The sequence below is a fragment of the Poeciliopsis prolifica genome, unplaced genomic scaffold (genome assembly GCF_027474105.1).
Source record: "Poeciliopsis prolifica strain line A6 unplaced genomic scaffold, Auburn_PproV2 SCAFFOLD114, whole genome shotgun sequence".
Lineage (NCBI taxonomy): Eukaryota > Metazoa > Chordata > Actinopteri > Cyprinodontiformes > Poeciliidae > Poeciliopsis > Poeciliopsis prolifica.
In genome coordinates, this window is record NW_026562489.1 from 413,066 (window position 1) to 557,244 (window position 144,179).

Here is a 144,179-nt window from a genome sequence, read left to right on the forward strand (position 1 = left end):
TAAAATGTGAAAGTCACCTGCAGGTGAATTAAAATTTTCTGAAGATTTATTTTTTAGCATAAAAAAGAATCTTTGTTTAAATGCATTCTTTTGCCCATCCTTCTATGACTCCATCAGTTTCTCTTGATTGATTTGTGATCGTATGTCACTTTTGCCTTTTGTGCTCCAAAAATATTCAAAACCCGAAACTGGAGTGACATTGCACAAACTATTGATCCAAACTCGACTCACATTCATTACGTGCAATACTTTGTCCAAAGTGTTAATGTTTATTTTTGCTTTTATCTTCTCATGAAAACAAAACTGAAAATTTCAGGGTCAGTTCAAATTAGAATGTGGAAACAAAACCATTAAAACTACTGTTTTACAAAATTTGATGTTTGTTTGGAATACACTAAAAATGCTGTAACACATTTTGTAATGTTATTGATTTTGAGACAGCAACACTGCCACAAATCCCACTGTCATTCATATAGTAATAAAATAAACCGGCAGTTCACCAAAATGCCACAACCAAAGTTTTTTTTTTTTTTTTGAATTTTTGACAAACTTCAATGATATCTGCAACATCAAACTGTTTAGCAGTCTACTGAGGTGTTTCTGTGGTGGAATAACTTGTGGTGCTTTTTAAAGGCTGCAAACAGGTAACAGATTTAAATCCATCCAAAAATATATCATATCAAAAGTGGGTGCTCTTTTTTTTTAACAGTTTCATTGACAAATTCTGTTAAACTATTTAAAACATTTTTAAATTCAAACTGTCTGGGAAGCTCTTGTGCTTTTGTGAAGAGAATAATTTTGTAGACGAGTCCAACATATCCTGAGAATTCAGAACATGAACTCTGTCATTAAGAGACAACGTTTGACCAACATTACATGTTTGAACCCAATCAGCTGATAAACTGTTTCCTGGCAACATCTGAGATGGAGCCCAGTGACTGAAAATAGTAAAACCTTTTCTGACTCTGAAACTCATTCCTGTCAACAGAGCGACTGATCACGGTCTCATTTATAAATCCCTGGTCTTTCCCACATCAGCCCTTCCTCTGTACACAGGAAAATGTTTTTTTTTATTCTTGGTAAAGAAAACATTTTTTTAAAGAATTTGAATGGTTTTAATTTTTGTTTCTATCGCCAACCTGTAAGCTAAAAATGTGTTTGAGCAGGTTTTACAGAACTGTAAACCTTTTTTTTTATTTCTTAATAAAAAATTTGTCTTCAGAAAATGAAGGTGAAGTTGTCATGTGTCTCTTTCTTCCACCCACTGATAATCACTTCCAGGTTCCATGGAGATTTCCAGCAAACAAACTGTTTAACAAAACAAAGCATGAAACCAAAGCTGCTCCACCAACTGGATTAAAATGTAAACCATGTGGAAACTGCAGGGACGTTTTTGGGACAGCAAACATGCAGAAGCAGGTGATCCAGACCAAGGAGATGGATTGTAGCTTTATTAGCCATGATGCAAAAAAGAATAAATTAAAAACAACAACCCTGCTCTTCATAGTGAACACAAGCTTTAGGCTCAGAGTTGGCCTAAAACCTATAGAATAAATGTTCTATAACTGCTGTGGAGATGACAGAGTTGAAATGAAATATCCTCTCTTGCACCAGAGGAGGAAGATCGTCTATGACGCTCCTTGGTGCACCTGTCACTGAATCACCTCTGCAGTTCAGCAGCAGTTTTAATGGGTGGGGCGGTAAACACCGTCCAACATGACGGACATGACTGTTGGACACGAAGTCCAACGGTCGTGTTCTGTTGGCTGGAGTCCTTCCGTTTCCCGCCATCTGGACCGGGTCAGAGCGGCGAACTGGCACAGAGCTAATCTCTGTGTTATCTAACCACTTCCTACCGGCTGAAGATAAGATGCTACTCCCACAGAAGAACACCACAAAGATGGCTGATCCTGTCGAGAAAGGTCTAGAAGAGCGCCCCCTGCCTTCCAAAACATGTTTGCTCAACCCAAAACAGGATCAGCGCATGATTAAATGACTGAATGCTAACAAGTCTTTATGATAATATTCAAACACACTTTTCTTTCAGTCTGACTGAGCTTGATATTGGAGATGTGCAGAATGCTTGCAGTCGGCTGCGGTTTATGAAATCAGATGTAAAAAAAAACAAGATGTTTCTTTCCTTTCACTTCAAATGCTGCACTTTGTAATAAATGTGTGGATCTGTGGTTGTAATGTGAAGAACCACAACAGATATGAATATTTCACCAGAAGCACTGTAGAGTTTGTAGCTGCTTCTTTGTTGCTTTCTGTTTTCAGTAGCCATCTTGAGCTGTTGGAGGACAAGTCACAGCAGTCGTCTAACATGTGAAGAGGCAGCGTACTAAACGCAAGCCTCATGTTATCTGGCCTGAAATGTTTGGGTCAGAAATAAGAGTTATCTCTGCCCAGACAAAATCCTGACAACTAACTGTTGACTTCTTTTATCTGGAATATTACTCAAGGTTTAAAGGTATTTGAAGTAAGTTTATTACACATTAAGATAATGAAGTAAGGTCCATTTCTCTTGCAGAAATGTTCTAAGCCTTTTATTTTTTTAACAGCTAAGTCTTTGTTGTTACATCCAAGTTCTTTTACAGTAAATAATGTCATGGGAAATGTTTTGAGAAGTTGGCTTAGGAAGTAATTTCCTTCTCACCTTATAAATCTTGACTTCATCCATAATTACAGGCTTCCTGTCGGCTTTAGACTGGCAACCTTTAAAATCTAATAAACCCAGCCTGTGATGGGGCAACAAGTTTAAACCAAAAATATTCCAGTTAATTCTAAAACGGAGCAAATGTCAACGGGAAAAACAAGCCATGCTCGGCTCTGACATGTTCACAAACAACATGGGTTCTGGTTGATGGAATATTTTGACCCAAACATCGGTTCCCAGCAGGGGGTGGAGGATGAGACAGGCCTGAAAATAACAGAGGATGGACACTTCACATGACTAATTTTCCCAGACTGTAATTTTCCTTCAATAGCTACTGCAAAAATATCTTATCGAGTGTTTCTGTCTCATTTGTAGTGCAAATATCTCAGCATATGTGAAAAGACAAAACTAACTTATAGGAGTTTGTTTTAAGTCAGTTTTTCCTAACTAGTAATGAAAAAGTCCTTCTTCCATTGGCAGATTATTTTATTTATAACGACATTTTTCCCAGGTTCTCTGCCAATAGATCAAGTACTTTATATAATTCTTGGGAAATGATTAAATATCAACTTAAATAAAATAAATATAGACCAAAAAACACTTAGATTTTGTGATTTTGCTATGTGTGAGAATTTTATTTATAACAACCAGCTGGGGATTTCAATGAAGGTGTTTAAGCAATTATTAAAAATGTTTTTTTCACCAACAAATCCATAGATTTTCATGTCTCCATAGAGCCGTGACTCCCTGACCAACAGCGGCTCGTTGTTGTTGATCTCCCTCTGAAAGTGCATCTTAACTCCTTTCATTGGCTGCCAGGTTCAGGAATAGATGTGTCTCCTGAGAATTACTCTGTTTTTATTCCACTTTCAAAGAGTTTGTTGGCAAACACACAAAGCAAAGTCAAGTTTCTGTCGTGTTTTTTTATTTCTGGATTTTTGAGTTATTTCAGTCTCTTTCATGATGGTCAAAAATAGAAAGATGCAGGATGTAATGAGATAATGTGCAGAAAATCAAATGCAGCTTGTAGTGTGTGTGTGTGTGTGTGTGTGGGGTGTGTGTGTGTGTGTGTGTGTGTGTGGTGTGTGTGTGTGTGTGTGTGTGTGTGTGTGTGTGTGCGTGTGTGGGGTGTGTGTGTGTGTGTGTGTGTGTGTGTGTGTGTGTGTGTGTGAATCTATTTCTTCTGAATAACTTTTTCTGTTTATTTCAGGGTCCTTTTTTAATATTGGTTTGTCAATTTGATCAAGCATTTTAATTTGTAACTTTATATTTTTGAGCCTTTCCTTCCTTGTGATAGCTCTCTGCTGCTGATGTATGTAAACAATAATGTTACCATGGAGAATAGCAAAGGATGGATAATGTTGCTGAAGGAAGGCAGCCAACATGGAGATCTTCAGAAGAAGAGTTTTAATTTAGCAGCTTTTAAATGTTAAGCAAATGAAATATTATCTGAACTGGGCTTATAATATTCTGGTGTTTAATGGACAGTACCGCATATAAAACAACTGCTGCAGCTTTGATGGAGAAGCTTCGTTTTTCAGTGGATTCCCACTTTGCTTAGATCATTTACAGGTTAGATGAAGACAGTGTGATGTTATTTATGGTCAAACAGTGTCAGTTCCTTCAAGTTTTTATGATCAGAATTAATGACGGTGTTGGGCTGTCAGAGAAATCCTTATAAGTTATCCAGCTTCTTTAACGTCTTGTAAAATGTTTCAGACATCTAGAAGCAAACTAGGGTCTCAAATTTCTTGTATTTCCCCAAAATCTCTTCTTCTGTGGATTCCAAAGTCTTTAAGTAGATTTTTAACATTTTTCAGCTTGAAAATCATGTATAATACTTTCAGCTTTGTGGGTTAAATGATTTTTCTAAAGTCAAATTGTTCTGAAGAGAAGTGAACATGTCACATTTTCTTTCTGTCCTTTAATTGGTAGGGAAACTGCTTTAGTCTTGGAGGCAGTGCCATAGTTAGTTAATTTTGAAGTTAAAGAAAAAGTATTGCATATTAATTTTGTCCTAATTGTACATTCACTCATCCATATGCAGCCATGTGACCTCGGTTCTGAAGCACCTCTGTGTACCGCTGGCTTTTTTGTATAATTGCATGTGTTTGATGTGTTTGTTGTGTGTATGTCTTGCTGGTTATGTAACTGTTTGCCCTTGGGATAATTGAGTCAACTGAGGCAGAACGTGCAGTACGACACACACACACACACACACCAACACACACACACACACACAAAACACACCACACACACACACACACACACACACACACACACACACACACACACACACACACACACACACACAGAATATAGCACGTGTTGAGTAACGATGTAGTGTGTACAAGAGGATGCAGGAACCCATTTTCACTTGTACATTCAGACATGTTGGGATCCTGCAGAAGCACTAAATGCATGTTTGGACATTTAATCAGTTCTTTGTCACATCCCATCTCTCAAAGGCCAATAATTAGTTTGAGGACCAGGATTGGTTTATAATTCCAAATTGTCATTTTCAGAGACATTAAATGTCCAAACATCTTTATCTTCAGCCTATCAGGAGATCCTGATGCTCCCTTATAGACGGGTGGTCATGGTTTGGTTTGTGGAGTATGATCAATGTTCATTTGATCATACACCATGAAAACATCCTCCACACCATTACACCACCAAACTCCACCCTGGATCACTGTGTTCAGATCAAACCAGCGGTAATTTGGAGCAGAAAACATCTTTCCAATCTGCTCATTTCACTGAGTCTGTGTGAACTTTAACCTCTGACTCCAGTGATGATCCAAGTTGTACCCAGAGTTAGGAAGGTATTTGTTACACTTACACCAGTAACTTTTTGAATATTTTTACTACGCTGTACTTTTTACTTTTAGTTGAGCAATTTTATTATGAAGTATTGTTACTCCGATTTGAGTAAAAATTTCTGGATTTTGAATAAAAAACAAACATGTTTTTACCAAAAGTTCACCAGACAGACACGCTTGCAGTTTTTGTTAAATTTTCATATTTATTTTTTTTTTATTATTGAAAGAAACCGATTTGGGAAAATATTTATATGAGTTTAATTTTTGAATAATTGTCATTTTGGTCCTTAAAATACACAAATTTCCACTTAACTTTATATTTTTGAGACCCTGAGCGCACACACCCACACACACACACACACACACACACACACACACACACACACACACACACACACACACACACACACCCCCCACACACACACACACACACACACACAACACACCCCCTGACACGCACATTCACAAAACAAGACATTTAATTTTTCTTGCTTTTAATAGTTTTTCTTCTCAAAAAGAAGGATAGCAGTACACTCTTGGTTTCATAGAAAATGAGCAAAATGAAAAAATAAAAATGACCAAAAACAAAGTTATACATTTTGTTTTTCATCTTTTTTGTTCTTCAGAATTTTCTTTTCATGTTTTTGAAGAGTAATAGTATTATAGAAAAATAGTATTTTACATAGAACTTTACATAATTAAAAACAAACAAAATAACACAATATCAATAGTACCATTAACGGCCCAATCCAGAATCGTATTGAGGATCGTCAGGTAAACATGTCAGAATATTACAAGCAGAAAACAATTTTCTTTCCTTTTATTTTAGGATTCAATTTAAAAAAGAAGGTAGCTATCAAGAACGTCAACCTGGGGAAAGATGGTAACCTCGATTGTAAACAATGATATAACACAGTTAATTCCAGACTTTTGTGTTTTTATTGTAGAGTTTGCTGCAGACGCACAAATATTTTGCTGGTTTCTAAAATATATTCCCATCCAGTCAATATGATGATCTTCTAGGTGGGCTGAAAAAACAGCCACAGAACAGCTGACTGGGTGTTATGATACCAAAATTATTTTTAGCTTCTTAGCAATGAGCAGCTACTGGATGACCTCAAAACGAAGGACAATGGAAGCTTTGCTACAGGAATAGCAGCTAACAAGAGCAAGTTCTTTCCAAGAGATACCATTACAGAGCCCAGTGATTCCAATTTTTGAATACATTCATTCTTGTGGCAAAAACACATTTACTTTTCAAAGAGCTCAATTTTTCATATTTTCTCAAGCAGAAGAAATTTTAAAGCTCCAATATTAGCATTTGTTAGCAAAACAAAACAAGGATTAGCAATAAACCAATTTTCACACATCAGCCATAAAGTTTAATAATTAACCCTCCATATCTTTCTGTTTTGTTCAGATTTACTGAACTTTGCCCAACCTCACACTGTTAATGTGCTAAACTTTCTGCAAAACACTCAATATCATCAGACTAGCAGGTTGTTACGCACTTGACTAAAAGTCATGTGAGCAACAGACACACAACGTCAGGGGATAATTCTAGTATATTAAAAGAAGGAGCTGATAAAAAACCTAATAAATCTAAAGATAAAATGATAAAAAAGCAGAAGGAGGTAACTGTGAGATATCTGATAGCCATGACTCGGCTCTCATCAGCGGCCAAGGAATTAGAATCTGCACATCACTGAAGGAGGCTACATCCATTTCAGACTTCATGCTGAGATAAGCCACAAAAATATAAAATACTGCATTAGAAAGGCACAGGAAAACTGAGATGAACACCCTAGTGCAGCTTATGACATCATAAATGTCAGGTAATATAAGAACTTGTCCACTGGGTTCAGAAGGAACCCGGTACAGGAAAATAAAGATTCTTTTTATTGTCACAAGGACAGTTAAAACTATCTGAATCCCCCAAACACAGTAAATTTATGCTAATTATTATTTTTGAACTTTAATCCTCAGGAATTAACTCTAAAAGTGGAAATAAACATGATGACATGTTGATTTTTGACATGAAACCCACGGTTCTGGATTGGGCTTTAAACGAACCCGGAAACGCAAATGGAGCATGAATGATCACACACACATACACTACTGACATACATACTTGTATATGTATTTATATATATTTAAAGAAGAACCAAACCCTTCTGGGAGGTTTTACTTGCATTCTCATATTTCACCTTGATTTACAGTATTTTTTTATTTTCACCTTTTAAAGATCTTTTTTGGCCACTTCACAGTATAAAATGCACTCAGACATGTTTGTTCAGTTGTCCATAAAAATACAGAGTATGAAATTCAACAATGTGCTTTTAATTGAGGAGAGTTGGCAGAGATGTTTCTTATGTGTGTTGAGTTTCTGCTGTTTTGAGTCTGATATGAGTTTCAGAGGAGAAAGTGAATTTCTCAGTCCTGAAAAAACATCACATCTGAACAGTAAGATGAACAACACCTTTCTCTGACGTCTACTCTGTAAAAAAGAAAAATTATAAAAGCTGGAAACACACCACATCTCTACATTTACTCTCATACACCCCATCTTTCTTACACACGTGGCTTTACTCAAGGGCAGCAGCTGCAGCCGTTCTGTACATAACAGCATGAGGAAAGAGTGAGACAGACGGAGAAAAGGAACAGAGGATGTAATTGTTCCTGTCAAACATTTCAGTTATTCACTGGACAAAGTCTATTCTGTTCTCTCACACATCCAAATGTTCTCATATTCATCTTTCATGTTTCATATGTTGTGACTTTCTCACGTCCTGATGTCGCTTCCTGCTGAGTTGTACGGTGATAAAGCATTCATCCCCGTACAGATTGCTTGTTTTTTTGGTTTTGTGAAACTTAGATGGTTTAGTGTCAGCCAAAAATAGCCTGGAGGTTTCAAAAAAGAGGTTTAAATAATTATTGCATGTAATAAGGGGGGAAACTATCAATACAAACCTAGGGTTATGAAAAAACATATCTTCTTCTTTACTAAACAATACATTACCTGTAATTAAAGTGAAGAACCCAGAAGAACATCTAAAGTCCTGCAGTAAAGGTCAGATATCCAAGATGTGTGTCTCATTACATCTGGTGTAAAACTAACAGCATTTCAGAAAAAGTCAGTCGGTCATGGCCGTTGTTCTGTGACTCATGGGGCTTCTGTGCTTCGTCAGTAGCAGGAGAACTTGTCATTACTGGAACCGTGAATAACAACCATAAATGTTCTCTGAAATCCTGCAGGGGAAAGATGGAAACCTGGATGGTCTGGCTCTCAGTTTGTGACCTCAGTCTGACGCTCAGTGGGGTTAAACACCAGACTGTTCACCAGGCTGTTCATGCTGGAAATGCCTCTTATGTGGTTGAGTGAAAACAGTTATGCAAAGAAGATGTAAAAAAAAAAAATCATCCATTTGAATTTAAAAGACTCTTTGCTATTTGTACCAATTAATGACAGCTGTTGTTGCCAATGTTGGCAAAAACAGTCATCAGGTTTACAGTGGAATCACAAAGAGCCAAGTTGGATTAGATATTTTTTCCCCATAATAAATAAAATCATCATTTGAAAACAGTTTTTTTCTTGAATATTACAATTTTACAGGCATTAAATAATCTTTCCCAGCATTGCAGCTGCATGCACAGCTGTTCAAAACACCACAATAGTCATGGAAGATTTCACAGACAGCCAATACCAACATAAAAACAGAGAATTTTTAAAACATATTTCAGCATTAACTTGCATTTGAACAGTGCACATAAATGTCCATCTAATGGAAACTACAGCTGAGAATGAGGTTTTCTTATTCCCTCTTTTGCTTTCTGGTCTGGTTTGAATAGCATTTTTGCCTAAGCTTTAAAAGAATCCTCATTTTACGAAATGTTAGCACCTGTTTCTTCATATCTATATCTTCTAATATGTACAAATTATTTTCCCATTTCTCACGTTCATGCACATCACTGTGAGTCCAGTTGTGGCAGGAAGCTGACAAAATCATTTGCACATCTCAGCTTGACAAATCATCAAGGTAAGAGACGCAAAACGCAGCTCAGCATTTAGAAAAAGTTTTGTGTAATATAGATAATAGATTTGTCCAGTTGTTATTTATAGGGTTATAAATTATTAATTTTTTTAAAATTTAAATTAATGCTGTTTTTTTTTTATTTTATTAAAACTCATTACATAATGAGTTTTGTGTGAAAAGCATTCCTAGTGGCTAATGTTTCTCTGCAGAGGTCATGACCTCTGCTAATGGCATCACATCCAACACAGTCCAGCTGGAGTAACATTAAACACAATGACATTTTAAAATGTTTAGAGAAAATATGTAGTTTTTTCTGACTTGAACTCAAAAATCTCTGACCTTTGGGTTAAATAAAGGTTGATTTCACAGAGTTTCGATGGTCTTCGGCCACTAAAACATCCAATTTCTCAGCGTTAGGCATGAAAATGGACAGAGGGCCACAATATTATAAAATGTTCTTAAATGCTCATTTGTTAATGCTGACCAGTTCTTTTCTTTGACGCCTATCCATTTGCAGAACTGAGAAAATAACTTCCACTTAAAATAACTTATTAAAGAGCAGATTCAATACGTTGTGTTTTTTAAGAGTTATGAGAAAAATGGTAGTTGTAATGTCATTATCCTTCTAATTTGAAGTATTTCAGATTTTATTGGTTTGCTTGGTGATTCTTTATATGCAATGCAATGAAATTGAAAAGAAGCTGTTATTGACTGTTTCTCAGCCGAAGGAGGGAAACTGTGTTTAAACACATGACAAACGTCTCACATGATGACATCGATGAGCTAAAGATAGATAATATCTGTTATCTTCTATGTTCAGTCTTAATATCCTCCTTAAATGACCATTTTCATTTTCCTCTCCAAATTACATAAATCTAGAACATGACTCATGCATTTTTGTAAAAACAGAAAAAAAAAAAAACACCACCAGTCCCAGTTAGTTGATTTTCATTCACTTAAAAACAACAAAATGAAAAGAATCAGAATTTCTGAAATTTACACTTTTTAATGAAATGTTGGTTGTGGTGATGTTTTTATATTGTAGTCAGATTTTTATTTTATTTTTTTATATTTTGTATAAAGAATATACTGTATAACAGCAGTACAACTCTGTAAATGGAATGTATGCATGCAGGGTTTTGTTTGTAATTCAGCGTTTTCAGTCTCTGTGGATTTAGAATTATTGCTAGCCTGTGTTTATTCCCAGGCCAGTCACAGTAAATAAGTTCACAATTTATGACTTGTACTGTTAGTGCGCAATTATAAAGAGATTGTGTTTGTTTGCATTGTTGGTTACAGACTTAAGGGATGGTCCAACGTGTTGTTGTTGTCTTCTGGAGTGTCGCCGGCCAGAGGGTTTCTGCTGATGACCAGCTCCAGTCTGTCTCCAGCCTCTGTGATGAGCGGCACCGCTAAGCAGCAATCAAAGTCTCTCGTTCTGACATGGTTGACCTGGATGCAAATACAGAGTCAGTGGTTCCCCCTGTAAGCTACAGTCTCATTTTAATATTGCAGTCGTATTTCTTCAATAAAAGCATCCAAACTGATTACAATGTGAAAGAATTGTGAGCTGAAACGTGGTGAGAAGTTGTAATATGTGCTACAAACGATAACCAAAATTAAATTTCCTCTAAAATAGCTTGATACTTTTATAAACTAAAACCTGAAATGTTACGCCCATGTTGCATTGCACATATATGTCAGTATATGTCTCCTATACTCTCCAGCACTTGTATTAAAGTATTTTTCTGTTTTAATACCTGCAGGATCCTGTCGAAGGGTTTCAGTCCAGCTCTGTCGGCTGGCCCGTCGGGCCTGATCATGTTGACATAAACGCCTTTCTCCAGGAAGCCGTCAGACACGCTAAACCCAAAGTCATCGCTCTCTGGGTCCTTTATCACCGTTACCTGGTCAAGGAGAACACAAGCCTGTGAGATATTTTTATTTGTCTTATTTGTCTGCATGAAATGTGGAACCTGTGAGCTACATTCACAGCTACCTGAGCTTAGACTTCACTGACATATTTCATGTCAGAAAATATTCTCATTTACTTATGATATTCATTTGTCTTATCTTTATTGACTAAGATTGCTATCATTTAAGCTGCATTACTTTTAAAAATGCAGAAACTGGTCTAAGTTTAGAGAAGTGAGCTCACTTTGTGCAGCTCCAGAGGCGTTGGGGACAAAATTCCCTGCATTTCCTCTTTGATCCGACGAGACTCCCACGTTCTCTCTGAGACTCTTAATGAAGCCTTGAGCTTCGGATCGTGGTGCAGAAGGGGGGACTGATTCTCTTGGTGGATGTGGGCTCCATGGTGCAGGTGGGCCTCGTGGTTAAAATGGGCATCGTCATGCAAGTGGGAGTCTGAATGAAATAAGAAAAGAAGGTTTAGAGAAAAAAAGATTTCCAACATGTTACAGCCTCAGAACAGATGGGTTCTTAGTCTTGCCCCACCTTGGTGGATGTGGACCTCATCATGCAGATGGACATCCTCGTGTAAATGGACCCCCTGGTGCAGGTGTGCATTCTGGTGAAGCAGGTTTGCTTGAAGAAGGAGAGAGTTTCTTCGCAGTGGGCTCATCCTGTGGCTCAGGATGGGCTCAGCTGGAGGTTTGTTGGCACCTTCTACTCCCAGACTGATAGCTGTACCTGTCATGATGGAAGCCTGCACAACCAAATGTACGAATTCATACGCACAAATTAATATTTTAGTAATACGTTTGATATCGTTCATTAAAAAGCAAGCTATCATCCTGTCAGCTCCTAAAAATTCAAAAAAATTTCTCATTTGCTTAGTTTTGTGCATCTAAGTAACTTATAGATGAGTTAAAATCAATTTGCATATTAGTAGATTTTTCGGGATTTTATAAATTTTTTGTAGTTCTAAGTTGTGAAATATATCCAAGGATGCCAACAAACCTCGATCTCTCTGAGCAGCTCAGACTGACCACAAGTCTCCAGGTCTTCTAGAGCCTGACACCAGAAACTGTCATCCGGATCCAGCAGAATACCATCTGGTGGCTGGCCAATAAATCTGCCACAGACAATCCAGAATGAATTTATTCCCTCAATCACCCAATCATGTTGATTAATACATACATTTAAATACTGTGGTTTGAGCTAACTATGGTTAACATAGTCAGAGTAGAGATGCAGTGGTGACAGGCTGAAAACGAATGTTTTAAATAAGGGAGTTTTAAGGACCAATAAGTCACTGCAACTACAAACCATTATTTTGAAATTCACTTTAAATGTGAAATGTGTGTTAGGTTTGAGCAGCCAAAGTCTTTTCATATTGCAGATAAAGGAAGATCTTGTAAAACGGTGCAGTTTTCCCACATGTAAATAAATCAAAATGGATGAATTTGTAGGAAAATCTGCATAGATACAAACTAATGTAAATTAAAGCCAGAGTCTTAAGTATTAGTTTCTCTAAGTCCAGTGCTGTTTGCAACATCCAGGCTGTGGGATACTTTTGTTGTGCAGATAATGAGAAATTTGACACAGGAAAAAAATAGAAGATTCAGCACATCCTGACTTACAAAAATACAACATAAAGCAGAATTTATTTCCCTATGATGCCTGGCTGGAGCCTTTTCAGATTAATAAATGAATAAATTGCACTTTGAATCCTGTTCAAGAAGACAAGAGAGGATTAACATTGACTGCATTTGTACATAGAGCAAAAACAATTCTTCTATAATAAAAACAAAAGAATGGTTGATAACAGAAGATGTCAGGCTCACTAAATGAAGCATAACATTACTGTCCAAACAGAACAAACAGATTTGCAGGTTTGTGTCCTGCTTCACCCTCTGATGCTCTGATGAAACGTATGCAAGACAATTTTTATCAAAACCTTTTAGAGGTTTTGTGCTGCCTCTGCAATTTCACTGTTATGAATTGTCTTTGCTTTGAAACCTTGTTTACTTATTTATTGCTTAGACCACTTTATTCTGTGATGTTTATGTTTGAAAAAACAGCAGTTGTGTGTTGCATCTTTGATCTAAGAACATTTCAAATGGTCTGCATTACATGCAATAACTATAAAACATCAAAAACCTGCAGAAGGAAATGCTATCTGTGCCTGAAATGATTTTTTATAAAATAAATGTCATAAGCATACCGCTCCCTCACAGTTTAATAATTATTGCTGAAAGCTTTGACTAGAAGATTTATAAACACCTGAACCAAAACATAAGAAATTTTATTATAACATTGATTTTACCTACATATGAGGGAAGAACAGTAGATCTGGGAATCCCAACAACACAATGAAATTTTGCCCAGTACTGAACAAGGCTTTTCCTTCTCATTATAAAAATATATGTAATGTAACTGAGTTTCAGACATTAATTCAGTTTTGATTCGTTTTTCTCTCCACTCTGAGTTGAGTTATATAATTCCTGTAGATACGACGGCCCTCACAAGGCTTAACCTGACTCATCGCTCCGCACTCAGAGATACAAACACAGATGCTTCAGATTCTCTCACTCTGTTATTTAATCGCCATTCAGGAACATTTGTTTCACTAACTATTGGAGCTGACAGAGGCATGGTCAGAAAAGAAGTGCAGTTAATGATCAAAAATGTCATCATTTCTAAGTATATGTAAATCTATTCCATCATGTCCGTCCTCATTTCTTCCTCATCGTTGTTTCTGCTTTAAACAGCTTCAGTGGTTCTGTTGTTCTCTCCCCTTGTTTCATTTTCAGGGTTTTCTTGTGCGATGACTGGATTTGTCTGGATTCAGCTCTAATGGGTTCTTCACATGTGACAGACAGACTTGGAAATCAAAACGTTTCAATGTACTCTATTTTTCACCGCAGTTGAAATGTCATTATTTTTGAAGGCATGTCCATTTTGCTACGTCGTCTGCTTCTGTTACTCATCCAGGTCTAGAGATTACTTGGCACCGGTTCTGTTTGTGTCTCTGTCCAAAGCACCAGCTCTCCCATCAGAAAACAGGTTGTGTCAAAACCTTTCGGAAAAAATGCTTTACTAGGACCTGGAGCAACATCAACAAAAAATAAAAATGTTTAATTAAATCCACAGGTTAAACTTTGATTTACCTAATTTGAAATAAAGAACATTAATGAAAAAACTGGGTTTGAACTGGACTAAGACAAGCTACATGTTTAGGTAAAAATATTGCTTATAGTATCAGAATTGATGTTTGAAACCGAACATTGGCAGTATCTTTAATTTAAAAAATCCCTGAAGTATCACCAGAGTTACATTTTGCTTTCTGCTTGACATTAAGTTACAACATAAAACAGTGTTTATTAATCATACTGGTGATATTGGAACAACCTTTTACAAGGATCATTAGAGAAATTTATTGGTTTTGAAGAACAACCTGAATAAAACAAAACTTAGCTGATGTAAGAGACAGAGCGTTATTACAGATATTAATAGTTCTGCTCTAGCATTGGAACTGATTAAACATTTTGAAATCTCTTTTTCTCTGGAAACATGCCGCCTTCATGAAGACAACTGAAATCCTCTATTGGCAAAGCAGAAGGAAGGAAAAGTCAGCTGAAATAGTGACAATGAAACAACAGCAGACAACTTTCAAATCAAAGTTCTCGATCATGGTTTTAATTTGGAAACAATAAAAAAAACGTCTGGAGATGTCATAAGGAAAAATTGCTATTGGATGATGCTATTAGTGTTTAGTCAAATCACGCCTGACGGTTGGGTTCAGTCGTACCCTGGTGGTTTGTCCCACTCATCCTCACTGAAGCCTCCGTCACTAAACGGGTAGTTCTTCCTTCTTCCAGGAGGTGGCGTTGTGCTACGTTGCTGTTTGGAGCTGCGCCACTCATGTGGATGGAGGGCGATGCCGGCTCCTTGTTGTGCGTATGTACCTGTGGAAGAAAACGATGTAAGAAGCCCTTTAGACAGAAAGGAAATGTTCCTTGTTACGCAGCACTACTTTAAAGAACAAACCGCATGAGCAAATCTTGGCTGGCTTACCTTGGCTGCCGTATCCTGCGTCCAGTCCAGAACCGTCCCAGGACTCCATGGCCGAGTCCACGCTCGGTATAGTTGTGGAGTAAAGTTCTGACAGCTTATTGGTCTGTTGGCTGTCTGTCAAATCATCCTCCTCTGGGTCACTGACCTCATTCTCTGTCGCATCCTCAACGTCTCCTGCTTTCCTCTCCTCTAAATCTTTCACATAAAAACAATAACATTTTATTTGGATATGAAAAGTTGATAAAAAAAAACAGACTGGCATCTGCAACCATGGTTCTCTAAAGCTGCATAGCGTCAAAATGGTCTGCAGATGTTTGCTGTATCTTACGTATGTTGCTCATTGTATGTGTTTTAAGTTGAGTAGTTTTCTCCCCCCACTCTTGATTTTGGCCCTAACAGCTCCCTTACTTGTGTCCCTTCTTCAGGTGACTCAGGCATTGTGTTAGTCTGAAGTGCACCCTTCACACTGGCTTGGTAAGGATGATAGATTGTTGCAAAGTGCTGTTGGCTTCCTTGGAACTGACATTGCATGATCCACTGAGTCTGATTGGACTGAACTGAACTGTTCAATACATTTTCATTTCATGAGAAAGTGCTCACAATTTTGTAACATAAATTCCATGGAAATGTCAAGACACTTTTGAGGTTTACTTTTCATGAAGTATGGACTGAAGACTTGGATACTCACTGTCCAGCTGTTTTTTAATTTTGAGGGTCACCGTCTCTCCGGCCATCTGCAGCAGATGGATGGCTTCGCTCAGCGGCTTCCCTTTCAGACTGACGCTGTTGATGGCCAATATCCGGTCACCCACATGAATAGCGCCCGTCCTGAACACACACACACACACACACACACACACACACACACACACACACACACACACACACTTATTCTCACAGCGATCAGGTTTACAGTGAGTTCAGGAGAAAATATTTTTAAACATTTTGAATGAACTTCTTCAGCTCAAAATGAGGTAACAATGAACAACGACCATCTTTAATTTCACTGTGATCATGTTGCCGACTTGTCATCCATATTCCAAACTTCAATCAGGACCAGAAAAGATCAATATTTATTTAAGAAAATAATGTTTAAAGAAACCTCGACACAACTGAAGCCTGGGTCAGTCTAGTGCTACCTACTGCCATCATATAACAACACATGAAATGAAAGAACTGTCTTTTGACCTACTTTGACAGATAACATTCATCTCAAGTAGCAGGTATAGCACACAGTCAATGGAGGCAGAGGCATGCAGTGTGTCGTTACGTAGGCAGCAGGTAGTGATGATTTATGCTTGTTAAACTATATAAATGCACATAAATAGAAAACAATAATGCAGATTTCTTTGCAAATGCCACAGATACTGATCTCAGTTTCTCTCCTGCATTTTCTTCTCTGTCAGGCTGAACTAAGTTTAATTATACGGAGCTTTTAGCACAGCAGTTCAGTCCAGGATGCAGAACAATTACATCACAATCTCTAAGAAATGGGTCACAGTGAGGCGTCTGCATGGGTGTGTGTGTGTGTGTGTGTGTGTGTGTGTGTGTGTGTGTGTGTGTGTGTGTGTGTGGGTGTGTGTGTGTGTGTGTGCGTGCGTGTGTGTGTGTGTGTGTGTGTGTGGATGTGTGTGTGTGGGGGTGTGTGTGTGGGGTGTGTGTGTGGGGGGGGGGGGGGGGATGGGTGTGTGTGTGCGTGTGTGTGTGTGTGTGTGTGTGGGGTGTGTGTGTGTGTGTGTGTGTGTGTGTGTGTGTGTGTGTGTGTGTGGGTGTGCGTGTGTGTGTGTGTGTGTCTGTGTGTGTGTGTGTCTGTGTGTGTGTGTGTGTGTGGGTGTGTGGGGGGAGAGGGGGAGGAGTGTGTGTGTGTGTGTGTGTGTGTGTGTGGGTGTGGGGGGGGAGGGGAGGAGTGTGTGTGTGCGTGTGTGTGTGTGTGTCTGTGTGTGTGTGTGTGTCTGTGTGTGTGTGTGTCTGTGTGTGTGTGTGTGTGTGTGTGTGTTTGTGTGGGTGTGTGTGGGGGAGAGGGGGAGGAGTGTGTGTGTGTGTGTGTGTGTGTGTGTGTGTGTGTGTGTGTGTGTGTGTGTGTGTGTGTGTGTGGGTGTGTGTGTGTGTGTGTGAAATAAGCAGTGTTTTCCAGTGGAGTTGCATGTGAGCTGCCGTCTTAATGTGAAATATGAAGCTGGTGTTGCCTGGTGACCTGCATACATTCACATGATTGGGACTCAATAAAAGTTTATGTCATCATCTGCTCAGGCTTGTTGCTGTGGTCATCTCCATGTGTCACATGACTCTGCGCTGGTGGTGAGGAAACATTTTGTAGCTCCAAACATCATCTGTCATCAATCTTGATGTGAGTAAAAATTTGTTTCTGAGGATCTTTGAACACTGAGTTGTTTCATTTTTTCAGATATAGGTTGATGTTGTCAGTGCTTTGTCATCCAGGCCTGGTCAGCCTGAGTCTGGGAAGATGATGTCGAGCACACCAGTATGATGACTCAGCTGAGATTCCCGGACCGTCAGCTGGGAGTGACCGACCGGTGAGCAACGGAAGCTCAAAGTGTCTCTGAATAAAGATTTAGTTGTAGTACCTTTCTGCAAGGCCTCGCTTGGTCAGGCCGGATATAGTGATGGGGTCAAAGGCTCCTCTGTGCCTGAGATGGTTATACCCAGAGGGCCTCCGTAGCGCTTCAGCTCCACCGTGTAGATGATGCTGCCTGACGTCTCCTGCTCATCTGCAACAGACACACTAATGTTTCAGGTCTAAGGAGAAGTCAATACCGTCTGGTGTGTGATGCTCATCTGATATGCAAACACACCAACACGAGAGCTCTGGTGCACCAGTGGATACAGTGTCACGTTCCCAGCTCACTTTGAAACACAAACAGATACATAGACGTCGTTACAGAAGTGGGTCAAAACTCTTCTCAAGAGGAAGATACAGTTTCCATGGGAACTAGAGAAAATTCTCCATTTCGTCCAATCGAAAGAACACATCGGCTGTGCGAGTTTATCCCTGCATGTGTGCACACACGAGAGCAGCCTCCCTGACGCCTCAGTTGTTGCATTTGGAGAGAAGAATGCACGCTGCTGCCTCCCTTTGTTAAAGCAATGTTTCATGAGGTTGTGAAACAAGACATAAACATTTTCCTTTCCTTTTTTCATTTCTGTGTGCTGCTTTTAAACTTCTTAGCCCCAGCAGAGCAGCAAAGTACAACGAATCATACAATGTTTATGCATTTTGGTTTTATTGAAACGTGTGTTTTCAGCTGAGGTTATGTTTACCTCATTTCTGCTAAAAACAAGGTGAGTTTAGTCAAATCTTTTCTAAAAGTGCAACTAATTTACTGATATTTACTCTGACGGCTTCATGAAATCAGGTGATTCTAGCTGCTTACTGGCACAATGTTACATTTTTTTCTGTTTTTTATGAAATTAATGTTTCCATTTATTGTTCTTGCATGGCAGGCAAAAAAACGTTTCACTGTTGCAAATTTTAAATCGCAGAGGACAGCACCATCTTGTGGTTAAACAATGTTTTGCAGCTCTGTAAAAAAATCTTTTAAGGAATCGAAACCAATCGTAATAATAATACTAAAAAATGAGTGAATACATAAATAAAAATTTTGAACATTTTTTCAGTATTATTCTCACTCTCAAGCCTTGCAGCTCCAGAGTTACCTGAGTTGTCCTCATCTTTGCGTATCTTTAATTTGACCAGCTCCTCACACTGTTGGAGAATATGCTCTGCGTCTTCCTTGGAACAATTCTCCAGCCTGATGTTGTCAATCGCCAAAAGCTTGTCGCCAGGCTCCAGAGTCCCAGTTCTGAATCGGAGCGAGGATGACAGGTGACAGGGAGCAGAAAGTGATGTGAGGAAGAGGAAAACAACAGGCCAGCCTTGTGATATAGCTGTGCAGCGCTCCATCACAAGGCTGGCATCATAACAAATGTGTTGTGAGGGCGAGTCCTGTGAATAAATTATGTGGAATACCTGTGAGCCATGCTGCCCTTCTTGATGTCAGAAATGATGAGCGGCTCTCCAGGCTTCTTGCTGGCTTTGAAAGAGACCAGATCACATTAAAGATCAGAAACAGTGAACAGCAAAGTCACTAACCAGTAACCAATAGAGTGCGGCATAAAATCAGCACTGAATAAAATACATGTTATAATTGAATGAATGGCAGAAATTAATAATATTTTATGAAAAATAAGTATGCTGTTACTATTAAAAAAAACTTTATTTACAATGGCTCAGGCTCAGAAGATGGCACCATTACACCGCTTTCTGTTTCAGGCTAAGGGAATAAAGCTTTCATCAATAAATAAATAAATGAATAAGTTACATTAACATTAAAATAACATTTAAATGAATGTTATATAACCTCGGTTATTAACCATTTATTACCTTTTTGATACAAAAACAAGCAGAGTGAAGCAGGCGACATTTAACAGGATCGTTATAGGATATCAGTGCCATCCTCTAATTCATCAAAATGATTATACTGTGATTTAAACACTAACATGGTTTAATCTAAGGCGTCATAGTAATTTGTCTGCTGTGTGTCTAAAAGCATCATGAGATATCGGAGGGTGCTTCTTGTGAAATGACATAAATGTATTTATTAAAACTGAAGGTTCAATGCAGTGCAGCACTTAAAGTTTGGAATTTAAATATGTGGAAAAATGTTTGCAGGTTATAAACATTTATGCACAGAACGATATCAGGACATGTGCACAGTGTGAGCAGAACTGTTTTATTCTCAATAAATCATCTCCATTAGCTTCTGTGTTTCTTGAACATGTTGGAGAAAATCAGCCTTTTTTCTCTCAGCCTTTTAACTGAAGCAGTTGACAACATTGCAGGCTGAATTTGCAGAGGCAGCCCAGTGAACCGTGACCTGATTCTGTGTTACAGCCATACATAGGTCTCATTCAGACACCAGGCCCTGATATGTCTATTCATAGCTGTTGTTTTAGACCTATATATTTAATCTAAATTTAGAGCAAAAGCATAACTGCCTGGTCTCAAAGTGATTTAGGCTTTGACTTTTGATTTAGTAACATAAACTGATCCAAAACTTTTGTCGGTTGTTAAATTGCTGTAATAATATTAACATGAGGAAAATAGAGACTAGTGACAATTATGCTAAACTACTCACAGATTTTCTTCTACTGATGGACAGAAAGATGCATTTTATTCTAAAGTGTTGTTAAACAGTTGACCTTTGCAGGATGTGGTACTGACCACAACACGGTTCCTCAGGATCATCACAGACCTGCTGCAGGAAAAAAGGAGCTGCTGCAGGAAAAAAGGTCAGTTGTGCAGCAAGAATCATAATTTCCAACCAGAAAAACCTCAACAACCCTGGTGAGAGCGACTTCACACAGAGTGGAGTCTGTGCAGGCAGAACGTTGCAGAAGACAAGTTTAAAATATATAATATTGTCATTAACGTCATCATATGCACCAAACTGAATAAGCAGCCAGAAATCACAGTGAGGAGAGCGTGCTAATGCTCCTCTGTTTTACACAAGTCCATCTCAGCTTTTTGAGCTTCTAATAAAGGTCTCAGTCATAAAATAACCGTTTATTTTTAAACCAAATATCTGCCAAGTTCAACCTAGATGTTTATGAACTGTCACGATATCGTTTAGACATCTTATCAACAGAAAATGCCCAGTGGAAAGAACAAGAAGTCTTCCTTTTCATCAGTAAACAGCTTTGAAAATTGTGCATCAAATGAAGGCATTTCCCAATAGAAAGAGATTTTTCCACTGATTCTTAATAACAGAGAAAAAATGATGCTAAAAAATAACTTCAGCCAGTTCTGACTGGCTATTCATTAATTCTTTTGATGAAGATGTTGGTCTTTTCTTCTCAAAGTGTGAAGTGATGTTAGCAAATCTGTGTAGATTATTGGTGAACTGTGAGTGAACTGTGGGTTCTAATGAAGCCTCGGATAGACAGTAACAGGCAACTCAAAGGAAGAATAAACATTTAATGCAGGCTGACTGCACTACGACTTCACTTTAAAGAGTGTTATCATTAACATGTCAAGATCTGCATTAAACATGTGCTATGACAGCCTCCAGCGTCAAGGGAAGGTTGAGAGTTGGCAGCAGGAACTAATGTCGTGTCTCCAGCTAAAACTGTTATTCATATACACTGATAAAAGTAGAATATGTTGTAAAGGTGCAGAGGAATATAAACAACATAAACTCCTTTATATATGAGTCCAATACAGAAACAGAAACCTGCTGCTGTTGAATGAAAAGGTTTTTATGCTGTTGTATAAAAGCTGTTCATGTTTTCAGGTGGTTGGTTCTGGGGTGACCAGGAAGAACATACTGTGTATGTTGGCTTGTATGTTTGGATGGGCCGTCCAGTGAGATTCAAACATCCTGCCAGCGGTGCTGCCAAACAAAAGCCAGATCATATTGGGAAGGATTTGTGTTTTCCTACCACTGATGGTGAGCCCCAGCTCCACTCCTCTTTTCTTTGGTAACTTGACATGGAAAGTACCGCTGCTAGGCACCACTGACTCTATAACAAAAAACATACAGTGTTCAGAACCCGCAGACATACAAAATAATAAAAAAGCAACACATAAGTACATTTATCCAGCTTAACATTTGTAATTACATTTGGTTTATCTGCTCTTTCCTTCGCTGAACTGCATTTCTGCAGGCAAATATTGACTTTGATAACATTAATTCACAAGTTAAACTGCACACAGACACATAACCCAAAGTTCTGAGATCAGCTCCTCATTTACATGTCCTAAAACACTTAAAATGTTCATCCTTCAGTCAAGCTGAAATGGAGTAAATAGCAACCCTCTTCACAAACAAACAAATAAGTGATTTATGCTCAAACTTGTGAAGAAACACCAGCGGTTTTCTGAATGAATTCAGAACGACATAAAAGGTCGGGACCAAACTCTGGTTTGGTAATAGCGGACCAAAAGGCTCAATTGTGAATATATCCTTAAGTTTTACACAATTGCCTACATTTCAAGTATCTGATGTACCAGTTCGATGATATGAAGCTTACAGGAAGTTGAATGTCATGTGAACAACCAACCCTCATTGTGAAGAAAAAAGTGCAGAGTTGAACAAAATGTCTTTTAATGTTAATTCCCTCATCTGTTCACTGATTCAACTGAAGAAATCCAGCTCAGAAGGACTGATAGGAGATGAGAATTGGCAGGAATTGTGCAGGAATAAGATCCAGGTGGCCAGACTGGATCTTATGAGTCAGTCCACAAATCTCAGAGGTATTGAGAGCCTTGGTACAAACACTCATTACTGATGAAGACCAGTCACATTAAGTGTAAGGCAATAATCCAGCCATTATCTAAAGATGTGCACTGATAAAAGTTTATCGCACTCAGCTGCTTCTTTCAGAAACATTCCCCACCTAAACTTCATCAATTCAAAAACAGAAACTGACTAAACTGTAACCTGGTGTTAGTTGGTTCTTCATTTTTCAGATGGAATCTGATGTAACTTTTCTTCTACACAGAAACCAAATGAGGTGAGACAATTCTCTAAATGAAGACTCTAATGTGTTGGAGTTAAAAGAGATGCAGGAAGTTGGATATAGCTTGTTCACTCCACAAACCTGCTACATCAAACTCGATTTCCAGCGCAACCTTATTGGTCAACGCAGCGTCTCGGAGAAGTTGATTGGCTTCCTCCAGTGTTCCGTCTTCTGTGGGGATTCCGTTGATTGACAAAAGTCGGTCTCCAACCTGCAGCAGGCCACACCTACAACAGTTATCAAGGTGGTGTCAGGATACATGAACACATAAAAACATATTTAAAGTTAGTCAGTGAGAATGTATGTTCCACTGAAAGCACTGAGGTCTGAGATGTTCAGATCATCTCACTGTTCTTTGGTCTGCATAGCATCACTACAGAGACACAGAAACATGTTCCATGCTGGTTAACCACTGTGAGATGAAACCTTCTTGATTCCAGATACTCTTTAAGATCTTTAAGATTGCCATGATCGTTGATGTATTGATCTCACTGCAGTAATCAGTTGCTTCTTAATTGGTGTGCTCCATTTACCTTAGAAGTCAAACTTTCTTTACACCAGTAGGACAAAATCCTTCACTATTTAAGGTTCTTAGTTTTCAGACGTTTTGTATGTTAATTAAACTAAGAAGGTAATTGTTTTTCTGATACAGTGGCCAATTTGGTGACAGAAATCCAGGTAAAGGCGTTTGTAGAAGTCAAGTTGAAGCTTTCAAAACTAAGAACAAAAGTTACTCTGACAGCCAAGCACGGTAGTGGCAGCATCATGCTGAGGATCTGCTTTGCTACTGAACAATTCAGATCCCAAACATAAGGATGACTTGCCTGAATAAAAATGTCTTTATACACAGAATATATTTATCTAAATGTTTATTTGTGCCGTTCAGACTAAACATTATATTGTTGTCTGGTAATACAAAAACATTAATATGCAACTTTTTATTTTATTTTATGGAAGAGGAGCACAGACATACCATTTCCTTATTTCTGAGAACTTTTTTTTTCTTTTTTACTGCCACCTCCTGGTAAGTTTGTTTCCTTTCAGACTGTCGCTCTGGTGAATCTGATATGTTTAGTTGGTTTGATAAATCATGCCGTCTGTGATCCCTGAAGTCTGTGAAACTAAAATCTACTGAAACCAGCCTGCAAGTTTGAACTTCAAGCCTTTTCAAAATCTGTCAAGACTGTGAAAAGTGTGAAGTTTGTCCCCAGTTTAAGAGTCCTTTGAGGCAGGCAGCTGTGATGTGGAATTAAAATAAATATACTCATCGATTCCTCAGGCAGAAGCAAGAGGAAGAAAACTAATTAGTGTTTTTAGCGTGGGCACTAATGGAATCGGGAATGTGGCCCCAGGGTGTGGAAACACACCCAGTGCTCAAAGAAGCAATTCATAGGATGGAAATATTGGCCAGTAAACAACCACACAACAAAGACACAATGGATAATTAGGTTTTAACCACCTAAATTAAACGAAGTTGTGTAGAACTGAGCAACAGGAAGCTCCAACGTGCAAACAAAAGATGCAAAATTACACATTCATCGATTTTTGGAAAAGCTCCATGAAACTTCAGCACATGCTCACACATCCTCCCACTGAAGCACCAATATCTCAGAGCCACAGCGAGAAGCTCTGCTAATGCAGCATTAAATCAATACGTATGCACAGCCAGCCACAGTGAGCGGCAGAGCAGCAGGGAAACGCATCAGTCCAGCTCTTTAAAGTGGAACCGCCTGCCGCTTGCAGTCCATCTGTACTTTGACTGCTTCAACATAGAACTATGAATCTGTGCTATGAAGAATTATCCATCTAAATCAGTAGAAGAAGAGATGGAAGAATAATTGCTGTATCTAAATCAGAAAATGACTTTTTCAGTATTAATATTATTTTTATTTTTATTTATTAAAAAAAAACAAACAGCTATTATTCTGAAGTGAAACTTACTAAAAAAGAAGCCATGTAGCTCTTTCAATAATGTATTTCACTTTTTATTATAAATGTATCACTATGGATAAGTGACTTATGCAGCACTGGCCTTGGATTTAAACTAAGGCAACGCTACAATCTGATGGATCTGATTGATTATTTCAGAATCACACAAACCAACATGTTTTTTGGAATGTCAGCAAAAATAAATCAATTCACCAAAGAAAAGTAAAAAAGTATTGAATCTTTCTCAGAGATTTCAAGCTGCAGTGACAAAGCTACACTCTAAAGATCAGAGTCCAGACATGTCAATAGGTGTGTGTGCTCACCTCTCGGCTGAGCTGTCCGGCTCGATGAATCGAATGAGTGGAGGTGCAGAGAGAGTTTCAGTTGCAAATATTCCTCCCTGCAGCTGCACTCCAAAGCCGTTGAGAGGATCACCTGTTAAGACGACCTCACTGGTCTCTACGTGGACCACCTGACCGCCAGGACCGACCGAACTTGATGCCAGGGACACTAATCAAACACATTTGCATGTTTTAGATGGACTGTTTGTAAAATGTGATCATCTGTCCGACAGGTGGAACCCACAGGAACTTTTGTGATCTTTCTTCCTCTGCCGTCGTTTGAGCAGCGAGTTGCGAGGACTCATGGGAACTGCAGGCCTGGGCAGCGTGTTTGAGCTCTGGCTGCTGGGGCCTGATGTGGTGGTAGAGCTGGTGGAGAAACTGGCACACACAAGAGCTGCAAGAAATACAAAGTATATGTTTCATTTTTCTGTTCAGCAGCTCATATAGAAAATCACATAGTGTAGGAAAAATGGGAAAAGCAAAACAGAGTGTTGCTTTGAAAGGTTTTACCCAGCTTACATCCTTAGAGGATTCAGATCTTACACTTGCAGTAGTCCAGGCTGTTGATTGTGTTGTTGTTGGACGCGGTCCAGGACTTGTTGATGGTGGAACTTGTGTTGCTGAGGGTCGAGTTTTGAGGATGACAGTAGTTTAAACACGGGTCCCAGGTGTGGGGATGATCTGATTTCTGGACCTTCACTGAAACAAACAAGTCGATTTGTTATTGAATGGGATAAAAGGCTAATCCAGCTAAATGAAAGACAGCAGAACTCAAATTAGAAGTCATGGTCCAAAATAAAGATTACCAAAACCAGACGTTAGTTAAACTTTTTGACCCAGAAAGAAGTTTGGATTTTCTCACTGCTGCACTTGAACAAAATCACTTCAACACCTGCTTCAGAACAAGTAGTGCTGTGTGACACCATGCAGGGATTTAAAGGATCCATACAGGGATTATTATACATGATGTACGCATATTTTTGATTCTCTGTTCAATGGAGAAAGTCCAGAGTAACTTTAAACCAGGTTATCGTTTCTTTTAAATCGCCAATATTGCATGTTACATTTTCAGTTCATATCACAGTAGGAACTGTTCAGCAGCTGGAAAAAATCTTTTCTACAGAGTCTCACTCTGAGGTCATCTGTGCGCAACCAGAGCTGCAGTGTGGCAAAATACCCAACCTTCTGTGTAATATTTCATGAAAAGCTCCTCCAAATATGTTGAAGTTGATCCAAACCTGCAGCATGCCTCTACAATCCCAGTCGTGGGAGTCGCCTTATCCAAATGGCCGTGTCTTTGTGAAGATTTGATACTGAATATGTGTTTGGCAGCCCTGGGGGTAACACTCTGAGAAGTGTGGAAACACTCACATCTAACCCTCTTTGAGGTAGTCATTAGGTCCAGTAAAACACGCTGGAGAGACGGATGCACTGACAGGAAATGATAGTGGCACGGCGCAGATCGTAGATCAGCGCAGACAGGACACGCAGAAAAAGTCTCTTTGGATAAAATCGCTCACATGTGATTTACACTGAACAGATTCGCAAAAGGTGAAGAGAATTATGTGCACACAGATTCACTGAGGCTAATCTCTGCAACAGTAACACAGTGAAACCGAAGACAAACGCATGCACATCTTCAATCTTTTAATCAAAGCGTCTATTAATAAAGCAGCGGCAGGCCGACTGCTAGGTCTGCTGGAAGGCTGCGAGTTTCCTAATGAGCTGTGTTCATTTCTCTCACACACACTGCAGTTACACAACGTTGATTACAAAAAAAAAATCAATGACTGCATTTTGCCTGTTAGGGGCAAATGAATAATAATAGTTTTGGATGGAATGGATGGCAAGTTTTTGAAAGTGTTAATTTTTGACAACTTGGTCCTTAAGCAGCTTTTTACCTCTTCAAAATAAGCACAAAGTGACAAGGAGCAGGAGACAGAAAATGACTCAAAGGACTGAAAGGAATTTCTGTGAGACAATTCGTTCAGTAAAGTTTCATAAAACATGTAGTAGTGCTGCATATTGTGATAACTATGATGGTCTGATCATCGTTTTCTTTTTCTTTATCAAAACGTCCGCATCATCACTTTTAATGAGTCTGTGAATCTTGGCCCCGAAAGTGACACATCAAATGTGTAGCAAACAACCAACAAACATCCATCCAACTAGTCAAAAAATTATTGTCTTGTTTATTTGGCACTTAAAATATGAATTTCTTTGAATACTAAATCCAATGAGCTTGTTTCAACTGTGGTAATTCACACACTGATCTTGCAGTGGTGATTCAGATTCAAGGTTGTGCAGCTGTATTTAACCAACATTGGGATTTGTGTTGACCTCAGTTGTTACAGTGAACAATGTCGACCAAGTGCAAATTCTGTAAGTGGGTGTAAAACAACCACTTTGAAACAGGAATAAACATTCAGAAACTACAGAAACCACTGAGGACTAATGACGTTTCATTCAGTCCAACAGGAAGAGATCAGCAGGTTGAACTACAAATCTGATTTGTACTGAAACTCCAATGTGTTACATTTAAATGTAGAGACTATATAACAAAATTGAGTATTTTGTACTTAGAAACAAACAGTATAATTTCTGTGCAATCTGTACCCAGATGGACTTCTCTACAGAGATTTAATGCTGCACCACAAACTCAAAATCTACTCATCCTGTGGAAGGAAGATTTCATGGTGACATAAACAGACAAGGACAAAGAGATTAAGAGGAAACTCGTTCCTGCTTCCCACTTTTCCAAACCATCTAGTTATTATTCCATTCAGACTTTTGAAAATTGTTTGATCACCTGCAGAATGTGTCCAGTTAAACCCACCTGTGTCATGCTGCTTCCCTGCAAGCCTGGTTTGATGTGAAGGAAGGATTTCTAACTTGACCAGTTCTGTTGTGCTTGCTAACAGCTGCGTTGCCTCCAACACTGTGCAGTGTTCTGTTGACGTCCCGTCTATGGACAGGAGGTGATCCCCTGGATGCAGCGCTCCACATCTGCTTAATCCGCCACAGAGACAAAAGACACAACAGCATCACAACTTTAGGGAATGAGGAAACAGCAAAGATTATAAACGTTAGCAGCCATTGCAGAATGATGAATATTAGGATCTGTTCACGGAGGAGATTTTACTGCTGTTTTCAAAACCAATTTCAAGCTCTTCATTTATATTTAAAGAGCAGATTGAGGCTCTTCTTGGGGCAGTATCCTTTCTTCTGCAGTCTGTGTTGGTTTTAGGGTTGTACATACACTCTGTATTGACTTTCTATATGTGAAAGGACTTCCTAACATAAGAGAAAACACGATACATCCGTAATTCTGCGGTGTAAGAATGGCTTCACAGGAGTGGGCGGGGTATTGATTTCTGTCTTTTTGCAAAGAGCTGACTCTATTTGAAAGACATTTTCAGCATTCCCTGACATTTAAACTATTTCAGGACGTTTAGTGAAGCAATACACATAGAATGCCTCTGAAAAGTATTTATCCTCTTTTCAACATATCCAAAAGTTGCACAAACCTAGTCGAAGGAGAATGATACACGGTTTACATTGGTTTGCTAATAAAATTTTGAAAATGATGGTCATTTTTTGTAATCAAAACGTGCCATTAAAGCAGCAGATATTCTGTTTTTTTCATGCAATCTTGGCCAATAAAGATGACTTTGATTTATTTGCACATTCTTCTTTGCAAATTGCAAAATAAAAGCTTACAGTAACTCTGGAAGGTGAATCTCTACTTCAGTCTCAGGTCTGCTGATGCCTCTAACAGGTTTTTGTTTCGAAGTTGCATTTTGCTCAAATTATCATCCGAACATCTCTGACCAGATTTCCTGTCCAGTAAAAGTTTTCTTAAAGTAATAACTTCAGAAAGTCAACTATGTAAAAAGGATCAATTGCTTTATCACCTAATTCTGTTTTAAATCCCTTCACAACTTCATCCATACTGTTTGTCTTCATGTTGCTTTTTAATTGATAATGATAAAAAAAAACACTTTTTTATTGCAGTGTGACAAAATGTGACAAAGTTCAAAGGGTGAAAGGTGTCATGATGTATGAATGAATTGAATATTTTTGCTTCGCTGCATTTAGAAACAAGCGTTTTGCGTGGAACGACGTGTGCATACCTGTCCACCACGCTGCCAGGTTTGACCCGGTCAATAACGATGACCTGCTTGTTGCGATGATTGGCCGACGTCAGTGTGATGCCCAGCGTTGCCCCTGGCAACTTTGCAATCTCCACCAATAGTGGACCAGAAGCATTTGCCACTGTGTCTGAAAGAGGGAGAGAAAATCATATCCATCTTCAATTATTGATATCAACATTATAAGTCGAAATGTTTTTTTTTTTTTATTTATTCCACTACCAAACTGTTTACCTCACAGTTTAATCTTGGTTCATTCATACACATAAAACTCCTCACAGTGTTTGAGAGGAAATTGGCTTCATTTAGCCCAAGATGGCATTTCCAGCATAGATGTATCTCAAATGAAGTTCATGTCTGAAGCTTTTTTCTTTGGCTTTAATTCATAAAACTCAACCAGGGAACTGCAGAAAAGGGACTTCATCAGCTACCAACAGAAACTATTTTCACAAATTATTTTCACATTATCAATGCACAAATGAAATTAGAATGCCATCATATTTGCTTGTTGATTTAATTCCTTGTATAAAATCATATAGGTCAAGTATGAACCTACATATCTATATTTAAACACAGCTGGAATGAGAAAGTGTCTGGGGATCAGATTTAGTGGCCCTGAATGGCCAGTTGAAAACTGAAAACTCTGACCTCTTCTTCTTAGAACTGGACTCAGACATATTACTGATTTTTATCATTCATAATTTTATTTTTATCATTCATAATCGATAAAAATAAAACCATTTTCTATGACATCTGGAGTTGATCTGAGCTGACAGAGAGAAGAGAGCAAAACCTTTAACAGATAACAGGCAGGCTAAACAGATCATCTGCTGTTTCCCCTCTCTGCTTTGGAACTCATTATAAAAACATTATAAATCTCTATACAGTGAATAAAATATTTGAAAGGCTCTCCGTCCATCTAGATATCCTAGTCTGTGTTTGATGTCTCACCCATTATTGTGACGTCGTACTCTATCTGGAACAGGGCTTCTTGGCCGCACTGAGCCAACACGCTGTGGGCGTCGTTGTGGCTGGCGTTGTGTAAAGGAACGCCGTCCACGCTTAAGAGGCGGTCACCGGGACGCAGCGTTCCTTCTCTGAGCACAAAACCATCAAAACAAACTATTTAAACTGAACAGATTCACAGAATGACAGTAATAAGGTTGTCTAATACCAACTCACCACCAGTCCACAAAAATAAAGTATAACAGCTGCATGACATCCTTAAAAACTTTGAAAATAGTTTAGTTCTTATCTTACTTGTTCTATCTGCACCTTGAGACATTTTACTAAAAAATGCATACCTCTTGAACTTTTTCAGATTTCCTGTCATGAGAACCATGACATTTTTTTCATGTAGTCCTTTGAATTCTCATTATTGTCTAGCAGCATCACAGGAATGATGCTGGGTTTTTATAAGTTGATTAGAGTCATACAGAATATCAAGGTTTTGAGAATCACATGATGTAAGACAAACCTTTAATTCACAGGGAATTAGGCTTAAGAGTGGAGCATAACTTCACTCTGGTTACTTTCTGTCTTCTGTCACGTCTCTCCACGCAAAAGTAGTTTTCACTTTTGTAAAGTTTAGCCAACATTATAACCATTTTAAGACACGACAGCAAAGAACAACATGCTAAGTCATAGACATGCATCATTTGGTTTCCAGCTGTTTCTAAGTATGGATTTTTTCTCTTTGAGGATCATTTTAATAAATGACTGGCTAAAGCCCACAGTTTAAGAACAGCGGTGACATTTAGCCTGCTTTCAGACCTTCAGGCTTCGCCTCTTTCTGATGATGCTGTGAAAATAGTATCTTTGTGACTCAGAATAAAAGCCCTGTGGCTCTCTGGCTCTTAGAGTTGGTGCTTTAATTCCCACTGGGTAGTGCTAAATATGTAGGTACTTCTGGGACCGTATGGTGCTGAGGATTAACTTTTCTCCGATTGGCATATAAATGGCATATAAAGCAGCATGAATATCTCATTTATTTCCCCTGGAGTGACCCACATTCTGTGGATGCTAGATGAGCTTCTGGGCAAAATAACTCAAGAAAGAATTTAAATCTTTAATCTTTGTCCTTTATCTCAATTCAGACCCTGTGGCTGAATTATCCAATAAAGAAGCTTTCTACAATAGGTTAAGACATTTTTAGTTTATAACAAGTCATGGAAAATTAAAAGTAATTTCTAAAAGATCTTCAATAAGATTCATTTTTAAAAAATCCTTTCACCAGTTTGTAATGTTCAGAAATAAGCATGAAATGATCTCAGCAGTTGGAAAACGATACAGTAATTACTTTCATGTGATTATTCTGCATCTGCCCTAATTTACTGCTGAATGCTTCCAGTACAAATAAGAACCAGAGGAGCAAAAATAGCATGTTGGATATTTAAATTCTAGCTTGTGCTGCTGAGTGATCAGAAAAAAGTCACATTTCTCTTCTCCAGTCTTGTGCTATTGTAGCTTAACTAAAAAAGCCCCAGTTACGAAAGTGAAGACTGAGCATTTCATCAGTGTGGCTAATGCTGCAGTAGTTGGGGACTAATTAATGGAATTAAACTTTAAATGTGTTACTTCACCAAAGGCCCCAAAAACAGCTTTAGTGTTCTGCTTGTGATGATCTTTACTTCTGAGGAACTGAGTGAGACGTGGATTCATGTTGCCAAAAGAAAGATTATGATGCTCAGCACCCTCAGCTTTCTGTTCTTGTTTGCACTCATCTGGCAATATTCGCAAACTAAAGTTTTCCCTGCATGCGGTGAAAGACTGAGGGAACTTTCTTTGCTTTTTGTGTCCTGACTCCAAGAAAATCATCCCTGAGATTATTGAAACCACACTTATATACAATACATTTATATTCTTCTGAAATATAGCTGTGGACAAAATTAAGATAGCACTTAAAATGATACGTTTCTCTGATGTAACTTTTTATAGGTATATGTTTGAGTAAAATGAACATTGTTCTTGGATTCTATGAACTACTGACAACATGTGTCCAAAATTTGAAACAAATATTTATTATTTGCATAAAATAAGAAATTGCCAAAATAACAAAAAGATGCAGTGCTTTCAGATACAACAATGTTAATGTTTTAACTCAGGAAGAGTTCAGTAATCTGTATTTGGTGAACAGGTTCAGTGCAGTGGACTCATCATTTTTTCCAGAGTTGCAACAAAATACCTACTTGATGTTTAATGCATAATCTGGTTTCAAGACTTTATTGTTTGCAAATTGTAACAAATTAATACACAGGATTTGCACACAGTTGAATCATTTCTGTATTGCTGCTACAAAACTGACATTTATATGGAAATGTCATGCAGTATTACTTAAACATGAAGCCTGGGACAGATGCATGATGACAGCATTAAAGGAACAGAGGTGAATCATGCTGCAACAGCTACGAGCAACACATAGCTGTCGACGTTCCAGTGATGGTCACAGGAGAGGACAATGTTATTTCTGTTATTGGTCTGAGGACACAAATAATTCTCTGTGACTCCAAATAAGACCTGATTGACTTTTTACCTTTATATTTTGGGATCGCTCTGATTGATTAGACGTAACTTCCCCCCTTTTTACTTCTAAAACCAAAAAGGAAATATTATACTGAAGTATCTCTGGCAGGAGCTGTAAATGTTTCAGCTTCTTCATGTATCCAAGCATTTATTCATGCATAGAAATGTGCCTCAGAAGGTTTAGATGAAACGTTGAGCTGTACCTGTCTGCAGGACCTCCAGGTCTGACGTAGGTGACCACTAAGGGCCGCGACTTGTGCCAGTCTTCATGGGTTCCACCTGCAATCAGGAGCAGGAAAGAAACATTTTGGGACATTTTCAAGAAATTGTGGTATATTTGTGACGTTGTGCAAAGTCTCTGTGAAATAAACATCTTTTCTCATCCATTTAAATGTGATCATTTAGTTAAAACCTTTTCATTGTTCTGTTGTTAGTTCTTAAGTTTTCAGTCAGCTGTACATAATTTCCATTATTTGTAGGCCATAATCAGCTAAATCAGTAGAATATTTTACTCTGTTTGTTGAATTGCATCAGGCTTTTTTTCTGAAATAAGTGAAAAACATTTTGAACCTATTCAGAATAGGTTATATTGTAACTTTTTTGATATGTACCTGTATTACTAAAACAGCGACATGGAAACTCCCATGATTCCTTTAGCATTTCTATAAATAATTTCTCCTTCTGAATCCAAGGTTCTACAACTGGAACCTGGGATTACAAATTAGACTATTAATTTTGTTAAAGTTGCTATTTTTGGTGACATTTACCTCTCATGACAAAACCAAAGCTGCTTCCCTCTTTGTGCAAACAGATGTCGATTGTCTTCGATATTACCCCTGAGGTGCTGTCTGGTGCTTTCAGAGGGAGGAGAAAAACAAACTAATGATTCACTCAAGAAAAATAAACAGGTTAGAATTAAACTGTCTTAAAAATGTAAAAGTTTAAAATTAATTCAGATGTGTACAAATATTACAGTGACAGTCGTTTAGTCTTAAAAATGTCCAGAAAAAACAAAAAAATAATTGAAATTCCTACCATCTGTGAGTGTAGCTGCATTCTAAAAATATACATCAAAACCTGAGCTGTCATACAAGTTAAATATTAATGGGACAGCATATTTTTATGGAAATGTATTCATATTGAATGATTCAGTATGTTATAATTCAAAAGCGAGTCACAGTCCTGCAGACGTAATGCATAACATGCAGACAGGCCCAAAGTTATTGACACCTCTGGCATATTTAGATGCGAGGTCATCTTTATTCAACACTATAGGTGTCTTCATGTAAATGAAAATATTTTCATTTTCAATCCACAGTGTTTATGGTTCTGTTGGTTGACCATTTTCTCACCACTGAAACATCCAGTTTTTCCTGAAACCAAAAGCTTTTCCTGAAATTCTTGATGTGGATAAACGACTTGTCCAAACCAATTTTCCCACCACGATGGTTGAACGTCTGGATGGATTTAACTATTGTCCCCAGTGTTCATTGATACTTTGGACTGTGGGCACTCATTTAGATATGATCTTGTTGCTGTTTGAGAACTCCTGAGTTAGCTCTTTTGTTTTAGTTTTTAGTCCAAACCGACTGTGGAGAGCTGCAGTTCTTCACCTGTGGACTGATGGAAACAGCTGTTCCCGATTTATGAAGGCAGGCAGGGAGCCTGAGAACAGCATGGGCATTTAGAAATGTGTAGAATCACAAATGCTTCCACAGACTTTCACAATTTGCAAATGTTATGAATAATTCATACACGTTCTTTTACATCAAATGTAAGTAAAACTTGAGAAGATTGTTTTTATACATTTTTTTATGAAATCTTGAACATTGTAGAATCATATTTGACACACATCTCTATTCCTTAAAGTCACTATGAAAATGTTAAAAGAATACTTTAAATTTAAATCTGACAAACAGATTCATAATTTTGGGTTTAATTATAGCAGAAAAAGAAAGTATGGTGTGTCAGATTCAAACACTTGAATTATTTTCTCTTCAGGATTTCAGAACTGAGCTGAAAACATGTGGTTAAAATGCTTATTGCAATAAACAAATCAGAGCTGAATCTTCCTAAGTGAACAAAACTTATTATTATATTGTTGCGTGTTGAAGTACTGATTGTAACCTTCTCAAAGTGTGAGTGTGATTTGTACCTGTAGGGGGCAGCTCATACTCCACCTCTAGCAGGACTCTCTCTCCAACGTTCTTTAATAAACTAATAATTTCTTCATGCCTCAGTTTGGTCAGATTGATGCCGTTCACAGATTTGATGTAATCCCCGACATTAAGCTGGTCGCTCCTGCATGAATAAATGCATCAAACCACACAACATGTTACAGTGTTCATATGGACTCAACAGTCACAATACACCTGCATAGGTCAGCTGTGCATCTAACTGTTTGCTGTTTAATCATTTCACTTTGTAAAATGCTCAATTAAATTAATTAGTAAAACTCCAAAATAGTATTGATCTCCAGGCCTTTGATGTGCTTTTATAAGGTTTTCACTGAATCTGTGTTGAAGCGTCACTTTGCTCTTTCAAACTGCTTTTTCTTCAGAGTCCTCTGGTAGAAAAGGACAGTATGATGCTTGATGTAGCTTTATGTTTGCTTAAGCTTTGAAATATTTTTCCAAACGTGACGTCGTTACCCACCTGGCTGCCAGCCCACCGGGCCGTAGATTTGATACCCGTGGTTTCCCATCCTTGTCCGTTCCTCCTGAGATGGTTAGTCCAAGTGTGCTGCCTTCTTTTTTCACCAGTTCCACCATGGTCACCCCCCGTAGAGCTTCTAACCAAAAACATGAAGGCGTGCACCCACAAGGACACGTATCAGGACAATCCGGCCAAGAGAAGGACAAAGACAGAGTGTAGACAGAACAATCAAATACACAACAGAAAAGAACTTGTTATTGGATGCTCCCTTCATCTTCCTTTCAGACTAAACAAAAGTAGAAAAACGGGAAAGATAAAACACTTTTTTTACTTGATGTGTTTTTGCCTTTGGTTTATTCAACAAAGGATTTTAGTACTTTACTTTTATATAAACTTTGCTTTGCAGTTAAACTATGGATGAAACTTTTGCTTTACAACCACCCTGAGTGAGCAATATTTATTAAAACATTTCAGTTTCATATTTAATAGCTGCAATACAATTTAGACTGCAGAGTATGTAGACATTCATTAATAATGTATTTAATGTATAATGCTCAATAAACACTTCAAAATTAAGAAAGTAAGACATTGACATGAGAAGCTTTTAATTACCTTTATGGGACAATATCTGCATATTAACTATCATGTTGACACACAAGCAGGATGTTTGAAGTTAAGATTATATGGAAAACTTTTGACTGAACCCCTCTGATCATTGTTCTGTGGAAACAAGGATCAAGGAATGGCGCAGCGTCCCAACAGAGAACGAGCCAACTATTGTTCAATGCAAAATTCCCTGCACACTTAATTAGACTGCTGTGCAAACATCACATTATTCAGAGGAACTACACATAACCTGGCCTACAATAGTTATTATCTCCAAAGAGACAGCTATTTCTGGATTCAGTCAAGATTTCCTGAGGTTAAAAGTTTGATTAATCATCCTGGCAAAAATACTACAGAGGACAAAGTGTTTCTCAAGAGAGGTCAAGAAAATTACATTTCCAAAACTTTAAAGATAGGATTATGAAACAATGTTTTCTTTTTAAGGTAGGACAGATATATAATTACTACTCGGCTGCATTGCTCTCCTTTGCAACGGTAATTATTGTATCATATCACAATTTGTTGGATGGAGTTAGCCTTAATGCACCATAACTAAATGATGGTTAGAAATGTGCTATAAAACAACTCATCCCTTCAGCACCATAACCTCCAGTCATTCAGTTTCTGATGTATATTTTGTAAATTCAACACCTGTTATTTGTGTTGATGGAGAGTTGTTACAGCTGGAGAGGTTTTAAGTGACAGAGATGCCATGTACCTGGTATACTGTGCCTTCTCAGAGTCATGGTGTGTTCCGGCCCAGAGATGTCCTTTGTTTTTCCATATGGCCCCTCATCTAAGGAACAGATACAGCAGTCAGTTCAGCTTCATAACAATACTTTGCATTATTTCGGTTTTTTTGTTGTTGTTGTTGTTTTCATGTCTTAAACTTGCTTTTTAAACTGCTGTCATCATAAAAAGATCCTTTCAGACACAGACAGCTGAACTGAAGAGGCTGAAGGGTGAAACAGAAATTAAATCTACCAGTTTTCACATATAAAACTAGTTTGAAACAAAAACTTTGACAAATGCTCAAAGATGAAGAAAATGAAGCAAAGGAAGAAACATTCACAATGAACACATGGAAACTTAACCTGGTTAATGCTTCACACTCACATATTGGAGGCTTTGCACACTGCAAAAGTCCTAAACATTAAAATACACACAAGTATTTTCTGTCACCTGGACAGACCAGTGACCTGTCCAGGTGACCCCGCCTCCCACCCGGAACCAGCACCTCCTGACTCCACCAGGGACAGAAAAATGGATGGATGGATTTTCCTTTGGGCTAAAACACGCAGGAAATGACGTATTTTTGTTGATGACTATTATTTACCACTGCCAGTAAATGCATCAAATTTGCTTGTTTCTACCTTACTGGACAGAATCAAGGTTGAGGAATTTGTTGACTGTGATGGACTGGATGCTGGATCTGGGCCATCGTGGATTCTATTTCTTGCTAACGCCGTCAATAATTAGACATTTGATAGAACATAAATGAGAGGGGAGAAGGAGCCATGCCATGAAAAAACTCTGCAGTTGAAATTATCTGTCAATAAATATTTAGATATAGAACTGCAATCGTGTTAGTGTGAAAATATATCAATGTATTTGTCAGTTCAAATTTAAGTTAGTTAGTAAAAGTCTTTTTAAATCAAAACAAAACACTTTGGTGTTGTTTCTCTGCAGATTCCACTCAAATCTACCTGAAACCTCCCTTTGCTCAGCATCGAGATGCTTGAGCTTCTTGATTTGATTTAGCTGAAATGTTTCCTCAGTCAGTGGGAAACGCTGCTCATGGCATCAGGGTTCATATTAACAGCTTCATGACGGGTACATGCTGTTCCAGGACCTGCTGGAAGTTCCTCCAATGACTCCAACACGAGGACATGACTTATGAAGAACAATGATGAAATATGAACCCAACTGTGGAGGCCCTGTAAAGTCCTCACGTATTTTCACTGGTCGTAGAAAGATAACTTTCATTTATGTGGATAGAGAAAAAATCTGATTGTTCAATTTTCTGCGTCCCACAGTCTGCAGCTCAGTTTGACAGCAGACATGTCCTGTCTGTTTCTACTACTGAGGTATTATTCATCACTTTACGGTTTGCACACGGTCTTTCAACACCGCTTAACTTTTTTCTTTCTCAAAATAATCCTGAGACTCGTTTGGTCTCCCCCCGACCCAGCCTGATAAATTAACGTCTCACAATGAATAATTTGAATGTGATTAGACTAATGACTGCTGGCACTGTCAGGTAGCTGAACAGGTTGAGTTGCAGATGAAGCGTCAGGCCAGATTTACCTCCTCCAGCAGGCACAGTGCTTGTAGCTCCAGTTTCTTTTCAAGCAGAGACAGTAATGACTTTTGCCTGTGCGACAAGCAAACAACACTTTCCATCAGAAAATGGTGCTTAATGTTGGGGTCATTTCTCTGTGCTGTTCCCCTATAAAAATACATCGGTTTACATAATTTTGCTTAATATTTAATACAGTTTTTCTCTTGGTGTGAATGTACTAGGATCACACTAACAGTTTCTGCTAGATGGATCAATGAAAATATTTTGAATAGTTGTTTTCTTTCACAAATCAGAGAAAACAATGAGACAACATAAGGTTAACAAGTAAAAAACACAGCTAAGTTTGTTTTAAGTGATGCAATGACTTATCAGTTAGATCATTTTTTGATACAATAATCTTTACAGTTCCAGGAAAATTTGTTTGTTTATTCTGCAAAACTAAAAGTTTGGAACTGAAACCAAGTGAGTCCTGAGAGTCCAGACCAGACTGACCCAGAACCAAACGCCTGCAGGCTCAGCGCTGAGAGGAAAGAGAAAAGCTGCCAGAGCCGAGTCCAGCCGTTCCTCCAGCTGCCAGAGGAACGGCTGGGAGTTAATGGTTCAGAAACCCAAACTGGTTTCCAGGAAACAGAGAGGCGTCTGAATCAAACGCTGATCCTGATCTGTGATTTCTGCAAACCTTTCCTTATAGTGAAACCAGGATTTGGAAATAGAAATTATGCACAGATGTTTGAATTTTTATTAGGAGAAACAATTTGCTTTTGATGAAGTTAGACATATAAGAAGGTAATTATTCCCTAAATGTCAATTCTTGGTTCCTAGTCAAATCAAACGTCGTTATGATCGTTCATTAAGTTAATCATTAAAAATATAACATGATTACAAGCAAGTTATCATGTTAAATTATTCAATTTATGTTGAAAAGTCAGTTTGTAACTTTGAAAAACAATAGGTTTTTATTATTTGCTGACCTCATTTATATAAATGAATAAGAAATATAATTTATTTCTTCCAGGTTTGTTACTGACAGAGTTGAGACTCAAAAGATCAAATATATAATTTGTAAAGAAAAGTGATAAGCTACATAACATATCTGTCACATATCTTATCTAATAACACAGATAATGATTCCCTACATCATGCATTATGTTCTTTGTGAATTATAAATTCCAATATGTAATAAAGATGAATAGTGAACATCCTAGAAGCAGCAGGTTACTGCACCTCCTACATCAGCAACATTTACAAAACAGGAGCCGTTTTTACGCCTCCTAAAAAGCATTTAGCCAAAGCCAACAAAAGAGTAAAACCAACAAAAAACACATTAAAAAAACATATATATGGGGACACAATGTGTAAATTGGGGCAGAATCAATAAAATCTGAACTCCTGCAGCAAAGGGTCAGGATTTCTGAGCCTCTTAAACAAAATCCATTGTGGAAAAACTGTTTTTCTTCAGCGAATGTAGCGCAAGAAATATTTCTCAACTGAAGCTTTTATGTGTTTTTCCAAGCTTTAATAAATAATTCATAAAACTGGAGTAGAAAACATGGCCTTAAAGTGAGCTTCCCTCTTTGCATCAGCATTTCACTCACATCTTAAATGAGTTGTGCTTTTCTAATTAAAGAAGAAAAAGAAGTATTAACATCAAAGTTTGTCCATGCATGCCTTGTTTCGCTGATATTTAATTTGAAATCTCTAAAATACTATCTGGACAACAAAAGCAAACCAAAATCAGCTAACAGTAAAGATACATGCTGAACGGATGAAGAGAAGCAAAAACGAATCTCCTGTCAGTTAAAAACATGGTGCTTTGCACCAAAACACCTGCAGGAATTGTGTTGATTTGTGTGGATGAATTTGTCTCCAGGTCTCAAATGAATCCATACAAGACACAACAGAACTCTGCTGTGTCCCTAAAGCCTTTCCAAAGATCTGTGAAGTACAGGTTCAGGTGGCAGAGGCTTGTGGGAACGAAGGACTCTGAATGGAATATGAGTTTCCGTCCAACTTCTTCTCTGCTGACGGGTAATTGTGCGACAGCAGTAGGACGTCTCACAGACCTGTGTAGCTTAATGCCTCATTTTCTTCATTCAAGTCGATAATCTGTCCTGTTTTACCAAAAGAACTTGCTGGGATGCCATATGAATGCTGCTGATTCCTTTTTTTATTATTAAGAACACCTAAAGTAATCCATTTATAAATCTAAAAGTATTTTAAGGTTTCTGAAAGACGACTTCAACAAGTTATTGCAAAGGATTTGCGATTCACCAAAAGACATAATTGCATAATTCTGTTCATCTGCATTGTCTTGTGTTTCTGGACTGAAGAGCAGCAGCAGTTTTGGGGCAATAAACATAATGATCTGTGACTACTGGCTATACATTGATGCAGTCTTCACATAACCTGACCAACATCTGACTTATGTACAAACCTGCAGTCTGACAAGCAGATTTCCCACAGGAGGCCTAATCCGTTCTGATTCCCTCGAGGTCTAGAGTACAATTACCAAAGAAAAGGGTTTCCTCATGTCTTTCGCTCCCTTACCATGCCATGCATATTTATGAACTTATTTTACATTCTAGCTCAAGGTTACCAAAAACCCATTAAGCAGACAATGGAGTGCAACAACAGAGAGCTGGAGGCAGTCGACAACAATTCGCTCAAATACAAAAACTGTTTTATATGGATAAAACACGAAGGCCAGTTATGTACGATCTTATTCTGACAGACAATTATGATGTCACATCATTTTGTTGAACAAAAAGTGTTTTATTTATTTTTTTCTGTGAATATCACTGAAAAATACACACTTTCTTTGCCGCAGGACTCTGCTGTGCTAAATGGTTTTGTGACGGAGGGCGATGGCTTGAGTGGGTCCATTATTATGAATATCTTAGATGAAGTCTTGATTTTGTTTCTTAACTGATTCTTTTTTGTTTATAAGATTGTTAACACCTGCTAGTCAAAGAACTTACTTGCTTTAAGTGTCAGAGTGTTTCCTGTCTGTGAACACATGTACACCAACCTGCCTGAGCTACTGAGTTACTGAATACCAAGACATCTGATTGCAGCCATTATGATTCTGCAGCCACTGAAGAAGAGTAATTAACCATTGTTTGGGATGGTGCTGATAAACAGTTCAAATGTGGTTATCTCATCCCCCACTTTAACTCTTTAACACACACACACACACAGACACACACACACACACACACACACACAGACACACACACACACACACACACACACACACACACACACACACACTGGAGACCCCATTCACTAAATAAACAGTACAGAAAATTTGAAACATGAAGTGCAAACAAAAGCTTGGACGTTGAGAATAATACATGTTGAGTTCACAAATTTGTGCAAAGCCGCTCATCCTGAAACCTTCCGCGCGGGTCTCCAGCCCACACACTCTGAACATCCATGGAAGGAACAAGCAGTAATTAGAGAGCTTAATGGCTTGTCTGTTGTGGTTAATTGCAGCCTGTATAGATCTGGTATCCAGGGTGGAAAAAGGAGGAGGGTGGGGGATGGAAGACGGGTCTGATCACCACTTCTAATGATCTCATACTTTTCTCTTTGTTGTCGAGACATTTTGCAAAACTTTGAAAACTCAACACAAAAATCCAATCACCAGAGGAGTGATTGCTGAAGTAGCTCTAACAAAGGGTAACATTATGATAATAACAGGACCTTTGTGCATAATTCTGACCAGCTTCTGGGATTTGCTTTCTGAAAGTTGTGGCTACTCTTTCAAGCACATTTTCTTCATTTGATCTAAAAAGCTCATTATAACTAATTAATTTCTATAAGCTTTTCTTTGGCAGATTGGCTTGAGAGCCAGTAGTGAGTGAAGCTTCAGCTCCCCAGAGTTTCACAGATGATTTATATTAATCAAAGGTTTGATCATCAAATAATTTTTAGGATGTGAAACTACACAAGTAGGCAGGATGGAACAACTTAACATGACAAAAACCATCCTGAAGTAGAAAAGATGTCATGATGAGAACTGCTAATCATCAGATAAAACCTGACAGGAGATGAATACATATTTTTATAAAAGTACATCCTACAGATATTCTGCAGATGTTAGTAGGTATTGCGTATTATAATTATTTAACGTTATGAATTAAAACATATGGCAAAAGAAAAAACAACTTTTCCATCTGCTGGTTTGGAGAGAGTCAACCAGGTCAAAGGTCATTTTATCAGATGTTGATGTTATGTAATAAACAGGAAGTAGAGGTTAAAAACTAGCATATTCCGTCATGTTGACTTTGGCAGTACGTCACCAGATAGAGAAAAATAAATCCAGGTCTAAGGATTTGGAAACAGACGATCAGTTTTATGAGGTAAGTGTTTAAAATAAATAAACTCTATGTGCCTAAAACCGCAAAAAACTTTTCTGCTAAATTTAGCCATTTTTAACGTTTTTAATGGAATACTTAAAAATGTTCTTGGAGAAATGTTGAGGGAAACAAGTTAGAAGTGAAGTTTAAAAATCTGCAGCGACTGTGATAGAAATGTGACACAAGTTATTTTACAAAAATGACTGTCACCAATATAGAGATTGCATGAAGTTTGTTATGTACAAAAACTTTACCAAGACAAATGAATCAAGTTTCAGTTTTTGTTCACTTGGAAAGAAACTGTTTTTATTGATCAGAAAAAGAAGAAGCAAAAATGGACGGTCAGATGAAGGAATTTTGAATGTGATGTTTTTCAGGCTCTTGAAATTCTCCTTGAAGAAGCCAAAAAATGAAAGAAAACCTATATTTTGGGAGGTGAAAATCAAACAATGGAGCATTATCAGCTGCAGAGAAATGAGTACAGACGAAAAAACAGCCTGGCAGGTGCTGAACAGGAAAAAAACAAAGCATGAAAACAGCTTTGAAGTTCCAGTTTAGCCTCTTCCTGCCAACATGTCTGAGCCACTGATCCAACACGATATCCTGTTACCCCTGTGACAGCGTTCATCACGGGGTCGGCGACCGAAAACAGAGGGGAACATTTTAAATGAGAGTTAAGAGGGATTTATCAGGGAAAAGACAGAGGCTTTTTTTAATGAGTCACATGGTTTGATCCCCCGCACTCTGCCATGATTTACCTGCAATGCTTGTAAGCTGCTTAAGGTAAGAACATAATCTAAATGACTAAAAATGGAAATGATGATGGGAGGAGAGCTTCATCTGATGAAGACAGCGACAGAAACCTGTAAAAATCTTCATCTATAACTAAATCTCATACTTATCACAGCAGAATGAACATTTTTGTTAGAAATATATTTATTTACAGGTTTTTAACAGTTGCGTAACGATTCACATCTTTCCTGCATCATCATCAGGCTCGTAATGATCCAACAGACACCATGCTGGAAAACGATGGTCTCCAGAAGATAAAGAAAATGAAGTTTGCAGGAAACAGCAGAAAGAACTGCAGGCAGCATCCACAAATTATGATCCTAGCATCCTACACACTCCCGTCTCACAGCCTCTAAATTCTCTTTGCTGTCAGACTAATAATACTCAGGAAATTATGTGGATCAAGTCATCTGCAAACCAAGACGCTGATAAATCCCTTACTGGGAATTTAGGATCACTAATAAGAATACCAGTGTAAGAAAAAACAACATTTTGTTGCTCCTAATAATATTCAGTTAATCTCTGGACTTTTCTTTGAATCCCTTTATGATAATAAGATTCAGCTGCTGCAGATGTTTAACAAAGCATGCAGTGAAATATGAAACCTCTAAAGAGCAGCTTTCCACATAAAGCTGAAAAATGAAACCAGCTCTATAAGCCTCAAACGTTCCATCACTGTTATCAGCTTAGTTAGTCTCTGAGGCAATAGTACCCACGGCTCCATCAGGGCATGAAATAGAACGGGCTCACCTTATTAATACACCCTGCTGCATATGGCAAAAGCTAAATCAGTGCTGTATCACATTCTGCTGCTTTAAATCTTAGCTTTCATGGCATGTGAAGCACAGCAGAACGTATGCAGATGGTAGGACTGGCAAAAATGACTATCCTTTCTTGGTAGAGTACATGCTACAGCAGCTTGACTTCAGCATCAGAACATCTAAAATGCTAAAGAGCTTCATGAACCAGAGCAGCTTCAGAGGAAATGGCTGCAGCTCCTGGTGGCATTTTACGTTCAACAAGTCTCCACTGCTGCGCTGCTGCTGTCCAAAGACGCTAAACAGAAGTAAAAACGTGTTTAAACTTCAACATTTCTCCTGTAATTCAAAAGAGACACGGTTTTAAATAAGAAACTAACCAGGTTCCACAAGTGCACTAAGGGATCTAACTGCTAATTTCCTCACCTTAAAGCAGCTTCATTGCAAAAGCTTCAGTATCAAACATGAAACTGGATGTACTGATTGATTTAAATGTGTTTTGGGTTTTCTGAAATCCTCCGCAGGTTTCTACCTTTACCTCAACACTCCACTGAGCTTTGATCTGCAGGGATTAAAGAGATGGGTCAACACACTGCTTCTGAAATCGGTTCAAAAAGACCAGAACCGCTGGAGTCCTGCTTCAGGTCGGGGCAGAACAGACACGTGCAGATCACACTTGGATGCTTCTTAATTCCTGTAAACATGTTTATTTTTTTAAACCTAAAAGTAGAAATAAAATAGATTTCTTTAAAAATGACTACAAATTTCCTTTGCAGCATATTATAAGGACAATGTATTGTGGAAATTATAAGGTGTCTTTTTTCAACAGCTCAGGTTGAAGTGATGGAGCTCAATGGATTTTTAATTAAGTCTGGCAGTGAAAAATGGTAAAGATTGCAGACCGGAAAAGGTGGCAAGACAAGCTCAGCAATGGGAGTGTTTGGGTGTTTACAGCATCAAATAAGCACAATCATATATTAATTACATTACTTACACGCTGCTATGGGAGAATCTGTAGCAACTTTTGATTTAAACAATGAGAATCTTTACCTGGATCTGTCCAGGGAAATTATAACAGAGAAATACTGCATTGGTAAAAATCTATGATACCTCAACTCATCAAGCTTCAACTGGATTGTTCTGCACTGAAAAAAAGATCCTTTGCTGCACAGCTGGAGAAAAAGTGCCAGATACAGACTGGTCAAAGCTGAAGTAACTGATTCCACAGATTCTTAAAACAAATCAGATGATAGAAGGAAGAAATTCCATCCCCAAACTGCCACTGGTTAGAATAATTTTCATAAAGTTTCATACTTTTTAGTTTTAGTCTAAGTTTAGGATCTGAGCTACAGAAAAAATGAAGTGTACATGTTATCAATAATTTAAAAAGGTTTAGTCGATCCAAATATCTGCAAAATGTTTCCAAAAATGATTCAACAAGCTGCACAGCAGTAGTTAGACGTTCCCACAAACAGCCACAGTGCTTAATGTCATTCTTCAAACTGAAGGAATCATTCATGCACATCGTTTACGTCCAATCATGACATTTTAGGGTTTTTGAGATTTTTTTTAGCATCTTGGGATTTGCTGTTGTGGTGAAGTGGCTGAACGGCCAGATGGGAAACATTTAAACATCTTACCAGACTCATAACCAACTTCTCCAAGAAAAAAAAGAAATGAATCTCCTAGAAACATGAAACACTGTAAACTTCAGAATACAGTGAAAAACTATGTGCAATGGGAAAAAGGTAGATTGGATTGATACGATTATTGGTAATAAATAATCTTTAGTTCTACATAACAGATCAGTTGTTTCCTTCACACATTCATAGAGCAAACCTAAGCCTTTCATCAAAGCCTGTGTTCGAAGCCCAGCAGAGAAACAGATTATGGACATCTTACAAGAAAACAGCACCACCCATGAGTCTTAGATACACTGCAACAACATCCAACCTACAGCATGCCAAACACCACCTGTCATTTGTTAATGACACAATACTTCTACAAAGAGTATCTGCATCAGAATGCAAAAACAAACTCACCCACACTATTTGCCCCGATGTCTCTTTTCAGACCGCAAAACATGACCGCAGACATTGACTTTTCCTCCTCAGAGTAACATCCACGACAGAGTAAAGAGAGACAAACACTGACAGATTAGAGGAGGATGGAGAAAGGAGGAGACAGAGGAGAGATGTGGACGGCTGAGCACTCAGGGAATACAGTGGCGATGATAAGAGATGACTGGCGCTTACGCTACAACCACTCAACCCTCCAGAGAGGAGAGAGAGGGAGGGAGCTACACACTAACGGATGAGACAGGCTCGGTTAAGCCCAGAGAGAAAGTGTTCAGAAATATGCAAATAGAAAAAGAAAAACAGAAGCTATGAATATGTGGGTGAGTCAGCGACAAAGAGATGAAATAAGAAGGATTAAGCAGGCAGGGATAAACTTTATTTTTAGAAAATAAGACAAAAGGATGAGAGATGTTCAGTCATTTTTGTCCAGTGGTTATTTTTACGACCAGTATTCACAGATGATTACTCTGATTTAGTTCTTTACTGTTCATTTTAAAAATCACTACTCAACAGCCCTATTCCTGGTATTTAAGAAAAACTCTTGTTAATTAAACACTGGAGCAAAAATGAAAGAAAAATGTAAAAGCTGGAGTTTCACAGCACCATGTTGGACAGGAAGTGGATGTAGCATTATGTAGCAGGCACAGCATACTTGGTCATGTCACAATTTCTTTGTTCAAAATAAAAATGAGGTTGGCAGCAGAAATATCAATAAATTGTTGGTTGAAAAACAAATTTAAACAGCACAGAGTCTCAGCAAACATGCAGTCATAAGGAAATCAAAGGAAATACATTATCACAGTTTTATGTGGCTTCAAAAAAAATATTAATACAAATTAATATTCAAAGCATTTTTTTTAACTAAAACAAGTATGACACTGATTCCCAGTATGGAAACTGGAACCCTACTGAGGCTTATAGATGAAACTTAATTCAAAAGACAAAAGAAAAATGAGGAAAGTTTATTTTTTTAGACAATTAGTTTAAAGTTAATGTCCGAGCTTGCACATTTGTTTTATTAATATCACCCTGGTTAAAATCAGATGAAAGAAGTTAAAATACATGAAGTAAATGTTATGGATAATAAGATATATATGTAATAATAAGAACAGAGAAATGTCACAACACAGAGGAGTTAATGTGTAGAGCAGAGTAATGAGTTTGGTATTCATATTAAGCTGAGATGTTTTTCCCCAGTGGCTTCGTGCAAAACAAACAAGAATAATTTACTAAAACATTATGAAGCACCAAAAATGTCGACAAAGAGAGATGTCAAGCTTTCACAACAAATGTAAAGTTTTGTTTTTTTTTTACTGTGAAAACACTGCTGTCTAAGAACTGCGGTTAGAAATATCCTGGAAATTAAATGAGGAAATTTGGTTTAAACTTGAAAAGCAAAACTTTTAAAATGATTTTTTTACATTAATATATGTTTGTAGCTTTTTAATCAGTCAACAAAAATGGTGAGCTACTTTGTGGAGCAAACCAAAAGAAGTTTTTAAATTTAATTCACAAACACTGAAATTTTAATAAGTGCCAAAGCAGTTTAGGTTTATTTTATGATACACTGGATATGTCTTTAAAACGCTGCCTGAGTTTGGTCAGCTTCTACTGAATGATAGATTAAATAATAACTTATTAACCACCGTCAGGAATAGATATTGATGATTGGTTCCTTTATCTTATCCACCTCTTTCTCCTATCAGTAAATTATTTGATCCATTTGAAATCCAAAACAAAAACACACATGAATTATAAGACATGGTTGCTCTAGCATGTGTAAAAATGCCTTGCTGCAAACATCCTGAGCCTAATGTGTGTGATGGCTGGATGAGCACAGAGTAATAACTGCATGTCTTTCTCCCTGGTGGCCAGCTTCCTGTGAATGTTGCCTTATCTGATCTGCCTAAATTAATGCCAGACACCACAGAACACACACACACACACACACACACACACACACACACACACACCCCACACACACACACACACACACACACACACACACACACACACCACACACACACACACACACACCCCCCCCCTCACACACACCCCCCCTCACACCATCCCCCCCCCCACACACACACACAGACCCCCCCCTCACACACACCCCTCACACACACTCCCCCCCCCCCACACACACACACACACCACACACACACACCCCACACACACACACACACACACACACACACACCTACACACACACACACACACACACGCACACACACACCCACACACACACACACACCTACACACACACCTACACGCACACACACACGCACACACACACACACACACACACTAGAGCTCCGGTTCTGCATCTGATTGTTGAGTCTAGTTTCAGAAGTCTAATTTCATGTCTTGAAATGCTGCTGAAAACATTGCTTATGCTTTCATTTGTACTTATTTGATCACTCACTCTTTCTAAAAATATCAAAATAAAACTCAGAGATAAAGAGCGACACATTTTATTTGTACACAACAACTCCAGTTTTCATTTCTTGGATCTGAAGTTCATTACTTGTTTGGATTTTCTATGCGAGAGTCTGTTGGGATTGACCTTCAAAAATCAAGCAACTCAGTTCAACAGCAGGATGCATCTGAAGAACCGTTCAACTGTTCAACAGTTTGCGGTCTTTTGGTCTGAATCAGTTTGACTTAAACATTCACACCTAAACCAACACAACTGGACTTTCCAGACAAATAAAACAAAGTTTGATTGGAGCGTACTAATGAATGCACCTTTATTCAAAATAATAATTTCTCCAGAACCTTATGTTCTCCTACAAGGATGGGTAGTCACTCATTAATATTCCATTTTTTAATTTAGTTTTTTTGCTGGTTTGTTTGGAAGTCATCTTCACATAAAAAATAACCTCAAATTTAAATACGTTCACTAATCTGGAAGAGAAAATAATGCTAGTCAGCGACTTGGGTTTGAAATCAGATCAGGATTGCAGTGAGAGATTTCTTTAAGTAGCTCTGAAACATACATGAGAGGAGAAAAAGCAGAGTTAGAAGGCAGCAAAATAAGCAGTCAAAAAAATTAGTCATGTCAGTTCGCTCCTCCAGACACACACAGAGTCTCCAGACACTCGAGTGCACAATTTATGCTGCACATGGTCAAACTTTCTCTCATTTGTTGGCGCGTCTCGCCAGCCTGTGGGTTTCAAGTGCAAATGAATCCAAGCATCACTCCAAGCATTATGAGTAAGGACTTTGAAGTGGCAAATGATGGCCTCCTGCAGCTCGGCACAGAGAAACACACATGCACCCGAAAATCTGCCGCATACTTGAGAAAACACTCAAGTACTTCTGCTTGGTTTAGCCCATTTTTCACATCCACAGAGAAACGTCACAACTGGTAGCTGTGTAGGAAAATATATATATATATATATATATATATATATATATTTGAGTAGAGGAAATGACAGATTTGTTGATGCTCCTTGGGTCTACCCTCTCTGAAAAATAGTTCCCTCTGGTCAAATGTGATGCAAACTAATTGCAAGCCACAATGCCACATTGCTTTTATTGGAAGCAGAAATGTCTGCCTGTAAAACTTACACACTGAACTGCTGTGCTCCTTTTTGTCTACAAGTGCACTGAATACCCCAACTTTCACTGAATAAAAATGTATTTTTGCAAGTGATTATAAAATTTCTTTATAAGCAATATCCCTTCTTTCATTTTATTGCAGTATGCAGGGTTCTGGCCTCCAGTTGTTTGTTTTAACAGATTTGTGTTGCAGCTCTGCCTCCACCTCACTCTGAAACTCCTCGGCTTTTGTCTCTCTGAGTCTATATCTCCCCCTGCTGAGCATCTTCATTCGATCACTGTAATGGCTTCTTACACTGCGGGACACAAATGAGGACAGATGGGGACTAAAAAACTGTCTTATAGCAACACCAGAGAAGGAAGCAGAGGATGGGTAAAAATGGAGAAAAAAGAAAAAATGCAGAAGATGAAGGGCAGAAAAATGGAAGCAGACTGAATGTGCTAAATTTTAATTCCTATAATTATATTTCAATATGTTCGAGGTGGTAATTGTGAATCCCTTTGCTGACTTGACTCTCTTGACTCAGTTTAATTACTGATGCGAGTTCAGTCTGGCTTGCTCCTCTGCTCAGAGCCCACATGACAGTTCAAATTAACTTCACTGAGTGCAGACGTACAGTGGGTTAATGAATCACCATTCAAAGCATTTCATTACTCTGAAGTTATCACGTTGACATGGAAGAACGTTTAACATGGATTCATGCAGTGATTTCCAGTCTGCTGACTGTCCCAGGAAAAAACAAAAATCACAGCTCACAGTCATAAAAGAAGCATTAAAACGAGCCGCCAGTCCAGGTTTCACTGAGCAGTGAGATTACCAGGGCAGCTGTACTTCCTGTTCATTTTATTTAAAAGTAATGCTCTGAAAAGTAAAAATATTTAGTTTTTGCTGATTTTAAAGACTGACAGTGGTGAGTCACTTTTAAATATGCGCAATGTTGAAAGCACTGACCATCTGTTCTGTTCACAATTAATCCATCCGTCTCATTCTAACAGTCTCAGTTTCACTTGCAGGTTTGCTTCTGAAATTTCAAACACAAATGTGAGTAAATCTCTGTCAATAATCTGCTAATGTCAAAAAGCACAATTTCACAACTCCAGTATTTCTATTACATAAATGAAATGAAAATACATAAATAAAATTGTTAAATGCAGGGATGTTGGCATCTTATTCAGGTGTTGGAGTGAGAAGCTCTGCATACGTAGCAGCTACATAGACGCCATTTTGGAGAAAGTGTTGAGATTTTACAGAAGAGTTATGGATTCAACACCCTGGAATGACACAACAGTGATGCTGTGAGAGCTGGAGGAGCATCATGAACAGACCACCCTCCGCCTCAAACTGCTGCTGCCTCACTTTCAACCATCATTATGTAAATCACCATATTATGTTTTACCCGAGTTCTCCAAACGGGTCCAGGAGGGTCTGTCTCTAAAGAGTCCAGGTGGGCTCACCTGTCTGGTTCCTGTGTACCAATCATAAGGCTGGATGTCAACAGCCCTGCAGACGGCTTCCTGCTGGGTTCCCTGCCACCAACTCCAGACAGTTCCTGCTCTACTATCACTCTGTCTGTCTGTCTGTCTGTCTGTCTGTCTGTCTGTCTGTCTGTCTGTCATTTGTCTAAAAGATGCCAAGATACATGAAGTACTCACTTGGTGGGAGCTGCAAACCAATGGCCTCAGACTTAGAGAAACTGTGACTTAGTTTGGACAAAACAAAGAAGACAAGCAAAACCAGCTACAGGTTGAGGGAAATACTGAGAGGCAATTGATGAGACGACAATGTTCAAAGGGTTCCATTATATTCACACAGTAAATGTTTTTTTTTTGTCTAATTAACAGCATACAGTGTCTAGTGTAGTTTCAAATAGATCAAAAACATAAATGGGAAGGGATAACAGACATGCAGAGCCGAGGCAGAGATGATAGATGAAGAGCAAAGTGCAAACCTTCTGTCACTGCAACTAGGAAGTCGGCCAAGTTTGAAATGCAAATGAATCCTAAATCTGTTTTCCACTCTTCCTCTGTGGAATCGCAGCTTTCTGCAGCGCCAGCTAACCTTCCTGTCACTCCTGTTATAATTCGCTCTCATTCCTGCCTTTGCTTCTCCTCTTTCAAATGATGCTTCTCTTCTTTTCTTCCAGCCACAGACAGACAGTAGTTTTTATGGGTTTTTTTTTCATGTCATAGTGGATGTTCCACCAGGAGAGTAGAAATAGATAAAGCTGAGTTATTTTGGCACCTAAAGTATTTTTCCTGACTCTCCCCTAATGCTGGTGACACCTTCACCTTCTGTTACCTTCTGTATTGTGATAAAGAGGAAGTCTTGCAATTTGTGACACATTAGCTACAAACCAGAGCATAATGTTATATATGCACTGGTTTTATGTAACAGGACAATAATCCATTGATCAGGAATTATAACATGTACACTTAGGATGCATTGTTATATGTGTTTTTTAAATGTCTTTGGGGAAACGGCTCCATATGTGCACACTTCTCTGCTCCCATATTTGAAGTGAGAATAACAAAAAGAGCCTCTAGTATGATGATGGATGTTGGATCAAGTTATTACATTTATATTTTACTCCGATTAATACAATAATGTCACATTTATTCTATTTATTTATCTGGCCGGCACACATTCAGCCTTCACAAAAACAATGTTTCCAATGACAGATTAGAATAGAAAGTATTTTCTATAAATGTTTAACCCTTGCAGCAGTTTGTGGGTGATATTCCGGTTAAACCCTGCATCAGTCATCATGACACAAAAACATTCACACACAAACACTTAAGCCTGAGGGCAATTCGAGTGGCCGGTTTACCTAACATGCACAGTCAGGCAGTGAGAGGAACCCAAAGTGAGAACCACACACTCACCGGGGAAACGTAAACACTGCAGAGAAACGCCTGGATGTGATTTTTTTTCACCATATAATAACCGCTACACTGTGAGGGCCTAAAATAACCCAGTGTTCTGCTTCATCAGTCACAAACACATCCCCTGTTGGCATTTTTGATGGCTTAATCAGATTCAGCCGAACTGTTGGTATTCTAAAGATTACCCATGACTATCTGGCTTTGTGAAGGTCTGAAGCAAACATTTAGCTCAGGACTCGCTGAGGTGCCCAGAATCACCCATATTTCAATTCCATCCATTATCTTGCTTGAAAGCAAACTTGACATTTTGTCCACCTGATTCAAAGGTATAATTTTCCTCATTCATTCAAGCTTTGAGTCCTGTCATGCTCCCTCTTTCAGCAGCTTTTGTATCCTCTCTGTAAAGGTTGCCTTTGTCTTTGCTCTTTCCTCCATCCTCTTGATCTCTTCCAACGAGGCCTTGACATAATGAGGCCAAACTAGCAAAAGTGTGAGACCTTTCTCTGTGTCTTTGTCCCTCTCCTTCGCGGTCCCTTCAGTTTCTTTATGTTTCCATTTGTTGTCTGGATTTATTTGGATTTATTGTGTTCAGTGACAGGAAGGCCAAATCTGCTTTCCAAAAGGTTCCTTTCAGCTCCTCTTGAAGACGTCAGCTCTGGCCCTTATCCGTGTTATTCTCTGAGCAACGCAGCCTCGTGTCACTGCATTCATTCTTTCACCCAACGCGCAATGCAACCTGTCACTGCTTCTTTGCTCTCCTCAGTGATTTCTATCTTATGTTGCTTCTCGTCTCGCCCTCGCTTGTTTCGCTTCCCATAATATCGCTGTCACTTTTTAAGCCTCTGCCTGTTCCACTGGAGTTTCAGACGGTTTTCTTCACATCATCTATTCTGTTTTATAATTTTCTCCTGCATTGTGGTTTATTCTGAAAGTTTGACTACATCAGCTTTGCAGGTTCAGTTTGTGTGAAATGTTTGTTTTTGTGTCTCAGTAGTTCTGAGTTAAGTTGATTTCCTGTTGATGGAAATCAAGTACTTAAAGCTCATTTGGATTAAAGTATTATGTTAAAAAAGCTGCATGCATGGCAGTCTGATGTGACGACTGCTGCAGCTATTTTAACTGAGTCTCAAGCAGATAATGGGGGTCATTTTGGAGCTGTGGACAGCAGGGCGGCGCTCAGGCAGCTGTGAACAAAACATTCAATAAAACTCAAGTTCTTATCAATCCAGTTGTTACGCAAGAGATTTACAGAAACTTTTTGATTATCTTTGAAAAAAACTTTAAACATTGAGATGTTTGCTCTACAGGAAATGAATGCATATTATATTACTCTGGTCAGATGCTTAATAAAATAATTTATTAAGTTATCCATTAAGTGCAGCTTAATGTTGGTTGGAAAAAAAACTACTTCATTTTCTAGACAAACTTCAGACACATTCTTTCATTTCTAAGTTTTGCATATCAAATTTGAAAATAGCTCATTCCTCTGATACTATTTATATTACAATTAAAGGATTTATATTAATTTCACTGGGATAAAGCAAATAAAGCTGTCGGTGAAAAAGTGAGTAAATGGTGAGTAAATGATTTGTTAAACATTAAAAATGTTAAGTTTTGATATGAATTTTTGCCTATTATTCTTTTCAGCAAAGCTTTAGTTCTTTGAGTTTGCAAACATTTTATTGAGGTCGAGCTTCGGGCTTTGACTGCGCTGTTGCCAAACCTTCTTTTCTTTTTCTGCTCTTCTGATTTGCTGTCTTGATCGCTGTTCTGTTTGTGACCCAGATGGGAAGAAAGTTTCGGCTGTCCGACAGGCGGCCTCATGTGGTTCTGAAATACTAATGGAACAAAAAGAAGCTGAAGAACAAAAGATGCTCCTCAGGTCAGGTAGTTTCTAAAGAAGCAGAAATAATCAGCCTTTCCACACCATGCTTGACTGTTGGTGTTTGTGCCCATGTGGTGTGTTTGGTTTCCTGTAAACATAATGCAACATAACCAAGCATTTCTTCTATGACCCTCAGGTGCTTAAAGACGCTGAGTTCGATTTCCTGGGCTGCATCTGAATGCACAACAAGACGTCTGGAACAGCCTGCTGTATTCTTTTAAGAGAGCAGAGCGATTCACCTGGCAGCTCTTCCAAACAAGCCGTACTGGTTGGGTATTTTCTAATTATCAGTTCAAGAACTCAGCATCCAGCGTTGGAGCTGAGCCCTCCAGAGTCTGACAAGGAAATCATTTTTCTGAGAACTGGACGCTGTGACCTTGGACTGACATTTCTGTGGAACCACTATGGAGAAGACAGGCAGTTACTCAGAGTGTTTTCTATTGCTTTGTCTTCCTCTCTGAACAATGATGGAGTTGAAGTAGTTCAGAAATGGCCTTGAAACTCTCTCCACACTGAAGAGTTGCTGTTGAAGTCATTATCATGTTCTGTTTCTGATCACTGCATCGTTTTAACAACAAACATGAATCTTTAACATTCTCTTCTAATTTTATTGATTTGCAAACAGCCCCAGACTTTTGCCATGTTTTCTAGCAGATTCAGTTTCATCCATTCTAGTGAGATAAATTCCAGGAAACATTTCCAAAATGTTTCTGATTGGTGTAAATCAAGATTTTAGGATTTTCAAAACTGACCTGAAAGTTTCCGTTCCACAAACCTGGATGCATTTTCCAACAAGCAGCCGTGGAAGTCAGACAAAGTTTGAAAGAGAAGTACATCTGAATGCAGGACAGATCCTGCATTCAGAAAACCTCACGAAGAAAATACAATATTAAAAGCAATAATGAGAACAAGAATTTCACACGAATGGAAACTAATCTGAAACATTACATTTTTTATATATTCAGTGCCAGAGATTTTTAAACTATGTGTTTGGTAACATTTTGATCTGGTAAAAACTGGAAACTAATCAAACATTTAGATGGAGCATCCGTTTCACCATTTTGTTTCATTTTAATAACTGAATATTGTTTTGGATCTGCTTTGTGTCACCAATTAATTGGTTAGTTCTAGAAGCAGGAACTTCATCTTTTTTAAAATACTTTGGTTTGGGTTTGAATAAATCCTTTACAGTTTCACTGAGACAAACGAAGCTTCGTCAGGATTCTGCAGCCTTTAATACCAAACACGTTGCGATGTAAGACGATGCTGCTCCGACTCTGACCTTCATCTTACTGCTTCAATTTAAATCAAAGACTCTCACTCATGTTTCTCATCTGATGTCAAACCCTTACATTCAATTTTGCGTCCTTCACGTTCCCTCAGACTCTCCTCTTGATCTTCCACCGTCTCCTCACCTATCAAAGCTGCATCCCTGTTGCATTAAATATATTTTATGGGTTTTGTATCAAAAAGTTTTATAAATAAACATTACTGTATGTTGATGCTGTAGTTTAAACGTCTTCATTACTTTCATACTTTATTTTTGCCTTCATTGCCTGCAGTTGTTTTTAAAACAGTGTTTCCTCTTTGCTCCTTCTGTTTCACTGTTAGCCCATTTCTGTCGCTATCTTTCACTCCATCTGAACACTTGTGCTTTTTCCTGTCTCCATCTCTTCCTGAGTCTCTCACTCCAAGTTTTCTTCCTTTCCTCCGCCTTCAGCCCCTCCTTCTCGCTCTCGCGTTTCTCCTTCTGCTGGAGGTATAAATAGGGCACATAATAAAGCACAATTAATCTCTCGTGACAAAATCAAAGAAAACACATCTGCAATGCTGAGAGGAGTGTTGAAGGAAGAGAAAAGGGCAGGAAAGGGAAAGCATGAGGAATAAGGAAAATAAGATTCAGATAAGAGCTAAATTAAAGAATTAGATCAGATAAGAACGAGTGAAACAAACTGGGTGGGAAAGTTTTCAAGGCTTATGATTTTCTTTTTTGAGTTTTAAAATAATAAAAAAATTATTAAAACTTTCTCAAATAGTAAGTTATTTTGATCAGTTTTGATTTGATGTAAACGGTGAATTCAAGGCTGAATTTAACACTTCAAAATGATACTGACTGAACTGTAAACCTACTGGGCCACATCTTACTCCAAGAACTAATTTTAGGGCTGTTATGAAAATCTAGTAAAAATGTCCTACAGCAGTGTTTCAGTCAAACTGCTTATTCACCCAACTTCCTCCAACTCAAAAGTAACTTTCAATTAATCTCAGAGGCAAAAAAGTCAGCTGCCTTGGTGTTAGCTGCCTTGGTGTTAGCTGCCTTAGCGTTAGCTGCCTTAGCGTTAGCTACCTTAGCATTAGCCGCTTTAGCATTAGCTGCCTTAGCTTTAGCCACCTTAGCATTAGCTACCTTAGCGTTAGCCGCTTAAGCATTAGCTGCCTTAGCGTTAGCCACCTTAGCATTAGCTACCTTAGCGTTAGCCACCTTAGCGTTAGCTGCAGGTGAAAGAAGTGATGCCAACAGGTGAACTGAGAAGACTTGACTCACTTTTTCTCCTTCTCCTTCTAAAAAAAACATCCATTGTGCTTTGCAAGGGAAAACATTTTCCATCTTGTTTCCTTCCCATCCTCAAGTTCTCATCCTTGACACATAAGAGCAGAGGTGGCAGTGTTGAAACGTTCAAAGTAAAAAACATGAATTTGACTGCAAATTAGAATTTCACACCAACTTTCAGTAGAATAAAAATGTTCCAGTTTTGATCTGGACTGGCTTCAGCAGAACAGAGATGGAGAAAAGAGTGAATATAAATGTAGTTTGTGTGGCGAACAACGATCCAGAGATCTCAAGACAAAGACTGTTATCAATTAATATAGTTTAAATTCAGAAGAAATAACTTTAACCTGAATTGTCCTGTAAAAACAAACATAGTGAGGTTTAAGGTTTTTTCTAAAAGTTGTGGGAAGCCCTTTATACAACCAGCTCCTGTGGGAATTCAAGTCAGTAAACCTCGAAAAAAAAGTTGGAGTTGTAGCTAATATAAAGGCTGATAAAGATATGAGATCATTTTATTTGGTTTGTTTCATTTCTGCTGTATCAGATTCCTGAACAGTTGAATCCTTCAAGCATTAACATCAAGTAATTTATCAAGCATCGACACGAGGAGCTGCAGAGCAGAAAATCTATTCTAACAGTTTGAATTGTGACGCAAAATTCAAGATTGAAGCAGAATTTCAGCACCAAGGACAGCAACTCCTGTCCAGACAGAAAACCAAGACTCCAGCCTTTTCTAGATGGTTCAACTTTGGAGCGTTACAGGCTGGGTGAATACTGGACAGGTCCAACCGAGGTCCAGCAAAACAATCCACAATGAGCACAATGAGTGGTGGCCCTTTACTCTTTGCAGTGATTGTAATGTGAGCAAACAGAGAGCTGCAGCATCGCTGCAGAGGCTCAACCCAAACAGGAGGAAATCATTTTTCAAAGTCACTATTTGTCAGTTATTCCTGGGAGTTCAGGCTGGAACAGATTTAATGTGATTCCACCAGCAGACCTGCAGCTTGTGGGAAAATTATTAATCTGCAGTGGGTCTCTGTTGTTTAAATAAACCACCCAGGGCATGCAGCGGCGCATGTGAAACAGCTTATAAAAGCTAAAAATACAGACTCTGTATTTTTATTTTTGCAAAAATAAAAATCCAGGGGACCCTGTTCCTAGTTTTTTTCTGGGAACTTGTGGAGAAACCACCCAGATTTATCATCATTCCTGTGCTGGGAAGGAACATTCTTAACTAATTTATTTCCACTACTGCATTTTCACTGCATGTTCAGCTTTATGGAGGAAAATTAATAAAGCTTTTAAACTAGAATTATTTGCATTTTTTTTAAATTTGCAAATTAAAGACAAAGATCAAACTACATTTGCTAACCAACAAAAACAAAGTATTCTGGCTCATTTGGACATATTTTATTCAACGTTTGGTTTGGTTAACCATATAAATAGATGACAAGTGTTACTATGCAAAGCCTGTAATAATAACTTTCACAATTTGTCTTCTAATCTTTGCAGAGATTGTAAAATAAATTTAAATTGTGTTTTAAGTCACTGGCTACCTGCAGCATAACATCCAACATTAGCCGATCCCGGGAATCACTCCTCCATAATATCCCATTAAAGATAATGACTCCATAATTCCACATTTGCAGTTTTATCATCCCTCTGGCCGCAATAAACTTATTGTGGAAGTCACCGTTTTTCCCTGTGTGATGGTGACCCACTAAAATCTGCTTCAGCTGTCAGAAGTAACACAAAGCTCTGGTTTCCAGTCAGAGCCACGGAGGCTTGATGCGATGGAAGTGTGACAGAGAAATCTCTGCAGTATTATTAACAGCAGGAAGATGTGACAGTGATTCATCCTCCGCACTGCGCTGCAACAGGGGCAACTTTAACTCACATTTCCGCAGAGACAGTCAGACTGTAGTCATTCAGCCTGCAGCCCGGGGAGGGCGGCGGTGCTCCTGACAGGCCGATAGGCGGCGTTTTGTCCCCATTTGCTGGCCTCTCCAGCGCGTCTGTGGCTTCACTTCAAAGCAACGCATCTCCAAACTCATAAATAAATCAGCCAGAGTGGGAAAAGAGCTGCGCGTCTCTCCAATAAAAACAGACTGGCGCAGGGTCGCATGCGAGTTTCATCCAGCTGGAACCGGATAATTTCACCAAACAATCCACCAGAATGAGGCAGGATTAATTAACTTCAGTGATTTACAAAAATCCCTCAAATGAACCAACAACAGGTGCAACATGAAACTTCGTCTTATGATAAAACAGCTGCATATTTCTCTGCTAATGTGTCCAGAAGTGGATCAGTTCCCTGTGATCCGAACCTTTCTACAGTAACAGTTCAGCATTTAAGGTTCAAATATTTTTTGAAAAATCGAAATATCCCTAAAGCGAATACTTTCATACGAAGTTCTCCACAAAAGATAGAAAAAAGTGTCTGAAATTTAAGAGAAGTGTGAAATAAAACAAGCATCGTTTCCTAAAAAAGCTGGAATCAGAACCGCTGCAGGACTGGAACAGAACATGTACAAAACCTGAAATCTCAAAGAAACTATGAGAGAAAAGCAACAAGAAGAAAAGAGTCCGAACAAGTCAGATAAAACAAGTTCAGCTTACAGGAAAACAGCTGACTGGGGAGAAGTGAACGAGACCTTCCTGTTATCTCCTCACCTTTTTGCAGAAGCCTCTTCTTTAAAATAGCCTGGAGGAAAAGCATTATTCCCCCACACTGAGTCCGGGCTGGATGAGGAAATCTCTCCTCGTGGAAGAGCAGAAGAGGAAGAACTTCTGTCTGCTTTCTCACGCTTCCTCCCGATCCCTTTCCCTTTTTCCTCTCTCTCTTTCCCTCTCTCTCTCTCTCTTTCCTTCTTCTCTCTCTTTCCATCTCTCTCTCTCTCTCTCTCTCGCTCTATCTCTCTCTCTAAGGAACGACCCTCCCTCCACCCCCTGTTGACACCAGCTGTGTGTGTGATGTGTGTGTGTGTGTGTGTGTGTGTGTTTTCCCTCTCAGATGAAAACGGGAGTAAACGCTGTGACCGTAATTGACTGTAATCAGTCTTTCACTCAGTCAGCTGCTCAGCCTGGTTCGGTTTCTGTCGGGCTGATCCGTGTTTTCTAATGTCTCCTCCTCATTTTCTTTGTGTGCTAATTTAATTAGAGCATTCTCACTCTCTCTCTCGCTCTCTCTCACTCTCTCTCTATCTCTCTCTATCTCATAGTTTCACTCCTGATTATGCAAAAAAAATGAAAATTGTATTTAAAGCCTTGGGGACTTTTATTGCCCTAGTTTTTCCCTCTTTGTGTCGATCAGTTGTGTTTTATGTTGCAAGTCTGCCTCAATGTCTGTGTGTGAAGTAAAAGCTGAGCTCCTGTGATACTCATGAGATTTTACTTTAGGTGTTTGGTGAACAGTTCACTAGGACCCTTAAAGCTGAGCTTCAGAACCAGACTGCAACTCATCACAGAACTGACAGATTTATTCATTACTTCTTAAATCTATAGGCTCAAAACGGACTGAGACTAATTATCCCATCATGTAACAGCCACTAAGGAATAGGCTGCAGGATTAACTCATAGGGGATCAACTGGACTCAAAGCTTCAGCTCAGTCCAGTTCTGGTTGGAACCTAAAGATAGAAGAGCTTCTTTCAACCAGTGCAACTGGTCACTACATGAACAAACAAACAAGTGAAACAGATATTTTAAATTTAAATGATGAAACACATAAAAAAAATGTTACTCAGCATTAATAAATGAATCACTGAAACATAAATCAAACACAATTCTTCACTGTGTAAAACGAGGAATCAATATTTTTTAGTTTGGAACATGAATGAAGGAAAGGCTGACGCTTCAAATCCTAAACGGTTCTAGTGCGACCCGGAGTGACGGACAGTTTCCGGATTCTGACCAAAGGAAGCTGAGATTGTGCAAATTCTGTAAAACTTCAGAATTTTCTCAGAAATTTGTGGAATTTACCTGGACAAAATCATAAGTGCTTTATCATGTAAACCTTTTCAGCCTGTGTTTTCAAAGGAACTGCTGGATCTTGACCACACCGTGCGTTGGTCATGTAAGCTTCATGACAAACTGAAGTTTCAGTAAGAAACCTGGATTCTTCTGCTGTTTGTCTGATTAACATGTTATATCAGAAAAGCTCTATTAGTTTTAAATAATTATCCTACTGATGTATTCTTTAAATTGGAAGTCTTTCTTTTTTGTTCAGACAATTATTTCCCATTTAGCGCTCTGGCTATGGTTTGGGGATTGTCTGAAGCGTGGAGAAAACTTTAATAATCAGGGCAGATCTTCTCTATTACTGGAAGCGACACCAGCTCCCCGCTGCTTAAAACCAGTAACAGAAACCAGAGTCAGAAGTTTGTTTTTGGCTTAATTAAAGTACATATTGAATTGAAGCTGTGGATTAACACGATGCTCTCTTAAAGGTCTGATGTAAGCAGTTAACTCTTTAAAGTGGACCGTGACAGATATGCATTAGGGATGTTTCATCTCTTTCTATCGCTTGATCTCAGACAGTTTTAAAATAGACATTATGTTAAATCGTTCTCACTGCAGACGGATTTCTAACTCAAATTCTGATCTCTATTGTGCGTCTTCTTACAAAATGTTCAGGTGTGGATCAACTGTCATGTCATTCATTTATTAAAACTAAACCAGATTTCTCTGTGACAAAATTACAGAAACATCTCATTAAAGTTATTGTGGTTTGCAAAAGTTTTAGAGTTTTATAAATTTGTAGAACTGAATACAAGAAGCCACACAGTTCATATTGTCTGTATTCTAGTATTTTGGCAAATATGAATGTTTTGTCCCTTCAGAAACATTTTGCATTTTGTGTTTTTATGATGAGCCTCATTTTTGCCAAATTGTATGCTGTTTTCATCTTACAAAAGCACTAATTATCACTTTTATGTGACATTTTAATTACATAATGCTAGAGCCAAACTCCATAACCAAACTATGTTCTCACTGCAGCTTGCAGGTAATTACATTGTTCCAAATAGTGTCAGAATAGAAAAATGTAAGAATGACAGAGAAAAACTGTTTCATTTTTTCTTACTTAGCAGTCTGAAATCCTGTGATGGTTTTAGACAATAGCATTTAGTCAGAGGAAACTCATACATGCAAATGGTGTGCAGAAATATCGCAGGCCAGGATTTGAACCAACAACCTGCTTTAACTGAGTCAAGAAACGATGCCACCAAACCGGGCCGTACCACTGTGCAGCCCAAAAGCAATGCTAACTGATTAGCAATGTTATGTAACTGCAGAGCAGGTAAAAAAAAAATAATCCTGTTTCTACTGATCTCCTTCCACACAGGCCTGTTATTTAAGTTCTGGGATCACATTGAGGAAAAAAGGTTTGTTATTAGTTATACTCCAAAATTTACAAAAAATTAGAAATCCTGGAATTTTAAAAGAAATCATTCATTAGTGGAGAGTAAATATGAGTCTCCACAGGAAAAGTGGATCCACTGAAGTGTCTGAAGTCACAGCGAAGCCTCAGTGATCTAAAAGCTCAGACTTACTGTTGACTCTGCTCTGTTCAGCAACCACTTTGTTTGAGGTTTTCACATGAATGTTTTGTTTTGTGACTCAGACGCCAATCCAAAAATATAAAATGTTTCAGACTTCAAGGAGGAAACATATGAAACACTTTGGGAAATCTTTTGGAATTTCCTTCTGCTCTGATGTTTCTCCCCGCTGTGTTTACCTGAATCCTTTCAAAGCTCCTGCAGCATAATTGCCAAATTAGCATAACAACCTTAAAGTTCAATCAGTGTAAGTATAAAATTATTGTTTTTGAGCTCCTCTACACCGTTTCTTTTCCCACTGTGCTTGGCATATCTACAAATATATTTTTGTGGGACTGGGCATGAAAAATTAAGCACATTTTCTGAAAACAAAAAAGTCCTGACACTCTACTGATGTTGGTTTTTATGAGCCAAGTATTAGATCATTTATGTATGTTGGGATAAAGGATGTAAAAAGTCTTCAGGCCTGGAATTGACACACTTGGTGGCGTTTTTGCGGTAAGAAAGCGACCCGACATGGATGAGCAGGAAGACATTAGACAGGTGGACAGATGATTCATGGTTTCTTTTCCTCTCACGTGTTTTTGCTCCACTTCTTAGTTTTTTCATAATGTTTGCTTCTCTGTCAATGTTCACATTGCAAATCTTTTATTCATTTTTTTCCTGATTGTAATTATTTCCTTCCGTATTTTCATCTATCCCTCCATCTGTCTGTCCTCCCCCTCGCCTTTTCATCATCCATCCATCCATCCCTCACCTTCCTTTTCCTCTAATGAGCAAAGTGTCTGTTTCTGCTCCAGATATGTCATAAATCTCCCCTGACACAATCAAACATTCATCACAAACACACAGACACACAGCAGGCTCTGCTTCCACTCCGCTCTGAGGTTTCTAAGGAAAGTTAGATGATCTGATCACAAGTAAAAAAAACTGTTTCTACGTTTTCAGCCAGCTCCTTGAATGACTGTTTGAAATAACACGTCATGTTACTACCGAAGTGATTCTATCAAGACTGCATCTTTCAGACAGGAATAGCAATCTCTAATTTGCTGAATGTTTTTTTTTTTTTAAGATTGTATATCTTGGCTTATCCTCTCTTAAATTATGAAGAAGCAATGCTGAATTTGCTCAGTTGAGATAAGTTCTCCTTTTCCTCTTCAAAGGTCTAGTTTGATCTTATTTTGGAGACATTTTGCAAGTATTCCTGTGTAAATTTACATTTAAGTGTTCAAAAAATAAAATGAGCACAAGCATTCAGGGAACCAGCAGCACAAGCAAAAGCATTTTCTGTTTTTAATGTGTTTCAGTTTGAAACTATTCTCAGCAAATAACCTACAATGTAGAGCCAACAGAACAGGAAGGAGGCACACATTTCAACAAGGCCGTTGTTTTATCTTTATTTTTCATGATCCCCAAAACATTGTTACAAATAATGTTTTTTTTCCACTTCAAATTAATGTGAAGTTTGGTGTTTTTTGTTGTATTTTTAGTTATGTTGACATGCCTCTTGGTCACCACAAGGAGGAGCTGCAGCTCTCACACATGCTCCCTATCAAGCTCTGATGCTAATGCTACATTGTGTGCTAAATGTTCATTTCCTGGCCTCCACTGACACAATTGTTCATTGTGAAAGAACTGGGAGCTTGAATCAGCTTTCTGCGGCCAATCAGCCTGACAGACTCGCTGATGGGAGTCGGCGCTCTGACCAACAATGACCTCTGACAAAACTAATAATCAGAGAGAAATTTACTTGGAAAACTGCAGTGTGACTGCTGCTGTAATTACATGTAGTGCAGTCCCTTATTAAAGAATTCAAGTCAATTTCACTTTTCCCCTGACTGATGAATGATTTCATGTGGCATAGAAAAACAAAGTAGTAAGGAAAATATACAGGTAAAAATCTGAAAAGTGTGGTGTGCATTTATATTCTGCCCATCTGAGACAATACTTTGTACTATTCTTTTGTGCATGTCTTTGGTGAATGACAGCTTAGTTCATCTGGAGACTGAAAGTGTTCAGTCATAGTGAATGAGTTCTGCATGTCAGGATGCTGAGGACACTCAGGTTCCCTCCACGCAACGATGATGACAGTCAGGTTCCCTCCACACAACGATGATGACAGTCAGGTTCCCTCCACACAACGATGATGACAGTCAGGTTCCCTCCACACAACGATGAGGACAGTCAGGTTCCCTCCACTCAACGATGAGGACAGTCAGGTTCCCTCCACTCAACGATGAGGACACTCAGGTTCCTCCACTCAACGATGAGGACAGTCAGGTTCCCTCCACACAACGATGATGACAGTCAGGTTCCCTCCACTCAACGATGAGGACAGTCAGGTTCCCTCCACTCAACGATGAGGACAGTCAGGTTCCCTCCACTCAACGATGAGGACACTCAGGTTCCCTCCACTCAACGATGAGGACAGTCAGGTTCCCTCCACTCAACGATGAGGACAGTCAGGTTCCCTCCACTCAACGATGAGGACAGTCATCCCTCCACTCAACGATGAGGACAGTCAGGTTCCCTCCACTCAACGATGAGGACAGTCAGGTTCCCTCCACTCAACGATGTTGACAGTCAGGTTCCCTCCACACAACGATGAGGACACTCAGGTTCCCTCCACTCAACGATGAGGACAGTCAGGTTCCCTCCACACAACTAATGTTCTCTAACAAACCTCTGATGCTTCACACCCCATTATGAAGGTAATAATAAGATTAAATGAGTCTGATAGATTTATTTAGTCCATTAGGAAACTTCTGAGGGCGATTAGCTGCATTGTAAGAGCTATGCTAAGGAAAATAACTAGTTTTAAATTCTTATTTGAAGATCATTTTCCTTCCACTTCATGGGTTATGTGCTGCCTTGTGTTGGTCTTTCTCTGAAAATCCTAATTAATTATCTAGAAACTTGCAGTTGTAAATATCAGAAAGCAAACAGTTTCACATTTTTATTCCAAGACACTCCATCGTCCTCATATGCCCACCTGTCAGTGTTTCAGTGTCTCTCTTCTTCTTCATGTCACTGAAATATTTAGAGCCCAGCCTTTCCTTTTCAGTCATTGCTGGACAGATACTCCAGTCACATCTGTGTGACCTGATTCTGCTGCAGCAACAAGTCAGTCTGGCATCTTACAGAATATGGTGTAACATTGGTTATGATCAAATATATCAGTAGTGCCTCTAATAACTATAAATTGATCCTCTTTATGGGGACTGTAATCCCAAATAGCTTTGATTCTCACTGAATTTAATTTACAGCTCCACAAGTTTTAAATAAAATATCAACACGGCATGAATAGAAAATATTTCATCTACTTTATGACGCACAAAGCTGGTCTACATGTGTGGATTGGATGATACAAAACAAGCAGTTACTTTTAACCAAAGTCACTGCGTTCTGCTTTTACATCAGCTGCAGCAGCAGCAGAGAACTGTGCTTCTGCTGAATGCCACGCCTGCATGGAAATGACCTCTTCAGGTGTCCACTGCAAATGAGCAGACTGCTGGATCTTTACATAACGTCTTCCTCACAATCAACACCCTCAGCTGGAGCTGGGAAACGCAGCCTGCCAACACTGATCAGTCACAATTCCTCCAGACATTATTTTTCATCTTCAGCGAGTCTGCAGCCCAGGATGCATAATTGCATTTTGGAAGTACCCATAGCTAGGATTTGTATTCCTTCTAATCACTGCTGGATCTCTGCCTATGGGATGAGTAGCTGGCTCAGCTCAGCAGTGAGACTCTAATCTCCGAGTGATAAGGAAGGATTAGAAAGCAGTTCATAGTCTCAGTAGTAGTATGTTAGGCCACGGATTTGAGTTTGTCTTCTTTGTAATGCTACTTTTGGATTCAAGCTGCAAATCAAGTTGCATCATCCCTGACAGCCTCATACTTTAACGTTTTGTTTTTTTTCTCTCAAGCAACTGAACATAATTAATAATAATTTAACTGAAAGATTTAAAATTATGGCACAAAACATGAGGTGGGATTGACCCCAGTAACTAAGCCAGTGTTGGAAAATCATTGATCAAGCTTTAGGATCCCCTCATAGTGGATCATACCATTACTAACCCCCGTTTGCTTCCCATTGAATTTGTGTTATCCATTAGCTGAACATCTCTAATAACGTCACTACGAGCTGAGCCAAAGGAAGTAGAAAAATAAAAGTTTAGTTACTTCACTTTCAGGTTTTCTCTACAGATTCTGAATTAAATTATGGAAGAAATTCAAGGGCACAGGTTTTCTGAAAATGTCCTGATCGCTATGATGTCTTTACCAGCTGAGATTCCATGTTCAGTGGTTTGTTTCTTACCTGGAGAGTTGTGACATAATGCTAGCATTAGCATTTTATCACCTCACCAGGTGAATCTGTTGCAAGATCAAGATGAACACATACCAGGCCAAACATAAAAAATAGTAAAAAAAAAAGAAAATAGATACTTTTTAATTGATTATTTACATAAAATCAGACCCATTATCATTTGTGCATTGTAGTCCAAAGAACTCTGCTCTATATTCAGCCATTCACCCATTCATGTACACATTGTCTTGCTACTACATCCTGAGAAACTGTTGCTGCCACCTGAACTATTAAGGGTAGTAATGAATAATCTTGGGCTTCACTGCACGTTGTCACCTTGAGTAAAATCCACCACAGCCTAATTACAGAAGTTAAACCTTCTGCGTTCCCAACACTGAATCACACTAACATTGAGCCCATTGTGCTCTTTCTACACCCCAATGAACTTTAGCGAAAGCCTGCAAAGACCTCTGGAGACTTGATTCATCCCATCGTGTCTTCATCTGGAGTGAAGGCACCCGGAGCAACTGTGCTGGAATCTGGACTCCACTAATTAGAGGCGCCATGTTTTAACGGGGGCCATTAACAGTTTGCTGCAGCAAACAGGTGGAGTTTCTCCTTCCTGTCCATGTTAGACTGAATTCACATTGAGAATTTCACCTGGACTCCAGTTTTTTTATTTTAAATTTTAACTATCTATTGCCACAAAATAATTCCCTGCTCATAAGTTTCCCTTCAAACCCAATTAACTGTTTGTGTGACCTCAGAGGAGACCAACATTCATGCCTCCAAAAGCTTCTCATTCATTTGAAGAGTCAGTTCTATATTATCCAGTACTTAAAGAGGGAGTGTTTAATATTTTTCAGGCACAAAGTGCCATTTTATACCACAATCAAGGAACTAAGTTACCTTTAGTTATGAAAATGCTGCATTTCTTTTAAGACAACTTGAAATAAATGGGACTACAGATACGTCATAGCAGTATCTGACACCTTGAAATTGGCCTCTGTCTCTTTAAGAAGCCCTCTAAGTAGCCCTTCAGCACATGTTCACAATGTGTCTCCAAACCATCTCATGATGCTGTTTGCAGCTGTTGTTAGGAGGCAGTTTTACATCATACTGCCCCCCTCGTCTCACCACATGTAAATCTGAAACAAACTGAGGTTCCATCATTTTTTCCTCTGAATGATTTTAGGTTCTTTTCTGCTTCAGTGTTTTTAATCAGTCTGTAATTAACTCCTGGTACATGAGGCTCTCTTAAATATGAATAATGGGTAATTGAATCTTTTGTTCCAATTAGGCCTGCACAGACACATTATGACGAACCCACACGGTGGTTCGTCATATTTCCTTCAATGACAAGATACACAATTCTCATTACAACACCCAGCTGATGATATATAATATATGATGTGGGTTTAAACTGCAGGGACATCATAAATAATGCATGTTGCAAACGTCTCTATCTATGATTGTATTGTCATGTTGGGTTTCCGTCAGTGAGCCTCAGCAGAATCTTATTGCGGTTTGAAAAGGCTAAGCTCTGCTGACATTGTGTGGGCTACGCTCTCCATTTGAAAACACAAAAGCCGTGTCGGGTCTGAAAGACGCGTTGGAAAACACACCCTCAGGCTCCCAATCCCTCTCAGTATGAAACCACTAAATGACTTTATGGTTTCCTGATGGTTTCTCACTTTCTTCATTCGTTATTATCTTCTGATTTTTCAGAAGTAGCTCTTTCAGAGGAGTAAATAAATAGGAGTGGCAAACTTTGTGTGGATTAACATCTGTATTCTGACAAAACAACTTAATTGCATTAGAGGTTTTATTGTTTCAATCTCATCAGTTTCCCAAGTCCATCTGTCAAATGGGAATCCTTTATCCCAGCAGCTGAAACACGGTGGCTCAACTTTAACACAGACTTTGTGTTTTGGATATCAAAAGGGGTCATTTGCCATAAAGTTAAATGTTTTCATCTTTTAGTAAGTTAATACATTTTCTATGCAAACTGCTTGTCAGTCCAATGCTTCTACGGACTATTGTAAATGGCATAATGGATGAGCATTGCTAAGATAATCTGCTGAAGGCGGAGCTTCTTAAAGAGACAGAGGTTCATTTCAAGATGTCAATTTTCAAAGTTTTATAGAAGCTGAATCAACAGATTCACCATGTGGCTGGAAAATACATATTACCACCCAAAACATTTTTGCAAGAAGAAAAAAAGTGGAGCAAAGTTCACAGAGATGATCTGAGCTGCAGCTTATTGCACCTCATTGATGGACTGAATGAAAAATCAGATTTTTACAGAGACTGTTTGACGCAGTTATTCAGTAGTGCTGTGTTTTTAACTGAATAAACTAAACAGCAAAACAAAACCAGATGCCAAATCCGGTCTGTGCCCACGGGATCAGAGTAAGAGGTTTATTCTTACTACCGTCCCGTGGGCGCAGACGGGACTTGGCATGTCCTTTTTGTTTTGCCTGTAAGGGAAAAGCGTGTGGACCCAAATCAGAAACTTTTTAGTGTGGAGAGCTCTAAAGAAACACAGCCAATATTAACAGAATTATTAAACATTTTTGGGCAGAAAAATGATGCCTGGATCGTTTTGTGAGTAGAAATAAATGTGATATAAACTGGACCTTAAACTCATTAAAATAAGACATTTTGATCATTTTTTTGATTAATTAAAATGGTTTTCACACTTGTAATGCTTAACATGAGAAACATCAGGTTGACTTAACGTGCTTTAGTTAATTGCTTGTGATTTAGTGGGGTAAATCTCACATGTGTTGCATGAAGACCAGTGTTTTTACATGCCACTCAAGACTAGTGGTTAATCTGTACTCAGCAGCAGCTTCAAAGTAAGTGGAAATATTTCCCCCCTCAATACTGAAGCCTCATTCCAAAGATGTTCCTTTCTGGTGTTGTCTCCTTAAAGTCCCTGTAGTGAAAGCTGATGACATGGTGTGAAAAGGCATTAAAGTTTTGTCAAAATCTCATCGTGGCCCTGAAAAATATCACACGTTGTGTTCTGAAGAGCTGCGTGTGAAAACAGCTCCAGTGAGCATAACAACAGCTATTATGTTGAGTTTGGCCCCTCTGGTGAGTTGCGGTGAAATTGAAATCTGCCCTCTCTTGTCTTTTGTGCTGACTGTAATATCAGAGGTTATGAAGGTGTCAGCAGTATTTAGTTTAAGCAGCTTCTCTTGGTCTCAGATGTGTTAATGTATGAGAGAAAAGCACAAGATGTATGATGGATGGGAGAACCGCTGCAGGCCACTTTATTTGTTCTCGGTTGCTGAAACCAAATCTCGTCTGAATCAGTAAAGTCTCTGAGAAAACTAAACAGTGATGCTTTGATTTTAACTCCTAGAAATAAAGTTTTGTTTCAGGACAGAATTAAAATAAATGAATACACTAAATGTTTCATGTAGACCTGATGAAGCACAAAATGCAAGAAATCGGCATAATTATTAAAAACTGAATTTTAGCACATTTTCAGTTTTACTTTGATTACTTCAAGAGCTCAGAGAGTTTTCAAATTTTCTAAATGCAGAAAACTGAAAGTAGAATTGAAGGAGAAAATATCAGGAAGCTTTTCTGTGTTCACTCGGTTGCTAAAACTAGTTACCATTTAGAACGACCAGAATTATTGTATCAATCTGCTTAAATGTTTTGGTATTTGTCTTGTGGCTAAGAACACTGGTGTAGTGTGAGCAAGTAGCCAGCAGTTCCCTCAGTAATGAGCAACTCAGTGAAAAACTAAATCAATGTACAATTCTATTGACAATAGCATAAAAGCATCGTCTGCATTCATTTGTTAAAGCAGTAGAGCTTAATTCCCCCACAGACCTCCTGCAAACCTGGATACCTGGTCGCTATGGCAGCGTGACGTCAACAAAGAGACGCGACATCAACAATCTGTACTTGAAGTTCAACACATTTACCAGAAGTGACAGTAAAGCTGCTTCATATTAGATTTGAATATCCATCATCAAATCTTGCTTCAACATGATCTCACATGTAGAATCAACCTCCACAGCTGAGGCAGCACAAAAATAAAGGCTTTCACAGCAAACACATGATCTGATAAAATTAAACACATAACCTTGAAAACCAATGATATCGAAACATTTAGCAAAAGAGACGTTCGCTCTGAGATTACTCATCCAGTTACAGACTAACTGGTGACAGACTAAACTGAATGTGTTGTGGATTATCTGAGGGGGAAAAAAAACAAGCAACAAGCCTGGAGGGAGAAATTAATGTCATCTGCTAAAAACACACTTACAAATCAAACACAATAAAACCAGAAGATCTGAATTTCTGAGAGCTATAGAGAGATTGTGATTGTTGGTTTCAGATCAATACAGAAAACTAAATGGAGTTAATTCAGTTCTGTTTTAAAAGATTTCCAAATGGTTTTTAATGAATACTTTAACTCATTTAGCTCAGAAAAAATGTTTAAGGAGGATGCAGTTGTATGGCTGAACCTCTTACTCCCTCTGTGTTAAGATTGACATGGGAAATCAAAAATAAGGAAACATGAAACAGAAAAAGTGTGATCAAAAGAAAAAACAGAAAAAATGTTTCAAAACCTTTTTGAATTGGTTCCTCTGAGGGCCATGTTTCCAAAACCCAACGAGAAATGTTACGTTTTGTTTAAAAATGAAGCCAGTGGTGCATTTAACACGGCAACATCACTTCATCATGGAGTCTCAAAAGTGGAGCACACTCTGAAATCCCAGCACAGTGCAATGCAATCATATGCAAAGATGCAAAGATCAGTTGCAGCTTACTGAAATCCTCTGGAATCGAAGAGCAAACCGAGGAAGACGCCGAAGCTGGAGCTGCTTTATTAGACTCATAATTCTAATCCAACTGAGCTTGGATGCAGAAAGCTCTCTGGGATTTCCTCCCAGGAAAATGACTCTGACTGCTGCGCTGCGTTAGGGAGTAGTATAAAGGACCAGCAGTGAAAAGGGTCAGTCCCATCAGACCCAAGCAGGTCAAACTGGACAACAATGTTCTGACAAAAATCCTTTTTATCATTACTTTTTAAAAATTAAGATTATCCATCACAGAGTGCTGCTGCATGTAAAGTAAAATTCATTGTGAAGATCTCATTCCCTCTCAACACAATTCTGTTTTGATTAACTGAAAGTTTCTCAGTGATGACACTTTGACCAAATTGTATTTGTGTCAGAATGTAAGATCTGCATAGTGATGTTTACCGTACTCTAACGTTAATCTCTGCTCGATTATTTTTAAATGACGTTTAGTTCGCTGAGAAGGCATGGTCTGAAGGTGGGAGCAAACACAGGTGCCCTTGTGAATTTTCAGTGCTTCTCGGCAGACGAGTCTCCCTCTCTCGTTGTATAACCTGTGAGCTGATGCGTCCCAGGGGACGGTGGAGAACCAGAGCGTCTGTCTGGTTGCTGGAAACTGCAGCGTGTAAAACCTCCTCTGCATTAAGCAGCTCAGTGTGGAGCTTCAGGGCCCTGCTGAGGGATGGAAGGCTTACTCTAATGGATGACAAACTCTGAGAAGTGGGTGATGTGCACCACAGCTTGGAATACACTTTGAGTCCTTATCAATAATGTCACACTTTCTAAATACACCAGAGAACAGAGCATTCTGAAATACATCAAGTTACAGGTGGGGATACGAGACATGGAAATACATATACTTTCCAGTGTTTTCCTAAAAAAGAATGTTGAAAATGGGCTGCGTAGTGGCAGAATAGAAAAGCACTGTTGCTTTGCAGCAAGAAGGTCCTGGGTTCGATTCCGGCCCGGGGTCTTTCTGCATGTTCTTTCTCTCTGGGTACTCCAGCTTCCTCCCACAGTCCAAAACCATGACTGTTAGGCTAACTGGTCTCTCTAAATTGTCCCCAGGTGTGAGTGAACGGTTGTTTGTCCTGTCTGTCCCTCTGTCCAGGTGACCCGCCTCTCACCTGTTGACAGCAGGAGTCGGGCACTGGCAACCCCCCTCTACCCCCTCACCTCACTAAGGTCAAGGGTGTACAGAAAATAGATGAATGAATGTTGAAATATGTTTTTTATTTAACTATGTTTGTATTTGTTTCCATCTCTACTTACCAAGGTTTTATTTCAATTCAACAAAATTCACCATGTTTTCAGCTTTATTTTAGAACCAGATACCTTGATCCTATTATTGTTTCCATATTTCCTGCCTTTATTAAATACCTTGTAACCTTATATTTAGCAGACTTACTTTGCAGAATAGAACAGTTCAAATTGTAAATACTTTTTTCTCCCACTGGATTAATTCATTAACTTAATCTAATCTCCAAACATGATCAAATCTGCTCAAGTAGCTCATTTCACATGATTTTATTGGAACTGACTGAGTCGTTACAAGTGAGATTTAGCCTCTGTGATTGTAAATTGAATGAAACTAAAGTCATTTATCCCTTATAGTGCACTGTTTTTAAAGCAGCTTTAGTGGGAGGATTTTTGTCCTCAGGACATTTTGTCATCTGCTGTTTATGTCCGTTTAACTGAGGAGCCAATCTGTTGCCCCATTTGTTTACTCACGTAGTGTCACATGAAACCATTAATGTTTTACTAAAAACACACCAATTTAGTTCTGCTTCATTCAGGAGGTCCACATTGTATAATTTGGAGGAAAATATCTCCCCTCGTAGTAGCAGAAATATTGCCCTATGCCAGAGTTTATCCACTAATGGCTGGTGAGAGGAAGAGTGAAAGGTGATTCACATGGAGGGCAGAAAATGAGTCATTAATATCTATAATTATGACATGCAACTTTAACTTGTTTGAAATGATAGAGCTGGCGTAAGGAATAAGGGAGAATATTATAATTTTTTAAATAATAAACCAGATATTTTTCTGCTTTTTCTTAATATATACATGGCAAAAAACTAAATATATAAAAAGAACTAAATGAGCACAAAGTATAAGTTACCTAGCAACTGTGCTTTGTGAAGGGCAAAAAGTGTGAAAGTCATTCTAATTCAGCAGAAAGATCAAGTTTACAGCTTCTACACAGAAAACACTCAGGAAGATCTAATTTTGACCTTTTCATTGCGCCGGCCTCAAAATGTTTGATTAGGTCAAATCTCTAATCAATCTGCTGACGTCTTTATTCAGCCAGAGATTCAGACAGTAGTTTCTTCCAAGGAAAGTACATTTGTTCTTTAAATACTATGTTTTTAGCGAGAAGTGTGGAGAGGACCACCACTTCTACTCAAGGTCATTAAAATTAAATCATGTTATTTCCTGATGGTTTAGTCAGAGTTGCAGCAAGAATAAATCTGTCAGACATGCTAAATAATTTGAGCTTATGGTTTTATGCCCCGCAGAGCAGGTTATACAAAGTGTGTATGCTGAATAATAAGTTCAGGGTCCGTGGTGGCTTGTGAAGGACAGAGATCAGCACCAAGGACAGCTCCCTCCCTCACTTTTAAGATTCAGTCGGGTGAGAAGAAAATTTCTTTCCCAGCGAAGATGGTTGTTGTTGTTGTTGTTGTTGTTGTTGTTGTTGTTGTCATGTTTCAGGTGAAGTCTGAGCTCAGAGGAGCTGAACAAGCCAGAAAATTATTAACATACAACAACAAATCTCACAGTCATGCCTTTGTCATCACATATTAAAGTTTTAGTCCGGAGTATTGAACCCAATCTACCAACCGAAACGACTCACACCTTAAAACCACTTCAGATTTTAGATTTACATCAATTACATGTTTCTGCTTAAAAATACATGACAGCTCATTCATGTATTTTTAAAAGCCTCTGTGCAACTGAGGCTAATACCCACCAGTACAGGAAGACGTTTCTGATGTTTTAGAAAACATCAGAACCGTTCTCAGAAATAACATTGCATTTGAGTTGTGTTGTTACTGAGCATGTTCAGATCCTGTTTGAAAAATTTATTTTTGATTTTTCACATATTTATATTATTTCTAGATGAGAACATTTCACATTTTCTCGTTTTTATCAGATTCTTGACATATTAAACTGTTTTCTTTAGTTAAACAGGTCACAAAGTGAAAGAAGTGGCTCACTGAGGTTATAGTCAAAATCAGCAATGATGTAACAGTTGCACTGCGTCATTCTGTTTATTGTTGCAGTCTTCTGCCACAAACAACCTCAGGGATGCCAACCTCTGGCTGATTTGTCAGCAGGATGTACAGTCTGCGAACTTTGTTGGTATTTCTGGTTCCCAGGCAGAAACTCTCCAGGGGAAATCAGTTCAAAACTATTCATTTCAGTTCAGAGAGAAGAAAGTACACAACAGCAGATGCTGCAGAATAATAGGAATTCACTGGAGATGTTTAAAATTATAGTTTAATGTCTCGTTGATCAAAGGAAAAGAGTTTCTGTGACAATGTCAGAGGTGAGAACGCTCTTCATTTTACAAAGTTTAGGCATCAAAATATTGTACATGTCCGGTGTCTGATCAGCCAAAACGCCTCCGCTCCCCTCGTGCTCGCCCACACTGCTCCACTCTGTATTTATCACAGTTTTTCAAATGTTATTCTAATTTAATTCAGTGATGTTGCATTTTACTCTTCTTTTGTGTTGAAGCTGGGTCTGTAGAGTGCAGATGTGCCATCGGTATCTTTTTTGCAGCAGAAAGCAGTTTTCAATCGTATTTAAACAGTCAACATAATAAACTAAATGCCCCCAGTGGTTCCCAGAGTTTATGTCAGTATTATCCAGATTTGGGTGAATTTCTTCATAGTTTATTGTGTTTGAGATCCACACTGAGGCTGTCCAAGCATTCAATCACGATAACCTGTGGTAATTTTCAGTTACTTATGTGTATTACATTCTGCTGATCAACTATTTCTCAGACCAGACAAAAGTTTGAACTGGTGTCTCTCTTTTCTCTACATTTGCTGCAGCTGATGTCTCACTTGTTTTCCCATCCTGTCTGACCTTTAGAGTCTGTTTGAATTTGAGAAGAAACAGCTGCAGATCACAGACCTGGAAAGTATATTCTGAATTGATCTCCAGATATGTGGGCTTCTCATAGTGTCTCATATCCCCACTAAATAAAAATGCACAACTTTGATGTGAGTTTCTATTTCCTCCACTCACTGCAAAAACATTCCTGCACACAGAAACAAGGCAGCATTCCCAAATACCACTGCCATCACCTCGCCATGTAAACACGCCATCCAAACACATTTACAAACACCTCAAAGTGTGTTTGTAAATAACACACTATGTGTGAGGGTGTTTGTAAATGTGGCCTCATTTATATTGAATCTCAGCAAGCAAACACAGAGAAGAAGAAAGTGTAGCGATCCAAACCGCTTTCAGATCTTCTGAGATCAGTCCTTTAAAACATACAATACACACACACACACACGTACACACACACACACACACACACACACACACACACACACACGCAACAAAGTGGCCCCAAGCACCACATGAAAACAAATCTGAGTCTCACACACAAGCAGATTCTGTAACCATTCAGTCCCAAACATGTCAGACTTGAAGTATCAGACACAATCCCCATAAATTGTTCCTGCAAAAACCCAGAGAAACAGATATTTGTGATTCGCTGCCAGTCCTGACACCAGGATAACAAAATTAATCGATGATCCAAACTAAAAGTTACATAATCTATGCTTTAGTTTATTCATGTAAGATACATTCCCTACAAGTCAAGACAAACAGGGTCAGTACATAAGTTAAATTCAGCTGTGCATAAAATCTTAGCTGCTGAAGGATTTGAAGTAAAACAGTCAAAATAACAAATTCATATTTGTATGAGGTTTCAAAGTTTGCCCTCGTATGTGGGTGTTATAATAATCCATTTGCATGTATTAATATGCTAAAACAAACATAATTCTTCTCGTGTAAAACATATCTTCTTCAGCATCTGTTTTATAAGAGAGTTATTTTCTCTAAATGGAAACCCAGCGCATGAAAAATGATAAAGTATAATTATGGGTAGTCTTAAAAAGCCTTCTGTGGTTGTCACTGAACCCTTCATCTGAAAAAAAAACCCCACCACATTATAGCTTTAATGGTGGTGCAAACATTTGTAGCAGTATTGTATTCCATTAGGAATCTGACAGCACACACAGAGCTATGAAACATTTAAGAATGTAGGGAAAAGCCTTGAAGGAATTGCTTTTTGACAAGAAAAGAAAAAGTTTTATTGAGCTACGGAAAAAAAACACCAGACATGGTGGTGAGATCTGGGAAACAACTGCACCTGAAACCAACCTGGCAACACAACATGCAACATTTTCACAGTAAATACAAGCATAACTGGAGTAAATTAACGAAGGAGTATTATGTGTTTTTACAGGCATTTTATAGCACAATCAAGTAACTATGTTACCATCAGTTGTTATGAAAATACAGAATATGATATGAACGAAACTTGACTTCATAACTTGACACTTTGAAATTGGGCTTATGTCTCTTTAAGAAGCTCTTACTCTTTCTGACACGCCGCCTTCAGCACATCAACACAACAACGCTCATCCATCATGCCGTTGACTATCGATGCTCAGCTGAGTATGATAAGCTCAGCAGACTCACCGTTCCACTGGCTGTTTGCCACTTTACTGCCGGCTGGTCCACAAAAGGAAACATGAACTTTTGAACCAGAACGATCTCACTAAGATCTGTTTGCTACAGGTTGAACCAAGGCAACCTGATCAGTCAATCAGATGTGATCGGTCATCGTCTATCAGTCCTCCATCACTAAAAAACACGGAACCAGCTTACAGCAATATCCAGAACACAAAGGTTTGAAGATGTGTCTTCAGTGCAACACATCTGAATCAAATGGCTGATTTATGTTATCATTAGAATGTAAACAATTTCTCCAGAGTCTCGCTGATGACCTGGTTATTTGAGTCAGTTGTGTTCAAGTGGAGACGCGTCTCAAAGTGTCAGGCCATTGAGGACTGGAGTCTGAGACACGTGGCTGTGCAGCTGGACAGAAAGCAGCTACTGTCAGAATGCAAATATCAGGAACAACGTCTTCAGTGTTTTAATGAAAATCAGGAATTAATTGTGATGTAAATCCAGAAGTTACATGAATTGTTTATGAAGTGTTTGTAATGTTGAATCATCCATTAGATAAGGCGTCTAAGAAAAAGAGTCAGAAATGTTTTATGGTTTCTCAAGAATATAAATGCAATTAAACAAAGTAATACAGGATATCACCAGTAAAAATATATTATGCTGCAACTCTAAAACAAAGTTATATTTTGAGAAATACATAAAGCATTCCCTTTTACTTTATGCATTGTTGTTAGATGTAATTAGTGACATTTTATTTACTTATTGTTAACTTAGTACTCAGTATTTGTAGCTTTTCTTGCTTCTGTCACTTAAAGGAAATCCAACATTATTTTATTTCTTGATACTACTGTGTAAAAAGTCACATCTGATGACTCAAAACATTTTTCTGTGATTTATTTTATTTTACTTTTATGCCGAACCGTCCCTCATTTTATTGTGTAGCACTTCCTGTGTTTTTAGCACAAACACACGTCAGCTGCCATGGACCAGAGTGACGCTCGGAAAACTGCAGGGTGCTAAACAAAACCTTCATTTGATACAGAAACAAAAAACACAAATATATTTTTTTTCCATTTTCTTTCTTGGTGTGGTTTTTAAAGGGTTAAGTCTCAAATAGTGCAGCAGCTATGGCAACAGGATCACAGAAATAACTGTATTCTTATAAAATATTTCTAACAGTGACACCACATTGCAAGTCTTGAAAAACTTTGAAACTGTGGCAGGTTTTCATTTCATTCAGGCTCTGCAGCGTCTTGCAAACTTGTAGCAAGCAGGAAAAAAACAGTGGACTTCATGTTACATGAAATGCAATCAATGAGAGTTTTAAGTGTTCAATTAAAGGTGCATTGCAAAAGCTCTCAGAACCACAAGCGTCAAAGTGTCTTATTGCACTTCTATGTGATAAATGGATCAACAGAAAGTGGTACGTACAAGTTAACAAAAAAAATGTAATTATTTATCCAAATGTGCATTCTTATCTATCCGAACTGTGTCAGTATTTTGTGGAAACTTCTCCAAGTCTTTGCCAGCTTTGCACATCTAGAGACTGAAATTCTGGCCTATTTTTCTCTGGAAAATAGCTCAAGCTCGACTGGGGAGTGTTTGTAAACATCAGTTTTCAAAACTTGCCACAGATTCTCAATTAAAATTAGGACTCAGCCTTGAATGGGTCATATATGAAAAAGCCTTGATCTAAACTGTGGGGGTTTTGATGAAAGCAGCAGTCAGAACCGCAGTTTGCTGTAGTTCTGACTGGATGTTTGGGTCGCTATCTGCTGGAAATTGAACCTCCAGTTTTTTGCAGCCTCTGATATTACTCCCAGTATTGATCTGTTTTAGCCTCTTTATCCCTCCCAGGTGTAAACTGAACGACATTTGGTTTTTGTTTAACCACAGTTTTCTATTTGTCTCTGTTAGAGAAAACCATAAATGAAGGACTTTCTGCAAACTCTGCAACTTGTTAAAGTTACAAAGAAGCTCTTGCTTGCTGGTGTGTTCAATTTCAGAAGGACTTCCATGATTGTCCAATCATGACAATCATGGAAGTCCATGATAAAAAAATTAATGAATAAAAAAACAAATAAATAAAAAACAAAAAAGGAAAAGGACTCAGCGGTGGTGTTCTGTTTATATAACATCATTTCACAACATGCTATGAAATGTTTTCAATTAAGGAATTTTCCAAAAAAGTACATTCAATCCACTCATACATGCATTCTGATTGATGCACACTTTGCATGGTTTACTTGTATCAACAAGAACAAAAGAACATTTTAGTATTCACCATATTTCTGCAAATTCACAATTATGTACAATGTTGTGTTTGTCAAATTAAAAAACACATTGACGTTTTGGGTAATAACATGAGAAAATGTGAAACACTGAAGCAGTTCAGACACTTTCACTGACCGCTAAGCACGTTTTCTGGGAGGATGAAGCTGGACTGGTCACATATTGTGAACCTGGCTGTGAGGAAATAATGAATACGATGGTTTATATGTGTATATTTAAATGTATGTACTCAAAGGCCATGAAACTGAGGACTGAGAAACGTTGATTCTGGTTCAGCGTTTCTGGCAGAAAGGGTTGCAAATGGAAAACCTATGTTGTCTTCTCCCACAGCAGTTCTCTGGGGACGGGAGGCCTTGCCACAAAATTGTGTCTTGTCAGAATTTACATGCATAAAATATTAGCCTTCCCACCATTTTTCAACTTGTACTTTGCATGGATGCTGTGTGGATCTGACGCACCATGCTGACTTTACCTTTCCTATGTCATATTCTAATGTGCTTTTCAATACACGCTCCACAATAAGGGATCGAATATATTAAAGGAAAATAAACATCCATCCTCTCTTTTCCCCTTTGATGCTCACTCATAATAAATCAGACACAGAAAAAGCTATTTGGGGTCAAGTTAAAATATATATTTGTATCAGGAATCATTTCACCTGCTCAGAATAGTAACTTCAGTAATATCACCACATTAACTCCATGAGAAAACAATATCTCAAGCCATGAAAGCAATAAAACTCAGAAAGCAACTTATAGAGATGCTGAAATAACAAAGCCAAACAAAGTCGGGAGTAACTTGTCTCTGAACACCAGCTGAGACACTTTACCTGCTTGTGTCATGCTGACTTACACAGAGACAACAACATCTTTTCATTTCACTCAAAGCACATCCAGTTCTTCTACTGGATTCCTGTGGACAATCAGCACTGAAGCAAAGCAAGCATGAGAAGAATTTCACAGGGGAAGTAAAAAAAGAAGCTGTCAGCAGGAAACATATGGAAAAATTACCTGAACTCAACGTCATGGAGGAGCCGTTACATTATAATGTAGCTGCAGATTGAAGACAGTTTAGATGAACAGTTACTTGGTACACAGGTTTCCAAGCACAAACATGTCGAAATGCTGCGACTCCAGGAAACAAACTCAGAAACACAACTAGATACTTTTTCCAAAATAGCTGCAAACATATACTATTCAGTTTGCTGTCAGAGATGCATACCATGACATTCTGATTCCACATATGCCAACAACCACCTAAAACACACACACACACACACACGCACACACGCACGCACGCACGCACGCACGCACACACACACACACACACACACACACACACACACACACACACACAAAGAAAAGCAACCAGCTGACAGACATACTGCTTTCATAGTTAGCAGCAATCTGACAAGCACAAACAGACTCAGTACCCTTGATTCGGCGTCTGATGACCCCCATCCGGCACTTTAGCGAGACAGAAAACATCCTCTCCCTCTTCGTTACTCTTTCTCTTATTCCTGCTTCTTTCTCTCTATTCCTCCTTCTTCCTCCTCCTTCTCTTCCTCCTCAGTTTGACATAGTGTGAGCCGAGCGAAGGATAGAAGTAGAGGCAGAGAGTGAAAGAGAGCGGTATTGGAGCTCTGGCCGGTCACATGGCAAAGAGAAGAAGGAGAGACAGAGAAAGCGAGTCTTTCTTCTAACAGGGGAGCCTCCTCCCCACTCCTCCATCTTTCACCTCTTTCTGGTGTCGTTCACTCTCTGTGTGGGAAGAAGTCAAACTTAGCTGCCCGTCATCTGCTTCCATCATCCTCTAACTCTATTATCTCCTCTCTCTCTCTCTCTTGGTTTTACTTGTCTTTTTTCATTTCTCCTTATAGCCCCTGCCAAATGTCTATTTCATAAGAAATAAATAAAAATTGTGAAAGAAATACAGCAAGCCCAAGGCTGACAGGTCAAAGACTGATGACTTAAAGTCTGGGCCACATAACTTAATCTGTAGTGAATGACAAAATGGCAGCCCAAAAATAGTCATAGTCCGGTATAAAGTGAAAAGCAGACATGTTTGGTCACGCTGTGCTATGCTATGCTAATAGTGCTTAGCATTCATCAGCAGAAGGGAGAGCGTTGTGCAACATAAATAATTATCTGAACAAAAGCCACTAAAAAGTAAAACATAATGTAATGAAACTTCTGAGCAGTTAATTTGCCTCAAATAATTTTAATAATGGAAGTGCTTCAATCATTCGGTGAATCGCTGCAACCCTAATTGAAACACCATTGTCTTCAAGCAACAAGGTCCTGGGTTCAAATCCCATTATTCATGGAGTTTGCTTGATGTCTCCACACATCTCTGAGAAAGATTGTTACAAATGTTTCTCATATCTTGCAGTCTTTCTGCAAGTCAGTGTGCAAGAAACTAACGTAAGCCAACAAAACATCCTTCTCACGGTCAAGGATATGAAATCTATGAACGAGGCCAACAGAGTAGATTCAGCAGCATGTATCATTTTTCATTTCCTTTCATTCTGTCCTTTTGCTGTGCATTTCCCAGAAGTGTGCCTCTGATGAATGCGTATTTTTGAGTAAGATTTATGTGCTAACATTGCATGTCATATGTACAGAAACCATGTGGAGCAGGCAAGTCAATCAGTTAGTAAAGAAGGAGCTGGCGTGAAGGTTGGACCGAAAGCAGAGCTAAGCACATGTAAGTCACTCAGCAAGCTGAGATTTTGCATTTTAATTAGTCAAAAGAATCAACTGATTGATCAGCTGAAATGGACTGGCAATGGCAAACACTGATTATCTGCAATGTGGACAAACCACAACTTAAAATGTTCATCTGCAAAAAATTTCAGTCTTGGAGATAAAAAAAATAAATAAATATTGAAATTATTTTTACCTTTTACCCAAACAGTTTCTGTGTATCAAACTTCAGTAATATCACCACAATATCCACAATATCCACAAAAAGCCAAATGTGGCTTTTTGTGAATAAAGAGTAATCCAGTGCAGGCTTTCAATGATTCAACTGAATTCAATTTCATCAGCACAACAAGAATTCAGCTTTTTCTCTTTCACTCCATAATTGTCTCAACCCCAAGGCAAACCTCATTAAGGACTCCTTCCCTCTCAGTTTAACCCGTCTTACTCCAATTCATCGCTTCAAATCTTATGATCCACCACTCAAACTCTCTCACCTTCCTCCTCCGTACCTGGAAAGGTCTCCCTCTCTCAAACTGTCATGGTGGCTGAGTTCAGAGGATAGAGTGGATTTTTTTTAAATGACAGAGAGATCAAAGCTGCAAATGCCTGAGCTCAGTGGAGGGAGAAAAGAGAAAAATTAGGAGGTGAAGGAGTAGGATGGGATATTTGAAAGAGGAGCAGAAAGTGGAGGAGAGTGAAGGAAGCTTGGGGGGAAATATGGAAAGTGTAGGTAAAAAGTAGATGGTAGGAATGAGAAGCAAAACAAGGAGAAAAATATTGCAGAACTTTTGATTATTAAAAAGGAACAAGAGGGTCGACTAAAGAGTTACAAAGAAAATAATAAAAAGGTGAATAAAGCAGTGGCAGATCTGGGAAAGCATCTTTGGGGATGAACATTACAGAAGCGAGGAAGATGGGAGGAACAGATGATCCAGAGAGAGCTGGAGGAAAATGACATGATGACAAACAGCGAGTGAACAGAGAGGACAAGTGTCTTCTAGAATTGAGTGAAATCAGTTGAGCATTTGAAAATGTCCCGGTTCTGGCAGAGTCTTGGGGAAGACTCAGCTGTGAAGGAGTCAGCTTAGTCTTACGGGGATCCAGTCAGCCTACACCCACAAGACTATTTTAGGTACAGTATTTATTTTTCTTCTGAGTGACATTTTCACATCTTTGCTGAAATATGACAAGAATCTATCAGGTTTTGATCTGTTGCACAAACAGTTGGAAAGTAAGTAATATTTGCGATATGTAATGAAAACTGACTCCTAAGTTGGGTGCAAAAAAGATCTTTACTTCCTTATTACTTATAGTGAAAACAATTTGTACAAACATTAAGTTAAACTAAATAAACTCAAAGAGCAGCATGTGGCAGATCAATCCACCAATACTTTGCTTAAGATTTTATCTAACTTCATGACTAACAACACCTACATACTGACAAAACTGTTTCAACATGTGTGTATTTCCATAAACCGTATGCTGGAATTCACATAGAGACCAAATGCATTAAAATGCAAAGCAGCAAGTTTATGGCGGCATTTTTATCTCAGAAAAAAAAACTAACATTGTTTATCAGCTGCATGCACAACCTCAGAAAATTGCTGGCAAAAAAATACTCCCACACATCTGCCTACATGAGATCAGGACTCACAAAATGTGATACTGAGGAGGCTGAAAGGGAACGTGGAGGCAAAGAGTCGAAGAAATGAAAATGAGAAGAATCTGAAAACTTTAAGGAAAAAGCTTTTCTTCAAAATGTATTCAACCATAGTGTAGAGAAAGTAATTTTTTTCAGTTCCAGGATTTAACATGTCCAAGTAAAGTAAAAATATTCATCTATGCAAAATTAAAAGAGTGGCAGCCGACTGCTCTGCAGAAAAACCGTGATGACAAAAGGCCAAAGATTGGAGAAATTATGAGATCTGATTCATTTATGAAAATTATTTTCTTAACCAAAGCACGACAGTTTTGAAAACAAAACAAAACACAAAAATAAAAACCAAACGTGTTTTGATAAAAAGGTTTTGCACTAGGATGAGGTCGTTCTATCAAAACTACAATGGAAACTTTTTTGCATCACACGGGTCAGGTGATGAAAATCTGGATGTTACTACAGACGGAAAAGATGAAGAAGACAACAGGAAGTAGCAGGAGGATGATTTGTTTTTGTTTCTTCAGACAATAAGCAGCTGCCTCCACAGCATCACCGTTCATAAAAAGTTATGCGAGTTGAAACTTTTCTGAAAAAAGACGGATGACAATAAGACACTTGTAACCGTTTCCAAACAGGTAGGCCTTGAAGCCTGAATAAGATGCTGACGTCTCCTCTGATTGGCTGAATCATGAATATACTTAATGTAACTGTTACATTCGTCTCTGCCATAATTCATCACATGAACATTATTATTTTTATTAGATTTTAATTTCCTTTCTTATATAATGCAACACTGTAATTGCAAAATTGTGTTGTTTTTATATTAAGAAAAAATAGACTTGTGTAAATTTGAAGACATCAAGTCAAAATACAAAGACATCAAGAATTAAGAAACTAAACACAAGAAATAAACAAATTGCAAAATTCTTCTAACGATAATGACAACAGAAACATTAACCATGTTTGGCAAGATCTTATTGACAATAATAGAAAACTTAGAAGTAATTAAAATACAAAAAATACCACAAATGAAAACCAAAGCACCTTGTGCTCATAGCTGGTATATCCTGATATTATCCTATGTAGAACTGATGATTGGCACTTTCTCTTCACCATAACATGAACGCATTTCCCAGCATTTTTTTTTTGTAGCTGTTAAGATCGATTTAGTTATTCCTAGTGATAAATCAAAACTTTTGTCCTCAATAAGAAAAGAGAACCAAAATTATTCAAAATTCTCTCTAAAGTGATACTCCATCCCATGACACCATCAGGCTATGATATATTTGCTTGTTTACCAAAAACATAGACATTGAAGTAAAAAAAGAAAAAAAAAAACTTTTCTTCCAGAAGTTAAGAAGGAAGATACACTTTGCAGAATGCAACCACATCATGTTCTGGTTTCCTGGGGATGTTTGACAGAATTATTAATCAAATAGCTGCTGTGTGACAAAGGAACCTTTCCCACATTTTCACAAAAGACTGACTGCAGATGTTCAAAGAACCATGTTAACATTACTCTCAGTTTGTTTAATTATTTAGTCTCCAATGACAAAAAAGAAAAACATATATTTATATATATTTACTAACGTAATATAAAACATTTTCCATAAACTATTGAAACAGCAGAAAAACATAAAACTGAAGAATTGTGACAGTTTTTCTCATGTCATTTCTTATTCTTTACGTCATCCAGTAGTTTGGCCATCAAATCCCAATTCATCCTAATGTGGGTGTCAGGAGGAGCGCAGACAGATAAAAGCTGAAATCTGTGCTGGAACACAGTGAACAATGCAGATGAGCAGAGCAGCAACTGATGGTCCAGAGCTTGTTTAATAAATCATCACAAGAGAGAGTCTGCAGAGTATTGCACAAAGCCAACATGGTTGTTCAACTCAACACATGCAGTTATTCAGTTCAGTTTGAAAACAGGCCTGCACAGCAGGTAAAAGATTACCATCAAGATTACCAGAAGTATTTTATAGACTGAATAAATCCTATACGTTCTCACAAATTAAAGCTGGTTTTGCATGTTTTGTTTCCAGTTGTTTTATTTTAATACTATGTGCTAGGCTAAAAACACAAGCAGAGTATTTTGCAACAGTGACTTAGATTAGACATACTGGCTCTCAGAAAAAAATAAAATAAAATCAGACATCTGCTGCTGTGAGCTGCAGTCCTCTGCATGGTTTATGCAACACTCATAGAGTAAAAATATTGATTTTTAGTAGAGTTAGAAATGTCCTCTCCTCTACAACCAAATTCAGCCAGTTTCTGAGAGATGCATTATTTATCAGTGAACAGCAAGGGCTTTCCTTACTAGACAAGAGCATGCCATAAACGTTACACATATGAAATATGTTTCTTTTATTACTGAACATTACTGCTATTTAAGAGGTAAACAAATATATATATAAATATATATATATATAAGGTCATGCTGTGTAGTTAGAGTAAAGGCGTTATAAGAATTGTACTTCCTGTAGATTCGTTTCCTGCTACTTATTGTTTAATGCAGAGCAATATGCTCTGTAGCGACATCTACTGTTTGGAAGCAGGTATATAAAAGGTAACATGTTACTGATGGAACTTGTGTCAAAAGAACTGAGTGGCCTCAGATGTACTGTCCATTGCAATATTAGATATAAATGAAAGTGATAAATGGAAAGCAGTAGTGTTATTTTTTAATAGGCTAATTGTCATGTCTTGGTAAAAAAAAAACAACAAAAACTTCCTTTTACAATCCGTTGTGGATTTTAATAAAAGCTGTGGGCCTAATTAACACATGAAAGAGTAAATGTGTGATATAGGGCAAATTCCTACGACCCTGTCAGCGATTTTGTGAGTAAAAATATGTCCCACTGTTTCACCGCAGTGATTAAAAAAAACTCACTTGTCCTCCTAAATCTAAGGTTTGACAATTAGCTGGACCTTCCTGTCCAACATCACCCAACAAGTTTCCTTCCCTCTGATAAACACAAAGAAACACACACACACACACACACACACACACACACACACACACACACACACACACACCCACACACACACACACACACACACACACACACACACACACACACACCCACACACACACACACACACACACACACACACACACACTTCTGAATTTTGCATGTCTTATTGTATGTTGATGATTGAATTTATTTTTAATTCTAGTCACACCACTTACCCACCAGTTCCCAAAATTCTTCCCAGATTTTCTTTATGCTCTTTTTCCTTCCTTTTCCTAAAAATACATCTGCTCAAAAAAAAAAAAACATCATTCACCCCCCGTCCCACTAAGCCTCCATGCCTCCACTCACTGTTCTTTTTGTTCAGATTTTGTAGTGCTAATCTCTGAGAGGGTTTGATGGTAAAAATAAATCCTAAAAGCCTTGGAATGCTGACTGACTGTTTACAGTCTCTTACAGAGGTGAGTGCCCTGAAAACTGTACTATTTTGCGTCAGGAGTGTGTTTATGAACTCCTTGTGTTTTGTCTCTTTACATCCTGGTGCAGTCTGCATGGCTGAAGGTTCTTGTTCCCGGAGACATTATAGTGTCTTTTGTATGCTACAAATCTACACATTTCAATGTCATCGTTGCATTATTTTACATATGTGTGTATTGAAAGTTGTCATATTCTCAGGTTGTTCCTCTGTCATTGTTGCACATCTGATTTATCAAACAATTTCAGAAGTTAGAGGAAGTACGAACACTGGGTTCACATTTACTGATCAGAACACAACATGTGAAAAAACAGAACAAACTGAAACTTTTCTGCAATCAGTTTTATGATCCATTCAACCATCCATCTTTTGCTTATTCTGGTCAGAGAGACAGCAGGTGTCTGATATTCATGTACCCGGTAACATTACCTACGCTGACTCTAAGAAGTATATTCTTCTTCTAAAGTGTGGTTTAGTTTTCCCTGATATCTTCTTGTGTGTTAGAGCCTCAACAAACACCCCAACCCCTGAACACAGACCAACAGAAACTTGGTGCATTTCGAGCTCCTCCAATGTGACAGAGCTTCTCAACTATTACTTGAGAAGCTCTGTCACATTGGAGGAGCTCAATTATTTTGAATTATTACTTGGAGAAGTCACACTGTGGTACGACTCCACCCAGAACGACCTGACAGCTCCTTAAATCCCCAGCGTGTGAGCCGACTGCAGTCAGGTGTGGAGACCACAGCAGGTGGGTCACACACTCCCGCAGAGATCCTCTGTCCAGGGAAAGAGTCTCTCCGTCACACACACACACACACACACACACACACACACCACACACACACACACACACACACACACACACACACACACGCACACACACACACACACACACCCACACACACCACACACACACATACACACACACACACACCCACACACACACACACACACACACACACGCACGCGCACGCACACACACGCACGCGCACACGCACACGTACACACGAGGCCGGGTCCTGATGCCACTTGGCTCCAAAGATCACATTCTCATATTCATTGCCAAAAATCCAGAAACCTCCAGTTCATTCTTCTGTCATCAATATGATGACATCACCAAGATACATAAATCTCTCTATTTAATACAGGAACTAACCACTCAGCCACTGGCGTTCTCCTTCGTTTTTATTAACAGCCAAAATACTTTTCTCACTTTGCATCCATCACTCACAAAACAACTATTGAACCTCACTCATTTTCCTTAGAGAGACTTAGACTTAGACTTGACTTTATTGATCCCTTGGGAAGACTCCTCAGGAAATTATAGTTACCAGCAGCTCACAGGCAAAAATGTGGCACACAGTAACAAAACAGCAAAAAAAAACAACAAAAAAAAGCTGAGTAATTTAGGTAAACATTTTTTCTGATTTGCAGTTATTTGGACTGCATCGTTATTTTTGAATGGCAGATTTCATTTCATGTTCCTGATCTACTTTGGATGAACTGGGCCTTACATGTTTGAATTTTTCTAGACCGAAGCTGCAAATTAAAATCTTAATTCTCATATGTTCAGTCATGGTTGTTGTATCAAGATGTAGAGTAGTGATATTTGTTGAGTCTCAGCGACGTTCAATTCAGATGAACGCGACCTGAACGTGAGGTCGCATTTGAATCGGATACATATCGGATATGGATCACGTTCGACAAGAATCCAACCTGTGCTGTTCAAACTGTCATAAAAAAATCGGATACAGGTCACACATTGTCAAAAAAATAAAAAATTGCAATTGGGTCACTTCAGGCTGCAGTGTGAATGCAGCCAAAGTCCTGCCGCTATGAAGAGTAAGAGGTAACGTGCGACTACAGAGCAAACGAGACATGATGCTACGATGCAAAGCGGATCCAGCTGCAGAAGCAGCAGGAGTCAGTGGAGGCACCGGATGGTATTAAGAACCTGTCTGATCTGGGAAAATGTTCCTCAGCTGGATTTGATGCAGATACAGAAACATGTTGAGGATGGTGCACAAAAACTTTGCTTGTATTTAAAGCACTGAATGGAATTGAAATGTCTGTAATAAGATCAAGGCATACACATTTTCCCTTTGGCGATTTTCTCCTGGGGATATCCCACCTGACTCATAGTTCAGGTAAAGGCTGAGTAGTAAGCCACGCCCCTTTGATTCACAGTATGAAAACACTCTGGAAGCACAAAGAGCCATCATCTATTGGCCCTAGGCTTATTGTGGAACTATGACATATAAATGTTTCTGTGTCGCCCTGAGGTGCAACATGGAATCTACCTGACATGATCACACCTGCTGCTGAGCTCTGACCATCACACCTGACCATCAGCAGCCCTTTGTCATGCTGCATCGGTCAGGTGTGATGGTCAGAGCTCATCAGCCAAAATTAGAACTCATGCTATTATTGTGTGAAGTCAATCTTCATATCTTCCACTACTCCACAAATGCAAGAGCACAGGATCTGTACTTTCAAAATAATTCACCAAGACAGACCAGATGATGTCAAAATACTAGCTTTATTTATGAAATTTGTATATTTATGCATGTCATCATGCATCATTATGGCTATGCATAGAATTTTTTTAAATTTAAATCTGAAAGTTAGTTTATTGCTGGAGGAAGCATGGATCTTCCTCCTGCATGGCGTCAGGTTGTTGTGGGCTCTACAGGAATTCCTCAGGGACGTTTATGCACTTTGTAAGACTGACTCACCTCCTCCAGCTGCCTTCTGAGAACCAGAACCGTCTCACAAGCTGGATTGGGACACCTAGACCTGACCTTTACTTGTTAGACCAGAAGAAGTCTGTCCAATAAATAAACTTGTTGTAAGCTAATTGCTCATCCTCCGCATCCATCCATGCCTGAGCCGTGTCAAACAGAAAGCTCTCCTGTGTTTTGTCTGTCTGTTGGTCCAGTACATCAGTATTCCCTGACCTGTGTGATTTCTGAAACGACAAGAAGGTTGAAATTGATCCACTTCTGTTGCTTATTTGAACCAAATAGCAGGACAGTGACAGAGCTGTGAAGGTTGGCCTGCAGAAGGAAAAGCTGACTTTGAACCTCATGCAAGCGGTGTCTGGCTGGAGTGCAAGCGATGATGGAACCAGACAAAAAAATACAACAGAGTGCGGCGCAAACTATGTTGTTTGCATGTATGAACATTTTACAGACACGTATTTGCATTTCAGTGTTTAGGTTTTCATGGAACATTTTCAGAGTAATAAGGTATTATCCTCAAGGGCTTTAACCCACAATAAATCAACTCTACACATGGTGAAGTCAAAGATGAGCTACTGATCAGTGTTCACTCTACAGCTTCACAACAAAACCAAATTAGTTATAGAGTCACACTGAATTAAAAAGGCAGATAAATAACAATAAAATCTGCACAATCATTTACAGATCAATCTGGTGAATAAATATCAGGCAGGGATAAAATATAAATAATAAACAATAATAGAAACTTTGAATTTTAAATAAACACAGAGCTTAGCAGACTGAACATAATAACTTGCGGTCAGAAGCACCATTTGTTCTCTTTACAATCCATGTTTGCCCTTTATCCTAAATTAAAATCACTATATTTTTGAGTTCAGTCGATTCTTTAAATTGTTTTTCTGACATTTAATTTTCAGTCTGTTTCATTTCTCCTGCCTTTTCTAAACTTGTGTTGGCGTTTAAGCAACTGTGCAACCAAACACAACAGCGCCCACTGCTGTTTGTGTCCTGGAATGCAACAGCAGCCATCATTTTCCTTCTGCTTTTAATGCCAGGAAAGAGAAGAACGGTCAGAGGTTCAGACACCAGAAGCCTGGGGTGCAACTGGGAAACCTGTGAAAACCAGGGCAAAGGTTTCATCCAGATGTTTCATCTCACATCATGAAGAGCCTCTGTCGAGGTTGGCTTTTCATTTACACCATGAGCTGGAAACACAGCGCTAACGAATAGACACAATGACAGATAAAAGAATGTTTTAAACCACAAAACAACCATTCTACTTCCCACCTATTTGTAAATTATTAAGTGTGGTTCTTGAAATGCCAGGGAGCTCCTCTTTTTAGATTCATGCTTCATCCGACATTCATGACTCTCTTTGATCACTAACTGGCAGTTAGGGCTTATTATCTTACAGTAAGATGATTATTTATAGGATAAAATAAAAAGCTGTGTGCTCGCAGAAATTTTTTTCCAGTTTCTGAAAAATGTGTCATAGTGCAATGAATAACTTATAAGCATTGTCTTCAAAATGTCAAAACTCATCCAAAAAACGTCTTTCTTGTTTCGCACATCAAGAATCAAACAAAAAATATAACTTTTCAAAAATTGGCATAAGGTTATGAATATATACCAGTGACTAACAAAACACTCAAAAAGTGACATTGTAACTTTCTCAAAAAGGTCAGTAATACAAAATAATCTTCAGGAAAATACAATTTGAGGTCAATTTGAAAGGAAATGTTTGATCCAGTGACGAAGGCGTGAAAGAAAAACATCAAGGAGGAAAGTGGAGGATTTTCTTCAGCTTTTGTTTTCACTGAGGGATTAAACTCAGAGCTAAAAGGTGTTCTCGAATTTAGTTTCCCTCCTTTCTCATTGTTACTCTGCTGTTTTTAAACGTGCAAAATGTTTTAGCATGAAAATTGCCAGAGAATCTGGAGAGTTCAACATTTCTGAATTAATATCAAAAACAGCAAAATTTAGTCAATGTATTTAGAGTTTGGACCTAAAACCTGTTTGTTTTTCTAAGTGGTATTTGTCTAAATCACACAAGGGGTTAAAATTGATAAAGACGTTTCTTGTATACCTTTAGTTTTGTAAGCCAAGTTTTCTGTGAAATATAGATCTTACTTTATTTGTCAAAGTTTGCTGTTGCATGGTGCAGAAATTAGTTTTCAATCGTGGAAGTCACATTTTGGCTTCCATGTGGGTTTTATGATCAGTGAGTTTAACATGACAAAGACTGAAACACACATTCATATTTATTTCTTCAATAAAATATGTTGCCTATGTGCAGAACATGAGTCCCTGACAGCGTCAGGATAGAGAACGCATCCTTCAAATGTCTGATCTTTAGCTGCTAAGCCCAGAAATATGGTGGACAGGCTGTTAAAATAACAGACTGACTACAGAGTAAAGAAAAACAACTGACAAAGCAAGAAAGGCAAAGCGAGAAGGACACGGCTCTCAGTTCAAGGTGCAAAGAGCCACAATACAGAAATGAATGTTTTGTGTAGCAGAGGTTAGCTTTACTTTGTTCAAACATTTATAGTTTTGTGGAACTAAGCTGCACTTCTTAATCCTTTCACACAATGCCTGACATACAACAGGAACTGTGGAGGATTATGTTAAAAAGAACAAATGTTTTACCACACACTTTACTCTACAGCTTTGGACACAACATGGATCTCCAGACCCTTTACTTACGCAGCGTCGGCTTTTATAAAATCCCTGAAACTTTGGAACAAAAATACTATGAAACTTCAGGCTGATTCCTACAGTTGTTGCGCATACAGCAGGAAACGGTAAGTGTAATTATCAACTATTATGATATTCTATGATATGATTTTGTGACATTACCTACAACTGATTCCTTCATAACTGACCCTGGTATTTATACATCTATCAGCTCCACGTTCAGAGAGTGTCTTTTAAAATGCAAAAAGATGAATTACATTTGCAATCAACCTCCAATGATGCAACACAGACGCTATTATAGCAGAGGTATCAAAATAAGTAATCGCTGAGAGCTTTCCAGATCTTCCAGCTGCACCCCTCAACCTCCACAGTGAAATCAGTTGGGCTCGACTCCATCTGTCTCTGCACAGGAGGTTAAATGAGCCAAGCAATCTGATCGGATGGCTTTCAAAGGAGAAGCAAATTGACAATTTATCTGGCAAATCAAATGAGAGGAAATACAGTATTATGGTCAGCAGATGGCAGGCCTACAATTTAGCTGGGAGAATATTTTTGCTCTCCCAGAGTGTGCTGAAAATGCTTTTAGCACATTTATAATTATCAAATCTTTGGCTTGAATCAAAATATTTTATGTTTTGATTCAAATTAGATTTTTTTTATGGTTTCAAGCTGGTTCGGCTTATTATCATAGGTCTCCTCCAGTCTATCTACAGTTTGACCCAAACAGTTTGGAATGGAAGCAAATTCCCATTTTAGTGTCATAAACTGGTGAGTCATTTATATTTCTATATTGTTATTTTTCTGAGAACTGAAAAATAGCCTCACTGTTGAGGCTCCACAATGTGCATCAGTCCTGTCAAGCACCCATGCAGGCAATTGGCCTTTCCATCTAAGAGTTTGTGGTGAGTGTTTAATTAAATGACAAATCCATCCAAAACACGTCCAGTCGAGAAAAACCCCCAAAACAGTGACAAGTAATGTTATATAACAAACTCCAACTGCAGGACAGATTTAGTTCAAAACGTATTCTCTCTCTCTTTCAGCTGAACTATATATCAGATTTCAGTATTCTGTGCAGCAGGCTCATCTTTAAGAGGAATGAGTTCATACCGTACCGAGCACTATGTCTGCAAAATTTGGGTTTTAAAACTAAAGTCTCAAAATCTCAAGAAACAACAAGGGAGAAAAAAGCTAAATACTAGACTGTAGAACAAGATTATTATACAATTAATCAATAAAATAATCAATGAAAATAAATAAAGTACCAGATTTTACCTTTAAAGACAATGATTGTAGATTTACCAAAAATAAAGAATATTTTTGATTAATCCAATAATCTCAATTTGTGCCATAAAATGCATAAAGTTCAAAATGTTTTTGATACGCTGTCTGTGTATTACAAATGTACAACACATTCATAAAAAGATTTAAACGGGTCTGGTGATCCATCCACCCACACACGTCTGCAGTTATTGAGGTCAAAGTGCATGAGAGAAAGAACAAGGAGAAGCAGAGAGCCAACGGAAGAACCCATAAGAGGAGAGGGGGTGGAGAATACAGACACCGAGGTATAGTTAGTCATACCAAAACTAACTATCCTTATGATTTCCAAACCTCAAACCAATGAGACACTTATAACAGGATGGAAAACATAGTCAGGCATCATGGAAATGTCAACAACATGTGGCAGCAGCTTCTCGGTTTGTTTAAAGTCGATGTTTCAACCGACTCAGTCCTGGTGGTGATGTAGCAAAAAGATCAAGATATGATGAGCCGTGTTGATCCCCAAAGCAAAATCTAGGTCACTTCAGCAGTAAAAATAGCAACAATCAGTAAATAAACTCAAATCTGTTCAAAGCAAAAATTCATACTGCTTTCTATTTTTCCTGTTTTGTCTGTTTTATCATAAAAATATTGCAGTTTGTCCCTGACAGCTACTTTTTATCTCTGCTCATTCCATTAAAATAATATCTCTCATTATCTCCTGATGATACAAGAATATAGATTCTATAAATGATCAAATCCACTAGAGCTGAGCTTATTGAAAGGATATTGGAGACAATCCAAAATCTCAACGCGGCCCTGTCTATTTTTAAAAGACGATAATCGATAGATCAGTTGGAAGTTTCTGATAAAATTTTTGATAGATGCTGATTTTTTATTTATTTTTTTTAAAGATTTTACGAAGAAAATAATTTCACAAGGATTATAACTTGTAAAGGAACTGAGTTTTCAAGTTGTAAAATTATTTACACTAAAGAAACGTGTGTAAAGACTCCTCAAAACATTTTTTATAAGGTTTAAACAGCAAGTGGAGTTTAAAGGACTAAAAGCAACGTATCACATGTTTCTGCATTAAAGCCCAGTCCATTTCTTGTAGGCGTCAGCATGTAGAGTGGCTTATTGAATAAGTTTCTTCCCCCAGCACGAAGAGCTTATTCTGAGTCACTGCTGTCTCTTGCTTTGCTTTCAAGCAGTTTGCCTGAGGTTAATTTGAGAGATTGCTCCAGGCCACACAATCATTATTCTTATTCAGAGTTAAAATGTTCAGCATTTTTGATGTTAACTTTCAGCAGGGAGCCATCATGTTTTGTCTCAAACCAGGTGCTGCCATGTGCTTCCAGGATTCTGTGGTATTTTCATTCACTTAGTTGTTTGGCACCTGATACGTTTAATGCCCAACAGTGAGATTCTTACACGCCCTGAGTGTTTAAAGATATTGCATGGAGTTCAGGGCTTTTCTGCACTGATGTTACAGTAAAAGGCGGCTGTCACCATGTGGCTGTCACCATCTGTCAGTAGAAGAGCGTCTGACTAGCTGCACTTAACGAGGAACACCAACTCAAGTTTTGGATTTTTTGGACTTCAAATGTGGAATATATTTTCTACTCTACAGTCAGCACGGCTTTGTGAAGTTATTTTTCCCCCCTGTATTTGAAGTTGACCCCTTTGATATATTGTGTTTGTCAGAGTTGAAAAGCCTCAAACAAAAAAGCCTCAACGGGCCCCAAGCGTCCAGAGAGACCACAGACCAATTAAGAGGTCTTGGTCTGTCACTATTCATTCTGGAAAACTGTTCAAAGAAGAGAAACAAAAGAACAATCAAACAAAAGGCAAAGTCGTGTAACCAGAGTAAAGTGCTCTCAAGTGAACGTGTACAAGATGACTGGAGATTGGTTTTAGTTTTCTCAGGATATAAGCAATTGCTTTCATGGCACCTCATTGCCCCTTAATACTTTTCAGAAGAGAGTCGGTTGAAAAGGTATGTTCTTGTTTCCACTTCCCAGAAGTGCTATATTTTACTATAATAAACTCAAAATAGGCCTCTTGACACCTACTTCTCCTGGTTGGCCTGCAACGTTTTCTCTTTTAGCCAGAAAAATACCTTTGTTTAAGTGCAGCTAAACTGTTATCAGCTAATAAATAGAAGACTGAATGTCCTGCAGGACATTACTACATGACAAGTAGCATTCATACCAGTGAATAAATAAAAAATATGCATTTACTGGGAGGTTTAAAATCCTTTCCTTAAGGAATTCAATTATCTGATTTCACCAAACTGAATTATTTTTATTCAGAGATGTTCCATGCTGCTTCCAATGAAGATGAAGATATTTTAAATTCAGAGTATTTGGGATCTTTGACTAAACCCAAGTCTCAATATCTGGTGCTAATCTGTGCTCTGCCTGAACTCCAGCAGATGCTTGGCTACTGTTTGTTCATAATCTTTAAAAACTCCTGCCTGTTTAAAAAACTCAGGTTGCAAAAATTACTTTCCAAGAGGCCGTGCAGGTTTTTTGCTGATCCAATCAGTCTGGTTAGGGGTTAGGGTTAGTGTTATGGGGGTTAGGGTTACAGTCCAATATTTATATTTGTGTTCAAATTGGAAGAGTTCCTGCTTAAAACTCTGCAGTAAGTATAAGAAGCAAGAGAACAACTTATTCAAATTATTTATCAAGTTACCAAATGAAATGATGAACTTTTCATATTAAAACATTCCAACATGTTTCCAGATTTTCTTTATTCCCATGTCTGATTACCATTTCATCTGCAGACATCAGTCACAGAGGATACTGCCTGACCTCGTCTGACAACCAGTACATCAGTACAAACCAGATGTACTGATTTATGAGATGTAAACATTATACAGCCGGTTGAATCTGTCGAAGCCAATAGACACACGCTAAAAGGAAATGTCTTTAACCAACGCTCTCTCCAAGGAGCTTTTCTGTCTCGTGTTTTAACCTTTGAATCTACCAAGCAGCTGCTGGGTTTCCTCCGACAGAAAACTTTTAAAACTATTTTGAATAATTGAGCATAATTTAATGTTTAATGACTAGAATCAATTGGAATGCACGTGTGACTAAACTAAAATGACTTTTTGTAAAATATGTCTTTTGAAATTGTAACTTCTACCAAACTAAAATCTTCCCTTTGACAGCCAGTTTTTACATCAATGGGTTTGATACAATCTTTGTACTGATTGGGATGTAATTCATGGTGTTTTTCCAGAACCAGCCAATGACCCGTTTCCTTGTGTAGATTATAACTCCTGTTGTGTGAAGCTCTTTGACGTAAAGCTGTTAGATAACCGACAAGTGATTAGAAAGATTTAATAAGAGTAAATAAACGGGAGATTGAAAGTGAGAAAGTTCGTACATTCCTCTCTCACCCATAACACTACATCTATGAATTTTGTCCCAGATTCACTTTTATTTTTTTTAAGTGCAGCTGTTTTTGCACGATCAAAGCAACTTGAAAAATAAACAAAAAAAGCAGAACCCGGTCAAAAAAAGAAGTCTTTGAAGAACATGAGGTACCCAGCAACATGTAAATCAGCTGAGAGGTAATTATGTAGCTCCACTAAATTAATATGTATATAAAATTTGAATATTGAAAATATCTATTTGAAAAGAGGAAAAACTTTTCAATATATGCAAAGATTTCACAGATTTCTTCATAAAGCTTTGGGTTTGACTTCAACATAGTTATGAAGTTTAGATGGTAAAAGTTGAGTCTACAAGCAAATCAGAGTTCACTGTGATAGAGCATGTGTGTCAAACCTGAGGCCCGGGGGCCCAATCAGGCCCACCGTCAGCTTTTATTAACAGCTGGGTGCTTGTTTTATCAGTCAAATACAGATGCAATACAGAAACAGCATACAGATGCAAATCAAAGCAATTTGCATATATATATATATATATATATATATATATATATATATATATATATATATATATATATATATATATTTGGTGGCATATATATATATGCCACCAAATTGCAACAACGTGAAAAGATGTTCAATGTTTAATTGTAAGAATTACCCATCGATTGCAGATACAGTTATTTGTCCTTATTTTTAGATGTAGTTCAGGCTAAATATGCTTCTTTTAGCTTAACGAACAACAAACTAAATGATTTGTCACATTCCCAAACCAGATATAGGTGCTACTTTTGGTTTATGAAGGGTTCTGGAATATGAAAATATGCATCATGTTGTGGAAAGTGCACCACACAACAACAGAAAACATAAGAAGAGTGGAAACAGCGCTGCCTCTCTTTCCAGTAATTCAAGCAACAATCTTTTCATGATTGCATCTCCAGCAGCATCAGGACCAGACAAGGAAAAGATACAAAAAATAATAAGGCAAAAGGCTTTTATATCAGTCTGGGTTCCTAACACCAGACAAGTGTCATAAATATGGTGGTAGTTAGGGAGGACCAAATGCAGGCAAAGGGAGGCAGAAGTGAAGCAAAAATAAATGTACTTAATAATGAAAGGTAACTTACACAAAGTTAAAGGCTGACAAATCCAAAAAGACACAAGCTGAATATAGTTTAACAAATATAAGAAACATACAGGTAAACAAATCCTCTTCTTTTCTTGCCTCACAAAAAACAAATTTCACAAAAAGGTGCTTCTATTCACACAAACCTCTCTTATAGTGCGATTTCCAAGAGATGGCCATAAGGGAAATGCATCTCAATGAGCATCTATCAGCATCAGTAAGCAATGAGAGGAGAGACTGATGCTGATTTCTACATGTTGTGTTACATGGAGACTCCAACTTGCTTTAGAGCATCACTTAAAAAAGTACAATAAAAGAGAATAGCAGAGTGGAAAACATAATTCTGTCAAAAATTCAACAATATTTCATAATAATCAGTCATTTGAAGCATCAAAGAAATGTTTTGGTTAAAAGTGCAGAAAATCTTCACTGATGTTTGCCCTACAGGGGACGTTTCTACATGTGACAATATTTGCTTGTCTTTTTGTATACAATCACAAATGTTAATTTAAAATTTCAAATATGTATACATACAAGGAGCCTCAGTGAAAATTCTTGACTCTTGGTGCCCAAAATTGATTGAAAATTAATTTATTCACTGCATGTTTATGTCCGTTTCTTATATATGGAAAGTTTCTGTTTATATCACAGGTTTGTGGTGCCTTTCTATCCTAAAGACAAAGATATAAAACTTCAGATATTTCACTACGAGATATTAACATACATGGAAAAACCATAAGAAAGGTTTACAGTATTCAATTATGAACTGATCAGTACATTATTGCAAGAGAAAGAAAAAGTTTTGTGAGGGACGCTAAAGAAAAATAAATCCTCCATGTTCCTTATGGGGCTCCAAATCAAAAATGTACAAAACATGTTAATGACCAACGTGACTAAATTCACTCTGGTTGAACTAATCCCATGTTTGAGATCAGCAACATTGGTCCATAAATATAAAAGGAGGTTAATTCCAGGTTTAAATATGTCTTAGTGAAGTAAACCACATCCTTTATAAACTGCAACAAATCTCCGATTGTCGACTCCATGAATGAGTAACAATGGATGCACCATATTTAAGTGAAACTTGAAGACAATTTAATGGATCATAAACTATGATTTATTACATGCAGAGATATTGACAAGCTGCTGCGACGGCACAGGAAAGATTTCAGCTTTCAGCACCTTAAACATCTTAAGAAATCAGATGGGGGTTTCTGTCCCCTCGCTTATTTCTGTCCCCAATAAGTTAGGAGACAGAACAACAACAAAGACAGAAAAGTAATCTACTAGCTGCAAGCCCAGAGAGATCAACTTCACCGAGGCACATGTGGAGCTGCAGACTCACCAGAGATGCAGAGGTTGAATCGACACAGTTCATCGCACAGCGTGTCCGGACTCTCCAGCTCCCCCGGTCCTCCTCTTCCTCCTTCTCTCCTCTTCTTTCTGGGTGACATCCTCTTCACCATCTTCATTACACGTTCCACTTTATCCATCCTGGACAACTAAGTTTCCCAAAGTCCCTCCTGATGTCTTTAGATCCTCTTCTCTTCTTGTTTGTGGATGTCTCTCTTGTCCTATTGTCTCTTCTGTTAGCTATAATATCTTGGCTTCACTAGTTCCTTCTTTCTCTTATGCATTACCTAAATCCCTTCTCTCCCTTTTTCCTGGTTCTTCTTTCTCTCCACAGTCCAGCGTTTTAAGTTTTCCCTCTTGTTCCACTACAGCGTCCGATTTTACATCCCTCTCATTTAGACATCTTCAGTCTTGATCTTTGTTTACCTTTTCTTCTCTCTGCTTCCAGAAAATCTGATGATCGAAATGATGAGAGAAGTGAGATACTGAGAGAAACGAATGAAAAGAGGGAGAGGAAGAGACTGCACATTCACTCACGCACCTCCTTCCCTTCCCCTCACTCTCTCTGTGCACAACAGTACAGCTCCCCACTGCATCAGCACCACATCCAGCTACCAAAACGCCCTGGCAGAGCTGAGCTTTGTTCAGTCTTTCCCAAAGGGTGTGTGTGTGTGTGTGTGTGTGTGTGTGTGTGTGTGTGTGTGTGTGTGTGTGTGTGTGGTGTGTGTGTGTGTGTGTGTGCGTGTGTGTGTGTGTGTGTGTGTGTGTGTGTGTGTGTGTGTGTGTGTGTGTGTGTGTGTGTGTGTGTGTGTGTGTGTGTGTGATATAAATATATGTAGCTTTTTCCCCGTGAAATATTATCAATCTCACACAGAGATAAATGCATCTCCGCTGTCATTTTGGTCATACATTAATTCCACTAAAACTTCTTGTATCTACCCAACATGTTTTTTCTGGATGCTGTTTTGTTGTTGTGAATGCCTTTAATTTACCAGAACTGTTTATAGTTCCCTCACTGCCCCTTCCTGTCCATGGATCCATGCACTCATGGACAAACGGTCCACAAAATCCAGTGAAATGAGCAGGATTCTCCGACACCATTTTCATCTCTTCTGCAGCAACATATTCTCCTCAACGGCTGCTGACGACTTTCACTTTGAAATGGTAATGACGCCTCAACCTTTGAGAAGAAAAATCCTAGATTGTAGTTGCAATTCTGTAGTTCTGGAGCCAAAACAGAGCTGCAGAAATGTTCATCTTTAAACCTGTTTTACAAGAAAAAAGGAAACATGATCATAAGAAATTATAGATTAGGACTTTCTAAAGGTTTTTAGTAGAGCAAACACTATAGATATTTTTATGATGCCAGTTTCAAAACAAAAATGATCTCAGTGCGCTGCCCAAATCAAAAAATGTAATTAAATTTAACCACATTTTGGCTCAATGTAATTATAATATATTCCAGCCAGTGGAGAGTTAGAAATGACTCAAATTCAATTCAAAAATACTTTCTCAATCCCAAAGGGAAATTAAAGAAAAGCATCAGATTTTGGCTTTTGGCAACACAGGAAGGGAATAAAAGCACAAAGATGAATAAAGCATTGTTAACATATGCACTAATACATAGGAGTAAGGAAAAGAGACCAGACTAAAGTCTAAGCCTTACAGAGTTCAACACAGATTATAAGACAAATTTGTTCCTGGCTTAAACAGTTTTAAGACTCCTGCCGCACTAATGTGATTCAGTCTTTGTTTCAAGGAATTAGAAAACAATCCCATAACAAAATATTACTTCACATCATCTTTCTCTGCATTCAGTTATGTAGCATACATGATTAAGCGATGTATGCTACATAACTGATTACAACTCACTTGTAAGTCACACAAGTTGCAGCACATCTGGATCTGGTTCAGATTCAACTTAATACCTAACCTCAATTTCTATGGTTTGCAGGCTCTTCACTGCATGATGTAATTTTCATTTTTGACTAATAATTACCTGCTGAACTTTTAGTGGCACTCATACTGCACTGCATTGTCATTTCCAGTCAGTTATGCCTTTAATATTCAGAAATACAATGAGACAGTGACGTCAGAACAGAGGTAATGTATTCTGTCCTCACTCAGCCGAATACTGTGAATCCCAAACAGTTGATCTCAATATGCACTGAAAAACATCAAGGGTGACAAACTTTAAAGACATGCATCGACTTTTCACACATTCAGACCAAAACATGTTTAAAAATACAACAGAATACCAGGAAAGATAGGAAAGTATCTTAAAGAAAAGAACCGTTCTGCATGCTGAATTTATTTTGGGAGCCTGAAAGATGAAGCCTTTCTGCAACATTTTGAAATTGGAAAGCTCTTGAACTCAGACGGAAACTCTTCCTAATGGCTGAAAGTTTTGCAATGGTTGAGAAAGATAATTTGTTTGAAAATGTGATCAATTGGACATTTTCAGGACCAGGTTGTTTTCTCATCTCCTCGTAGCTCCATCTCATTGCCCCCCTGTTTTCTCTCACTTTGTCCTTCTGTTTTCTCCGTCTTCTTTGCTCCTGTTTAATCTCTGGTTCATGTCCCTCCATAATAAGCTCACCATTATCTCTGCAGGAAGCAACATGGGCACACAGCACTGTGTAATGTTTAGCAGGTTGGGATGCAAAGTGAACATTTCAGCTTAGCCGTCTTGCATACAAAATTGCACGTTCTCACACAGAGAGCACCTTGTATTTTGCCGACTCGACCTTTTGCAGCCACATGCAAACACAATTTGAAACTGAGGATATGAACACAGGAAGCATCACTAGAAGTCACCCTAGAGATTTGAGAAACGCCTTTTAAAAAAGCCACCTGAAAAGAGCTGCAGGTGTACTTTGATCCTTTGGTAAAAGCTTTAGTGGCTGGAAGGTGTCAGACCACAAAAAATGGATTCTAAAGTGTGGGATGTTAAAAGCCACTTCATGGTAGTCACTAAGAACTCTGTGTGCCATGAGTCAGCTGCCTCTGGAAAACCTTAGAGGATGTAATTAACCAGCAGATTGCTTCATTAATAGAAACCACATTCACTTTGATGTAAATAGAGTTTAGTGCACATATTGAAAACAAAACCTATTCTCAAGGAATAGAATAAGTGAACAAAACTGAACATTTCCGTTGCAGAAAGACTTTGGAACAGAGAGGCTAACAAAAAGTCTCATTTACCAAAAGCATTACATTTGGAAATGATTTAATGAGAAGAAACAGGATGTGCTTTTTCTCATTAAATGTCTTGATTTAATGAGATCATTAGATTCTGATATCAGATTTTGTTTTTATCTGTTACTCTGCAGTTTATGTAGCATCAAGGGAGTAGACTCTAAATTGTTTTCCCCCAATAGTGATATTAAAGGTTATGAAAATATGAAAGTATGTTCCATCCACTCCTCAGTGCAGTGCTGGTTGAAAATGTGACCCACATCATTCAGGCAAGAGCAGGTTGCTGTAATGGTTCACATTCAGGTGCATGCAAGCAGAAAACACACCTGAGTCATTAGCAACAAGTAAACCAAACACAGAGCCAAGACAAAAGTAAAAATGTAATTATAATGATGGCTTCTTTAGCTATAGACTCTAGTTAAATTATCTCCTCAGAATACACAAAATAACATCATTATATCACATTTACTTTCATTTAGAGGGTGATAAGTTAATGCATTTGCTTTCTAGCAAGAACCATGACAGAAAATATAGAAATAAAGGCTTTCCAAAAGTCTGCACATCAAAGAATAGTTGATAATTGTGATTTTCAGGAGCTTGAAAGCCCACCTGCTGTTTTTAATCAGAATGAAAGTGGAAGAAAGGTTTCTGGGGATCAGTGGAGAGCAAGTGTTGGAAATACAGAAAGCCAACAGGTTCACAGTTTATGCACAAAGAAACGTTTGGCATCTGAAAATGCTGGTGAATATTAATAGTCTTTTAATTTGGAGGAGTTATTTAGTTCTGTATGAAGTTCTAGGTACATTGCTTTAAGTAGCATTTTAGCATTCAGTTTTTTCACATTTGATCTTTCTTTGGATATTAATTCCCTCCATACAGTCTGTTGATTTCCTCTGCCGTCTGCTTTCCAAGTCCTCAGTTTGGAATATTTCTGTTATGTTGATGTTTCAATAACCTAAATGTGTTCTTATAAAGCATTATAAGAACTGTTAGAAGTTACTTCTTCTAACAGTAACTCAGTACTCACATGTGGGAAAAGAACATGACAGTGAAAACTCATTTCCTAGAAGTTTTTATACATAAACTAAATTTCATAAATGGTTAAGAATTAGAGCAAAACTGAACTCAAACTGTGTGAAAAGGAGGTCAGCTTCAGACAAGCAGTGAAAACAGTTAAGATTTTCTTCAGAAAGACAGAAATAGATTCAGTTCAGTTTGTGGCTTTGTCAGCAGATTCCAGTTTCTCAGAACAACTGTCACGCTTCAGAGTTTGATCCACCGCAGAAAAGAAACAACTGTTTATATGTTATGAGCGTACTGTCAGCAATAATTGCAAAACAGTTGTGACAGCCACAACACACGTTTTTCATATTTTTATGCCCTTTTTAGAAAAAATACGTAGTCTGTGAACATATGTGGTAATTATCATGCTGATGGCAAGAAGAGCTCTGAGATCTATATGAGACAACAAGTTTCCACAAACTGCATCCACAGTCAGGTTGCAAAATCAGCATCGACGTCCTGTAGCTACGACTTGAAATAGTATTTGTTGTGAATTGGCACAACATACATAAATTAATTAATCAACACTGGGATTACAGTGTTGATTACACCATCTATATGGACTATGTGTTTGGAAAGCATCTGGCAGTTAAAGGACTAATCAGGAATTATTTAGGAGGTACTCGGGGTGTCTTCTGACAAACTTTGAATCTGAGCATCTCCTGGTTTGATTGCATATTCACTTTGCCTTTGGTGCTCATCACACCCAGGGAAGTCAACTTGTCAACACAGAAACAAACTCTTGACCCATATTTCTTTGTTCCCTCTGCAGTGAATTCAGGCAGCGCTGCGGATCGACATCTGAATGATTAAACAGAGAGCATGAGAGCAGGTTTATCCCCTGTTAAAGCACAGTCTTGGCTGTTAGAGATAAACTAGGGCATTTAATAGACAGCAGATTTTGTATTTGTAAAACCAACTACAGAGGTAAAGGGAATAAAGTGAAGATCATATGCTGATGGTTACGTTTCTGAAATCCTAGGGCTTTAATAATGTTTAAGCCATTAATCAGAAAGTAAAAAGGGATTTTTAATACCAGTGAAGGAAAATATAAACTCTTCTTTACTGCCCAGAGCTGCAAGTTGGCAACTGAATGTAGCACAGCCAATTAAAAAAAAGGTCAGTATAATCTAGGTTTAAAAGTCCTGGTGTTATGGATGATGCAGGGAAAATAACAGATAGTTCCAGGTCATAACAAGCGCTTTGTCTGCATTAATGAAGGTATTGCTCTGGTGTGTAATGTTAACACAATCTTAAAAAACTATCCACAGTCTAACAGAGATCACAGAGTTCCTCTGGTCTCTGAAACGGAGCCAGAAGTCGAGTTTTGCCTCAGAGTCCGAGGCCTTACCCTGGCAGACGGAAGTCAAACCATTTGACAAGTTTTGTATCCAACAATCTATAGTGAAAGCACTTTTTAAATATACAGTGTAAATTAAAAAGCTATGCATTTGTAAATTTCAGCTCTTAAATAACAGATTGTCTGTAGACTGATTAACCCAAATGGGCTTCAGATCCGGATGCTAGCGCGTTCCACTTCAATTCTTGTGATCCAAACTACTTCTATCTTTTCTTAACTTGTAAAATGACAACGTTACGTAAGGACCAACAAAGCCTTGTGGCTGTATTGTATCTAAATCTTGTTTCCTCCTTCTGGTGTCCATCATTCTCTCTACTGTATTTTGTTCTTCCGCCTTCATGTTGCAGCATGATTGAAGGCTTTGGATTGTGGTGGCGTCAGAGTTCTCACTCATATTGTTTTCCATAGTTGATTAAATTGACAAGGTAGCATGCCAATGTGATTGTTAACACCCAGGTTAAATAAGCATTATAATTTCAGAGGTTCATTTGTACGTGTGATGTCATCCGTGGACTGAATTGATGACGGCTGAATTCTTTGGGTGAACATGAATGTGACTGTGCTGCTTTCACCAAGGATGCAGTGGCTGACATAGGACTTTAGAACTGGTGTGTAAGACCTCTGAGTTCAAGTTGGGTCACAAGCTCTGTTCATGCCAAGTCACCCATAATCCTTTGCAACTGGAGCAAACTAAAACCCCACCTCCTCAGTAACACGAACAATATCAGATGCAGCCAGATCAGGACTCTACAAAATCAGAGATAAAAGCAAACAAAAGGCATCTGGAGGTTTACCATTTCACTGGTCCACACAGCGACAGGCAGAGGTTAAGAGAAGGCAACAAATACAAAACACATAATGACAACCAGGTGCTGTTATCCTCTTTTGCAATCTTTGTTTCTTAAGGACAACAAAGACTCTGATTGCATTGAGAAGTAATTTCATTCTCTCTTCTCTCCTTCTTTGAGTACACAAATGAAATGATTGCCTCATAGGGAACTGCGTTAAAGATTTTACGTTTTCTGAGAAACTGCTCCTAACTCCAAGATAATAAATAAATAGTTTTAGGGGGAAAAACGTAAGAGTTTTGTTGAGGCCATAAAATCACAATGGAGCTTGAAAGGCGCCTACAAAGTCAAGATGTAGCTCAGGCAGTTAATCTCATGTCTTCACAACAGCCAGGACAGGAGAGGATAGGATGAGGAACTGATGGATGACGAGGACGGTCAAAGTCCTGGACAGGAGCCCTGATAAAACGGTGCCAGCGCTGAGGTCGGTTCTGCAGAACGGTGCAGGACAAAGCATCGAGCTCTGTTCTTCTTTTTAATGCTTTAAAGATGCATTGGGAAACTATACATTTGATTTAAAGAATAATTTTCTTTCTACTGTAATAACTTATATAAATATATATCAATCACTTTTCTTAAACTACTTCTGAGTCAGACTGAAGATGTCAGCACATATGCACACATTTAGAGTTCCAGCCATGTCCAAAAAATCAAGCCTGTCGCCAGTGAAGCTTTGAAACTTGGACTGAGAGTTTGTGATTTTCATGGGGCAGAGAAGAACAGAGTGAAGATAAATTGAAGTATAAATCTGAGACAAGAGCAGGATAACGCTCCCATTCACAACACTTCAGCTTGATTTACTCTGACACTGTATAAACAGTCTTAAATGACAAAGATAATTTATAATAATATTAAATTCACAAAATGACTGAACCCAAAGAGCTGAAAGTACCGATTATGCACAGCAGAGTGCAGGAAAGTGCCTGTTGTCGAAAATGTGTCATGTTTGACAGATAATAAAACTAAATCGGTAAATAACAGAAATTGCTGTTTAGCGTTTATTGAGACGAGTAAGTGAATGAGTTATTGTTCTGCCTGGAAGGCTGCAAGAAATTACTGTAGCACATTGTTTATTTCTAGTTTTGCTTTTATTTTTTCTGCAATAATTAGAGATTAACTGAACAATAAAAGCAACACTGAACCAAAAGAAAACTAAACTTTCATTTGGTGGAATAAAATGCTGCTGCTTAAATGAATATGTTCCCTCATTGATAGTCTAACATGTGGACCATCTCTCACTCTGCAGACTGCAGAGCTGCACACATCTGATGAATATGTCCCCCGTCACCGTCCTGCAGGATTTATCCTCTGCAGTCTCACTCTGTTGTGTCCATGTGGAAGTCTCAAGTTTTGATATAAAACACATTTTTGCTTTCAAGTTTTTGTTTCCCGACTTCCTGTAGAAAAAGTAGGACTGAATTTAATTCATTAACTGTTCACCGTTCCAAAGAATGTAAAACTAATGTAAAACTAGTGATTGTTACAAATAATTATTTCACTTTGTGTTGCTTTTTTATCTTGAATTTATTTATTCTTCACTCAATTCAGAGCAGAGCATTTTGTGATTTTGGTACCACTCTTCAGCTTTGGTTGGATCTTGTTAAGGGAATACTAAGTATTTTGGATTTGTAGGATTTCCTGAGCATAATGTTTAAACGCCTGTTTATTTTAAATTTGTAGGTAATTGGACCTAAAATTGGTAAATAAGAAGCACATAAATATGAGGGGAAGAATATGTTGAAGAAATGTAGTACTATTCTCTGATGTCTTTTCTTGCCTCCCAGTGGATTCACCTGGATGCTCGATCTTGATGGAGAATTCAATTTGAGACTGAGGTGAATCTGTTAGAGTCCACAGCTCTCTGAGAAATAGTCAGTCCACCGTGTGTGTTGGAAAAAAAGACAGAAAAGAGGTCAAACTTGGAGATCATCATTCTTAGACTGAGACCCAACATCATGTGTCCATCAACCCACGTTTGTTAGGTTTTGGGTTTTTGAAAAGTCAGAATTGCACCTACAAAATGTGATTTTATTTTATGTTTAGTTAAAATGCTTCAGAGCACAATCTCTTGCTTGAATATATGAATATTTTGTTGACGTTGCACTGCGGCTCTAATACTCACATGGTAACATGCAAGAATGCGCTCTGTCAGCACATCTCCTGGAAAATTACAGACTATAGCTTTACTACAACCTCACACTCAAACTCCCTGAGTGACGTTTTGGATTCACGTGTGTTCTTGCTTTCCGGAGAAGTTAAATGGGTCATGAGAGGAGGAGAGTGGTGTGTGCAGCAGAGATAATGTTGAGCTGTCTGTCACACACTGCGACACTCAACTCTCACACATGCATGAACATGAAAGTTTCACCGCCTAATTCAAATGCCAAATGAGACAAGCTCAATTTAAAAACATTACACACATTAGAGCAGGGGTGTCAACGTCCAGTCCTCGAGGGCCGGTGACCTGCAACTTTTAGATCTGCTGCACCAAACCTGAATAGAATAATTCGGCCATTAGCAAGGCTCTGGAGAACTGATCTACACAAGGAGGAGGTACTTAAGCCATTTCATTCCTGTGTTTTGTACTTGTGGCACATCAAAAAACTGCAGGACAGTGACCCTCGAGGACTGGAGTTTGACACCCCTGACTTAGAGGATACGTGAAAATAGTGTGACGTTTGAGTGTAAGTGGAGAAAAGCATGTTTGGCCCAACAAACATGCATGCAACTATTTTGAAAAGCTCAATTTGACCCAAAACCAAAGCTTTATATGCAACTCATATCTGACTTTTTATGGCAGTCTAAATGAACCTAGCATAAGTATGTGATAGTTTTAAAGTGTCAGCAATACAACAGCCATGCTGCATTTTATCCAACTTGTACGTTGGTGACATGCATCATAATTCTGCACCAGAAGTCGGACGCGGTAAATCTGGATATTGACGATGAACAAAGCAAGCAGTGATGTCTTTTTCTTCTTCTCTTTTTATGCCACCTCCAGTTAGCAGAAACCCCCAAAAGTCTGCATGATTTGGAAGTTTAATGCTTTCAGCCTCCCACAATCCATTTGAAACTATAATTGCATGAAACACATGAGACGCACCTGTACAAAACAGAATTGCCCTCTATGTACTAATAGGAATAAAGTATTTAAAATAACTGCTTTAACAGGGATTATTTTTCACCAAAATCACAGTTGTTTCAAACTGATCAGAATCCCAAGATCTGCAGGATTTAGACATTAGAGTACATAACTCCAGAGTACTAACAAAGTGCCAAAGACTGCACTCTGTGGAAAGAAATATTTAAATTTTGTTTTCATTTGGCTTCGGCAAAACTGATTTCATCTACTGGAACACAATTGATCTGATTGGTTGAGGTCAGTCCACAGTAGGACATAATAAACGGCTTATCCAGTCACTTTGAAGTTGGTTATAGAATAAACTTTAGTGCTGTTCTCTTCAACCCGGTGGACAAACATGGATCACACCTGCCAGCAAATCCATCCAACCTCAGCACAGTAAAATCTCTGGCATGTTAGAATCAGCGCTCGGCCACAAAACCTCTGGAATCCAAAATAAATTTAAAAGTCATGGGATAATGATTATCTCTACACATTTGTGGATCTTTTGGTATTTTTATCTGCACCTACCATATGTGTGAGGGGTTGGATTGAAGATAATGCAGTAAAATATGAGGGGAGATCATTTTGACGAGCTGGACAGCAACCCCCGTTCCTCGCCAGCTTCATAGATTTCCCTGCCAGAATCATTAACTCTGGATTGGACAGTGGCATCGTATCAGCTTCAGAAACATTTGCATTCAGGCTTCCTTTCAGTTGCCTCTACTGAAGGATTACCCTGAGATACTCCGCAAAACACGATTTTCTCAGTTTTCATCTACTATGTACGTTTTTGATGACAAAAGCTGAAATTGTTTACAAAATTTTGAGGTTTTATGTTTGTACGAGACTTTTTAAAAACTATGACATAGAGGACCTAAAAATAAAAAAGTGATTACACCAGCCTGAAAAATGACATCATTTAGGGAATGGAGATTGACTGCAAAGAGCGCGCGCACACACACACACACACACACACACACACACACACACACACACACAGACACACACACACACACACACACACCCACACGCACGCACACACACACACACACACACACACACACACACCCACACACACACCGCACACACCCACACACACACACACACACACACACCCACACGCACGCACACACACACACACACACACACACACACACACACACACCAGGAAAGGTATAAAATAGAACAGATAAATGAGTTCTCACACACACTTAAATATAATCTCTCTAAATCATTTTGTTAATCAGACATGCAGATATCTCAGTAAAAATCTAAAAACAATCAGTTAAAATGTCTACAACAATTTGTCCATGCTGTCTCAACATTTTTTTTACCACAGCTTTTTAGGCAACACTTATGTAAACATGATTTTGACGTAGAAAAGGAATTTGGAAGCTAACAGCTGATTCAAATGTCAGTTCTGAAATTGGCGCAAAGTCGTTGTAGCACAAGGCATTTCAACAAAACGTTTGCCTGCGTTTTTGAGATTACCAAAAATGTCCCAATCGCTAATATCCATTTAACATGGAAAGCTAAAACTAAGGAAATTTGATTTGATTTCAAGGTGCCAAATTGCAGTTCAGCGGCGGAGCTGGAACCCACTCTGAACAACAAGCAAAGATGTTCCCACATCGTTCCCTGTGGCCATGTCACAGGTCAGAATGTGTGTCTGTATGATAGCAGCTGAATGCTGCCTGCGGAAATGGGGATGTCTGCTAGGCTTACAGGAGGTGACAGGCTTTCTAATTAACTCCATGCTGGGTTGTTGCATTAGCTAATTAACACAATGACCTACAGACTTAAAGCACTCCTGTCTACTACACATTAGAGGGTTTACTGCCTGTGTTTGGGGCATATTAAAGGGCATTTGGGTAAAAAGCTAATCATTTAAAAGTGCAAACAATAGATAAAATACAATGCAAGTGCCAGGTCAATAAATTGGATCCAAAGAAAAGCAAGTGTTTACATGCATATCTTGCCTTTCGCACTGAGATTGCAGCAACTGTTCCTGAGAACCAAAAAAACAGTTTACATTTCCAAAGGAAATCTTAGAAAACCAAAACAGAACAGAAACAGCAGCATTAAGGCACAGATGAATTCAACTTCAGTTAAAGGTATATGAAGCATGATGCTGAGTTAAAGGTTGTGTTGATTGTGTGGAACAGAGGAAACGTGTTGGCTGGAAAAAAGGGAGATCCTGAATCCAGTTCTCGCAGTGATGGGGATCCAGTGAGAATACAGAGAACGTTTTACATATCCGTGTCTCTGTACCGAATTCTGGACGTTCTGGTTGGAGATGTTTTGGTAGGATTCCCAATAAAGAAGACATTAAAGCAGTCAAGTCTGGAGAAACCAGATGATGAAAGAGAAATGTTATGTTCAGAGAAGCTAAAGCCTATAATGAGTGATGTTTGGGTATAGAAAGAGGTTCTCATTAGGAGAGCTTTGGTCCTGGAGCCGTCTGGCAGATGAAAGTTATTCTTTGTCCAGACCTTTATTCCTACAGATTGATGATGATGATGAATATGGAGCAGTTCCTGTAGTTTTTGCATAAAGTTATATAAATATAAAATGAACAGAATGGGTCCAAGACCTGAGCTCATGGAGGTCCACAGGGGACAACGTGAGAGTGGGACGCTTTTATTGGACATAGAAATGTATTTTGTTCTGTCAGAGAGTTAAGATGTGAACCATCTGCAGGGAGCGTTGTTCAGCATTGTTCTGGAGACAATCAAATCTCAGGAACAACTATTTCAAATGCAATAGTGGGTTAAACATGAGGAGAGGAGGGTAAGTATCTGTCATCATCATCGGCCCTCTCCACTGCTGCCTGTGCTTTGGCAGATCTAAAACCAGGGGAGAATCTCCAGTGAAAGTTACGGTATTAAAGACGGCTATTACCATAAGCAGAATCTACTTTCTTCTGTTTCTGGAGAAATGGTGATTTCAAACCGGTGATTTGAAACGGGCCTGTTGTTTCTTGAGAATCCCTGTAATCAGTCTGAGTGATTACATGAACTGTGAAAATAGCAATACTAATTGTCCTAAACCACCACTCAACTATCCACCTGTTTTCCACGTCCTGCAGTGTGAACGTCTTTCTTTTTGCCAGCACTGAGCAGTTTTCACTTTCATTTCTCCTCCTCTTATTCGTCTTGACTCTCCTATCAGCTTTGAGGAACCTCCAGCTGACTCTGATCAACTCGCCCCCATGTGGCGATGCCCTTAATAAGATGTGCACTTCTTTTCCCATCCCGTGGAGATGATGATCACACACACGTCGGGTACTTGGCTCAACTCACTTCCCTGGGGAGTCCATCACACACACTCATGCACAAATATGGATAATACAAGATTCTGCTCACATTCACCACTGCCTGCCAGTCCTCCCTGTAATGATTGAGCTTGCTTTAAGTTTTTGGATAGGATGCATTAAGTGAAGTGAATATGCTTGTCCTTGCAGGGTCTCCAGGGTCTCCTGTGGTCATGGACTGAGAGACCGGGGAAACACCGGCGACGCCAGCAGTTCATCTCACTGAAAGACAGTAGAGGGAATTTTTGCACAAAGCAAAGGAGGCAGGAAAATTGTAAGTTCACGCATGCACAATATCGAGATGGATGGATGCCCAATTTTCAGCAGTTATTTTCCTTTTTCTGCAATGAGCAACATTTATAAAAATATGTTCTGAAAGTGAAAAATGAAACAGATAATCTGTGAACAAAATCAAACTCCTCTGCCGTCTCACTGCGGTCCTACAGCCAGCTGCAGGAATACAACACTCAGTCATAAACAACCCTCCGGAGGAGGGATTTAGTGCTGTCAAACATGCTCATGTATATACACAATCACCCATCTTAATTTTATATTTATAATACATTTGTAAAACACACAAAAGATTGTGTGATGGGGTATTTGTGCAAATGATTGTGTTAAAAGGATTAATTTATTAAAATTTTGAATAAGATGGTAATGTGAAATGTGGAAAGAGTGAGGCACTGTGAATAATTCCCAGATGCACTGCATAGTTTAAGGCTATGCGCAAGTTAAAAGTTGTACGACAGCAATCTTACGGCACACGGCTAATCAACACAAGCATTTCAAGCAGTACAATGTAAAGTGTGCTGATGTGTGTCGAACTGCCAGCCACTGAGGTTCCACCAGTGACAACTGACTGGTGAACAGAAAATGGTTCCGTTTGTGCTGATGCTGAAAAAAACCCGAGTAACACATTCTGTCTACAATGTGAAACAGTGCAGAAAATAATAAGAGCTAAACTCTTGCTAGAAGAGGCAGAGAATTGTCAAAAGTGGTGGGTAAGCAGACACAAGCTTATGAAAGCAATTGTCAGAGTATCTGTCCGTGTGTCCTGTCTGCAAAGTAAGCAACATCCTAAACAGTCTCTAAACACACGAAAAGTGCTCTGGTGTCAAAAACTGAACTCATGAGCTGCATTTCCATTAACCATATAATATAAGAAAATAAACAGAAGAATCCACATTTAGCGATAAAACGTTTTGTGCTTGATGAGGTTGGTCTCCAGCTATATATTGAAATATAGGAATTTTGCAAAATGTTTTTTTCTCATCACATGAGGCTCATAATCAACAGCCGGAAGTAACTTCTGTCAAAATCCACTTTACTTGAAGCTTTAATTTAGTGCATTATGTGAATCTCATTAACAGGGATTTTTGTTGCCTCTGCAGTTTCTGTTTTGCGTTTTGCTTATGTAGCAAACACAACTCTAATTTTCTATTAACACACCTGCTTGTCATATTTTAAAACAGTTTTTTTTAAGATATTGTTCTTATTTGAGTCCTAGTTTTACTTAGATTATGACAATTTTTTATTTATTTTTTTAACTTACTTTAGTCACAGCAGGTTTTTGTGTTAAATTTCAGCAGAGAATCTGCATCTCAGCAAACAAACTCCTGCCTTTCAGCCTGGATTTAAGTCATTTGTTCATCACATGTGTCGACCTGGGAGTTAGCAGGCAGACTTACCCGTATCTTAGCAGCTACAAATCAATTAATGTTAATTAGAGGAGAGTCAACAAGCACTAATTTTGATCAGATTGATTCCACATCCTCTTTTACAAAGCCTTGATTATATGATAAAGAGTAGAACATTTAGAATAAGTGAGTAATATTTAACAAAGCAGAAATAGATCCAAGAATAAGGACATTCTTCTGCATCTTTTGCATATTCTCTTCTTTCATCCATCACTCCTCTCTGACATTTTTTATTCTTATAACAAATCATCTTCGATTTAACTCAAAAACTGTCATTTTTCATATCTGTTGAACACAATTTTGCTCTTTTGGTCTTTGATGCTCCTCTCCGCCTTCCCTCTGCATCACTTTTGTTCATGTTCCTCATTTCTCTATTGCTTAGTTGCATGTGATGCCATTGCCCTCTTGTGGTGATGTAAATATACTCCGACACCAAAACGGGTGTCGTTTTTAAAACATTTATGACAATAGTAATGTTGGTTTGGCATTTTGCTGAAATTCTTTACATTTAAGTAAGCCAAGCAAATAACGAAGCATAGCATAAACAAACATGCCCTGTTCCAACGACACGGTCACCACAAACCTTAAATGTGAGGAACTGGACTGAATTGTTTTTATTTCAATAGATTTACTAAAAATCTCCCTCTAAAATAAAAAACTCTCTGGATTTGGACATCTAGAAAGATTTGATCAGGTCAAATCATCCAAAACATTTGTAGTAGTGAAAGCCTAACCCAAATAAAAAAATATAAATAATGAAGATAATGTGTTTATGGGTTTTTTTATTATTATTTTACTGAGAATGAGGCAATATAAAGCAAGCAGACTCAGACGGAGAGGCTGGCAGCGATTCTTCGCTCTGCAGAGACCAATATCCACAGCTGCTTGCTGCAGCCTCCACTGTCTGAAACAAAGCCACTGTTATAACAGACAAATGATCAAAATTGGAAACTAATCAATTTCACATTTCAGTGAATACATGAAACAAAAAACAAGCCAATTCAGACACAGTTCCAACTAATTCGCATTTTGACACAAATACGAAAATTTATCATCAGATCACTTGTGTGATATTCCTGTTTTTGTAAAATTTCATGACGACTACCATCATTTTACACAATGAAACTGCTAGCCAGAATCCTAACTTATATTGGTGGTGATAAATTCATTTTTTGCAATATAGAAGTAGTTTATTGGTGTAAACAGGTATTTAGAAAAGCTGTGGAAAAGACTTTTCAAGCTAATGATGATAATAAAAATGTCAACAGCAAAATAAGCAAGTAAAAATCCTCCTGATCATAAAAGAGGGCAGCTGGTAATTACATACAGTCCTCGAAACTGTTCATATTATTTCATTACACCAGTCAACAGATTAATGTTCCTCAGGATTCATATCTGATGACCATCAGAGGTCATTTAAAAATCCACCTGTCCTGCTTTAAGGTCAGGACAAAAACGTCTCGTCCCTTCCTGTGTCATTTTAGCCCAATTGTAAAATAATGCATTATACTAAAACAAATGTCTGTTTTTATGCTAATTTATTCTGCTATACCCTGAGGATGGAGTTTAGCCTCTTCTGTTTCTCTCACATTCTCACACACACCTCATTAGCCTGCAGAGAGGCTTTTAGTACACAGGAAAGTTTCCACTCCATTACCCAGCGTCATTATTACAGGTACTTGACTATATAAAACGGAATATGTATATGCCACCTGATAGCTGGAACAGGTGCAAATGTTGGAAAATATGAACAGGAACAGCAGTGAAAAGTCTGTGTGCTGGTGTGAAACATCAAGGGGATTATCTCAAATCTCACAAATCTCCCATTACTCACAGCATGTCTCCTCATACATCCTCTGATTAAACACGGAAATTTAGGAGAAAATCTTTAGTAGGAGAAATGAGGATTGTTATGGATATATTTAGCATGGTTATAAGAAAGCAAACTGAACAAGAATAATATATCCTGTAATCTGCTAATGCAAGAACAACACTATGAATAAGCTTTCAATAGTACGACCAGATAAAGCAGCTGGTTGCTCAAAGACTCTGATAAAATCAAAATAATGCATTCAGTTCCTGGCAGAGCCAAAATCTGCCCAAGCCAAAGTAATAAAGAGTGAAAATATGTATCTACATATAAACCAAGACTTTGAGGTCAGTTTGCCAGAAGACTTGCTTGTCACTTTCCAAAAACCTGAGGGCAAACTGTGGATGAACAGTTCTCAGTCTGTGGATGGACAGTTCTCAGTCTGTGGATGAACAGTTCTCAGTCAGTGGATGAACAGTCTCAGTCAGTGGATGAACAGTTCTCAGTCTGTGGATGAACAGTTCTCAGTCTGTGGATGAACAGTTCTCAGTCAGTGGATGAACAGTTCTCAGTCTGTGGATGAACAGTTCTCAGTCAGTGGATGAACAGTTCTCAGTCAGTGGATGAACAGTTCTCAGTCTGAGCTGAACTATGCAGCTTTTCACACCATGAACTTTCAGTGATTGTGGCGTCATTTGACTGTTTTCTGTTAGGATCGCTACATGACATTTTGCGGAGGGAAAAAGTTTGTAATTTATTTTAAAAAGTATCTGACAGTAAAATGTAAGTTCTTAACCGAGTTTGTTTGCTGCACTCAGGTCTTGTTGCTCCTGGACAGGCGATGGAGTTTGGGTTCCACCGATTGGATATAAATATCTGCATCAATCCCGATATTGATGTTGATATTGATATGACAATGTGCCCAATCCAGAAGCGTAGATCTATTCAGTCTGACTCAATGCTTTGTGCTCTGTGCAACTTCATGCTTTATAATTATTTTATATTTGGCTGCAATGTTATGCCTATATTGTGTTTTTCCTCTAACTTGTGGGAAGATAGAAAAAATAACAAGCGGACAAGAGGACAGGACTTTTTAATTTCCTCTGGCTGATTATCCACAGAAGATAAAAGAACATTTTTGTCTTCATAAAAATGTAATAATTAAAATATTTTGTGGCTTCCTGGTCATAAAAACAAATTTTCTCAGCTATTTAATGTATTTCATTTCTGATTTTGGTCATACCAAACACATTTCATATCTTCTCTACAGTCATAATTCACCACCAGAGGGCTGTCATCCAAATCCTGCACTGTAAAAAATTGCTGTAAAAAAACGGCCAAAACTGAACAGTATCATACTGTTTCTATTGAAAACGGTACTGCACCGTGAAAAACAATGCATTCTGGGCAATTATTACTGTTTTTAATAAAATACTGTAGTATACTGTGAGTAGCATTGCATTTTGGGAATGATGTTAGATTCAACGGTAAGGAGGCTCTTTAAACAGAACGCTACTGTATTTCTGAAGAAGACATGTTGTTGTGACATGTGGAAGCAACCTCTAGAACTTTCTTTAAGGACTATCCATTTGAATCCTGCATTTTATGAGCCAATCCTAAGGTAAGTTATTTTTGATGATTCATATTTACAAATATTGACATGTTTGGAAGCTCTTTTTCTTTCTTTTGTGTAATTTGACTTGAATTGCTATGATTAGCTGCTAAAGTGAAATTGGTGAATGGATATCAACTGGGAATTTGGAGTTTCACAGAGTTGACTTGGCAGAAAACTGTTTAAATGTTATGCTGGTGTCTCTTTATTAACTCTTAACATTCAAACGTTTGTCTTCACCTAGCACACATTAAAACCTGACTCTTTAAGCATCATATGCTAATTTGAAATTACCCGGACCAAGGCCAGCTGTAGCAGGATCATCTCCAAGAGGACAGGGAAAACTTTTCAAAAGAAGTCGGTCACTGTCATCCCCCGTGTTTCAACTCTGCTGAAAAACCTCATGGACTTTGAGTGGAATTTCATAGTGAGAACTTTCTAACCAAGCTATAGATATTGTTGCCCCTCCACACAAAAACAAACAAATATTGTTTCACTGTTTTATATTTTGAAGTTGGAGCTCTGATTTTGCCCTAAAGGAAATTCAAGTCTAAATGTTTCATAAAAATTTTTATCAAACTAAAATTTCTATTTTTTTCTAAGCTTTAGATTGAAAGTTAAATGTTTTATGTTGCATCATATTGTTCCTCACTTACACAAAAAGTAGTACTTTGTATTGAAAAAGTAGTGTGCTGAGTTGTACAATTCATTATTTCCATAATTTATTTCATACTTATTTTATTTCAGACTAATCAAAAGGCCACAATTCATGCTTTATTCAAATACTCTTTAAATCAGTTAAGAAATTTATTTCACAAAATAGATGGTGATTTTCTTACTGTTTTTCCAGAATATGACTTACTTTGGACAGTTTACCCTCAACATTCTTGTAGAAAAGGTTTAGGTTTAAGGCACACATACGTTGTCGTTTCAAAACCTTCGTCTTTATCATGTGGCCCACTAAAGACTGTGTGTGAGTCAATGTTTGAGTTGGTTCTTTTTTTCCCAAATAAATGTTTGACATGATGGAACTTACATTTTCTGAGTGTTTTCTTTTCATGTTTCTATTTTATATTGGAAATTTACAGTAGTAAGCTGTATGTGAATTCAACAGTAATGGTACCATAGAAAAACGGTAATATACTGGCAACACAGCTGCCAGTAGTCTACTGTAAATGATAAAAACAGCAATGTGCTGTAATCAAAAGATTTCTTTTGTGACAGTAATATACTGTAAAGTTGATTACAGTAAGGGTACTGTATAATTAACAGTATAATGCTGGCAACCCTGCTGCCAGCATTATACTGTAAAAATACAGGGCAATTTGTTACAGTGTAAAATATAGTCGAGTGGATGAGGAAACTAACTTCCCCTCTTCCTGCACAATTACACTTATTAGCTATTTTTGCCTCTCACTCCATTTTTTACAGCTGTGGCTCTTCATCTGTCATTTTTTAAATGAAAGTAGCTCTTTATTAAAAAATGATAATAATGCATTTATTATTATTGTTTCTTTGCCAACTTTGTTTTATCCCCAAATTATTATGCATTTAAATAATTTAAGCAAAGGCATTTCTCAACAGCTGAAACATCTTAAACGTTTTGTATGTTACATGACATTATAAAAATTTGTCTAAATCCTTTTTCCTTATCAATTTAAAACTCTTTATCATTCTTTTGCTCTCACACATTTTCTTTAAGATGAAGTCACAACTCTTACAGAGACTTTTTTTTCCCCAACAAGTTTACCAAAATTTGAATAAAGTAATTAAAAGCTCCCCTGTTCAATTTATTTCAATCCCAAATCTACTCCTTTCACCCAAAGAGCGAGTGACAATCGCAAGCTTACTGGAGGTGTGCAGTCATGTCGCTGCACTCTCAGACAAAATTGTTTTCAGCCTCGTGTTTACCCAACCATTTTACAGCTCTGGGAAAAAAGCCTGCTGTGGAATGATGTAAACAGTTTTCTCCTGGGATTTAAAGTCGCCGACAAAAAGGAGAAAAAAATATTTCATTAAATCGCAATTCCAACGAGGATATTGGTATTGTGTACATATAATTTCTGTTGTGAAGATTCATGACTACATTTTGAGAAAATAGTTCAAGGTTTGAGGAGAGAAAAATGGAATCGAAATATTGGAAGGTCATCATGTAATAAAACATCATGCAGAATAATAATGTTGCTTCAGAGGCGTCTGCCTCCCAAAGCCTTTCAACTGGTGCATTTTCACGTTGAGCACATTTTATAACGGTTACCTTTCAGTTATTTCACTAAGTCATGAGTTACATATATATTTTGCATTTTGATCAAATAAGCTTAGATAAAACAAGTCAGAAAATGCAAAACTCTACAAACTATCACTGAGTCTGTTGTGAATTTTATATAAATGTAACATGAGGAGCTTCTTATAGAGACAATTACCAAAATCTAATTGCTTTTAAATAATGTTTGATACATACAGCATTTTTTAGAACAACTGAAAGTAATAGAAATACTGAATTGTGCTATAAAACAAAACCATGCGCCTGGAAAATATACAATTCCCTCTCTCCTTTAAATCATGTCCAGGATTTAACTGGGGCCAATGATGATGGCTAAAATCATCAACGGACTTTTTAAAAGTGATAAGGATTTGTGGCACTTATGGCCTTTTTCATCAGCAGCTTTGCAGAGAGAGAAAAGGGGATGACATGCAGTAAATGATCCCAGATCAGATCAGTTCACAGGAACCAAAGACTCTTCAGAATACAAGAGAAGAAAATTCACATTTTTTAAATGTTTTTAGTAAATGAAATTGCAAGCACAGTTGGATCAGATTTACCATTTCATAAACATAAATCAAAGTGACAAAATAAATCACGGCATGAAAAGGATCCGTCCATTGGATCTGTTCTGTCAGAGGCCAATGTCAATTACTCTGTTCAAACAGAAAGCTAAGCAGAAAAGCAAATATTAGATGAGTATCATACAATTTCTCTGATGTTTGCTGTTCTTTGGAGAACTTAGCATATCATTTGTGGCTAAACGAATCCAGCAAGACAATTCACATTTTCCTCCAAATGAAAGTTGCAGCCATTTTCTGGTTACCAAAACCAATAATTCTCATTTTGCAGCCGATGCTCTTTTCTCACAGCCCAGGTTCTGTCTCTCCTTTCATTCAATACATTTCTTTATGTTGCAATGTCTGGAGTTCAAGTTGTGCTAACATTAGTCTGGGATGTCCTCAAATTTCAGTTTCTAAATAGTATATTTAATTATTTTTACTTTTGACCTGTAGACTTAATAATGGTTCCAGCAAAACAATATGAAATTAAAGATGGCAGCAATGCAAACATAAAGTGTTCAGTATATGAGGAGGTAAAATGTTAGGCAGACAGAGAGCTTAAAGAAACACGATTAGGCAGGGGGGAGAAAAGAGGCTGTGCAGCACAAAAATCCATTCAAATAGGAGGCTCCTTTTTTAGTCAAAGTCTTAATCACTTTCCAGCATGGGGCACACACACGCTCAGGAAAATTATAACTAAATTGAGCCTTGTGAACAAGCTGAGCCATTTACAGAAACCACCAGCAGCACCCAGCACCAGTAGAGGGAAGAAGGAGTAGTTTTTCTACAAATGTGAACTCCATATTTATCAGGCCAAACCATACAGTGCAATACCATATCACTCACTGGTCAATCTATCGACCAAATTGCTATAATTTCCTTTTGTGTTGTATTTATATTCTTTGTTTTGTATTTAATTTGTATTTTTTTGTTTTGTGTATGCTTACTGTGTGCCACATTTTTGCTGTGAGCTGCTGGTAACTATAATTTCCTGAGGGAGTCTTCCCAAGGGATCAATAAAGTCAAGTCTAAGTCTCTAAGTCTAAGTCTAGTTATGACACTTGAGTTGTTGCTGTGTGCAAATGGACAAACACCCAAGCAAAAGACAAAAGACATAGAGTAGAAAATGTGCTTTTAGTATCTCGAAAATGTCACGTATTCCAGCCTCCTGCAGAATTTTAACCTAGTTATCTTTCCTGGGAGTGACTTGAAATAACCAGAGTAGCCTTTTGGTGTGTGGTGGGATATTTAAGGGATGAAAAACCATTTTTAACCTCACTCTGCGAGCCTCCACTGCATGCTGTGTTCTTGTGCTGCTAAAATAAACTCTGCCAGTTTTTTACATATCTGGCTACTAAATCCTGAATGTTTAAATGTTGTTATTTTTGGTTGAACACGTCTGGTTTGAAATGGTTGTTGATTAACAGGTTCCTATAGGGTCTTGATGACAAACTGATGAGGTAGTTAACTGAAACCAGATGCATCATCTAAACAGTCATAGTCAGTCTGCTCCAGAGTCTAAACTAGAGAAACTTTGCTCTAAATCACATGTGCCAAACTGAAGGCCTGAGGGCCAAATTCTGCCCGTCATAAGTTTTTATTTGGCCCATCTAGACTCTGATAGGACAGATAAACAGAACCTTCAAGATAACACTTGTGTATTTACATAATATTTTATCCATGAAATCAGAGCCATTTATCTGTATACTGCCAAATTACAGCAAAGTGAAAAGATGCTTACTATTATTTAATTTTAAGATATATTATGTCACTTGACCTTTGACCTGACTGTTTTTCCAAATTTCCCAGAAGGTTCTCCTGTGTAGTTTGACTCTGCAACATAGAAAAGCCTTTTCCATCCTCCCATGGCGTGTGACAGAAAATGAAAGTGGGCTATTTCTGTGCTTCATTCAGTCTGAAATATGAGATAAACATATATTTATTGCAGAGATGATGTAAATAAATTCAACATGAGCTTTCAGAATATTGTTTGTTTGATTTGTTTCCAAGTATGTAGACAGAAGGAATAAGAGAACTGAAACATTCCCAGAAGACAATCAAATAAGAGTAAAACGGTTAGAAAATGAACGATTCAGGCGCCAACCTGGTTGTTTTTCCTCCGTTTCTTCTCTCACTGCGATATACAAGATGCCCCGGAGTCTCTGCCATATGCACACAAAGCTTTATTAAAGTGGTTTAGACGAGAACAGAGCATTGAGCCTTTAGCTATTTTAATGTTTTTTTGTTCTTTTAAATCTCTTTTTCAATTGTTTTTGGAAAACATACAGCCAAAACTTTAATTAAATCCATCCATCTTTTCAGCCTTTCGGCTTTGTCAACCTTTCTTCTTGAATAAATATGCTAAGAGATTTTCATTTCCCCTTTACCTTTTTCCTTTCCTGTCCTTCACCTACATTTATTCTTTGTAATCATCCTTGCACCTTTTGGCCCTACTTGAAATGGTTATTTCCTCCCTGTTCTCCTCTTTACATCTGCTTTTCCAATCACTGTCCTTTTATGTTGCTTACTTTCTTTCACACTCAGCTTTTAGCGCTCGTGACTGTCCCTGTTTGTCACGCAGTATTCACAGCATCAATGACAACCGTAAGCTAAATTTAACCTCAGCCTCTTTGAAACTTTCATTTTCAGTTCTTTGACTTGCATGATTGCATCTGATTTTTTTTCATCTTTGTCGTTTTGTCTGCAAAATGAAAAAAAAGCATACTGTGGTTGTGAACAAAATAATTAATTTTGTTTAGATAACTGGATTAAACTTTTTACTGTCAAGAATTAAAAGGTTTTAAAGTGAAAAGTGTTGCACTGGAGAAATATGAAAAGCTTAATCTGAGTTCAGATTCTTTCCACCTTTTTCGTTTCTTATTCCTTCCAATTTTGTTTAAATTGGTCAGTAAGACTTTATTTGACTGGGTGAGCAAAATACTGACATGACAGTATTACAGTTATGTCATGTTATGTCATAAACATACAACTGTCATGAATATGAAGGAGCCTTTATGAATCTCTGTGACTGTTATCATGAAGTGTCATTCTGTAAATAATGACACTTTTGATGCAAGTTGGTCTAAAAGTTGCATTGAAAGTCCATTAAAAGTGGCAACTTTGCATTAAAGCGTCGTTATTTTGTAAATAATCCAGACAGATCAGACATGAACTGCTTGAGATTTCTAAAACATTGTAAGTTTATCAAACACATCCCAAGACTTTCATTCTGTCGGTGCTCGAGTCTCGGCGTCTCAACTTCAAACCTACCAAGACGAGGTCATTTGTGGTCTATTTAGAAATAACTTTGCACAATTGATATCATATCTTTAATGTGTGGGAAATATGGATGAAATACAGGATGCTCTGAGCTGTAGGGCTGGAGTGAGTGTCGCATTCAGAGGCTAAAGTCCTCCATGCAGCCGTCTTTGGCTCCATTCACCACCCTGACGTCTTTAATGTTTCTCTCTCCAGTCATTTCCTGTCTGGTGACTTAAAGCATTTTAGATCTACAAAAAAGTCTAAAGAAACATGTTTAAGCAACTCTGAAATGCTTAAACATGCTCTGTGTCTTGACACAAATGGATGCCATTGGGAAGCAAATAACCCAAGGCCGACGTGTGAGTGGGAAATAGTTTCCACTCACAGGGACGGATCGTGTTCAGGCCTGAGATCTGATTTGCAAGAATAATTTCAGTTCCATTGCAGGCAAATGAACATTTGATAAACATCAGATAAATCTAGACCAGGCATACCGGCTCAGAACAAACTACAATGAACCACAACTGGGAAAAACATTAACATATGTGATTAAATATTTATGGCCTCTGCATCATTGAAGTGACTGAGATCCAACACAAAGCGTGACTCTTTCTGCCTTTGAAACATGAGCATCACAGAGGTGACAGAGCGCCAAACTCATCCATCACTGTTTCCATGATTAACAAAACAATCTGGAGGTTTTACATCTAACGGCTCAATCAATAAGGCAGGCAGTAAACTAACACCATAATGCAACAGAAAGACAGAATGAATTTCTCAAAGTATTTACTAATTCATTGATCAAAACAATCCCCTCTAAAGTGCATCAGAGAGACAATAGAAAGCCAGACAGTTTAGTTCCAGTTAACGTATTCGAGAGGCTGATTGGTTCACACTGCATCTGTGTTATAGATTGAAATCAGTATAACTGCAATATATTGTTGGTGAGTCATTACATTTTTAATTGTTATATCCTGTGTGTCTGGCAGAGCCCGCTTCATTGAATTCATGTCCCATTTACATTTTAGTGCATATAAGCAAGAGACCAACGCAGCTCAGTCTGAACATAACTCTCGAAGCTTTCCAGAAAGTGTGTGTGCATGGAAACACGGTCATTTAGGCAAAGCAACAACATAGTTTCAAATGATAAAGTCTGCAAAACCTGTTACATTCAAATTTTTGCATTACTCAAACTATGATTACTGGACATTTTTTCATTCTGCTGCTGATTTATTTAGTCAGTGATGATGGAAAAAATCCCTGATTGCTTCAACAAATTCTGTTTTGTGGTGTCATCACATCGAATAGTAATAGCTTTCCGTCCAGTCACCAGATTTTCTCTTTCCTAATTTCTTATCACTTTTACTTTGCATTTTGTTCCTATTTTTATCTGGTACTTTATGTTGTCTTTATATCAGCAAACAAATATGTTAGCATCATGCATTGCTGCATGTTTGAGTTTAGTTATGTGCACAACTAATCTCTATTCTTTGTACTCAGCACTCTGAGTTCTGGATCCGAGGATTTTTTTGTGACTGAAGAGGTTGAGCATCTCCAGTATCTCTCAACTATTCGGTTCAACATATTTATGTTCCATTTAAAATGTGGCCACAATAAAAACACATCTTGGATGTGAGAACAGTCACTCATCTGTCCATTCATAAGCAATTCTCTAATATGGCTGCAAATAAAATAAGAACCTTAACAAAAGATCTGTGTGTGTGTGTGCGTGTGTGTGTGTGTGTGTGTGTGTGTGGTGTGTGCGTGTGCGTGTGTGTGTGGGTGGTGTGTGTGTGGCGTGTGTGTGTGTGTGTGTGTGTGCGTGTGTGTGTGGGTGTGTGTGTGTGCGTGTGTGTGTGTGTGTGTGTGTGTGTGTGTGTGTGTGTGTGTGTGTGTGTGTGTGTGTGTGTGTGTGTGTGTGTGTGTGTGTGTGTGTGTGTGTGCTGGATGGTTTTTATTTTGCCTCCATGTTGTCCTGTGACGGCCTGGTGACCTGTCCAGGGTGAACCCGGCATCTCTCCTAATGACTTCACGTCTCAGTCAAATAACTGCATCTCCTCATCAGCAGGCAGTGAGCTGCACAGAGCTGACAGAATGTTAATTCAGATACTCTGGGGAAGGGATGCCCTGAAAGCTGCAGGATGGACTTGGCCACCGCTGGTGCTGACAACATATTAGAGTTCTTCAGGTTTAGTCTCTTATTCCAGCTACCAAAATAATATATGATTCATTTAACATATGATTTGTGGTTCTGTGCGTGAAGCTCCAGCTTGTATCTCTGATCTCTTAAAGCTCTACAGTCTTTGTTGCACTTTGTTCGGTCAGAGGCTGCAGGTATTCAGGACCAGAGGAGAAAACCTTCCAGGTTGTGGACTCCACTGATGATGAGTTGAGTGTTTTTTCAGTGTAGTTTCATTGTCATGTTGTATTTTTCAGATTTTAAATAGGTTCAGGTAAATATTCTGACATCACTCTCAATTTTATTGTTGTAGTAATTGTTTCTGTTTCTGAATAATAATAACTTATTTCTATTCTTTATCTCATTTCTCTTATCTAAATGAATTAGGGAAGTAAAAGTTGAGCCTGATTCTTCATGTTTGGTTTGCATTTAGGTGAGAACTTAGAATTAATTGTCTTCAGTCAACCTGTTATTCATTTCACACATTTTTGAGGAACGTTTCTGGAGCTTTCCTGCTGTTGAATGTAAGTACTGAGTGAAACTCAGCCCTGTGTGTCTCTCTTTATATACAGTGTGTGGTGATGAGGGAAAATTTTACTCTCTCTTACATTTCCTCTCCGCTAGTTTTCTCTCAAGGCGGCATTAAATTCTGAAACCTTATTGAGGCTGCAACGTATTTTGTGGCCTGCATTTCAATTAGACTTCAGCTTTTATTTGCTTTCTTTTTTTATTTTTGTCTTCTTTTTGCAAGTGAAGATTTTTACCCCATTTGTCATTTTTATTTCCGCTCAGCCTAAGCGCATATTGATGCACAAATGAAAGAAACTTTATGCAAAGCGACAAAACTTCCATTAACATTATAGGCATAGCTGCAGTAGAGAAAAGCTCTTATGCCTTTATGTCAGCTCTGTTTAAATAAAATAAAACGTAATGAAAGTCATAAAATAAATGAATTCTCTGAATCTGCAGAATATCTTAGACATTTAAAACATATAGCAGGAGAAAAACACTTCATTATTGTCTGATATTTTTAGGTTTGAGCCTAGAATTAATATACACAAATCCAAGGTCTTCCAGCATTTGCAGCTTAGTTACTGAATTGTACATTTTTCCTTGGCTGGATGTTTCTTCATCCAATCAATAGGTCAACTTGATGTAAAGGTTATAAATATAGAAACCAAGATTTTATTTCTGCCTGCATCCTTCAGTCTGTCTTTTCATCCACTTAGAAAAGAGCAATTTCTCTGGAGGGGAAAGTGTTCATGCTACGCTTCCCCTAGAGGAGCTTCCCATTTCCAAAGGCTTTGTTGGAGATATTACCAGAACTAATCCTTAAAGCAAACTTCTCTTTATTGCTGCATACTCTGCATGTGTGGGTGTGTGCATGGAGGGTGGTGGGGGCCTGGTGGGGGTTGGGGAGATCGACCCGGGGGGGCGGGGGCGGATGGGCCATTTCATAAGTTTGTAGTCTATGCAGATATTCACATTTTTGGAAAAGGATACTGGAACATGCACTCTTAACTTTGACTGATTGTCTACGGCTAACCCACATCAGGCACCTTGGAAATCAACGGGGTTTTGTTCCAAGCTGCAGAGAGGCGCTCTGACATTCAGGCAGTGACAGGAGAACAGAGCGATTCAATTAAAGACGGGAAGGGTTTGTGTGAAAAGTGTATTTTCTTCTGTGTCATCATGGTGTGCATGCGTCTGATAAACCCTGCTTGACTGAATCCCAAACAGGGATGCACCAGAGGAGGTTATCCCTCTGCTGCAAAGCCTACATACGCACACATGCACCCGCACACGCACACGCACACACACACACACACACACACACACACCCACACACCCGCACACACACACACACACACACACCACACACCCACACACACACACACACACACACACACACACACACACACACACACACACACACACACACACACACACACAAAGAAACACTCAATTTTTCTTCCTCTCCATCATCGCCCTCCATTTGTTGTTAAAACTGAGGTCCTTTTTCACAAACCTAAACTCAGCTACTTCCTTGTTCTATACTCCCTTTTTCTTTATCTCTCTTTCTCTCTCTCTCTCTCTCCGTCTCTCTCCGTCTCTCTCACCACATACAAAGCCTCGTATTTCCCTCCAATTCATCTCTTTCACTTTCACCGCATTACTTTCGCTTTTCTTTCCATGCTAAATTTGCTTTGCGTCCCTCTGAGCCTTCCCTTCTTTCGAACACACATATAGATCTCTCTACCGCAGTACCCCTGTGCCGGAGCCAGGTTTGGTTGCAAGACAAAAACACGTGATTGCACACAGCGGCCAGCGGGATCACTGCAGCAATAGGTGAAGTGGAGAAGGCAAATATTATGATTACCTGAAGGTGATCCTGCTATTTCAGCTGGGGAGCAACTACTGACAAAAAACTGGACACAGTGGTCCCTACACACTCACACTTATGTGTATATATACATATACAAACACACACACACACACACGTACCCACACACACGCACACACACACACACACGTTTTCCGAGCTGATAACTTGATTCTGATCCCAGGACCTTTCATGAATAACTTCCTCTCTTCTCTTGCCCATTTTCTGTTCAACATACCGACGGTAAAGGCCACTAGAGCCTCAAACACAAACAAAAAACCAAACTAAACGACAGTAAAATGTGTTGGGAGTGTTTCTGTATGCAGTGTTGATCCCATTACAACCCAGTCCAGCAGCATTTCTCCACAGGTTCTAGTTGGATGGGAGCAGAATGGAACATGAGCGTAGAGTCCAATTCCTGACCATGAATCCATTTCTTGGAAACTTTTTTTCAACATGTTTTTTATTATCATTCAAACTGTCACCTGTATAAAGGAACCGTGTTTCACTGACTTGGAAAGTGGAGTGAAGAAATTCTTCAGAAAGATGACTTGCTTTTGCCTTTAGCAATTAAATGAGACATCTGATGTCGTGTGAAGGACAAAACAATCACATTTTCTCTGCACTGAAAGCTCTTCTATTTCACCCATGTGTCCTGATGAACTGGAGGATGTGCTTCAGGAGGAGAGGATTTTTTTGAATTTGTCCAAAGACATTTGTTCCCAGCAAAGGAAGGTGAAACAAACTGATGCCTGAACCACAGACACAAAGTTTTGGAGGCTGGCAGATGATCAGAACATCTAAAACTCATTTAAAAATAATAGAGTTCTCTTTTAGTGGCATGTTCTGACAGTGTCTTTGTGTGTCAGCATAATGCATGTGTATGCAAGTTCACGTCAGAGTTTGTAATTGCTTGTGAGCACTGATGTGTGTTCCAGTCAATGTGCGGTTCAGCTCGTCTCTGCTGATGTCTCTTTATGTGTACAGGAGGGAAGTGATGTATGTCAACATGCAGTGTCTGTGTGTACGTGTGTTTGTGAGAACCGGAGCTGCAGGCTCAGAGCCACAGAATCCTTGGCGGGGTAAAGATACTAACAGAGACAGACAGGCTGCCATCATCTCCCTCAGCTGCCTGGCTATCGCACGCACACACACACGCACACACACACACACACGCACACACACACACACACACGCACACACACACGCACACACACACGCACACACTCAGAAGTTGTAGATTGTCACTCACAGACGTGCAGAATTACACCGACTCTCAGGCCATCCCTTCAGCTTTTACTCTCTTGTGCACAGCAGAGTGCTCACATCAGTACGAAAAAAGCTCTGGTGACAGAGAACCCCGAAAATCTTTGCTGACTTATTGAGATCAGGTTAATTGTTAGCAGATGAATGTATTTGGTCATGCGGTTAACTATTAAACACTGTTGAAAAGGTAGATAACATAAAAACCGAATGGGGCGGGGAGTGAGAAAAAGCTGTCATTATTTTACTCCCTTTGTGTTCATGTCTTAAGAACCTCAAAGGCTTCAGAAAAAACAAAACACAAAAACTTCTCTGAATGTCCAACAACTCAGAAAGATGTAAACAAAATTATAGTACACCTGAAGCTACTGGCCCAAATGCTTCAAAGTGTTTTACATCTGTATTATATTATGGACTGTTTGATCCTTCAAAAGGCAATAAGTTGAATGTCCACCATGATGGATGTTAGAAAAGTTTCTCCTGCAACAAGTTGAGCTTTTCTGCATCTCCTCTGACTCTGTTTTTTAACTCAACTCACCAAGGGTTCAGCAGCTTTTCTACACACCTGAATCATATCAATCTGATCGTTGAAGCCTCCTGTGTTAGACCGTAGTCTGGCCTGGGAAACATCCCAGTCCTGTGGAGGATTTCCTGTCTCGCTTCAGTGCCTCAGCAGTGGTGGTGGGTATAAATATGTCTGCATTCGACTGGACAAAAAAAATGAGGTTTGATCGTTGAGTGGTCTGTGGGAAGGGAATTAGCAGACTGCATTTATCTGGTAACCATAGTTTGCATAGTTTTCATTGTCACATGTCTTCCTGGTCTCTCTTCACCTGTCCATTTCCTGTCTATTTATTGTTCAATAAAGGTCATTAGTGCCAGAAAAGTCTTTAGAACTGTAATTCCAGCCAGGAGAACGAGCGGTTAGCATAGCATGGGGAGAAACATTTATTCTCTTACCTGGCAGATGGCTTCACACTTTGACTCTATTAGATGGAGGCTGATCCGTTTCTTAGGTGGGACTGCTGTGAAGACCCACTTGTCTTCCCGAGATAGAAAACATTTTACATCTGAATTTGACTTTTCTGTATTATAACTGAGATCAAATGTTTTTCATTCTATATTTTTGTGTGTAAATTTATTGTATAATGACATTTGTTGTTCTGCTACTTAAAGACTTGAATTGCATTGAACTAACCTAATGTTAAGGTTTGTACAACAACCTATGTGCATGCATTTTCTCGGGTTCTTTGTTTTAGAGGCCAGGCCAGGGGTACCATCTCACAAACCACAAGCTTTTATCAGCCGCTGACGTTCAGCCGCGTGGAACATCTGGAGTTTCAGGAAACATCTGCCTTTCTCCTGTTCTTGATGTCTGATGCACTCCTGGCTCAATCTGACCCAGCTGTTACTTCAAGTCAGTTCACCATGTTGAATCAAAACAAATGTGAACATCTATAACTTCACCCAACATGATGCTTCACCTGCTTTAACCTCAGACCAACAGCCAATTCTGGGTTAAATTTAGGGAAGAACATCATAACTTTGTTTTCTAATCAGTGCTGGGACTTAATAGGTCTTAATAGCATTTAATCAAAATGTATTTATCAACAACATAAGCAACATTTCCAGCTCAATTATTGAATTAACAGACACGTGAGCGAACACAGATATTTGTTGTTTTAAATCTGCTGCTTTGTTTTTTAACCATCACATCGGTGCAAAGATCAACTAAACTGCTTCACTTCTCAAGTGATTCAGAAAGTTCTGATCATTTGAAAATTACTGTTGTCACATGTAGCTTTATCTCAGGACTCTTCACCTCACAGCATGAGTTATTGTTCCTTCCTTCACCAAGATATTGAAATCCACATTTCCCCAAACCTGAGAGACACAATTTGGTTCTTTATGAACAGGTGAATTTGTCCTGCAGAGCAAAGAAACTTCACTGATTAACTCGTCTATTTCTAACTTAAATTACTAAACTGGTGTATTTCTAACTTAAATTACTAAATTTTGGGAAATAAAAAAACACAAATTGGATCAACCAATGTTTCAGAATTTGCAAAGAATTACGCCAATAAATCTAACACTACTTTGATAGTATTTATGTTACTTTTTCAGGCAAGTCTCTAATGAAGCAGTAAAGTGGACGTGGAGATGTTTTAGGTTGTTTGTCAGGGATGATGAAAGAAGATTAAAAGTCATAATATCGTGACATCACGGCTGTATTGACAAAGTCAACAAAGGAGAATCAGTTGAGTCCACAAAAACTGGACCATTTTGTCTTGAAATTGCTGTTGTTCATTATCTGCTCTCCAGATCTTGTCATTTTGTTCTGTGCTGTGTGAGTTTTTTCAAAATAATAGCGCAATGTCCATTGATGTGCAGAAAAGCTGGGATAAAATTACAGCTATTAGAGGAGATTTTCTAGCTGAGCTGTCTTTGAGCTGCTTTGTGGGAGCATGCAGACACATATTCAAAAGCACTCAGTGATTCAGTTTTGTTCACACGCAGGCACAAAATCAGGAAAAACAACATGTAACCAGTTTAGGTCTGTGATGCTGCTCATAAGCATATTACAATTTTACAAACAGTTCTTTGCAAACAGCATTATATCTGTTCAGCACAGATATTTAGCAAATTAAATCAAACATCTGGTTTGGTTAGAAATTTATTTTAAAGGCTATAAAGATGCAGAAAATCTCCACTTATGCAAACCCTGTTTGGTGCCTAGATATAAATTGCAAAGGAATATTATTCTGTGGTCCTGATCCCACTTAACTGCGCATCAGATGACTTACCATTACATTATTTGTTTGTACATTAAACAAGTTATTAAATACATTCTTAAATATGTTGCTTTCATTTTAAACTGCAAATGCTCTGCAGAAAATTAACTTTCTTAAAACAAAAGTCCAGACATTATTTTTGATGAACATATTCATGACCCTTCATTGAATTTTTTGGGCTTTAGTTCTGGCCTTATTTATGGATTCAGGGTGTTTGTTCTGATTTGGCATCTTAATCCTCAGAAACAGAGAGGTGGAAAACAGCTGCTCAGCTTTTGTTTGCGGCTTTTCCGACATTTCTAAAATGTTGCCACGAATGCAAACCAGGAGTTACAAACATGACGTCTTCTGTAGTTAAGACACAAAACTTAAGTTACCAAAATGTATAATGTGTTATACTAGCAAACTTTGACTAGTCTTTTCTTATGCACCAGCACATGACTTGTTTTGTTTATCCAGGAGAGGACTTTCGATTTTCATATAAACCTTTGAGGCTCTTCAGGTTTGGATTTAGAGGGAAGCCATGTAGCATCTGTTGATATGTGTATGAATGAGGTGGAGCCCAATCAAAAAAAGCAATAAACCTGAAGGCCAGTGCAGCAGCACTGATCAGCTGATCAGATTGCCAATCACCAGACAGAAAACAAGTCCACCAGCTCTCGCAGTACAAATCAATTCTAAACTTGTTTTCAAGTGAGTCATTTTTCGTCTCCGGGTTCCCCTTCCTGCCAATTTCCACTTTAGCTCCTGAGGCTCAGCACCGACTAAATGCACTGCACAGCATCACCAATCGGTAGAGGAAAAAATGGAATTAACTGCTTTGCTTTTTCAACACCCTGGTGTTACACACATTTACTCTCCACACAACGGCTGAAAACTCAGCTTGACTGTAAAAAGTCTGGAAAGTTGTGACTGTATTGTTGAAATGCAATTAAACTTGAGATAACAAGAGTCCCAAACTGATGGACACTATTCCAGATAAAATGTGCTTCAGCAGAATAGATTTAAACAATCTTTAAAAACATTTACTGTACATTATTCCCCAAAAAACAACATTTCATTAAATAAAAATGACTCTTCTCTTTATAATTGTCTATTAAGAGATTAGAATTTCAGCTTCCATGCTATCATTGTTGGTTTCCAGGTTTCCAGAGTTACTGGACATGCAGACGGTGGTCACTACAAACCGGCACCTCTCAAACCAAAACCATGGGCTTCAGAGGCAAAGAGGTAGAGTCTCTTTGGGTCCGTCAACAAGTGAAGTTTAGGAATTTCAGGGTTTTTCATGAATGAGGAGCAAATGGGGCAGAAGTTTGATAGGCAGATTGGTGATAGAGAGCTGAGTCAAAAGGCAAAGCTATCGATTTGCCTGATTTTCTGCGTTCCCATCCTCATCGATGGTCACAATCTCTGAATCTCTCCAGAGCAACCATCCAGTTGTGCAAATGTCTGGGTGGACTTGGACCCGCCTTCCAGGGACAGACCCCCTCCAGACTGTTGAGCTTCTGCCTCAAAGAGAAGCGTTCCCGCCATGATTACCCCACTCAGCTCCTTCAGACTAGCCAGGAGCAATCAGCCGACAGCTGGTGCAGCGGTGCACCAGCTGAGCTCATCATACGAGTCCTTCAGTGAAACGCTGGTAAAAACGTCAAGGGGTGATGTTGTGAAGTTCCAGAAAAAGTTTTTAAAGAGACAAAGATCCAATTTCAAGGTGTTAGATTAATGTAGCATTTTTAAAACGGCTGCAGGTAACATAGTTATTTGTTTTGTAGACTGGCATTATGTGCCTGGGAAATACATAATACATCTCCTTGAAAAATTAGTACTTTCCATCTTATTGAGATGAAGATTTCAATAAAAACACTGAACAAATGAGTGAACAAACTTGACATGTAAAGTAGGTTTTAGACACAAGACACAGTTGAGTCACATCATTTTCCTCCTCATTGCATTTCCAACTCGGCTTTTTACCATAAAAACTGAAAATGACAAATATCAGGACGAGTTTCTGAAAATATTCCTATTTTTGTGCTTGTATGACCCAGAATACCAACTCCCATAGATGTTTACTGTTTTGTCAAATTCTGCTATTTCACATGTCAGTGGCTTGAAGAACTGTAAATTGGAAATATGAGAAACATTAACATTCATAGTTTCTGGAAATGTAAAATGTCTTTCCTCCACTGGCCGGATTGCCATTTTAAAAACATTCTGAACCTTAACCCTCTGACAGTTCCATGTCTCCAGTGCACCGCATCTCTCGGTTCTATTAAAATGCTAATCAATTCATTACTCTGAACATCATTATGCTCCTCATTGCATTTCTCTACAAATCATGTCAATCTATGCAAACAACCTTGATCGGCGGTGGAACCGACGAGGAGAAGGTAGGTGAAGAAAGCAAGAGGAGCAAAGTTAGCTTTTAAATTAGGTCTGATTGAATCCTTACTCTCAATTTCCTGATGAAAGTTTTCCCAATCTGCACTCCCTCTTCCTCCATCTGTCTTCTCCTCCGTCTCCCGCCATCCGCTTTGTGGCCGAGTCAATCGCCGCATGTAATGAGAAGTGAGGAGAGCTAACAGCATACATACACCATCCAAAAGTCGGTCTCAGAGGTGTACTCCTCCTCTACTGATAACCAGTCAGTCATATTTGGAAGAAATTAGCTCCCTGTTAATTCATTTCCATTGTCTAAATGCATGCTAATTTCTTAGATTGGTGGTGGGAGTCGGGGGGGCTTTGTGTTGGGAGAGAGGAACATCAAAACTAACTGCAGGGTTCAGCAGGGCTGGAACAAACGGTGCATTACAGCTCCAGCTTAATTATTATGCTAATCAAGCTGCCTGTGGGCCTCTGAGAAGTGATGTAACACAAAGAAATAAATATAAAAGTTTCTACACTTTTTCTGTTAATTTCCCAGGCATTAGTTGGTAATTCATTACATTTTCTGATTATTGTTTTGGTTTTGGTTATTACTGAGACAGCAGGGAGTGGAAGCCAGAAGGCTCAATCCAGACAGGAAACTTTGTCTTATTGCAGCTACAAATATTTGTATCCTCTCCCCCAAACGTTTGGCATTTTTCTTAATAAGGTAACTGCAAGGTATTGTAATTTCATATTTGTTGCTGAAAAGCAAATTATTTCTTTCAGCAACTGAACGTGGATTTCACTGGTGACAGACAGAGTTGTGGTTGCAATGCCACTTAATATGTCAAGCTCCAGCAGCCTCAACTCTCCAGCAGCACATTTTCCAGATGTCCACTCTTCTGGTCAGTGATGTGCCAGATGCTCATAATTTCAATATGCCTGCTGAGTAAAACAGCCAGCATGTAATTGAAACATAAAAAGCACATGCAGATGAGCAGCAGAGACATGGCTGCTTCTGAAAAAAAATACAGTAAGTCAGGCATATAACCTCATGCCGAGCCAAAAGAGCAATGCCCTCTACAAGGTTTGATGAATTTAAAATTATTGTCTTATTTCAAAATTGCATAGTTTAAAGTTACATCTTGAAAAAATCTAAAGTTTACAGCAGTTGTTCCATGATGATGGTGTAAATTGCCTGTCATCCAGGGCACAACAAGCCACAAGCAGCTCGACTGCTTTCTATTTATTTAGTAAAACTGTTTACCACTGCCCCTTTCTGCCTCCCCCAAATTTGCCTCCATTAGCTGATTCTGTGTGGTTCCTCCCCATTTTTGTCAACATCTAAGAAATAGTACAAGCCATGCCAAGCCAGGTATCACATGCAATCAATATGACTGACAGCAGGGTGCATTCCTTGATTGGTCTGTAATTTACGTCACAGCACGATCAAATGCAGCCCTGGCGGCTGCCGAGCGGCTGCCGTGGCGACTGCCGTCAGAGGAGCGTAATTATGAGAACCAGGAACTCATGCATCAACTGGAACGACGGTGATTTAGCATCACTGTGAACAACAGGCCGATGAAGAACGGACACATAATGGAGAAGCAAAAACAGTTCAATGTTCTGTCAGAGTTCTGCAGTTTGGTGCCAGCCAGCGAGACACAGCAGAACTACAAACCATTAATTTGCCATAATGTGTATTTTATTTTTTCGGTTTTTCGTTTCAGTAAATCAAAAGGTTGCACATATTTAAACATAAAATAAGATTTGTACACATAGAAAACTAATTAGCTAAACTGAATTGTTTTCAATGTTTTGGCCAGGAATGAATTTCTGTGAGAAAAAAGGAAACATTTGGGCAAAATCTCTTATATTGCAATAGAAAAAGACTCATAGAACCAAATTACATTTGACTTGATATTTATCACTTTAAATTATTGATTACTTGATTCTTTGCAGACATTGTGTCAGTTCAAATGTAATTTTCTGGCTGCATGTCACAAACTCTGTGAGACTGCAGCATGGTGTTAGTTTTATTAATCAGATTGTTTCACCACAGGTCTTAATGCAATGTACCGAGAGGCCATAATTCAGGAAAAGTTTAACATGTGCAGCTCTTTAATGTTCATGTGTTTTCATAATCAGCTGCTGTGTCCTTTGTCAGTGGTGAGCCACATGCATCAGATACCTAATTGATGTGCACAGACATCAAATATGGACAAAATTCAAAATGTCAGTCAAAAAAATTGGATCTAAGCAAAAGGTGAAATTGAGTGGAGCTTCGTAGACCTCAGAGGTGCAGGAGTCAGCATCTCCTTTGAAATTGGTTATAGCAGTCACATTTCGGTGTCTGGCGGCGCACGAGCCGCTGCCAATCATCGTCCTGCTGAGCAGTGTGGGGGAAAGGCGTTTAGCTCTGGTGCTTTATGCAAATAAAATGGCAATGGTTGTCAGCAATGCAGCAGCAAGTGCCAATCAAGAGAATAAAAATAGAAAAAGGGCTTAAGTTTAAGAACTGCACCCTTCACAAATATCCGAGTCATTTGCAGTTTGTCAATTTCTCCTAATGGGTTGAAATGTTTTGTCATCATTGGATTGAAATATTATCTTCCAAACTAAATTCAGAAAAAAGGCAGACTGGTATTTTGCTACTTTGATGGTACTTGAGCACATGTCCTGTTTTCCACAAAACATCTTTTCCCTCCCTGACTTCGTTTTCCTCAGCTGTCCTGCACCACACCCATCTGTGACATGGAGTTGAACATACATGTGTGACATTTAACCTCTCCTTTAGTAGACCAAGTGTAAGAAAAAAATGATCAAATGAAATCCTAGAGATGGGGCTTTGAAAAGAAATAAGGCTGAACTCTGAGTGTCTCTCAAATACATTGACAATTTCTTTCTCCAAAGAGTTTTTGCAGCACTAGTGGCTCATATTTTTGATAGTTGGCAGACAGGAAAGAGGGGAAGACATGCAGCAAAGGTCACTGGGAGTCGAACCTGCAATGTCCACGTCGAGGACTGAGGCCTCCAAACGTGGGGCGTGCTAACCCCCTGCGCCACCACAGCACCAGCACCACCACCCCCTACATTGACGATTTCAAACAATTTTCTCCATCTAAACACATTTTTGCACATGGCACACAGAAACCTGAAATTACATTAAAAATGTTTTAAAAGCATCATTGGAAAAGGCAGACTTTATACTTTATACAGTAAAACAGAGCAAACTACACACTTACATGTACTAACTATTGATGGCTAAAATAGTTGTTGCCTTTAATTTGAAAATTTATATTGACATTAATTAAAAACAGTACAAGTTGTACTGACTTTGACATTTATCTACTGCATGACCAAACTTAGTCATGCAGTAAATTAATGCTACCAAGTTTATTGCTGAATTAATGTTAACACAATAATAAAATGATGTAGTTTGAGGTTTGGGGGTTTTGCAAGTGTTACAACTTAAGTCTAAAAGTTTTTTGTTTTTTTTAAGAAATGTTACAGGGATGTAGGACACAAGCATAGACTCACAGAAAGACATAAAAACTAGCAGAAACTCAAGAAACTAAGGATTTTAAATTGTTTGTGACTGCTGGGAAGGTGATTGGTGAAATGGAAACAAGGTGAGACTAATCAATAGAATTGAGTGGGGAGCTGAAGGGAGGTGCTGAGGGAAATGACAAACAGAAATGAGTAAAATGAACCTAAGCAAAAATAAAAAAGGATATACTGCATCAAACACCAAAAATTAGTAGTAAACAAACAAAGAACAAAGTCAAGAAAGCCTTAAGGCTAAAAAAAGAGTATGCACAACTGTGAACTCAACAAACATGGCATCAACTTAATCTGACAGGTGTGATGTAGCAAGGAGAATGATTATTAGAGAAACAGCCACAAGGCACCTGGTCCTTCCACACACAGATCCACATCTCAGCTCTAACAGTCTGTCAACAGAAGATCGGTTAGTCCAGTGCTAAAGACCAATTCTGCACATATCTCTAAACACATCAGTAAAAACATGGTGATGGCAGCTTCAAGCCATGTGGAAACCAGCCGGAGTTAAGGGAGAAGCAGACTGAGCTAAATAACCTCCTGGAAGAAAACCAGGCAGAGAAAGTCTTGAGACTGAGGCAGAGCTTCTCCGTCCAGCAAGAGAGCGGTCCTGAGAAATCCACAGTGACAACTGGATGGTAGCTCTGGACCAAAACATATAATTAGAACCAGGCCTACAGTGAACTGATGAAACTGCTGGAGACACCGTCGATCCAATCGGAGCTATTTTTACGTTACTTCTGTCAAAGCTTCACAAATCATTTTCCTTCTGAGTAAATTAATGTTAGCTTTCATGTTAAATGCACTTTATGTCATCATTTGAAAATTGCTTTGTATAGAAATGTCTGCTAAATGCATTAACATAAACATGGGTCTATGACAGAAGCCCAGAAGGACCAGTCTGTCTAATATGTTCATACAAATAGTTTCCATAAAACAGATTACAACCTCCTTCGTTCTTCAGATTATTCATGCTTGTTAATAAAACCTCAGGGAAATCATGACAGGTCAACACCTTGATGTGTAAAAGGGATTTTCTATAACACAAAGACTCTTAAAATCTAGGCAGAGAAAGATATTGAAACTAAACCACAAGACATCATATTCACAAGTTGTTTGATGCAAAAATAATTTATATACATAGAAACAAATTTAAGAGGAAAACTGCTATGACATGAATATGCATGCTGTCATCTTGAATTAACAACTGCTCTGCATCCCTTGAGTCCCTTTCTTTTCCCTGTTTTTCTATATGAGACGGTTTCATTTAATAAAGCAGTTTTAGTGATGAGGTTCCCTCCTCTGGTGCTTTATTTAGAGCAGACAGCTTTCAAATGCACAGGATTATGCAGAAAGAAAAGAAGAGCTTTGCAAACGCTCAGCAGAAGTCTGACAGTCACTGACCTTACATTTTAAAGATGACAACACGACACACAGCAGCCCTGGAAGGACGCCCGAACCGGCTGCTAACTGATGACACTTCTGACAGATGATGATAAACTGTCCACATTTTGTATTGACCCATTTGCCCCTCTGACACAAAGCAGTTTATGAAAAATTCTGATCTTGTTAGTGTTAATTAAAACTTTAAAGTAATGCCCGGCCAAATTAGTAAACCTTTTATGCATTAACATCATTTGATAAAGATATATTCATATATTTCACTGCTAAACCCTCCACCATTGATGAAAGGAAAATGATGCTGGCACAAGCTGTGCCTCTCAATTTATTAGTGTCATCACTGGTCGTGCTTTATTTCCCAACCATTTTAATCACAACACACTGGCTCTGCTGTGAGGTTAAGGTGCTAATGAATTGCCTGGCCAGGCGATTTGGAAGAGGATGGCAATAAAAATGCGCATTAGCAGGAACAAAACAGGCTGAGGATTGCTTCTTAATTAGTATATGGGAAAGTGTGTGTGTGTGTGTGTGTGGTGTGTGTGTGTGTGTGTGTGTGGGGGGGGTGTGTGTGTGTGTGTGTGTGTGGGTGTGTGTGTGTGTGTGTGTGTGTGTGTGTGTGTGTGTGTGTGTGTGTGTGTGTGTGTGTGTGTGTGTGTGTGTGTGTGTGTGTGTGTTTGCTTTTTGCATTACCACTGGAACCACAAACATCATCTGACGCACCAGAGTCAAAAGCTGGTTTTGGCTTGAAGTTCTGGTTTGGACTAATTTATGCTAGATACCGATAAAAATGTAATTAAATTCAAAAGCACTTTATTAATCCCAAAGGGAAATGATGTATTGTTTTCATTCATATTAATTCAAAGTTAGTCTGTATTACAGCTTTTTTGAAGAAGCCTCATGAAGAGGATGGTCCGTAATGTTCTTTACAGGAAAACTCTGGAGTGCTAACATGAACATTCGTTTTGCTAACACTAGACTAGCCTTCCTACACAGTTCTGCTTGACTCTCACTTCCCTTCAGCACAACAAACAAAAGTAGGACGTCGTCCATTTTGTTTATTTCAGGGTTGCAGTCTGCAACAGCTGTAATTTGGCCAAGCCTCCTGCATGCAGTCCTTTCCCAGCAGCCAAGAGTTTAGACCCTCAGTATGAAGCTGAGGCTGAGTTTCACCTGCAGCAACAGGGAATTCAGCAAGAGCTAATGCCAAAGTACGAAGTTCACCTCAAATTATATCTGGCCTGGAGAGACTGCAGCCCTCCAGAACCACTTTTCATTTCATTTTGACGTCATAATTTACATGCTCTATGATGCCCTTAGACTTTGTATTGATGTTGTTTGTTGTTTGACATGAAGTTATGACGAAAAGAAAAGAGACAGAAGGAGAGGAAACAAAACAGTCCTCACACTCTTCAAAATAAGAGTATGAATAGAATTACTTGAAGAAATCAGCCGATAATCAAAACGTTGAACTTTATTCAACTGAAAGTTCATAAAACTGTAAAGCATTTCAGAATTATTATGAAAAAATGGATTTAGGAGAAACTAAATATCCTCAACAGTTTTAAAGTTAGAAAAATAAATGAGCAGAAGTTTGTCCACCCCAAATATTCTAACGGTCAGAACAGATCTGTAATGATCAAACCGCACTAATCCAGTCTGTTCTTTATTTTCTTTATATCAACTAACTGGAAAACTATTTTATTATTTTTTTCCTTTAACCAAACAGAATAAAAAATAAATAAAGATAGAGAATAAAAACTGAAAAATGAAATCTAACTAATTTCTGTTTTATTCAACAGAAACATTCTTGAGTGGAAAGGTTTTATTAGAAGGGTCAAGATTTATGCAATGAAAATGATTTAGGTGCTAAAAATAATATTCATGGTTAAAATAGACAGTCGACAATGAACAGCAGTCAATGCAATGTATTAATAAAAATGACAAAGTGAAATGGTGTGTGTGTGTGTGTGTGTGTGTGTGTGTGTGTGTGTGTGTGCATAGCAGAAATAAAAGGGACAGTAAAAGTTACAAAGCGTGAAGGTTGATTCTGTCCAGGTCTTAATGTTCATCTGGGGTCATTCTTTTATATTAACACTTCTCTTCTTTTCCTCATCACAACAGACCCAGAGCTCCACGGCTTCCGCGGCGGTGGGGACGAACACACACACACACGCACACGCACGCACGCACACACACACACACACACACACACACACACGTAGCTGCATCATTCTTCTTGTGTGTTTTCTGTGGCTTCCCCTCCAAACTGAAAGATCCAGCAGCTTAAAACTGAAGCAGAGAGTCTGACAAAATGATTTTCTGACATCAAAGTAAAACTCAAAGGATTTTTAAAAACATTTTCTTCTTATTTTCGTTCTTAAATTTTTTAATACGCCAAGAAGGAGGCCAGCTTAATGTGTTGACGCAGAGCTCTGCTTACTTATGGGATAATCTTTCTGTAGGTCCTTCATCATGGCCACCCACCTTTCAAATCTGAGGAGGTTGTAAAAGTTATCTGAGCGATATAAATATTTCTGCCTTTACAGAAGCAAAACCAGCGTTCAAATGTCTTCAGCGGCTGAAGTCTCCTCTCCTCCTGTCTCGTTCCTTGTCGCTGCTCTTATGCTCATCTGATCTCCATCATTGTTTTATCTCTCCTCTTCCTGTCTGGCTCTATTTGCTGTCCTCCTTTATTCACTCTTTTTCTCTTCTGTAAGCCAAGAGCAATTTATCTTAAAAGGGCTTTTATCAAACAGTTTTGTCACAAAGTGCTTTTCAGATCAAAGAACACATGCAGATAAAAGGACGTGATTATGTTTGATTTATACTTTATGAAAGACGCTCACAATGTAGTTAAACATCTCTACCAACAGTTCATGATATTCTCTCTGTCTTTTTTATTGATCAGAAATGTTGAAATACAAAAACGACTCCATGCGCCGGAAAACAAACATAAACAACACTTTTAGCCTTTTAACACAAATATGAAATAAATTTGAAAAATAAGCTTATTGTTTTGTATCAAATGAAAAAATTATTTCTGTCCATCAGTCTAATAAGAATTAGTGTCATTTCCAAATGTTATTTGCAAAGGGTGAATTTTATCTTCTGTCAAAATCAGTCTTGCCGTTAAATTTTAAACCCATAGGAACTTAATCTTCTTTGTGCTGCAGAGTTAAAAAACAGCAGCTGCGTTTCCATTGACCACATAACTGCACAATTTGATACTTTAAAGAAAAGGATAAGATGATGCATTTGCTTGTATTGGTTTATTTAGCAAAATTGCAATAAAAACACTATTTTTACAACAAATGAGTCACATGATCAACAAGGAGATGATGCTGCTGGAGCAAACCATGAAGAAGAAAACACACAAACACCTTCAGGTCCCTCTGTGTAATGTTATATATGTGTGCACAGATTGAATAAACACATCTTAATAGTGACATACAGAGTCTATCCAAGAGATGAGACAATTCTTTAATGATATGATATAGAAATTGATCTTTTTCAGTGGTTGTTGGACAAATATCAGATAAAGACTGTTTGTTTATATCTGCATTTGAAAAATTAGTTTGGTCATGCATCTGGAGCGAGCAGGAA

General features: G+C 38.4%; 1 protein-coding gene across 1 annotated transcript; it reads right to left on the reverse strand.

Moving 5' to 3' along the window:
* Positions 1–10,454: 10,454 nt before the first annotated feature.
* Positions 10,455–100,696, reverse strand: LOC129354642 (glutamate receptor-interacting protein 2-like). The gene is given in 26 exon segments (XM_055024086.1): positions 10,455–10,964; positions 11,273–11,419; positions 11,671–11,879; positions 11,970–12,180; positions 12,435–12,549; positions 15,229–15,385; positions 15,495–15,689; positions 16,183–16,322; positions 18,080–18,128; positions 18,131–18,223; positions 19,170–19,315; positions 19,483–19,546; positions 21,954–22,034; positions 23,115–23,260; positions 25,286–25,472; positions 25,548–25,700; positions 25,850–26,005; positions 28,143–28,312; positions 29,440–29,587; positions 30,409–30,554; positions 33,183–33,258; positions 33,747–33,833; positions 35,135–35,280; positions 35,635–35,770; positions 36,959–37,036; positions 100,515–100,696. Coding segments are annotated over 26 exon segments (3,543 nt in total). The 5' UTR covers positions 100,663–100,696; the 3' UTR covers positions 10,455–10,805.
* Positions 100,697–144,179: the final 43,483 nt, after the last annotated feature.